This window comes from Elephas maximus, chromosome 3 (genome assembly GCF_024166365.1).
Source record: "Elephas maximus indicus isolate mEleMax1 chromosome 3, mEleMax1 primary haplotype, whole genome shotgun sequence".
Classification (NCBI taxonomy): domain Eukaryota; kingdom Metazoa; phylum Chordata; class Mammalia; order Proboscidea; family Elephantidae; genus Elephas; species Elephas maximus.
Genome location: NC_064821.1, coordinates 171949079 through 172081130, shown reverse-complemented (window position 1 = coordinate 172081130; position 132052 = coordinate 171949079). Strand labels below are relative to the sequence as shown.

Below are 132052 nucleotides of genomic sequence, written 5' to 3'. Positions count from 1 at the left end.
GTAACCATCAAAGAATAGTTTCTTCTCTGTTTAAACTATTTCTTGAGTTCTTATAACAGTGCTCTTATGCAATATTTGTCCTTTTGCAACTAATTTCACTCAGCATACTGCCTTCCAGATTCCTCCATGTTATGAAATGTTTCACAGATTCATCACTGTTCTTTATCAATGCGTAGTATTCCATTGTGTGAATATACCATAATTTATTTATCCATTCATCTGTTGATGGGCACCTTGGTTGCTTCCATCTTTTTGCTATTATAAGCAGTGCTGCAATGAACATGGGTGTGCATATATCTGTTCATGTAAAGGCTCTTATTTCTCCAGGATATATTCCAAGGAGTGGGATTGCTGGATCGTATGGTAGTTCTATTTCTAGCTTTTAAAGGAAGCCCAAATCGATTTCCAAAGTGGTTGTACCATTTTACATTCCCACCAGCAGTATATAAGTGTTCCAATCTCTCCACAGCCTCTCCAACATTTATTGTTTTGTGTTTTTTGGATTAATGCCAGCCTTGTTGGACTGAGATGGAATCTCACTGTAGTTTTGACTTGCATTTCTCTAATGGCTAATGATCGTTAGCATTTCCCATGTATCTGTTGGCTACGTGATTGTCTTCTTTAGTGAAGTGTCTGCTCATATCTTTTGCCCATTTTTTAATTGGTTTATTTGTCTTTTTGCAGTTGAGTTTTTGCAGTGTCACGTAGATTTTAGAGATCAGGTGCTGATCGGAAATGCCATAGCTAAAAACTTTCCCAGTCTGTAGGTAATCTTTTTACTCTTTTGGTGAAGTCTTTGGATGAGTATACCAAACCCAAAACCAAACAGAGTGCCATAGAGTCGATTCCAACTCATAGCGACCCCACAGGACAGAGTAGAGCTGCCCCATAGGGTTTCCAAGGCGCACCTGGCGGATTCAAACTGCTAACCCTTTGGTTAGCAGCTGTGGCACTTAACCAGTACACCACCAAGGTTTCCTGGATGAGCATAGGTGTTTGATTTTTAGGAGCTCCCAGTTATCTAGTTTTTCTTCTGCATTGTTAGTAATGTTTTGTATACTGTTTATGCCATGTGTTAGGGCTCCTAGCGTTGTCCCTATTTTTTCTTCCATGGTCTTTATTGTTTTAGATTTTATATTTAGGTCTTTGATCCATTTTGAGCTTGTTTTTGTGCATGGAGTGAGGTATGGGTCTTGTTTCATTTTTTTGCAGATGGATATCCACTTATGCCAGCACCATTTGTTAAGAAGACTGTCTTTTCCCCATTTAACTGTTTTGGGCCTTTGTCAAATATCAGCTGCTCATATGTGGATGGATCTATGTCTGGATTCTCAATTCTGTTCCATTGGTCTACGTATCTGTTGTTGTACCAGTACCAGACTGTTTTGACTACTGTGGTGGTATAATAGGCTCTAAAATCAGGTAGAGTAAGGCCTCCCACTTTGTTCTCTTTTTTCAGTAATGTTTTACTTATCTGGGGCCTCTTTCCCTTCCATATGAAGTTTGTGATTTGTTTCCCTATCTCATTAAAGAATGTTGTTGGAATTTGGATGGAATTGTACTAAATGTATAGATAGCTTTTGGTAGAATAGACATTTTTATAATGTTAACTCTTCCTATCCATGAGCAAGGTATGTTTTTCCACTTACGTAGGTCTCTTTTGGTTTCTCGCGGAAGTGTTTTGTAGTTTTCTTTGTATAAGTCTTTTACATCTCTGGTAAGATTTATTCCTAAGTATTTTATCTTCTTGGGGGCTACTGTAAATGGTATTGATTTGGTGATTTCCTCTTCGATGTTCTTTTTGTTAGTGTAGAGGAATCCAAGTGATTTTTGTATGTTTACCTTGTATCCTGATACTCTGCTGAACTCTTCTATTAGTTTCAGTAGTTTTCTTGAGGATTCTTTAGGGTTTTCTGTGAATAAGATCATGTCATCTGCAAATAGAGATACTTTACTTCTTCCTTGCCAGTCAGGATGCCCTTTATTTCTTTGTCTAGCCTAACTGCTCTGGCTAGGACCTCCAGCACAATGTTGAATAAGAGCGGTGATAAAGGGTATCCTTGTCTGGTTCCCCGTTCTCAAGCGGAATAAGAAGCTATCTTTTTTCAAAAAAATAACTAAAAAAATTTTTGGAGACATTGAGGCTGGATGAACCCCCGAAACTATTGCCCTGATATAATTTTTAAACCTTAAATTAAAAATATCCCTTGAAGCCTTCTTTAAACTAAACAATACCCCCCAAAAACCAAACCTGCTGCCGTCAAGTCCATTCCAACTCAGAGGGACTCTATAGGACAGAATAGAACTGCTCCATAGGGTTTCAAAGGAGCAGCTGGTGGATTAGAGCTGCCAACCTTTTGGTTAGCAGCTAAGCTCTTAACCACTGTGCCACCAGGGCTCCAAACTAAACAATAGGTAGCTAAGTTAATAAAGAATGTTTGCCTTGAGCACTGCGTTCTTTTAAAGAATGATTTATATGGGATCAAAATGACACCACCAACTAGAAAGATCAGATAGTAAGCTTAGGGTGCAGTGAGCTTACGTTAATGGGGGAGGAACAATATGGAAAAGGAGAGAAAATGGTTGCACAACTTAAAGAATGTAGTCAATGTCACTGAATTGTGCATGTAGAAATTGTTGAATTGGTATATGTTTTGCTGCATATATTTTCAAAAACAAAAAAGTGAAAAAATAAAATGTTTTGTGCTAGAGAATGCGCAAACTTTTATAATGTGATATGAATCTAAATTTGGTTGGATTAGAGGTGCTGCAGTGTAATGAATTACTTAATATGGAATAGTCTATGACTCACACACAATGATTGGGTGGGACTATGCAAATAAGGTATAGGCAATCCTAATGAAGTGATTCATCAGTTTTGCCATCCCACTAGGCTTAAAATGAGCCATCCCAGAGGTGGGAGGAGAGTATCCCACCACCACCAAAAAAAAAAAGAACCAGGAGCAGAGCATACCCTTTGGACCAGGGATCCCTGCACTGAGAAGCTCCTAAAACCAGGAGACCAAGAGAGCAAGCTGAAACACTAAAGATAGCAGAAGCAGTGGCAGAGAAACCGCATCAGCGAATGAAGAAAGCTGAGCACCTTTGGGAAGGAAGCTTGCTAGCAGAGTAGGGTGTCTCTGGGTACTTGGTGGAGCTAGGTTTGCCAGCCCACAGAGCTAGAGCTGAGCACCTTCAGATAAGGCTTAGTAGGGGAGAGGGGTGCCTTGGCACACTTATTGGCAGAACTAAAAGAGTTTTGTAATACTTGCTTGAGCAGGGTAGAGGCCAAGGGCCAGAGAGAGGCATGCCTGCGGGCACGGCTGAAAAGAGGCTGGGCTGATCAAAAACTGTATCCTGAGCATTCCTGAACCTGAATTGTAACCTGTTATTATTTCCCTAATAAACCCTGTAATTGTGAGTATTGTCTGTGAGTTCAGTGTGGCCATTGCAATGAATTATTGAACTCAGCAGAGAAGTAGAGAGTGCCATGGGAGGGATGGTTGGTGTCAGAGCTGGTAAAGATGGCGGAGAGAGGAGGTATGTCTGACCTCTGCCTCAAAGGAGTCAGCTTTGGCCTGTTGGTCCTGATTCTCCTTTCCACTTTTGAAGTTAGAGGAGGTCAGATGCCTTTGCTATGCCATTTTTACATATACATTTCTTAAGATAATTTTTTTTTATTGTGGTAAAATATATAACAAAAAGTTTGCCATCTTTTAGTGTTCAATGCAGTGACATTAATTATACTTACAATGTTGTGCAGCCATCACCACTATCCATTTCCAAAAGTTTTACCTCATACCAAACAGAAACTCAGTACCCCTTCTGCTGAAACTCTCTTCACTCCCTCTCCTCAGTCCCTGGTAACCACTAATAAACTTTGGTCCCTATACATTTGTCTATTCTAGATATATAAGTGGGATCATACAGTATCTGTCCTTTTGGGTCTGACTTATTGCTCTCAGCACAACGTTTTCAAGGTTGGTTCGTTGTAGCGTATATCAGAACTTCATTACTCTTTATGGCTGGATAATAAATAAATAATAAACACTTTATTTATCCAACCCTCTGTTGATGAACACTTGGATTGTTTCCGCATTTTGGCTGTTTGTAAATAGTGCTGCAGTGAACATTGGTGTATAAGTAGCTGAGTCCCTGCTTTCAAGTCTTTTGACTATATACCTAGGAGTGCAATTGCTGGGTTATAGGCTGGTGGCACAGTGGTCAAAGAGCTTTGGCTGCTGACCAAAAGTTGGAAGTTCAAATCCACCAGCTGTTCCTTGGAAACTCTATGGAGCAATTCTACTCTGTCCTATTGGTTTGCTATGAGTCAGAATGACCCAATGGCAACTGGTTTGGTTTTTTTTTTTTTCTTTTTTTTATGGTTAACTGTGGAGTCCCTGGGTGGTATAAACAGTTGACATACTTGGCTGCTAACTGAAAGTTTGGAGGTTTGAGTCCATCCAGAGGTGCCTCAGAAGAAAAGTCTGGTGATCTATTTCAAAAAAATCAGCCACTGAAAACACTATGGAGCACCGCTCTACTCTGACACACATGGCGTTGCTGTAAGTCGGAATCAACTCAATGGCAACTGGTTTAAAAAAAAAAATTTTTTTTCTTTAGTACTTTAGATGAAGGTTAACAGAGCAAATTAGTTTCTTATTAAACAATTAATACACATATTGTTTTGTGATGTTGGTTGCGAACCCCATATCATGTCAACATTCTCCCCTTCTTGACCTTGGAAAAAAAAATTTTTTGATGGTAATTGTATGTTTGAAGAAACACTAAACTGTTTTCCACAGTGACTGTACCATTTTGTATTCCCACCAGCAATGGATGAGGGTTCCAATTTCTCCACAACCTCAACACTTGTTATTCTGCATTTTTTCTAATAATAGCCATCCTGGGGCGGGGGTGAAGTGGTACCTGGTACCTCATAGTGGTTTTTATTTGCATTTCCTCAGGGACTAATGATGGTGAGCATCTTTTTATGTGCTTATTGGCCATTCGTATATCTTCTTTGGAGAAAGGTCTTTTCAAGTCCTTTCCCATTTTTTTAATTGTTTTGTTTGTCTTCTGGTTATTGAGTTAGAAGAATTTTTAAATAATCTGGATAGTAAACCCATATCCAATATATGGTCCCCAAATATTTTCTCCCATTCTTTAGGTTGTGTTTTTACTTCCTTGATAAAGTCCTTTGATGCTCTAGAGTTTTTAATTTTGGTGAAGCCCAATTTATCTTTTTTTTTCATTTATTGCTTGTGCTTTTGGTGTAAGAAGCTAACTTTTGCCTCATTTTTAAAGACTCCATGTGATTGGCCACCCTTCTTTTAGGACAAAGTAGTCCAATTTGCTGGTCACACTTAGGTGTTTCTTTCTGTGATAGCATTTCATGTTGTATATGTGTCCTTATAGCAGTTTTCATATGGTATTTTAATCGTCTGTTTACATATCTGCTTCCACATTAGACAGTAAGCTCCTTGAGAACAGGGATTTGCCATGGGCCTGGCTTTTAATAGGCATTCAAAATATGTTTGTTGAGTTAATTCATTCATTCATAATTGTATCATGTTAATCTCCTCAATACCTGATGTAGGGGTAAAGATGGAGCATAGGTTTTGGGCTCAGACACGTCATACCTACGTACTAGCTGTGTGCCTTTTGGTATTTCACTTCCTCTATTTTTATTAAAGTCACTACATTATCTGTAAAACGGGAACAAAAATAACATCTGGGCTTACTTCACGGGGTTATTTTGAGGATCAAATGAGCTAACAGTAGTAAAACTGCTTTATCGTTTACAATTATTATCTTTTTAAAAAAATCCTAGTTTTCTTTTTTTTTTATTGTTCTTTAGATGAAGGGTTATAGAGCAATCCAGTTTCTCATTAAACAACGGATACACATATTGTTTTGTAACATTGGTTGTCAGCCCCGTGACATGGGAACACTCTCCCCTTTTTCCATCTTGGGTTCCCCATTACAAGCTTTCCTGTACCCTCCTGCCTTCTTGTCCTTGCCTCTGGGCTGGTGAGCCCATTTAGTCCTGTTTTGTTTTATGGGGATCTCTAATCTTTGGCTTTGTTTGGATCACCTTTCTTGGGAATAGGCATAAATATGGATCTCTTCCAGTCAGTTGGCCAGGTAGCTGCCTTCCAAATTTTTTGGCATAGAGGAGTGAGCACTTCCAGTGCCACATCGGTTTGTAAAAACATCTCAATTGGTATTCTGTCAATTCCCAGAGACTTGTTTTTCACCAATGCCTTCAGTACAGCTTGGACTCGTTTCTTCAGTATCATTGGTTCCTAATCATATGTTACCTCCTGAAATTCTTGAACATGGACCAATTCTTTTTGGTATAGTAACTCTGTATTCCTGCCATCTTTTTTTTGATGCTTCCTGCATCATTTAATATTTTCCACATAGAATCCTTCAGTATTACAATTTGAGGCTTGAATTTTTTCTTCAGTTCTTTCGGCTTGAGAAATGCTGAGTGTGTTCTTTCCTTTGGGTTTTTTATCTTCAGGTCTTTGTACATGTCGATCACAATACTTTGTCTTCTTGAGCTGCCCTTTGAAATCTTCTGTTCAGCTCTTTTACTTCATCATTTTTTCCAACCAAATGTGGAAATTATCAAACAATATCACTAATATCACATGCAAGCAAAATTTGGTGATCATTCAAAAGGAACTATAGCAGTATATCAACAGGGAACTGCCAGAAATTCAAGCAGGATTTAGAAGAGAACGGGGAACCAGGGATATCATTGCTGATGCCAGATGGATCCTGGCTGAAAGCAGAGAATACCAGAAACATGTTTACCTGTGTTTTATTGACTATGCTAAGGCATTCAACTGTGTGGATCATAGCAAATTATGGGTAATATTGCGGAGAATGGGAACTTCAGAGCACTTAATCGTGCTCATGAGGAATCTGTACATGGATCAAGAGGCAGTCCTTTGAACAGAACAAGGGGATACTGCATGGTTTAAAGTCAGGAAAGGTGTGCATCAGGGTTGTATCCTTTCACCATACCTATTCAATCTGTATGCTGAGCCAATAATACAAGAAGCTGGACTATATGAAGAAGAACAGGGCGTCAGGATTGGAGGAAGACTCATTAACAACCTGTGTTATGCAGATGACACAAGCTTCCTTGCTGAAAGTGGAGAGGACTTGAAGCACTTACTGATGAAGATCAGAGACCATAGCCTTCAGTATGGATCACACCTCAACGTAAAGAAAACAAAAATCCTCACAACTGGACCAATGAGCAACATCATGAAAAACAGAGAAAAGATTGAGGTTATCAAGGATTTCATTTTACTTGGATCCACAATCAACACTCATGGAAGCAGCAGTCAAGAAATCAAAAGACATTGGGCAAATTTGCTGCAAAAGGCCTCTTTCAAGTGTTGAAAAGCAAAGATGTCACCTTGAAGACTAAGGTGCTCCTGACCCAAGCCACAGTGTTTTCAACTGCCTCAAAGGAATGCGAAAGCTGGACAATGAATAAGGAAGGCTGAAGAAGAATTGATGCCTTTGAATTGTGGTGTTGGCGAAGAATACTGAATATACCATGGACTGCCAAAAGAATGAACAAGTCTGTCTTGGAAGAAGTACAGCCAGAATGCTCCTTAGAAGCAAGGATGGCAAGACCATGTCTCACATACTTTGGATATGTTATCAGGAAGGATCAGTCCCAGGAGAAGGACATCATGCTTGGTAAAATAGAAGGTCAGTGAAAAAGAGGAAGGCCCTCAATGAGATGAATTGACACAGTGGCTACAACAATGGGCTCAAACTTTGGAACAATTATGAGGATGGTGCAGGACTGGGCAGTGTTGCGTTCTGTTGTGCATAGTGTTGCTGTGAGTTGGACCCACCTCAACGGCACCTAACAAAAACAACAATTTTTGGCTGAAGGTTGAGCCTCAGGAGTGACTTCATTACTGCACTAAAATGGTACCTGGGGGCCATACTCTCAGACTTTCTCCAGTCTCAGTCAGACAAGTAAATCTGATCTTTAAAAAATCCTGATTTTCTTGATGAAAGTTAGGAGACACACTGGTCTCAATGTCAACACGTGTACAGATTATGTTGCACAATTGTCTACCTCGTTCCCACATTCTTCGGCATTGTCTGTTTGGAACATTCATTCATATTTTCAAATCCTCCATCTCTGGCCTATTATTTATTTATTTATTTTGGGGGCTATTTTCTTTTTTGCCTATCTTTTACAATTTTAAAAAGATTTTCATATTTAAATTTTTAAAAAAATGTTAAATATTTTAGATATTCTTGAAGTTTGCTGAGAACTCCAGTGGCATTACTAATATCAGCACAGCTTTTGTAGTTCCTAGAGGGTCTCCCAAAAGAGAATACCTCTAAAATGAGGTTATTTCAAGGGGTAGGGGAGGAGGTAAGCAATAAAGATGAGTCTTTTGCAAAGTATTGCTTAACGGGCTGAAATTTAAGTCCTCGTCATTGGGTTGAGCCCTTTCTATATCTAGCCATTGAGTTATGTTTCCGTTTTTGGTTTATTCCTGAAAGTGCACAATCTGGAGGATTCCTGCTGCCTGCCTCACACCTCCATAAGCCATAGCTTGTTTCATTGACCCTCTTAACCTTTTAACTTGTCCCTTAGTATGCTCATGCATTAATTTATTAACTGTCCAACCAACACTAAACCCACTGCTATCTAGTTGATTCTAACTCACAGCAATCCTATAGGACACAGTAGAACTACCCTATAGGGTTTCCAAGGCTGTAAATCTTGTACCTAAGCAGATTGCCACATGTTGTTCTCCCATGGAGCAGCTGGTGGGTTTGAACCACTGACCTTTCAATTAGCAGCCAAGTGCCTAACCATTGCACTACCAGGCTCCTTATTAAGTGCCACCCCGTCGAACCAAACCAAACCCATTGCTGTCAAGTTGATTCAAATTCATAGAGTAGAACTGCCCCATACTGTTTCCATGGAGTGGCTGGTAGACTCAAACTGCTGACCTTTTGATTAGCAGCCAAACTTTTAACAACTGCACCACCAAGGCTCCTATTAACTGCCCAGCAGGCAAATATTTCTTCTTTTTTGGACACTGACACTTGACTCCCTTTTTGTCACTCCTTACACGTATCCACCTCAACCTTGAACATTTTTGAAGCTCCACTTGATCTGCAGAAACCACAAGGATGTGGATATTAACCAGGGGGCAGAAGAGGAGTCCCTGGCATGGGTGGAGGGGTATGATAGATAGTTTTCAGTCTCCTGGGCTCTTCAGGTTTGAAGACTTGGGAAAGCAAACCTGTCTAATAGATCCAAAGGCACCTTCTTTAATCTACAGCTCATGTTCTCAGTCAGGGCTATCCTGCCTCGGTAGAGGGGACCATCCCAGATGACCAAATCATAAACATTTTATTGACTTTTGATACCCACACATGGATATCTCAAAATAGTCTTGCACTGAGTCATCAGATGTGTCTTTGAAATATGGCTGACAAATAAATTCATGGTTCAAAATGTTATTTTGGCCTCTAGGGGCAGGGTTCGTCTACCACTGTCAGGCTGCAGCTGACCAGACATCCCAGAGATGGAAGACTTTGGTCACGAGGCATTGTTACAAACAAGACTCTCCTGGAAGACCTGCTGCAACACCTGCTGTGTGAGCCTGGCTAACCAGGAGGTACTCTAAGAGAAGTTTGGTACTTTTTTTATTAAGAAGATTTGTCATAAGTCTGAAAATCTTTTCATGTACACACAACCCTCTCTTTTGATTGGCCTCTACTTAATTAAATCCTAGCTTATGCTGAGACTTCTCAGCTAATTGCCTTATCATATGAATCCTTGACTAGTTTGTGTTGTATTCCAGTTTAGGCAGTAAGTGCTCTGATGAATTTGGGAGGGATTATAGTTAAACTAAGGAGCCTTGGTGACATAATGGTTAAGCGCTCAGCTGCGAACCTAAAGGTTGGCGGTTTGAACTCACCAGCTGCTCTGGAGGAGAAAGACCTGAAGATCTGTTCCCATAAAGATTACAACCTAGAAAACCCAAAAGGGCAGCTCTATTCTGTCACATTGGGTCATTCTGGGGCAAAAATCAATTCCATGGCACCTAACAACAACACATAGCTCAACTAAAGTTTCACATGTTGTTAAAGATTTTCCTCTTCTCATTGTGCTTTATGGGTCCTTACCTACTAGTTCGTGTTTCACGTTTCTACTCTTCAACCACTCATATGGGTCTTAGCAAATTCTCAGGCTAATTGTAGTGCTAGCCAGGCTGGGTCTTGCCCAAAATGAGAGAACTTTAGAGTACTAACGCTGGAAGAGACCTTAGCAGTCAAGTTGACAAGCTGGTTAATGGTAGAGCTGAGTTAAGAACCTGAAGAGGGAAGGTAGATTTATGTGTAAGAGTAGTTTCTGGAGCCAGGCTTCTTGGAATCAAATCCTGGCTCTATCACTCATTGACTTGAGCCAGCTACTTAACCTGTAAAATGGGGATAAAAATACATAATCTAACGAAGGAAACCCTAGTGGGGTAGTGGTTAAGAGCTACAGCTACTAACCAAAAGGTTGGCAGTTCGAATCCACCAGGTGCTCCTTGGAAACTCTATGGGGCGGTTCTACCCTGCCCTATAGGGTCACTATGAGTTCGGAATTGACTCTATGGCAACAGGTTTTAATCTAATGGGGTTGATGTGAAAATTTAATAAGTTAATGCATGCAAAGCGCCTTGAACAGAGTCTCTAAGGTTCAATGTTGTTGTTGTTAGCTCACATCAAGAAGACTCCAACTCATGGCAACTGCATGTACAATAGAACAAAACCCTTCGCGGTCCTGTATCATCCTTATAATCGCTGGCATGTTTGAGTACATCATTGCGGCCATTGAGCCAATTCATTTTACCAGGGGTTTTCCTCCCCCTCGTTGGCCCTCTACTTCACCAAATAATGGTATTCCCCACCAGCAATTGATTCCTCCTGATGACATGTCCAAAGCAAGCAAGTTAGACAATGTTCAATTGTAATCCACAAGGTTTTCATCGGCTAATTTTCAGAAGTAGATTGCCAGGCCTTTCTTAGTCTATCTTTCAGGTCTGTCTTAGTCTGGAAGCTCCCCTGAAACCTGTCCAGCACGGGCGATCCTGCTGGTATTTGAAATACCGGAACCATAGCTTCCAGCATTACAGCAACATGCAAGCCACCACTGTATGACAAACTGACAGACAGGTGGTGGGTAATGCACACAGAAGGCACTTTATAAATGTGGGGAGATTGTCTCCTGCATCCTTGTTGAGGATTCAATGCATCATGCTACTTCCAGGGATAGTGCAGAGCAGATAGAACTGGGAAAAATCTGTGATCTGTGACCCTCTCCAGGGTCTGCATTCCAGGGTTCCAGGCCAGGCTATGGGCAGAGCAGAGTTCTAGATGTCATGAATGGGAGGCTAGGATTAGGGAGCCAATGTAGGGGCTGAAGGAGCAGAGAATGCCTGGGGCCAGTAATCTAGCAGTCAGTTCCTGTGAGGGCACACACCAGAGCGGCAGGAAGGGCAAGGTCTGGCTCCCCCAAACAGGCAGCAGTTTCTTTAAAACCACAGGCAAAGGAAGCCCTGTTGTACTCAGTTTGGGTCAGAGCATAACTGGAGTATCATGTTCGGTTCTGGGCAACTTATTCACAGTCTGGAGCACAGCCAGAGGGAGTTAACGGAGTGGTGTGCAGGCCGGTAATCATTTCCTGTGGATTCACTCACAAACATCTGCTGAGCCATCGGGCAGGGCGCTGTGTAATACGCTTGCTTGTGGGTGAGGCTGGGTGGAGTGGGATGCAAATATGCTTTAGAAATAGTTTCTTCCCTTTAGAAGCTAGAAAGTAAGAGGCGTGGATTTCATTCTATTTAACAAACATTTATCAATTGCCTATTATGTTCAGGATCCTACCTAGGCGATACAGCCTTTGTGGCTCAGTGGAAAGAGCACTGAACAGAGAGCTGGGTTCTGGTCTCACCTCTGTCGTCAACTAGCTGTGTGGCTGTGGATCAATTACTTTGGGCCTCAGTTTTCCCACATATAAAATAGGAGTTATGACACCTGCCCTATTGAAAGTACAAAATCCAGGGCTCCTGACCTCATGAATCAGAATGGGGGAAATCTGGATAGCATTCTGATGATTAGGGTGGTTGAGAAACACTACCCTTTAGGGTAGTGTTCTCCATCCTTTATGGTGGTGTTTCTCATCCAGGCCTCAGCCGGGCCTCAGACTGTCTAAGTCAGAATCTCCAAGGAACTTGCTTAATTGGAACCAAAAAACCAAACCCATTGCCATCGAGTGGATTCTGACTCAAAGTGACCCTATAAGACACAGTAGAACTGCTCCATAGACTTTCCAAGGAGTGCCTGGTGGATTTGAACTGCCAACCTATTGGTTAGCATCTGTAGCTCTTAACCACTATGCCACCAGGGTTTCCAAATGTTTAATAAGACCCAATTATATTCAGCTTTGAATTTTTGTTAATACTATGTGTTTTCATTAATGGAAGCATTCTAAGTCATTGAGTGTTGTTGAATTTTTGGTAGGTGGTATGGACTTTTTTTTTTTTGTCCCCTCTAACAACCCTACCCTTCAAGTCCAGAAGGACATACATTTTCCCACTAATTCTACCCCAGATGCCCCCTAGAGTTCAGAGGGACATACGGTGTCCCAAAGAAAAAATTCCAAAATTTCTTCTACCAAAATTGCACACACCTTATACAACAACCTGTAGAAACAGTAATTTGTAGCAAGCATCTATTTTTTTCATTTCAAACAGTCATAAAGGCCTCTGACTTGTGGCAGCATGCACTTTCAGTGGGAAAGCAGCTTTTCAATAAACCTGAGAGGCAGAAAAAGTAGGTGGGCAACCATAGAGACCAACAGTTATGAAAGGCTTAAAAAGAGGATCCCAGGGTCCACCCTGGATTTACTTAGAATCTCTGGAGATGGAGGCCTGGCAATCTATATCTAAGGTGAATTCAGGTGATTCTGTGCACCCCCAAAATTGAGAGCCTATGTTATAGAATTTTTGTGAGGAATAAATGAGGATACTTTGGTGGCTCATATGTGAGGGATGATTAGCAAGGGGCCCTTTTTCCTTGGAAAGAGGTTATAGTAACCACCTGTGAAAGTTGAAAAGTGTGTATTAGTCAGAATCCTTGGAACTACAAAGAAGAGTCCTACCTGACAGGTTTCAGGGAGGGAGGTTTATTGTAGGAACTCACAGCGTAGCTGGTAAGTGATCTTATGACCTGTAGTCTCTGTTAACCCCATGCTTCTAAGACTTAGAAGACTGAAACAGTGGGTTGAAACAGCACAAAGAGGTGCGAAACCCGAAACTTGTGGGTTCTACCAGGATGTTTATTTCCCACAGAGAGGCTTTGAATGAGTCAAATTGCTACCATCCAATATGACGCATCCTTTTGGGCAGAATTCTTATCAAACCCCTTCCTTTGGCCTCTGTGTGCCCCACCCACACATGGTTAATTTCAGCACGTGGTCAGTTTCCCATCCAGTCAGCTGTAGTCAGAGCAACAGAATTGGTTTTGCTCAAGATATATGGCATAAACCATAACAACTTGGGGTCCTGCTTTCTCCTGAAAAGTGAGGTGGTTCTGTTGAGAGTAATGGAAAAATTTGGGAATGGATAAGGGTGATGATGAACACGATGAACATAATGTCACTACACTCTACAAGTAAAGGTTATTGAAATGGCAATTGTTTTATTACATAAATATTTACCACAATAAAAAATATTAAAAAACAAAAACTATTGCTTTTCGTATATTAAATTTATAACTATCCACAAAAAAGAAAGAAAAATGAGGAGGGAAAATCTTAAAAAGTAACCCCTTTGAAGCTTCATGGTTTGTCTAGTACAGGTTTTCATGAGGAAGAGGGAGTAACAGGGAGTATGGCTCTAAAATTTGGTCATAAAGACCCTTTTGCAAAACCAATGGATTTTCTCCCTCTAAACATATGGTCAGAGACATATACATTTTTTGGGAGGGGCATGAACCTTGTAAGGCCCATTCATGGATTCCTGGGTTGAGAATCTCTGCTATAGAAATGACAGAGAAGCAGATTTCCATTCCATATATAGAAACATTGTCTAACATTTCAACTGTCCAATAATGGATAGGCATCTTAAGGTAGTTGAATGCCCCAACACTAGAAGCATTCAAGCAGGGGTTGGATGATCACTTTGTACAGATGTTCATTTGTTTGTTCATTCTGTCACACACACACACACACACACACATGCCCATTTACATATAGCAAGAACTCCTGTGAGTGTATAGGAGTAGAAAATGGAATACAAAGATAGAAAAATAACAGCCTCTGTTCTCAAGGTGCCATGGTTTGGTAAAGGAAACCGAGATACAGGTGGTCATAATGCATGGTGACAGGTTATATAACAGCCAATATGTAAAGGGCTTAGGAGAACAGAGAAGAGAAAGAAGCAAATTTTTGGAGGAGTCCTGCATGGGGCCTGAAATTGATCAGATGACCCCTAAGTCCTCTTCCAGTACTGGTACCCTGTGACACTGTTGAGCCCAAGTGTGGCTTGGGGAATGTTAGCAATACCACTCCAAACAAATGTACTCATAAGCCCATTGCCATCTAGTTGATTCTGACTCATAGCGACCCTATAGGACAGAGTAGAACTGCCATATAGGGTTTCCAAGGAGCACCCAGTGGATTTGAACTGCCGACCTTTTGGTTAGCAGCCATAGCACTTAACCACTATGCCACCAGGGTTTCCAAAACAGATGTACAAAATATATATATATATAAACAATGTGCTTGCTCTACAAACACAACTTCAAGACAAGTCTTCTAGCTCCCCCCATACCTCCACCTTCCAACCAAGCACCCTTAACCTGTCCTATATGGAAATTCTGGAACTGCCACTGATCCTATTAAGACAGGGAGCAAAGGCCCTGAGATTGAAGGGTGCCCATCTGAGAAATAGTGAAGACACTGGTGTGGTTAGAGGAGAAGCAAGTGAAAGAGAAATAGACTATACTATAAAGGAGGCAATAGGGGGTTGAGTGTGGAACCTACAGACTTAGTAAGACAGGGAATAGAGGGGCCCCCAAATTTGCAAACAAAGTAACAAGAAATGGGCCAGGGCACAGAAACAAAGCCATTCCCCAGAACACTGACGCAGGGTATCTAAAAGCAGCCCACAAACTTCTTTAAAGTTGCCTTTCAGAAGCAGCTGGAGAAAACCAGGCCCAGGGACATGCGCAGAACATCCACCTGTGACCGCTGTGTGATCTTCCACCTGGGGCAGTGAGGGGCTACAGCCCCAGCTGAAGAATGGAACCCAGCGAGCCAGAGACTGCGCAGGCACAACACCCCATGATAAGTCCTGCTACAAATCCCAGAGGCCTCTGGGACAGGAGCCATCTTGGAAAGCTGCTGCTGCGTTAGTTAACATATCCCTCCCTGTGTCTATGAATAAACATGAATCTTTTCCCTCTCAAGAACTTTTAAAAACTCACGCCTGTCTTTTGTGAGACTGGAGTATGCGTTGTTCTAGGCCCTCCTCCTCCCCGCTTGCAAGCCTCCTTAATAAAGCTTTGCTTGTGTGGAAAACTATACATGCCTTACCTGCTCATTCTTGACCAGTGAGAGGCAAGAGCCTTATTCCGGTAACACTATGGTTCTATATTTCTCAAAGCTATCAAATCACAGATCTGAGCTCTTCCGAGATTATTATTTGAATGGGGTGTCTTCAACCTGATATTTGGGCTGGAAGGCCAGGGACTGCCAGTGAGAATGTGCTGACGAGGGCAAAGTGGGCAGGAGGGAGTGCAGTTAAGCAAGGAGTAACTGTCCCCAAACCTAGAGACATTTCCCCATAATCCTTCCAACAACTTTGAGGCTTGAAAGCATTTCCTTTCCCTCCTGGTTTTCCTCTTTTTCTTTGCCTGCTGCCACAGAGAGTATACCCGCCCTCTCTCCCTCCACCAAGGTCACCACTCCGCAGGCTTTGATAAATGTCATCTTTTTTTGAAAGTTGCCTTGGAAAAAGGCAATTTGACTGCAGTGAGGCAGAACAGGGAGCTGAACGCCAGCTGCCCTTTATTGACCAGAGCCCAACCCCTGAAAGCAAAACAAGGTGGAGTAGAGTGCTGCCCTGGGCTCCCAGTGATCCTCGGGCCACTTCTCCCCAGGGATCTGTGCACTGTGCAGAAGCCTGCAGCGCCTGGGTCCTGGGGCTGGGCTCTCCCCAGCCCTTTGTTTTCTGCTACTTGTTTCCTGGCTGGTAACTAAAGGTCCCTGAGAACCCCCACAGCTCTGAGGGTGGGAGCCCTCTCCACTGTGCAAGCAGTGGGCTGCTGATTAGCGCAGGGAATAAATAACAGCAAGCTAATTATCTCACTGATTGCGGCTTGCCTCACTAACAAGGCTGGGCTGGAGTGGTGATGAGGCAGTTGATACAATTCTATTCCAAACATGCTTCTGGGTTCAGGGAAATTTCCATGCCTTTCCAGTCTGGAGACTCTCCTTTCCCAGATGCTCTGAAGTTCTCAGTGAAGATGTTCCCACTCCTGCTTCACCTTGGAATTGAGAGACTCGCCCCAGACAGTTCGGCTGTGTCAGTCCCTAGTGGGTGATGGGAGCTGGCTTTGCATCAGAGCAGAGAAATGCTTTCAGGGAGGCTCACGTTGGCCAAGGGCATCGAGAGATGGGTCCTTGGGGACCACACACTCCAGCACTTAGTATCCTAATTACATCTGCTACTACAGCTCCTTAGACTGAGTGGTTCCCATCAGACCTGCAAGCAATGTAGAAAAGTGCAAAGAGCACGCTGGTCTGGGAGTCAAAAAGGTCTGGTTTCTAGTCCTACCCGTGACTAACTCTATGATCTTGGACATGCCCCTTAATCAGTCTGGTCCTCTACTCCATCTCTATGAAATGACAATGTGAGGCATGCTAACTTTGGAGCTTTACCCAACTCTAGAAATATGATTCTAGACTAGTAAGTTCTCTGGGAGTCCTAGGCCAGGAAAGCTTCCGATACCTCTTATGTCTACATTTCCAGGCTGTGTTTCCCCTTTCTGCCCTATTATTGCATTTCCCCCCATCTCCTCTCCCCCTTTGCCTGAGTTCTCTAACTCTTTTCTTGTCTTGAAAAGGTGCCTTGCCTGGAGGAAGGGGGGTGAGAAATACCCTCTTTGGGAATATTTAAGTTTCCAGCTGCCTGGGCTTTACTAACTTGCTAAACAAATAGCTACCAGCCTACAAGAAGATAGGATGAAGAGGAGACCATAACTGCTGCTGGCCTACTGTGTGTGGAGGAAGGAATCTGGTTTGCCTCTGAAGTGCTTTGGCTTCTTCCCAGACTACAGGCTTTGGCACCACCTTTACACCAACCACAGTGCTTGTGGCAAATTGAAGGGCTGTTCCCCTTTGGCTGGGGAGCATCTCAGCAGGGTGGGTGAGTCTCCCTCTGCTGGAATTTAGGAGTTAAACAAGCCAAATATTTTTATCTGATGAAGATGAATTCATCAGGCAGCAAACCTGGTTCATGGTGGGGGGCGGGGAGAAGGTGGGACTAAGATCCTGAGGGGGCAGAAATAGTTAAGCACTCAAGTACTAGCCAAAAGGTTGGAGGTTTGAACCCAGCTGGAGATACCTCAGAAGACAAGCCTGGTGATCTGCTTCCAAAAGGTCACAGCCTTGAAAACTTGAAGAGCTGTTCTACTCTGCATACATCAGGTTACCATGAGTTAGAATCAAATCAACGGCACCTAATAATATGCTTGGACTAAGGAAAAAACGTTGCTTTTGGAACAGTGAAAGATTTTGAAAGATAGGGCTATTGAATCTTGAGGTTATCACGTTGATTCTACCTGGTCTGATCTGATGAGAAGAGCCGTCAGGTTGGGATCAGAAGGTCACATTCAACATTATGCTTTATCATTTCTAATGTAAATTTTGGCAATTTATCTACTTACTATATTAGTTAGGGTGAGCTAAGCGCTGTGAATAATAACCCCCACTGAGGTGGCTTATCACAACGGAAGTCTACACAGTCCCATAAAACAAAATGAGACTAAATGGGCATATCAGCCCAGGGGCAGGGACAAGAAGGCAGGAGGGGACACGAAAGCTGGTAATGGGGAACCCAAGGTTGAGAGAGGGAGAATGCTGACATGTCGTGGGGTTGGCAACCAATGTCACAAAAGAATATGTATATAAATAGTTCAATGAGAAACTAATTTCCTCTGGTAAACCTTCATCTAAAGGACAATTAAAAAAAGAAGAAAAAAATGCAAGTCTATATCTCATGTACATAGCAGTGTAATGCAAGTGTTTAGCTGACAGCCTTCCGTGAGGTGATTCAGGGACCCAGCACTGCCCATCTTGTGGCTCTGCTAACTGTGAGGGACATCAGAGTCTTCTGCTGGATCCTCTGTATTCGGTCAGCAAATGAGGAAGAGATAGAGAACATGTAGGATTGGGTGGAAGGTGTTGTGGCCAGGTCTGGAGGTGGCACTCATCACTTCTCCCCATGTTTCACTGGACAGAACTCAGTCATAGGCCACCCCTGACCGCAAGGGAGGCTGGGAAATGTAGTCAAACTGTGTGTCCAGGAGGTGAAAGGAAATGGTCTAATGAATAAGTAGTCAGTCTCTGACACACCTTCTTCGAAATTTTGTTTACAAATTTGTTAGTAGGGTAAAGGACCTCTACTTTGTTATCTCCACAAATCTAATATGAATGTAAAATAGGAAAAGAGAATATGAGAAAGCTTTAAAAATGTAGAATGAAAAAATACATACACGCGTATACATATATATTATAATCCATTTCTCAGATTAATCTAGAATTAACATCATAATAGTATTGGCTCTATTGTAAACATTAAAGTGTTTTGTTCTTAGAACAAATATTTTTGGGTTACATGACAATCATCTGGATGACTGTGGAATTGATTCCAATGTTTGATGAAGACCAAACTCATTAATAAAACCAATCCTTTAAAAAAAAAACCTTACAGGATGTACCCTTTCCTCTTCCCCTACACTTTGATCAGAACAAAAGATTCATCCAACACAGCTGGCATGTCAGCAGGCTTGGGACCAAAATTTGGCTGGCCCGACCAGCATGCTTGGTGAGGCTGGAGCAGAGAAGGTGGCCTGTATGGTTGGGAGATTGGTTACGGGCAGAGGCGTTGAGCAAATAGATAATATATCGAGGATAGTGGGAACCATATTTCTCATGATTAGTGAGGAGAGTTACACATATGGAAAGAGAGTAATAAAGGCTGTGGTACGAGATTAGAACTGAAAGTATTGCATTTATGTTTTTAATATAGATGAAATAGATGTAGGGGTGTGTGTGTATATATCTGTATATATTTCTAGCTGTCTGCTGAGAGTTCCTAGAAGCAATGATACTCTAATAGCAGTGAGCACACTAAGTACCCAGATCTTGGCTTCTAAAAACCATTCTCCTTTAAAAGGAATCAGGACCTATTAGCCCTGTCTGATTCCAGGGTTGGGGCAGAGTACTTCCTTACTAGAAAGTAAGAAAGTATTGAAAGAATGTTGGGAACACATCAAAAGGATATAGAATCCAGCTTGGAGGGCCTCCCACAGGCCAAGTCTGGGATAATTTAAGCATCAAAATAAATAATCACAGCAGAGGATTGTAACCCAGGGAATAAAATAGAAATTCATGAGTTAATACAGGTATAAATAAATAGTGAAGAAAGAAAAGCTCTACTTTACAGTGGGCTGACAATTAATAGAGAAAAAAGGTAAAATTAGAAAATTGCTACTTGGTAACCATCATTGTAATGTTGACGAAGAATATTGAATACACCATGGACTGCTAGAAGAACAAACAAATCTGTCTTGGAGGAAGTACAGCCAGAATGCTCTTTAGAAGTGAGGATGGAGAGACTTTGTCTTACTTACTTTGGGCATGTTATCAGGAGGGACCAGCCCCTGGAGAAGGACATCATACTTGGTAAAGTTAGAGGGTCAGTGAAAAAGAGGGGGATCAATGAGATGGATTGACACAGTGGCTGCAACAATGGGCTCAAACATAGCAATGATTGTGAGTATGGTGCCGGAATGGGCAGTGTTTCATTCTGTTGTGCATAGGGTCACTATGAGTCGGAACTGACTCAACAGCACCTAACAACAACAACAACAACCATGATAGTAATAACTGATTTAGGCAAGAATCATGCTAGACACTGAAACTAGTGGTAGAAAGTTTTATGAGGAACATGATATTTATACGGTCTCAAAGTATCTCTCCACGTACACTTATTAACTAATGATTAAAAACAGTAACTGGTTGCCATCGAGTTAATGCTGACTCACGATAACCCCGTGTGTGTCACAGAACTGTGCTCCATAGGATTTTAAGTGGCTGATTTTTGGAAGTAGATTTTCAGGCCTTTCTTCTGAGGCACCTCTGGGTGAACTTAAACCTTCAACTTTTTGGTTAGTAGTCAAGCTCAATAACTGCACCACTCAGGAACTCTGATGAGTACGTAATATTTACTAATTGACTTCACCGTGGAGACAGCCAAGTGACAAAAGTTAACATCCTGGGTATCCAAGTTGTACAGGAAGGAGTAACAATATCTCTATGCACAGATGACATGATTCTTTACATAGAAAATTCAAGAGATTCCATAAGAAAGCTACATGGCACAAGATCAACGCATAAAAATCAGTTGGGTTCCTTTATACTAACAAGGAGAACTCCGAAAAGGGAATCAAGAAAGTAATAGCATTTACAATAGCCCCCAAAAGGATAAAATACCTAAGAATAAACCTAACCAGGGTTGTTAAAGACCTATACAATGAAAACGATAAAACACTACTGCAAAAAGCTAAAAGTGACCTTCATAAATGGAAAAACATTCCACGCTCATGGATTAGAAAACTTGACATTGTCAAAATGTCAATACTACTCAAAGTGATCTATAGATATAATACAATCCCAACCCAAATTCCAACAACGCTCTTTACCAAAATGGAAAAACTTGTCACCAACTTTACATGGAAAGGAAAGAGACCCCAAATAGCCAATGCAATATTGAAGAAGAACAAAGTAGAAGGCTTCACACTCACCGATCTCAAAACATACTATACAGCCACACTTGTCAAAACAGCCTGGTACTGGTTCAATGATAGACACATAGACCAATGGAATAGAATTGAGAATCCAGAAATAAATCCACCCATCTATGGCAGCTGATTTTCAACCAGGGGTCAAAGTCCATTCAATGGGGAAGAAGCAGTCTATTTAACAAATGATGCAGGCAAAACTGGATATTTATTTGCAGAAAAATGAAAACAGGATCCATACTTAACACCAAACACAACAACTAACTCAAAATGGATCAAAGACCTAAATGTTGAAGCCAAAACAATAAAGTTCCTGGAAGATAAAATGGTGACAAAACCATAGGACATAATTATTTTCAGTAATAGATTACTAAACACAACTACAAATACACGAACAGCAGAAGATAAGTCAGATAACTGGGACCTCCCAAAAATTAAGTACTTATGCTCATCAAAAAACTTTATCAAAAGAGATTAGGAAAAAATCTTTGGGGATGACATACCTGATAAGCTTCTAATCTCTAAAATATATAGAAAACTTCAACAACGAAGAGACAAAAAAACTTGATTAAAAAATTGGCAAAGGACAATAATAAATACTTTACCAAAGAGGATATTTGAGCAGCCAACAAACGCATGAAAAGGTGCTCATGATCATTAGCCATCAGACAGATGCAAACCAAAACTACAAATAAATAGCATCTCACCCCTGTAAAAATGGTACTGATCAAAAAAACAGAAAAAAACAAATGCTATCAAGGTTGCAGGGAGACTGTAAATTGGTGCAACACTACAGAAAACAGTATGGCACTTCCTCAGAAAGCTGGAAATAGAAATATCCTATGATCCAGCAATCCCACTCCTAGGTATATACCCTAGAGAACTAAAATACTGACATGAACAGACATATGCACACCTATGTTCATCGCAGCATTATTCACAATGGTACATACAATGGTACACAACACGATAGAATACTGTGCCTCCATAAAGAATAATGATGAGTTCTCAAAACATACTATAACATGGGTGAATCTGGAGGTCATTATGTTGAGTGAAATAAGTCAATCACGAAGGGACAAATACTTTATGATCTCACTATTACAAAAAGACAAGAATATGTATACATACATAAATGAATAATTTATTTCATAAGTATCAGCACAAAGCTGGTTCCTATGAGGGGGAGGCTAAAGATGTCTCAAATGTTTAGTTTTTCCAAATTGCTGTACCACTCCATCGCCTCTAACATCAACTCCTCCTCCTCCTCCTCCTCCTCCTCCTCCTCCTCTCAGTACTCTCCCTCCCATCTTTGATCCTGTCTTGGGGTCATTGCAATGCCTCACAGAATTCATCAGCCGTATCAAGGAAATGGGTCACGTGGTTGTGGAGGCTAACAAGTTTCAAATCTGTGGATCAGGCATAGGCTTTTCCTGACTCACATGGCCGCAGAGGCTGATGAACCCAAATCGGCAGGCCAGACAAGAGGGTGCTGGCCTACAGGGCTGAGGAAGCTGGCAAATCCCAGAATCGGTAGGTCAGACAGTAGGCCGCTGGTTCAAGTCCCAAGAACTGAAGGTCAGACAATGACCAGCTGGATGCAGAATCCAGATGCAGAGAGAGAGTGAGCCCCGCCAGAGCACCCACACCTATACACTGGATGCAAGCCACATCCCAGGGAACAGTGTGACTCGAGTAAGGGTGGGACTTGAGTCATGCCCTCCTGCAAGGCTGTGACTCAAGATACACCCCACACTAATCCTGCCTCATTAACATGTGGAGGTTAAGATTTACAACATATAAAATGGAGGATAATTAGGATACTTACATCAGGTCATAAAATGGAAGACGGTCACACAATCCAGGGAATTGTGACCAATATAAGCTGACATAAAACACCAACCACCATACCTCATTAGGGCTCCATACATCTTATTTGCCTGGACCCACCCAATCGTTGTGTGGAAGTCACAAAGACTACAGCTAGAAGGGCCATATTAAGTAAAGCACTGCACCGAACTACAGACAGCAACATTCTTTGGTAGTTTCCAGGGACGGAAGGGAGAGGAAGGGGAGTCATTTTCTAGATGGTGGGCACTTGTTAGTTTTGGTGACGGGTAAGGCAATACCAATAAGGGTGAAGTCAGCACGACTTAACCAAAGTAAAAGATTACACTAAGTAGTACACAAGAATAAGGAATGATTTTGGTAAAACCAAAAACATATACAATTTTGCAACAACAGTAATAAGAACCCAAAAATACTCATGTGGTTACACAGGTAAATATGCATGATTATATATGTACAGGTAAGCACGTATGAATATACAGGTGCGCATGCACAGGTGTTTCTGTAGGCAAATGTTATATACATGTTTGTGTGCGCTGCATATATACTCATATATTAAAAAAGCACATGGGGGCACAGTTATGGGTATTTCCTAGACATATCCAAACAACTTACAGGACTGGGTTGCTGGGTTTGAGGGCTTAGGACCACAGTTTTGGGGGGCAACTCGGTCAATTGGCATAACATGGCTCATAAAGGTAATGTTCTGCATCCTAATTTGGTGAGTAGCATCCGGGGTCTTAAAAGCTTGCCATCGGCCATCTAAGATACAACTATCGTGTCGGGAGCAAAAGAGAAAGGAGGAAACCAAAGACTCATAGAAGAAACTAGTCTATGGGACTAATAGTCTACATGAACCATGGACTCACCTACCTCGAGACCAGAAGAACTAGCTGGGAAAAAATGTAGAACAAAACTCAAATTCCTAAAAGAGTCCAGGCTTACTGGACAGGTAGAGACTAGAGGGATGCCTGAGACTGTCACTCTAGGATACCCTTTAAACTTGGAACTCAAACCACTCTAGGAGGTCACCTATCAGCCAAAAGACAGAGCTGCTCATAAAATAAATAATATCACCTGTGAGTCCTGTGTTCCTCTAAACAATAATCTAAATGAGACCTACTGGCCAACATTTACCCTAGACTGATGATGAGAAGTTAAGGGGGCACAAGGAAGCTAGGGTGATAGAAACAGAACAACCAAAATGGAAATAATCGAGAGTGCTGATACATTGTGAAAAGTGTAACCAATGTCATTGAACGAAGTGTATAGAAATTATTAAATGAGAATCTAACTTGCTATGCAAATTTTCTCTAAAATCACAATAAAATATATTTTTAAAAAAGTTAACATCCCTAGCCCAAGACAGGAACCATTCCTAAAGCTAACTCTTCAGGCAGGGATTGGACTGGACTATGGGATAGACAATGATACTGGTGAAGATTGAGCTTCTTGGATCAAGTAGACTCATGAGACTATGTGGGCTTCTCCTGTCTGATGGGGAGATGAGAGGGTAGAGGGGGTCAGAAGCTGGCCAAATGGACTCGAAAAGAAATAGAGGAGGGAAGGAGTGTGCTGTAGATTAGGGGGAGAGCAATTAGGAGTATACAGCAAGGTGTTTGTAAATTTTTGTAGGAGAGTCTGACTTGATTTGTAAATTTTCACTTAAAGTACAATAAAAGTAATTTTTAAAAAGTTAACATCCCCGGTAATTGCACAAATCAACACTCAGTGCCTCTTATTTAGATGAACCAGGAATGTGGCAGTGTTTGTGTCATTTTCTTGACAAGCATGCACAGAAGCACTCAGAAGGAAACACCAGCCAAACCCAAACTGAGGGGCATTTTACAAAGTAACTGGCATGTATTCTTCAAAAATATCAAGCTCACGAAAGACAAGGAAAGACTATGGGCCTACTTCAGATTGAAGGAGACTAAAAAGACAAGACAACTAAACACACCACATGATCCTGGATTGCACCCTGAACTTATTAACCATGCTACTAGGACAATCATCGGAATTTGAATGGAGTCTCTGGATTAGGTGGGAGTTTTGTATCAATGTGAATTTCCTGATTTTGAGGGTGTACTGGGGTTATACTGGAGAATGTCTTTGTTTTTAGGAAATACGCACCGACATGTGAAGGAGTAATGGGCCATCATGTCTGTAACTTACTCTCAAATGGATCAGGAAAAATTACAAAAATAAATAAGTAGAAGCAGGGACAGATTACCCAATAAACAAGGTAAGCGGGTGCTTAGGGCATCCACAAAACAGGGGCACCAGTTGTCCAAAGCAAAGACCTGTAGCTGCCAAGCAGACAGGACACAAGGAGAAGCAAGTGCCGCAGTGGAGGCGAACTGGCAGGGCTTTTTGTAGAAAATGTGGTATATAGTAAAAATTTTAGTAACCTGAATCCACTACAAGTTTTGCAGTCCAGTTACTCTCGTTCTGCTAAAATGGCATACGCTGCCTTTGCATTCAATCACTAATATATTCACATTTAAAAAGAAGTTACATCGTGGGTCGCTAGGACACACCAACACACGTATGTGTTTATGTACATAACTCACATATTCCGTTCAAATGTGTGAGTAAGCAGAGGAGGGGCACCACAGCCTATCAGTGTCTAGGGCCCTCACAGGCCTGAATCCAGCCCTGGGTAGAAGACAGAGTATGAGAAAGACAGAGCCCAATGAGGCAAATGTGGTAAAATTTAAATAATGAAACATTTGTGGAACTGGGTGAAAGTTTCTTTGAACTCTCCTTGCAACTTTTCAGTAAATTTGAAACTGTTTCAAAATAGAAAGTTAAAAAAGAGTTCAGAACGTGTAGCCTACAGAGCACCTGTGTCCTTCGGACCCAGGCAGGAGAGACCCTTGGTGAGAGTTAGAGGATGATGAGAAGCGAGTAGCAGTAGAGAGTCCAGAAAGCGAAGAGGATTTGGGATAAATGATCTAGATTGGGTCTGACCTTGTCACCTACCAGTTGGATGGTTAGGAGGAAGGCACTTCACTTCTCTGAGCTTCACATAATAGTATCGATCTCACATGAGTGCCAAACCCTCCAAAAAAAAAACCCCAAACCCATTGCCGTCCAGTCAATTCCAACTCATAGCGACTCTGTAGGATGGGGTTTCCAAGGGGCGCCTGGTGGACTCATACTGCCAACCTTTTGGTTAACAGTTGTAGCACTTAACCACTACGCCACCAGGGTTTCCACAGGAGTGCCATTGAGCTTAAATAATACATGTAACAGTGCTTCGTAAGTCATAGGACATGATACCGAGTGTAAGTCATTAGTGGTATCTTCTTTCTCCCAGAAAACTACATCTAATGAATACAAAACTGTCCCTTCAGTCCTGGTATCTCTTTCAATTCTTCAGCCAGTTATCATCTCAGTGTTGTTATTCTCAGAGAGATTAACTCCCTTGCTGGGTAAGTGGGGTGGTCAGGCACTTAGCAAGGGGGCATAGTTGATGGCAAAGCCACCAGGGATCCCCATGATGTGTTTGCCTATGTCCGCGTGTGCGTGTGGGTAGGCACATGTCCTGCAAGCTTCAGTTTTAGGCACCTTCTCTGTGAGCACAGAGACCTTGTGGGGATTAATGAGTGCAGTTAATAGATTCATAAACATCTGCTGGTGTGGCCTGGGTAGTCGCTTCTAGGAGGAAAGTGCCTTTGCATCACTCCTGACAAAAATACTTGTCTAACCAGTGTTAGGATACAAACCGTTCCCTGGCAATTTAGGAGTCAGTGTCCTAGGACCACACACTGCAGATAAACTGATAGATGGCAGCGTGCAGTAATAAAAATCGTCATTGCTGTTTGTATACTTTCCAAAGCTTTTCACCAACATTCCCTCGTGCGAGTGTTAGAGCCACAGCAAACTGTGAGGCAAATATCTCTCTTTACATTTTTTCACAGATCAGGAAACTAATGGTCAGAAAGAGTGGGACTTGCCCCAGTCCACAGAGCAAGGATATGTCACAGATGGGACTTAATGACAGGACTTTAACAAAGTCCCTCCACACCACAGGACATTCTGACACATGAGTTGATTTGTCAATGCCACCTCTCTCAGCTCCCTTTCCAGGCACCCTTTGCTCCCTGGGTGGTACAAATGCTTTGTGCTTCAGTACTAATTTAAAGGCTGGAGGTTCAAATCCACTCATTGATGTCGTATAAAAAGGCCTGGCAATCTACTTCTGCAAGATTACAGCCATTGAAAACCCTATGCAGTGCAGTTCTACTCTAACACACATAGGGTTGCCATGAGTTGGAATCAACTCAACGGCAATTGGGTTTTGGGTTTTGGGTTTTTCCTACCTCCAAGACACTGTTTCCCAGGCCGTTGGCTTCTCAGAGCTCTCCTCTCCTGCCACAATGGTCCCTGTCCCCCAGATCTCTGGTCCCCCATGCACCCTTTGCTAGGGTTCCCTCCCCAGCATGTCTGGCCATGCCGTTCGCCTTACATGCATCCTGGCCGGAACCACAGCTGCGCTTAAGGCTGTTGCTCCCTGTTCTGGAGCCAGGAGAGGAGAAAGTGAGAGTGAGGCTATCCTGCCAATGGCTAGGGGAAGCTGGCCCTGTGTGCTCATTTATATGTCCTCTCTGATTCCTAGTCATCTTCTAGCCCATGAACGCGTTCTCCTTCCTCATGACGACAGGAGAAGGAACAATACGTAATTTCTTCTACTTTGTTCCATCCCTGTGAATCAGGCTGGAGGAAGCTCCAGGAATGTCAACTTATCATTATAATCCATGTGCCCTAAGCACCTCTTGGACCCAGTCAGACAGATGGATCGATCTCAGAGTCTCTGCTTGACCCTTAGGTAACAGCTGCTCCTGGTCTGATGGAGGCTGACCTGAGAAGTGGCGACTTCTGGCAGCGGTGATGTGACCAATGGTGCCTTCCAACTGGCCCCAGGCATCACCCTACTGAGAGTCCTGAGAAACAGGGAGCAATCTGGGTCTGCTGGGCATAGGTTTGTTGGATTTGTTGGGGCATACTGGATGGGTATAGGGTGGTCCAATGGGCCTTGACAATGGCTTTTGGGCCTTAGAGCCAAGGCCCTGTGGTGGAATGGAACCAACACTGACCACCTGGGAGTTGGGAAATCTAGTCTCAGATCTGCCTCTAACCAGCTGGATGTCCTTGAGGAAGTCACTTATCCTTGCTAGGACACAGTTTCCTCATCTGTAACATGAGGAATAAATTTTAAAAGTCCTTCTGTCCTAACTTTGTATACTTTTAGTTAAATCCGCCTGTGGTGCTTCAGGTCTAGAAGGAACTCAAGTCTGGAATTCAGGACTTCAGACTCGTGTGCTGTATTCACTGCTGATTCTGGAAATGAAGCCACAATGAGAAGTTTGGGGAGCAGAGGGCACTCTGTGCACAACCAGAGAGGCAGAGCAGCAAGGAGCAGCTGGACCCAACAGGAGTATCAGAGACTGGTGCTCTTTCCCGGTGGGCCTGGGGGGGCGGGGAGGCTGGGACGTGGGGCAGGGTGGAGGGGAGCCCAGCAGTTCCCACACCTCTACTGGTGAGTGACCTCTACCACAGGCCTGAGGACATGTGCCTGAGAGACCTCCAGGCTACGTTAGAAGTCAGTACAGAATGATCAGGAGAGCAATCAAGGGAAATAAGATGAAGCGTTCGGTGGCAGAATCATCCAAGCATATCAGGACTTGGTTTCTTCTGTCAAATGAGGAGTGTGGGTCAGGGTATTCTGGAGGTCTCTTCCAGCCTTGACAATTTATCACTCCGTAAGTAAGAAGCCAGTACATGAAATAACGCTGAACTTCCCTCTCACAGTGGGATTCCTGGGGTCAGGATTCCTGTGGACAGTCACCCACCTGCCTCAGGTGCTGCTCAGCTGAACTTCTGCTTGCCAGGGCCAGGGAGGGTGAGAGGGAGAAAGAAGGAGAACTATTGTCTCCTCTCTCTCTTGCTCCACACTCCCCCTGCACTCCCCAGGGGTCAGAGGATCCTTTGCCATCTCTCCACCCCACAGGAAACCAAACCCAGCTGAGCCCCAGGGGCCACAGACAGGTGGGCTTGGGGCCAGCAGAAACAGCTGCCTTAGGTGTCATCTTGCTGTGGGGGTGGAGAGGAGCAGTACTTTTAAGGTCCCCTCTGTGACCAACTTAGGTAACCTGAACCCCTTTCCTGCTCTTCTTACTCCCCTGAGAGAGAAGGTTCAGAGAGTCCCCTGTGGGCCAGGTCAGGGTCAGACCAGAGGCCACGAGTCCATCTTCCCAGGCTCTGGGATGGAAGGAGTGGAGCTTTTGTGTGCAAGCTCAAAGGAACTCAGCTAGTGTGGTGCCCCAGAGAGCAGCCCAGCCAGGAGTGCCAAAGGAGGCGGCCACCAGGCTGCTTCCCCACAGACAGACGGGGTATTGATCCTGCTTGCGCACCCCCTCCCTCTCTCCACTTCATGGCACAGCTAATGGCCTGGAAAAAACTGGCCAGCTGTTCCCCAGCTGTGACATAATGAGCTCAGGGACGATCAATGCCCGTTCCAGTCTCCAATTAGGCCGGGGAGCTGGCTTCAGTGAGAGTGTGGCCTGTTTCCTGAGGGTACCACTTCCACTAGAGCCCCCAGCTGCTGGCAGCCACCTGGGCCCACACATCTGCGCCCTGGAGGAGTGGCAGGACCCTGGAGTGGCCCTCGGGAGGATCTCCTGACCCAGAGCTCCAGAGCTCCTTCTCCAGCAACAGAAGTAGGGACTCCATAGCCGTGTTAGCTGGGAGTGGTTAGGCTAGCGGGGAGAACCTGGGCTGCCTGTGAAGCTCAGTACCCACAGCTTGCTGTCACCTCCCTCTCTGCCTTCAAGCCTGACCTTCCAGATCCCTGCTTTAGAAGCCCTGCCCAGGATCTTCCCCACAGCTGATCCTGGGAGCCCAAGGCCCAGGGTTGAAAGGTAGCCCAGCCTCCCTCCGCTATTTATACCCTCAATCCAGGGAGGGCTGGATCAGATTCTCAATGTACTCACTGCAGAGGAGGAAGTGAGGGTGGAGAGAGAGATGGAAAAGGAAAGGTGTACACAGAGGCAAAGAAACAGAGAGGCAGAGGGAGCAGAGATCCACGCAAAGGGGCTCAGAGCCTAGGAGAGTCCTAAGAACAGGATACGAAGAACGAATCAGAGAGAGAGATATTCAAGGAAGGAAGCCAAATAAGAGAGATAGAAAAGTGAGAAATGGGGCCACCAAGGAAGAAAGAAGAGATGGGATACAAGAACTAGGACACACCTCATGCTTGGCGGGGTCAGGCCCCAAGTGCTGGATCAGATGCCCACCAGGGAAGCTGAGGTGCTGGGCAGAGTGTGCCTAGGGGCCTGGTGTGAAATTACAGGAGTTGGAAGAGAATGCCCAAGGTCAAGGAGCAGGCACAGGGAGCAGACAGTGAGGGTATGAGCAGAGGCTGGTCTGGAGCAGGAAGGAGGGAGTCCAGAGATGGGAAGGCCAGGCATAGACCCTAGCCTAGAATCAAGGCTGTGGACTCTGCTTTCTGGGAGCTGAGGAGGGGAAGTGCTGACAGGAGACTGGAAGCAGGAGTCAGAGCTATGTGGGGAGAAGAGAAGGTGACTACTGGGGGGCCTGGGAGTGAAGAGGCCTGGGAGGGAGGAAATACTGACTTTCTGCAGCCTCCACTTCAGGGCACCCCAATCTCAGTGCACAACATTTTGGGTAGCCCAGGCCTGGGCAGGGGTATTCTTCAGCCAACCTCCATCCCCTGTTACCATCTATCTACCAGTCACATACAAACAAATCAGATGGCAACCTGTAGAGGGGTCTTTCTGGGGCCCAGCCAACCCCAGTTATTCCTTCCTCCAGCCTCTTCTCAACCCGAGGACTTCATTTCTTCTTATCTGTGATTCCCAGAAAATGACCTGTTTTGTGGAGATCAGAAGTGCTGCCCATGGCTGTTTCCTGCAACTCCACCTGCATACCCCTGCCCCAGGCCCTAGGCCTCTCAGGCTGCCTGGGCCCTGGATAGGGAAGCCACTCAAGGACAGCAGCTGCTGACTCAGGCTCTTAAGCTCTAGAGCTGAAATGGACCTCAGAGAACGTCTAAACTCCAGTCCAGCCCCTCATCTGAAGCTGAAGCCCAGAGAAGCTAGGAGAGTAGCCCAAGGCACACTGCTTTTTTAATGGCAGGTGCAGACTCTGGACTTCGAGTGCAGTGCTCCTCCCAGGACACCAGCTGCCTGCCTCTTCCTAGCATCCTCCTAGGAATAGGAGGAGCTTTCTCTTAGGAATCATGACCCTCCTGCCTGGTGTCAGCCAAGATTGTGATCGTTTGAAAAGGTGAGGGCCAACAGGAACGCAAGTGCCCCAGGAGGGAGACAGCGGGTGAGGGGGTTGGCAGGGAGAAGCCTTTCCCCGCAGAATCAAGACTATAGCTCTGCAGCTCTGCGGCCTACACTGCCCCCTTGTGGCTTCTGGCTGCCAGGGCCGCCTGGGGGTCCTGGACTAGAATAGTTGGTTCCTCTTTCCAACCCAGATTCTCTCTATCCAAGGACCTCTGCCCTAGTGTGGGGCGAATTTCAATCCTGGGGACTAGGTTCACTGAGGGATCAAGCTTCTACAGCCAAGCATTCTTGAAGGGTTCCTGGGCAGGCGAGGGCTGACTATCGCTGCCCTTTGAGGGGCCACTGACAAGCCATCTCTCTATCCCGAGAGCCTCTCAGAGTTCTGGACCAGGGAGTCTGGCCCTCCCTTGGACCAAGGGGGCATGACAGTTTAATGGGGGGTGTTTCTGTTTATAGCTGGGTCAGGAATGCAGGGAGAGGACTTTGGAAGGAAGAAAATGACTGGGAAAGAGGCCACAGGGCACCACTATTGATGTGCCCAGAGGTGCTCAGCGAGAAGGAATACTAAGGCTGCCCTAGGGCTCAGTGGGGCCTGGCCTGGCTGGGGAAGGAGACACTTAGGGGTGACTACACTAGAGGCGTAGATCAGGGGTGTCCGCCAGAGTCAGCAGCAGGCACTTCCGGGAGTGCTCTGTGGAGTCCTAGGGTGGGAGCTCAGCCCAGCTCTTTGTTCTCAGGCCAGTGCCAAAGAAGCTGGTCTTGAGCTGGGCGCCCCAGGCTGGAATGATCAGCTGAGTGTCCCAGGGTACTATATCCCTGCAGATCAGGCTGGGCAGCTTCTTATGACGCCATGAATCATAGGGAGAATTTCCAGGCGCTCCTCCACCCCAAAGAATGGACGACGTGCGGTTACTCACAGGTACCTGGGCCAATGCTCCAGGGGCCCTACCTAAGAAATAAGCATATCATCTGATCTCTGTATCATTTCATCTCTGACCTACTCTTTTCCCCTGGACTCATTCTGTGATACAGTCTCAAGCACTATCTCCTTTGGTGACCTATGTGATTTTTTCTCCTCTCTCCAGGCCTGAATGACAAGGAAAATTCTCAGCCTTTCGTTCAACCCCTGGCTCTACAGCTTGTTGGTTCAGTAAATCCTTATTGACTGACTCACTGGAAGACAGGAGATGGGCACATCTTTGGCCCCACGTTTGCCTTCTCAAACATTTTGCTGTGTTGACTTCTTAGTCTGCCTTGCAAGGCCTTCTACAGTCCAACCAATCTACCTTTCTGGTCTCACTTTTTCCCTACACATGGATTATTTTTCAGTCCAACTGGACAACTCATGGTGTCCTGATAGTCCTTATACTTGCCTATCCCCTTGCCTTAGTCATTTGGCGCTGCTATAACAGAAATACCACAAGTGGATGGCTTTAACAAGGAGAAGTTTATTCTCTCACAGTCCAGTAGACTAGAAGTCCGAAATCAGGGCACTGGCTCCAGGGGAAGGGGAAGGCTTTCTCTCTCTGTCAGCTCTGGAGGAAGGTCCTTATCTTCAGTCTTCACTTGGTCTGGGAGCATCTCAGTGCAGGAAACTCAGCTCCAAAGGACCAATTCTGCTCCCGGTACTGCTTTCTTGGTGGTATGAGGTCCCCACGTCTCCCTGCTCACTTCTCTCTTTTATGTCTCAAAAGAGCCTGGCTTAAAACACTATCTAATCGTATAGATCTTATCAATATAACTGCCACTAATCCATCTCATTACATCATAGTGATAGGATTTACAACACACAGGGAAATCACATCAGATGACAAAATGGTAGACAATCATACAATGCTGGGAATCATGACCTAGCCAAGTTGACAGAGATTTTGGGGGGACACAATTCAATCCATGACACCCATGCTTCTGTTAGGTCTGCTCCTCCCACGTGGACCACTTTCCACTCTCCTGTTCCGTTGCAGCCAATTCCAACTCAGAGCGACCATATAGGACAGAGTAGAACTGCCCCATAGGGTTTCTAAGGCTGTAAATTTTTATAGAAGCAGACTGTCATATCGTTCTCTTGCAGAGTGGCTGGTAGACTCAAACTGCCAACCTTTCAGTTAGCAGCCAAGTGCTTAACCACTGTGCCACTTTCTACCTTAAAACAAACAGAAAAACCAAACCCATTGTGTCAAATCAAATCCGACTCATAGGACAGGGTAGAACTGCCCCATAGGGTTTCCAAGGAGCAGCTGGTGGATTCGAACTACCAATCTTTTGGTTAGCAGCTGAGCTCTTAACCACTGAGGGATGAACAGGTAGAGTACAGGGTGGTGGAACTATTCTGTATGACACTATAATGGTGGACACATGACATTCTGCATTTCCCAAGACCCAAGGGCCTGTGGAACACAAAAAGTGAACCCTAATATGAACTACGAACTTAATAAAGTATTGGTTCATCAATTGTAACAAAAGTACCAGATAGTATTAAGAGGGGAAACTGTGCAGGGGGAAGGGAAAGTATATGGGAATTTTGTGTACTTTCTGCACAATTGTTCTGTAAACCTAAAACTGCTCTAAAAAATAAAATATATTTAAAAAAATCCTACCCCTTCTTCAAGAACGGTGAGACTTCCTTTATGAAGCCTCAGATATCCTGTGAGAATGGGTTCACTTTTCCCTTTAAATCTCCATGACACTTTGACCCTCCTTTAAAGTTTATAACCTGTTCAGTGCCCACTCTAGCTTGTAAGCACCAAGAGGCTAAGGTTCCTATTTGTTTCATCTTTGTATCCCTCTCTCTCACCTCCGGTATAGAGTTTTGCTTGTGGTAGGTGCTCAGTAAACATTTCTTGAATTGAGTGAAATGGGGCTGGGTAGAGGGAGATTGCAGTTTGGGCTGCTGGAGGGGATGGAGGTCGGGTGCTCTGAGGCTCCAGGAGGCTCTAGAAACTGCTCAGTCAGGGGGCAAGGACCTGCAAAAGAGGTGAGGTGGAGCCTGAGCTGGGGAGGAGTGCTTTGCTGAAGAGAAAAGGCCACTAGGCCAGCCTTGGAGATGTGAGGGGCTGAGGAAGGGTACTAGGCGTTGGCAGGGAACTCCAGGTTGTCCCCAGCACCAAGTTTGATGGACCCAACTCTCTGCATCCTTAGTAACAGGCAGAAAATGGGTAGGAATTTGGAGACTTGGTCTCTGGCCACACCTCTTTCACCCTCTAGCTGGGTAGCCTTGGGCAAGTTACTTTCCCTCTCTGGGCCTATTCATCTATAAAATAAAGGGCTACCCACCTGACCTCCAATGACCCTTTCAGCTCTGCTGTTCTGACTCCACATCAACCTTCATGCAGAGACAGAAGCCAAACAATGGGGAGTTGTATATACTTCCCCCCCGCCACCCCGCCCCGACCTAAGCACCAGGAATGACTCCACCTAGGTCCTGGGCAGTGTTTCTCAGAGAAGGGGACAAGGCATGGGGAAGGAGGTAACATGGCAGGGACAAGCTGTGGCCTGGCTTGGAGGTGATGGAGGAGGGTAGGTGAAGGGGTAGTCAATACCCTCAGCTGAGACGTAGTAAAGTGCCAAGTTATCAGGCCCCAGGGCAGGGTTCTCAGATACTCCGCTTTCCTTTGCCGTGCTTCTCTGTCCTCTTCCTGGCCTCGCCTCTAGTCTGAGTAAATACAGATCTGGGGCTTGAATCTCACTGCTCAACTGTGTGACTGAGAAAGTCACTTCAGCTCTCTGACTCTCAGTTTTCACCTCTGTAAATGGAGTTATTGGAAGGGTGTGAAACAACTCATGTGAATGTGCCCGTACTGTGTCTACTGTCGGATCTCCCTTCCTGAGTCTGGAAAACCATGACTGGTACAGATTGCCCCACAGGCCACACGGGAAATGGTTGATGCGCTTTGCCAGTGCACGGGGGGTGGGGCACTTGGAAGGGCCCCCACCATTGGGGGGTTGGATGGGAAGACCAGGCAGAGGGGTGTGGCCTGGTAGTCCCTGGTTATTAGGGAGGAAGGGCCACACAGCTTTTACAGTTATTTATCAAAGACCCAGCAGTTCTCTGGGAATTCTTCTTTGGGGGTCCAGCATTGAGCCCAGCTGATGGTTGGGGTGGCGGGCTGCATGGGGTGGCCCCCTGGTCCCAGAGCATGCTGGCCTGCACATGCACTGTGGGTGTTCCTGCCTTTCTTTTGAGCCTGGTTCATCCGAGGCCCCCAGTTTCTAATCTGGTTGGGAAGGATTTATTTTTGGGTCCCTGTAACCTAGCAATGGGCTCACATGACCAGTGGCAGCTGCAGGCTGAATATACTGTTGGATCTGGGCTCCTGGCAGGGGGTGTGGGCCAGACTGTGTGGGAATAAAGGGAATGGAAAGGCTTTCACCTCTATTTGCCTCCGCCTCCGTCCTCAGCCTCTCAGCCTGGCTTCCAGATGGTGGGGACAGGCTCAGCTGATGCTGGAGTGGGGGGCTCTGGACAGTTTGGATCTGAGCTGCGGTGGGAGGCCCTAGCTCTGAGCGGCTCTCTGTTGGGGAGGGTGGGTGTCCATGTGGATGGAGGAGGATGCAGAGAGGAGGGATGCTGGCATCCTAGGGGAGTGGCCAGACTGGGAGCAGACGGTTGAGACGGAAGTCTATGCTGTGAGATCTCAGAGGCACCCTGGTCGATGCTGGAATCCCAGTATTCTCAGTTCTTCCCTTTGTTCCCTGATAAATTGTTAATATTCCTGGGTGAGAGAACACACTAAGCTGCTATCTGTGCGAATAGACTTATCAGCCTCTTTTCTGAGAGCAGGTTTTGACAGAAGGCAGAGAGAGCAGAGAAGGAGGGCAGCGGGTCTCACCAAGCAGGCAAGGGGCTTCAGGAGGGGGCTGTGGGCACATGAAAAGTCATTATTCAGCAGACATTTATGGAATAAATGGATAAATGAATGAAAGATCAACTTGGCTGGCTGCCAGTTCTCATCCTGGGGCAGGAAAGGGAGGGTGGGTAGGGTGGACATAACCTTGTCTAGAGGGGCTGCTGGGCAAGGGCCTGGCAGGGATGAAGCAGGGCTGCACTGAAGAGCAAGTCTGAGCTAGAGAATGAATCCTCAGCACCAAGGGGCCCCATCGTGACCCTGAGGACAGGGTGCTCATGCTGGGAGGTGGTCTAGGCTTCGTCCTGCAACAGGAGGCCCTTCCTGGTATGTGTACAGCATTGCGGGGCCCGGGATCTCTGAAGTGGTTTGTGGGACCACACCCAATTTCTTCACCTTGGTCTTCCCACCTCCTCATTGTGCAAAGCTCGAAAAGAAGGGATTGGCAGGGTGTAGTGGAGACACGTGATGGCAACAGCTACTCCAAACCCTTACTGAGATAATTTAATAAGATACAGCATATAGCCCAGAGTGGGCTCTCAAGAGCTAGTAGCATTATTATTATCATTAGCTGCCCCTGGGCCAGGATAGACAGTATCCCAACTCTCCTCTCCTGAGCCAAGATGGCTTCTAGAAACTGAGACAATGTTCTAGGGTCCTTTGCCTCCTTGGTAGCACCTTCCCCAATGACTCTCTTGAAGGACCTCAGGGCCTAGAGACCTTGCCCACTGGCTACCATACCAGCCGTTTGTCCAGCCAGGGTACTCTCCTAGCTCCCCCAAGGCTGAGAAGCAGACTGTTTGTATTGCAGGCTCCCTGTCCCTATTAGATAAGCTGAGGTGTAAAGAGCTTTGCCCATTTTATAGATAGAAAAACAAAGGCACAGATGGTCAACCCACAGGCCAAGGTCTTAGAACCAACCAATGCGGTAGAGCCAAACCAGAACCAAGGTTTTCTGACTCCTAATGCAGGATTTATATAATCCTGTTCCATATGAGCCCAAGCCTGGTCTTGTTTTTTTTCTGAACTCCTTGGAAGGGGGCACGTCAGTCTGGGCTGGGCCCCTGCAGGAAGGATGTGGGTGTTGAGCAGGGACAGGCTTTACCTGATCCTAGAGAGTTTGATTGACGCCACGATGATCTTGCCAACAAGGCAGCACAAGGTTTGATAAAAATCACTTTACTGTCTACGGGCTTTTAATCTGACATCTCCATTTGTTTCCCCTGTACTCAGGTATATCTAATGCAGTTGTCTGTTTAAGGCTGTTTATTAGAGGGCAGAGGCCCCTATTGTGGAACTGGCTTTAGGGCTTACACCCAAAGCCCCACATTAGACTTCCAGAGAGACCGTAATGATATAGGAAAAGAGCACATGTTTTGGCTTCAAACAGACCTGGGTTGAAATATTGGTTCTGGCACTTCCTAGCTATGTGGTCTAGTGGAATCACTCAACCTCTTGAACCCCAGTTTCCTTATTGTAAAATAGTGCAAGTAAGAGCTGCCTCATAGAACTGGTGTGAGATAATTCAAGATATTGTGTACAAGGGCCTGACACTTTTAAGAGCTGAGGAAATGGGTGCTGGGGGAAGTGCAGATCCCTGCTTCAGCTCTGGGCTGATCAGTGGACTCTTTGTTGTTGACCTGGGGTATGGGGCAGCCACCTTGCCCCCTCTGGTTCCCTGGGGATTCATTATTCTCATGGCTTTTTGGATTGATAAACAATTGTCTGATCAACAATTCCAGAATTCCTTTTCTTCTTTTCTGGAGACCAAAGGAGTTCCTGAATAGACAAGTCTCAGGGCAGAAGGCTTTAGACTGGGTATGATGCCTGAACTGCTTGTCCAGGCTCAAGGCTCTGCCACCTGGAGCTTTGTGGCTTTGGGCAATCTCTTCACCTCTCCAGGCCTCAGAAGTATGGATTCTTTGGACTGTAGGATGCCTCACACTCTACAATGCTGTGATCCTATCTGTGGGAGAAGCAGCCATGAGGGTGGCCTGTTCCCAGAGGAACTGACCATTTTATTCATAGCCTACTGGAGGCCATGCCCCTTCACCTCACCTCCACAGGTGGGAATGTGATTGGGTGTCTGGTTTTGGTAGCGGAGGCCCATCACACCGCTTTGAGCTCTCCAGGGTTGGTTCTCTCACTGTGCCTTCAGGGACAGTGTTTTGGTGGCACCAAAGGATGGCTCAAGGGGATGTTAGGTTCCCCCATCTCCCTCAGCCTCACAAATAAATATACAATCCAAGAAATAATAATGATGTGCTTGAGGGGGGGCAAGTGCAAGGTCCTTTAAGTCCTTTAGCTCTCTTTCAAATCCAAACGCCACTCCTAAACCTGTCCTCTATACACATTCAGTGGCTGCCCAAAGAGCCAAACTTTGACCATCCCTTGGAGCCTCAGCCTCTGTCAGGCCTTACCTTGGAGCCCTGTGTCTGCACTGACCTGTCTGCTACAAGAGCACCTTGGTACTGATGTTACATACCACCATGCAATGGCAGAGCTCAAAGGAACCTCGGGAATTATCTACCCTCTGTCCTCTTTGAGGAGCCCTGGATATTGCAGTGGTTAAGAGCTCAGCCACTAACTAAAAGGTCGGCAGTTTGAATTCATCAGCCGCTCCTTGGGAACCCTACGGGACAGTTCTACTCTGTCCTATAGGATCACTATGAGTTGGAATCCACTCAACAGCCATGGGAGGAGTTCTCTTTGAACAGATAAGAAAACCAAGGGCAGAAATGAGAAGTGACTTGCCCAAGGTCCCACAGCTAGTAAGTCCCAAAGCCATACCTTGAACCTGGATTTTCTAACTCCAAGTGCTCTTTTTACTTTATCACGTTGGCCAGGAGGGCCTACCCTGCCCGCCATTACCTGGCCTTACTAGGCTTTTGAGATGCCACTCCAGCAACCTGAGGGAAGTAAGAAAGGTTGTGCCCACTCCTGGATGTCTTGCCTGGGGCACTGGTACCTGGTTCCCTGCTCCAGAAGTGGCTCCAAAGGGCCGTGTGGGAAGCAGGAGGCCATTAGGACCCAGAAGCTCTCGAAGCATCCTGCCTTGCCGGCTGTCTCTCACTGCAGTGGTTCAGGCTTCAGCAGCCTTGGAGAAGCATCAGCTGAGAGGAGCTATCACATGGGAGCCGGGAGCTGCTCAGCAAAGGTAGGAGTTGCTGACTAGGCCAGAAATGGGGGCCAGACCTAGGGCCTGGTGGTGAGTGCTAGGGTACACTACAGAAAGGTAGCTTTGCACCCTAAGGACCAGCCCACCATAGCTTATGTGGGCAGTTTTGTCAGGGGATGGGCTCCCAGGTATCCTGAAGGCAGTGTTGGGGTATAGGCATCTCTGAAGCCTGTCGATGGGGGTGCTGATCTCCTGTCGGCAGGAGTACCCATATTCTGCAGACAGTCAGGGTTCTCTATCCATCTTGCTCCATGTCATAGAGATGGGTTCCCCACATCCTAGGAATGAGTCCTTTGGCATCCAGGCCAATGGGCAACTCTGTGTCCTGGGCGTGGGCAACTCTGGTGGGGAGGGGTGTTGTAGCTCCCTAGGAAGGCATCACCGGGACTTAGGAGGACATGCACTTCTCTGAAGGAAAAGCCCAGCTTGGGTCCTTGAGACGGAATCTCTGTATCTAGGAAAAAGCTTCATGTGAATTCTAACGACACTTCTGTGGCCTTGTGCTGAGCACTTATGTACTCTGGGGGCAAGCCCATCTTGTACCCTGAAACCAGGATATTTGTAACTTGACCATGTCCCTGCTAGAGGCCCAGACCTCAGCCCTGTGGTAGCAAAACCTGTCAGGTACCAAGAGGTCCTGGAGTGGTAGGGGGTTATTGGGAGGAAGCAGTGGTGGGGTGGGAGCATCTGTTGGTGTAGAAGACATGATGATATGAGCTCGGAGTGGAGGAGGCTCCCTGGGTTTTCCCCTATGACACTGTTACACCATGGCCCTCCCCTCCGTAACCACAGTCCATCAATGAGGGAGTGCCAAGGAGCCTGCTATATTGTTCCATCTGTTAGGAGATAAATTGAAATCCTGAAATTTAGGTGTCAGTATGGAGATGCTGGCAAGGCTGAGGGGCTATGAAAACAAGAACTGTCCAATGCCTTCTTGCCTAGGCTCCATCATGGCTGCACGACACCTCTCCATCTCCACGTGGAAACCATGTCTGCGTCCCTTGGTCTGGGACCCTGCTTGGGCCCTGCTACATCAGCCTCTTTGATGTCCATCCAGACATGGTGGCCCTCTCTCTCCTCCTTGAGCTGGGCAGTGCTGGTGACAGCAGCTACCAGGGCCTTGAGCCACATCTTCTGAGCTCCACTCACAGGTGGAAGGGATGGGTAATTCGTGGCATGGGAAGTTAGGAGCAAGCATGCTTCCCTTAGTATTTCTTTCTGGCATTTTTCCACTTCTGGGCTCTGTCTTCATATTCTCTGGAGACCCTGGGTCTATGTGGCCATTTGAACTGTGAAATGAGCTTTCTACTGTCCCTGGAGAGAGGCACATCTCTAGGCAGTTGTCCAGACTTAAGGCTGCCTTGAGTCCTCTACCCTGGGTTACCCTTTCCAGAAGAAAGTCCCCTAGCTGGCACACAGCTGAACAATTGAGTCTTTTTGGAATGTATCCTGAGGGCAGGGATTCAATGATGAATTGGAGTTTGATTCAATTCACAAAATTGTATTCAGTACATATTGCGTACATGGCATGCTAGCAGATAGACTAGTGCAAGGTTAGTGCTAACACCAAAAACCAGGGGTGATTGTATGGCTGTAACTATGAAGGGTGTGGGGCCCATCTGCCCCACGTGTCCTCTTTATTACAGTCAGAAAAATGGTGAGTTTTTAAACAGAACAACCACCAGGCCTTCTATAGCACAGGAATTCACAGTCATCAAATGTCATGTATAAGATCCTTGGAGGTCTTCCAGTCCAATACCTCCCTGCCCACTCCCATATTACAGATGAGTAAGCTGTGGCCCAGGGACCTTGTGGCTTGTCTAGAGAAAGGCCTCTAATTTGCATACCTTAACACACTATACTTAGGGAGTCTTGACTGCAAGAACAGAATATGGAAATGAAAAAAATATTTTAAATTGCATTGGGTAACCTATTTCAATCACATGCAAACTCAGCATGGATAATGAGATACCTAAAACAGAGGTGATCATCCCAGCTTAGGAGAAACGAAAGATACTGAAACTACAGGCTGTCTCCTCTCCCAATTCCTTTCAGTTTTCTTCTCTGCTTTCTGCTCACCCACTTCCAGGATCACAGTCATCTACCCACTCTCACATGTACCCACCCTCTTATATCGATGCCTACTCCCCCTCTTCTTGCTCTGTGGCTGTGGTAACACCTGAACAGCCTCCTGCTCCATCCTTCTCCAGGAACAAGAAAGCTTTGGGCAAAGCTCCTCTAAAGACCAGAGACCTGGGGAGCAGGAGGCTGAGAGCAGCTGTCTCCCACCTGCAGGGGCATGGCGGCCTTCCGAAGTTGTGAGTGAGTGGAGAAGGGCGGTTTTAAAGTGGCTTATTCCCTTCTGGCATTGGGATAGTGGAGGTTGAATGAACTGGCTTCCCAGGTTACCTTCAGCTGGGACATTTCGTTTTCACTGTCCTTCTCAACACAACAACAGTCCAAAGCGGCAGCCCTTTCTGCTTGGCTAAAGCACAGTCCTTGCCCTTTGCAGGAGATGCCTTCTCAGTGGTAGCCCTAGAGCAGCGAGAGACATTTTTAGAGGCGGTTCAAATTCAACAATATTTACTGAGTGTCTATTACGTTCCAGCCGCAGTGGAGGGCACCTTCATGTGCAGCATGGCATGGGGGGCAGGGGGGCACAAGAGTACTGGCCCTGGAGCCAGATTGGCTGGATATATGCCTGGACCTTGCCACTTACTAGCTGTGTGAACTTGGGTAAGTTCCTTAACCTCTCTAGGCCTGTTTTATCACTTGTAAAAAGGAGATAAGAATAATGTCTATCTCCTGGGGTTGGTGTGAAGATGTTAACATATGTAGAGTGCTTAGAATAGGGCTTGGCATGTAGCAAGCACCATATACACATTACTGCTTATTATTATTATTAATAAATCTCACAGGATTCTCCAAACACAGTTGTGAAATAGCTATTGTTGCCTTTGTTTTACAGACCCCTTGGTGAGGACACTGAAGTTGAGAAGAGTGGCAGAGTTAGTCATTCTCAGACTTGGGACTGGAAACCAAATCTTGTGCTCCTCGGGCTCCCAAACAGCTGCTGCAGCTCTGAGGAGAAGAGAAATCAGGAGATTTACGTAAACTCAGGCGCTATCTCAGAGCTCAGGAGAACCCTGGGGAAGGAAGACAAAGGACTGTGAATCCCTGGATAACAGTCCTTGAAAGGGGAGAAGGGCATGGGGAACAGAGGAAAAGAAGTGGAAGAGAAGTCAGAGATCACTCAGAAGGTGGAGCGCTGAGGGAGCGGGACTCCCACATCTCTCACATCTCCTGCTTCTTTGCGGGCACCTAGGCAGACCCCAAAGCTACCTCCAGCCAGAAACGGTATATGAACTCCTGAGCCTTCAGCTGCCTGGCCTGGTGCTCTGGGAAGGCTGGCCCTAAGAGCCTGCCAGCGAGGCTCCAGCGGGAGGTCTCCACCACGAACTCTGGAAGCCTGGGCCTGGGTTCCCTATCCCAGGGTTGCTGGACTAGGATGGGGGATGGGCCTGTGACAGGAGGTGCCCTGGGTGTCCTCTTTCGGCCCCATGGATTCCTCACCCATCCCCCAGTCATCAGGGAACTCTTCCACTTTGGGGAGGGTCCCTCAAACCCCAGGCCCTTCAACTGCCAGTGGGGTCCCAGAGGTGGGGCTGAGGGACGTGGCTTCAGAATCTGTGGCCCTCTTCTTCATGCTCCTGCTGGATTTAACTGCTGTGGCTGGCAACGCTGCTGTAATGGCTGTTATTGCTAAGACGCCCGCCCTCCGAAAATTTGTCTTCGTCTTCCACCTCTGCTTGGTGGACCTACTGGCCGCCCTGACCCTCATGCCCTTAGCCATGCTCTCCAGCTCTGCCCTCTTTGACCGTGACCTCTTTGGGGAGGTTGCCTGCCGCCTCTACTTGTTTCTGAGTGTATGCTTTGTCAGCTTGGCCATCCTCTCGGTGTCGGCCATCAACGTGGAGCGCTACTATTACGTGGTCCACCCCATGCGCTATGAGGTGCGCATGACACTAGGGCTGGTGGCCTCTGTGCTTGTGGGGGTGTGGGTGAAGGCCTTGGCCATGGCTTCTGTGCCAGTTTTGGGAAGGGTATCCTGGGAGGAAGGCGCTCCCAGCATCCCCCCAGGCTGCTCGCTCCAATGGAGCCGCAGTGCCTACTGCCAGCTTTTTGTGGTGGTCTTTGCTGTCCTTTACTTCTTGTTGCCCCTGCTCCTCATCCTTGTGGTCTACTGCAGCATGTTCCGAGTGGCTCGAGTGGCTGCCATGCAGCATGGGCCCCTGCCCACGTGGATGGAGACACCCCGGCAACGCTCGGAGTCTCTCAGTAGCCGTTCCACTATGGTCACCAGCTCGGGGGCCCCCCAGACCACCCCGCACCGGACGTTTGGAGGAGGGAAGGCGGCAGTGATTCTCTTGGCCGTGGGGGGACAGTTCCTGCTCTGTTGGTTGCCCTATTTCTCTTTCCACCTCTATGTTGCCCTGAGTGCTCAGCCCATTTCAACCGGGCAGGTAGAGAGTGTGGTCACCTGGATCGGCTACTTCTGTTTCACTTCCAACCCTTTCTTCTATGGATGTCTCAATCGGCAGATCCGGGGGGAGCTCAGCAAGCAGTTTGTTTGCTTCTTCAAGCCGGCTCCAGAGGAGGAACTGAGGCTGCCTAGTCGGGAGGGCTCAATTGAGGAAAACTTTCTGCAGTTCCTTCAGGGGACTGGCTGTCCCACAGAGTCCTGGGTTTCCCGACCCCTACCCAGCCCCAAGCAGGAGCCACCTGCTGTTGACTTTCGAATTCCAGGTCAGATAGCTGAGGAGACCTCTGAGTTCCTGGAGCAGCAACTTACCAGCGACATCATCATGTCAGACAGCTACCTCCGTCCTGCTCCGTCACCCCGGCTGGAATCGTGATGGGCTGCTGGACACTCAGAGGGAGATGGGCCTGGGGGCCTGTTATGATTGCAAGGACCACCTTGTGGAATCACCTGTTCCCAGCTGGCTGGAGCTGGAGGTGGGGTCTCTGCACACAGCTTTTGCTTGGCATTTCCTGGGTCAGGAATACAGCTGACAGCATGGACATGTGGCAACAGCTTTGGACTTGGCTGTGATCCTTGACTACTGGGGGAGGGAACCTGGGTATGGCGAGCTGGTGTTGAGAGAAAAGGGTCACAAAGGTGAGATGAAGCCTCTTAACCAGTGAGTTTTCCATGCCACAGGAAGCAGGGAAACTCTCTAAGTTGGTGGATACAGGGCTGTAGGCTACGTTTGGAGTTATTCTGGGGCTACTTTGGATATTTTATTTTCCAGTATAATTGTCCAGGGCGGTAATTGCATCCAAGCAAGTTAAGAAAATGACCCGTGTCTTCTCATTGCCTTGCTAGGTTTAAAACCAAAAAAAAACCAAACCCATCGCCGTTGACTCGATTTCTACGCATAGCAACCCTGTAGGACAAAGTAGAACTGCCCTACAGGGTTTCCAAGGCTGTAATCTTTATGGAAGCAGACTGCCACATCTTTCTCCCATGGAGCAGCTGGTGGGTTCAAACCGCCAACCTTTTCGGTTAGCAGCTGAGTGCTTAACCACTGCACCACCAGGGCTATTTCTTCCTAGGTTTAGAAAGAACTAAATTACAGCCAAGTGTTTCCATTCAAGCTAATAGATCTCTTTCCAGTTTTATATCTGAAATTTCCTTAAAGGGAAAGGATGAGTTGGGTATGTTCCTTCCTACCACAATTATCCAAGTTTGGCCAGAAACAAGCGGAATAGCAGTTCAGGGTACGTGGAGTAGAAGACAGGAAAGCTGACTGCAGCTCTCTCTCCCACTCTCAGGAGCAGCCCCTCTTCTTTATTTCCCTGTCACTCTGTATATGGGAGATCAAGCTTAGGGCTTGATCTCAGCAGAGGCAAGAGAATTAGATAGGATGGATGTTTCTCCTTTTTAGGATGAAGATCTTGGAAAGATTGGGAGTGGAATGGCTGAGGGTGGGAGCTAGCATTTGAATTGCTAAGGTGGCTGAGTACAAAGAGGCCAGCTAATCACCCTGATCAATAATATCGATAATCTTTCCCTTCCAGGACTGGCCTCCCTGATCTCTCTCCTCATGGCAGCGACCCACCTCCAGCCCCCTGGATAATCGGGTACAAGAGACTAAGGTTGGGCATGGAAAGGGTGGGTTTTCCATGGGCCACCGAATGCCTCTCTATAACTCATTCATCACTCTCAAAATTAGCTTCAGTGACTTAAATCTCTTCTATCTGCAGCCCTGGATTGGAGAGAAGGCACAGGAGTTGGGCTCAACTGTTCACTGATTGCGATTGGAGGAACTATTACTTGGTATTAGTGGCCAGAGCATGAACCAATCAAATTTTCAAGGAAGAGGGAGTAATTGCAAACTAGCCAGGACACCCATCTGGGACTACCTGTTCACCCTGCTTCCCCCAATTTAATCAGGTGACACACAAGGATAAGGCAGGACCAGGGGATGGCATGGTCTGTATTTGAACAAAAGCCTGGCTCATTGAGCATCAAAGGGGAAAATGGATTGGTGGGAGTGGGATAGTTTCCCCTTTGAACAGCCAATAAATAATTTTACTATAAAAAAGTTATACTGATATCAATACTGACTCCTTCAGTTCAATTCAGTGCATACTAGTTGAACACCCACTATTCTCTGGGACCCACACAAACGATGTGCGGTCACTGCTTTCAAGCAGTTCACAGTCTAATTTGATCAGATACTTTGTATTTTTACAGAGCATTGATAGCTGGTAAAGTACCATAGCAAGTATTTGAGAGATAGATTGGAGAATATGTCTGTGGTTATAACTTCTGAGAGTTTGGTCCATTGCAGAAATATATCTACACAGAGGTTTCCTGTAGATTGTGGAAAGGGTGACAGTTATAAAAGAAAACTGTCTAGTGGAGAAAATGATTAATTAAATGAACTTGGGCAAACGTAGCTTTCCCTCCCTTCATCTAGAAATATTTCTAGGTTTCTGTCTTCCTACCACTTATTACTCCAATCTAGTGCCTATTATATTGATAAAATACCTTACAAAGGTAGTATATACAGTGAAGAGAGTCCTTTGTGATTGAAAAAACATGTTTGTACTGCTCTCTCTATTCCATTTTAAGATAAAATCATACTGAGGAATCTCATTCCTAGATGAGGGAGAAATTCTTCTTCAAAACACAAGCATTGCCAGCAGGTGGCAGTGTGAGTCCAGTTGAAAAAGGAAAGGGGTGCGTGTGGTGAAGGGGAAGAGGGGGAAATTAAACCTTGCCTGGCAGCCATTTTGGTAATTTATTTTGCCCTTTTTTTGGGTTTTACCCTCTAACCTTTGTTTACATACATCGAAGAAGAAAGTTTTAAGTGCAAGGATCTCTCTAATTCAGGCTGAAATTTCCTGACACTGTGATCTCATTGGTGTTTATTACAGAGTTTGACGATGAAAATTGTCAGTTATTTTTCCTTGTCTGAGTGGATAATGAAGGAAATAAAAAATTCTCTCCTGTCATGCTGAGAATGTTCCCAACAATTTCTGCCATGACCACGTTCCAGGCGTTTTCTAGTCACTAGTTTGGCTTGATAAAGTTTGATATGTTATCTTAGCTCTGAAAACTGTTCCTGGATAAAACCTGAACGCCCTAATTCACAAAAGGCAACAAGTTGGGGCAACCATTCTGTCATTTACTTTTTCACCCACATTCTGGTGGTGTTGGGGTGACTCCCAATCTTAGATGAAAACTTTAGACCCTCTGTTGTCAGTTCTCTCCAGGCAAGATCCTATAGGGTCATGGTAGAAAAGGGACAAATTTGGAGTCAGATAGATCTACTTACTCACTGTGTGAACTTGGGAAAGCTGCTTAATTTCTCTGAGCCTATTTCCTCATCTGTAAAAATGAGGATATTACCTACCTCACAGGGTTGTTGTGAGGATTAAAAGAGATGACAGTGGAAGCACCTAGCCATACCTGGCAAATAGGTACTCAATAAATACTGTTTTTTCTTCCCCTTTCCTCTTGCCCTTTTTCCCCAGAAACACTGATTATGGTTATCCTAACAGTCGTTTGAGAATGAGTGGGAGACCTTCAAACTCTGAAGATTGGCATTGATGCGTTTTTTGGGTTAGGTTAATATGGCTCTCATGATATTGCTGTAATTAATAAATCATCACCATATAGACCTTTCTATTGGGAACCTTAGCCTCTAAGGTTTAAATTCTATTAGGGTAATTAAATAATTTTTAGTCACAGGGAAAGATTTTTTGGGAGCCACGAAAGAGTTCCTCTCCCTAGAACGTATGGTGAGAGTGTTTGTGGGGCGTTTGGCAGTAAAGGGAAGTTAAGGCCGCCTTCAACTAGTACCTGGGGTTATCAAGGAAAGGAAGTATCAGCCTGGGGTTTTCACAGGGACTTACTAATTTTCAGGTGTCACTAGAGTTGAAAAACGAGCACACAGTAAATTTAGAAGATTCACAAGATGCACTGGTTTGTTTTGGGGAGTGGGACTGCAGCTGACTAATTTTGGTAAAAGTCCTAAGCCCCTAAGCTAGACGACCATAAGAGCTAAAATTGGCTTATGTTAGAGAGGGCAGCATGGAAATTTTATGAACTACACGCGTAACTTTCAGGTTACTGGGTCTCTGCTAGAGATTGCAAGTGGTTCTTTGACAACACAGGAGCTGGGTAACTCCCCAATCCACAGAACCTCGTACGTAATGGCACGCGGACCAGAATCCATTTTGAGAGCAGGAGGTAGCGGGCCAGAGGAGAGGGCAGAAGTGGCTCGCTATAGTGTTAGATCTCAGATGTGAGGCGCGGCTGGGGACCAGGCTGCAGTTTGTTCCCTTTCTATAAATCTAGCCGAGACGACCCTGGCAGACTGTCCTATACTTGGGCAGCGGCCAGGATCTCCAAGGCCAGCGATCAAAGGCTCACTGGCCTGCACCCAGCAAAGCCTTCCGTGCGGGCTGTAGGCTCTTAGCTGAGAATCTCTCCCACCATCCTGCCCCGTCCAAACCCGTCTGTGGGATCTCAGAAAGGCGCCTATGAAATACAGAAGCCAGACCCAGGATTTTCTACATTTATTTAAATAATATAGAAAAGCAAAAGGCAGACGAAAAGGGAAAAAGAGACTAAAGACGGACTAGAGGTGTGCACCCAGCCCACAAATCCATAACCTGAGCCTACCGCCCCCTCCCCAGTACTTCCGCTTTTGGTAGCACCTCCCCTCCCGGAGCTAGAGCGGTTTGAGAAGGGACGGCCGTAGGGCATCACCGGAAGTGTCGCAAACGCCGGATATCCGGTTCCTCTGGGCGCTCCGGGAGCTGAGACTGAAGAGGGACGCCGCCCAGCAGCAGGCGCCGTCTCAGTCGCCCGAGCCGCAGTCGCCGCGGTGTGTGAGTGAGCCCGGATACGGTCCCCTCTCCCGCCGCCGCCATGGGCTGCACGTTGAGCGCCGAAGACAAGGCGGCGGTGGAGCGGAGCAAGATGATCGACCGCAACTTGCGGGAGGACGGGGAGAAGGCGGCCAAGGAAGTAAAGCTGCTCCTGCTTGGTATGGGGCCGTGGGCGTGGCTGGCGGGGTGGTTGGGAGGCCCTGGGCACTTGGAAAATCTGAGGGGGGGTCAGGCCGGGCCGGTGTAAAGGACTCCGGAGAGATCTAGAGGGCTTGACGGGCTTGGGGCGGGTATTTAGGTTGGTGTCTGAGGCCCCGGAGGGCGTGATGAGGGGGTGGGGTTTGGGGTTGTAGGAATTAAGCTGTAGAGGGTGTGACTCCGGGCTGGAATTGGGTTTAGCGTAGAGAGCTTCGGAATGGGGCGGTACCGTAAAGAGACTGTTAGGAATATAGGAAATACTCATAAAACAGCTGATATTAGGGAAACTTTTGTATGGATTTGCAGTGTTTTGATAGCAAGGAGTTCGGGATACAGTGTAATGTGTAGGGTTTGTATAATGGTTTGCGAATTTGAAGCGTAGTGGTACTCTTAGAATAGAGCTGGGAAACTTAGAGTAATTAATATAAATAGAGAGGTTGGGGCAGAGCGATCACATAAGGACTCTGTCATTAGAGAGTGGGCATTTTGAACTGTTGGTAAGTGGAGGGAACTTGGATTATCCAGGAACATAAAGGTGGGTGACAGGTTATCGGGTATGAACGAAGAGAGCTTGGGTGCTGAGGCCGTCTTTATACTTGTCCTGCGTTTTCTATCATTTTTATTCTCTTAAATTTTACAGCCCCCTCCCCTGTTTTTATAAAGGGGGGATGTAGAGAGCTGGGGAAATTTAAAGAATGGCTTGGTTGAGATTTGTGGCAGTTGAGGTAGTGGACATAGATTATCTATTGGGAGTTGCTCAATAGTTGGCTAGGGGTGATGTGCAGTGTGAATGAAGGAGTTAGGAAAAGTTAAGAAATTGGACATATTTCTTCTAAAGACCGACAGATCTATGGTGAACTGTTTTATCTTTTTTGGTTTCTTCGAATAAAAAATATTGGCTTTAGGCATTACTTTTTATGATGCTACCTGACATTTTTAAAAAATAGCTTTTACGGACCATCAGGTGCATTTTGCTCAGCAGGTTTAGTTTTACAATTTTTGAGAGACTGGCTTCTAGAGGCTCAGTAAATCATATGAAGTACCTTGGCATTAGTTTACCAATAAATCGAGCCACATTTCTTCACTATTAATATTTTCTAGGGACCCATTAGAGAAGAATAAGAATAAAGTGGTTTCTTAAGCAATAGAACAGCTTAATTTTTAAAACAGTTGACTTTTGAGAAAAAGTAGCTGCTTTAGGGGAAGTGCCAAATTTTCATAGTGTAAAACAGACTCAGAGGACAGAATGCACCACCATAATCCAAGGCTTGTTTTAGTTTGAACTTTGGGACGTGCTGGCTGCACCTGCTAGTCTCTTCTTGTTAACATATTTGTTTGTCTGTTGATCGCAGAAGCCCTGGTAATAGCTTTTTTGGATATAAGGGGAAAACTGCATTGGATTTTGAGCTTCCAGTTTGACTGCCTAAACTTTCAGAAGGCACAAATTCAGATTTAGTTCAAGATTTCCACGGTCTATGTAATAGATAAGGAGCCCTGGTTCCGCAGTGGTTAAGTGCTTGGCTTCTAGCCGAAAAGTCAGTGGTTTGAACCCACCAGCCGTTCTGCGGGACAGCGATGTGGCAGTCTGCTTCTGTGAAGATTTACAGTCTTGGAAGCCCTACGGAGCAGTTCTACTCTGTCTTGAAGGGTCGTCGTGGGTTGGAATCGACCTGACGGCGGTAGGTATGTAACAGGTGTTGTTGTGGATGAGCACAGTCCCTGGCACATAGTAGGTGCTGCTTAAACATTTGCTGCTAATCAGCCTGAGCCAGCTAATGTTGGACATTGGTCCTGGGGCCTTTCAGATGTTTGGTACAAAGTATAACAGTGAAGGCATTTTCTATATTGATAGGTTGGTTATGAGGTTAAAGGTGCATTCTCGGCTTCTGTGAGTGTTTTGATTTACATTGGCCGTCGGAGATCCCTTGGGCCGTTAGCCTGTTTTAATATAGTTGTAAACTATGAGACTTTCTTCCAAATGGCAAGACTTAGCAGGCAGAACTCAGGCAAGTAGAACTCGTTCAGATGTTTAGAAAAATCTTTATTCGGGACTTTATAAATATTACATTTAATTAAAAACAAAAGCATGTGATGATTTAGGAAACTTGAAAAGCAGTAAATAAAAATCAAAGTATTAAAGCATTTGTTTTTAATTTTTATCACTTCATTTTTAAAAAAACTTTGTTGTTTTTGAAAATATACACAGTAAAACATATACCAGTTCAACCGTTTCTGCATGTACAATTTAGCGACATTGGTTACATCCTTCGAAATGTAATTCAGATATAATCATTTTTGAAATGATTGTGCAATCATTTTCACCTTCGTTTTAAGTTTTAAAGTTTATCTCAGGGCAGTAGTATCAGGGGTTCATCTAGCCCCCATGGCTCTAGAAAGTCTGGAGTTCCATGAGAATTTGAAATTCTTTTCCGTAGAATCTTTGATCGAAATGTTCAGCAGTGATAGCTGGGCATCATCCAGCTCTTCTGGTCTTTTGGCAGAGGAGGCATTAACTTCATTGTTTTTTACGTAAGTTTTTTTTTTTTTTTTGTATCCTTGAGCAAGTTAAATCAACAAATTCAAACAGGTTCCAGAGAGATGTTCTTGCTTGAGCCGGATGATGATGCACATGTGAAGTTAAAACTGCCTTCCTTGCTATTTATGTAAAATGTACTCATCGCTGTATGTGATTTTTTTTTTTTTTTGCTGTTGAGTACGTTCTTTGATGTACATGTGAGTCATTTTTACTTCATCACTCTGAAACTATCAAACTTAGTCTAACTTGAGATCTATCTCTATTACCTTTGTCTTCCCTGGGACATGATAGGTGCTCAGTAAGTAGTAATATATTTTTGTTGTCAAAGGGATGTCGTTTAGCCTAGTGGTTAATAGTCTGAAGTCAGACTGCTTGAAAACCTGATTCCCACTTACTAGCTATAACCTTGGGAAAATTCATTTATTTCTCTCTGCCTCAGTTTCCTCATTTTTAAAATGGAGAAGATAAAGGTACTTCATAGGATTGCTGTGAGGATTAAATACGATAGGGTAAAGTGGAATACAGTCTGGCACATAGTACTAGCTCAGTGAGTATTAGCTATTGTTGTTATTATAAAATCGAAATGAATGTTATAGATTATAAATACTGTAGAAATTTAAATAAGGAAACCAGTGTGGGCTAAAATAGCTAAGGAAGACTTCAGTACTGTAATTTTCTCTGCTGTTTGCCTGTTTTTGAATTTTCTTTAGGTGTTATTGGGAAGATCTCGATACGCCAAACTTGTGTTCAATCACAATATTCTACTGAAAGGCAAAATCATGCAAAGCTTCCTAGCCAGTGTGCTGGCACATGGAATGGTTTATTGGTGTGCTGTTTGAAAATTTGTTATAGCGTTGAAATTTTGTTTTAATTAATAGTGTTGAAATTGTAAATCCTTCTTATAACTTTTCAGAATTTTAAAACAGTTATGCTATTTTAACATTTTTGGTGATTCTCTCTATAAACTTTCTGAATTTGATAATTGGAAAATATTTTATTTGGAAGGATTGTATTTCTGGTCATAATTCATAATATAGAGAAATATATATATATATTTTACCAAGCCTCTCTAGTTTACTCCAATGAGCCTTACAAATATTATTATTTTCAATGTGTGCCATGATGTGACAAAGGTTGGGAAGCACTGGTATAGTGGATAAGAGCCTTCCCTTTGGATTCACACAAAACTGTTCAAATCCTATCTCCACTCGCTAGCTTTGAGACCCAGAGCAGGTAACTTAACCACAGAAAGGTAATTGTCATGTATGTTGAGATGAAGATGATGCCTTCTTCATAAAATGAAAGAGATAATGTATGTAAAGTGCTTAGCAGTAACGCATCTTGTTGTCATCGTGTGCCATCAAGTTGATTCCGACTCATAGCAACCCTATAGGACATAGTAGAACTGCCTGCCTAGTGAATAATAAATACTGAGTAAATGGCAACTCCTGTTATTAAGATGATGTTAGTGAAGTTTATCTTTTTAGTGCTTTTTTTTTTCCCAGGAATGTTTCAGACGGATATTTGATTAGTTTTCAAATATTAACATATCCTTCTGAGACATCTTCAAAGGATTTTAATAGATATCCCTGTTCTGGTGAAAGATTTGAATATTATTATGTAAGGTTGTAACTTAACAAATGGTCCATTCCTGTGCTTTCTCCAAATTTCCATTTCTTGATAGCTTACCTCAGCAGGTCCTAAAAAAAGTTATTGTACAAAATGAGATTAATTTTTAATGCCTTGCTTTGAGATTTTACTGGTGGTGGTGGTATGGCAAAAATTAAGTTGCCTTGCAGAGAACTGGAATCATCTAATGAATTTAAACCCTGTATGATATAATTTTTTTTATCATATAATTGGTTATTCACATTTAAATTTCTGTGTTATTGACTCAATATGTTTATTCTTCTTGAAGTTAATACTGTCCTTTAATAAATATGCCATTGCCTTATATCTTCCTATATGATGATTCTTCATAATGCTTGCGGTTTATTTGGGATAATTCATAGACTGTTACTAAATTTCCTGTGAAGATGCAAAAAAGAAAAACTGGTGTAAAAAAACAGAAACTGGCTTCGCAAAAAAGTTTTTGTTTTATATGTGCACTTGTGTCTTTTATTTAAGTGTATTTTTCAGTTCTGCAGCCTGAAAATGTCCTTTTCAGGAATTATTGTAATCTTCTCTAACTATACTAATCCAAGTGGTTTTCTTTCTTATCTGAATTCCTGTAGAATAGTGATAACCATAGAGTAGCGTGCTTAGTACTTAATAGATTTGACAGGACATGTAACCTTTTAATCAGGGCTGCAGCTATGTTTCTTTAAAAATAATATTTAGATTATTAAGCTTATTTGTACTACTACAAAAAGTAAAGTTGGTTTTTGTGCATTTGTTTCTGATAAAAAGGTTTCTGATGGAGAGATCTTGATTTAGAGAAGGTTGGTGAGACCTAAGGAGTTCCTGGGTGGTGCGAATGGTCAGGTGCTCAACTGATAACTGGAAAGTTGGAGGTTCACATCCACCCACAGGCACCTCCGAAGAAAGAGCTGATACCCAAACCAAATCCTTTGGGCCTTGAGTCGGTTCCAACTCACAGCAACCCTATAGGACAGAGTAGGACTGCCCCACAGGGTTTCCAGGGAGCGCCTGCTGCACCGGAACTGCTGACCTTTTGGTTAGCAGCCGTAGCACTTAATCACGATGCCACTAGGGTTTCCAAAGACCTGGTAGTTTACCAAGTAGAACTGTGCTCCGTAGGATTTTCAGTACACTACTTTTCGAAGACCTGGTAGTCTACTGAAAACCCTGTGGAGCACAGTTCTACCCTGATACACATTGGATTGTCATGAGGCAGAAACAGCTTGACAGCAGCTGGTTTTGGTGAGACCTAACGCACTGTGGGTCACCATGAGTCGGAATTGACTCAATGGCAACTTTTTTTTTTAAAAAACATTGTGCTGTTTACTCTCTCCCTCCTTCATTGTGTCGAGCTGCTTCATCTTCTAAGTTTCCTGGAAAGTGTAAGGGAGTAGGTAGGTCTCAACAGATACTTCCACTTTGTTTTTTACCCTTTCTCCCTCCTCTTCCTTCCAGGGTTTCTTGCACAACATTTTTTTTTTTTTAACCCTTTAGACTGTCAGAGGATCCACAAACTTTCTAAAATTGATAGCAAAATTTGTGGGTGTAATCATTTTTTAGGGAGGGGAGCCATGTTTTTCATATGGTTCTTCCCTCACAATACTGCCTAACCTCCATTCTTGAAAATCTCATCTTTGAGCAGGAAAAAGCAATATTAAGAGAGAGGAAAGCCAGCAGCCAGACAGAGATGGGATGTTCCAGATGCAAAGGCAGATGATAGGAAAAACCCTAAACATGGTAAGACATGGTGAGGAATCTTATTTCCTTGTTTAGAGGTCAGTTTTTTACTTGAGAATTTTTGAAAAACCTGTTTTCTGTACTTGATATGGTTCTGCTTTCTCCCCTTCCCCTACTGAGTTAATGAACTGCCACTTAGTCCAAGTCAATATATCTAACATAGGACTCGTCTGCCCCCTTCACCTTCTCCCTCAAGTCTGCCCGTAGTTCTGAACTTTTCTGTTCTGACGCCATCTTTCTCAAAATCATCTAGGCTGAAAATTGCAGTCATTTTTCTACTCTTCTCTTGCTCTGATCCCTCATAACCAGCCAGTTGACAAATCCTATGACTCAGCCGTTACCAGACTTTTCAGATTTCCAGTAAAACGAAAAGAAAAAATTGCGGACTGACAAGCGTTCTGATATTTTATTTTTCATAGTAAATACATTAAAAAAATTATCCCAAATTACCATTTATTATGATTACTAATTAGTTACCTTTCCTCCATGAAACTTTTTAATAATCTAAATTGCCTATGATCTGTCCCTCTCTTTTTGACACCTCGTAGTACTTTGTGCCTATATTATGCGGCTTTAGTCTTATTTAGAGTGTGGTTACTCATACGCTTCTTGTTTACTGCCGTCGAGTTGACTCTGACTCATGGCAACTCATGTAGCATAGAACTGTGCTCTGTAGCGTTTTCAGTGGCTAATTTTTCAGCAGTAGATCACCAGACCTTTGTTCAGAACCTAGTACAATGCTAAGGTTTCTTGCCGGTAAAGAGCAGAAACCCACTCAAACCAGTTCAAGTAAAAAACAGGCTTATTGAAAGGACACAGTAGGCAACTTTGTAAGCATCAGGCATCCAAGGATAGATAAAAATGAAATACAGCTAGGTCTCATGGATTGTGATACACCCAACCTACAACTCCTACAGAAAGATCTCTTGCCCTGATTTGCTAGTAAGTCAGCTCTTCAGACCACCTTTTCTGCTCACGACTTCTCTGCCCTTGCCCCTCCCTTCCAATTTTCAGTTTGCATGTGGCTTTGGCTTACTCTCACGCTTTCTCTGGCTCACACTCTGCCTGACCTGGTAGTTGCAGTGCTCCATGACTTCTGACTCAGGTTTCCCAGGATCCCTGTTCCAGGTTCCTGGCTAGGAGTATCACATTGGCCCAGCCTTGTCAGGTACCTGCTATAATCTAGTCAGGTGTGGTGGGGATGTGGTAGAGGTGAAGGAGTATCCTAAGTTTTATAAGGCTGACCTTTTCAAAGACTGAAGTAGGTCAGAGTCTCTAAAAAGAAGGCATGGCCAGAGAGCTAGTGATTAATAAATAGATTACAATGCTTGCAACCTAGCAGATACTCATTAAATATAAGTTTAATGTAATGGAATGAGATAGAAATATTGAGGAACCAAACATATCACTTTTTTAGTTTCTCATTAGTTCATGACAATATATTTCCTATTGGTCACCATTAGTCATTTTGTGTGGTTAGGAGATACAATTAAATTCAATTTGAGGTAGGGCTAAAGGATTTTAAATTCCTTTTATCAACACATCCAACTCAGAATAGTTAATGTCACCTGAATTTAATTACCTTTGATTGTGGTTCAGGAATTAATTTTTAAAATACATATGATCAGCTCAAGGTCTTTATCATCCTTGCTTTTTCCTTGCTCATTTCCCCCTACTACTTTTATAAGCGAGTCCTTGGGTGGTACGAGTGGTTAAGTTCTGAACTACTAGCTGAGAGATTGGCAGTTTGAAGACAGGCAGTTCATGCTTCCAAAAAGTCAGCCTTGACGCCTATGGAGTATTTCTCCTGCATGGTTGGTGTCACCATGAGTCGGCATCGACTGATGGCAGCTGACAACAACAATAACTTTTTATGAGTACCAGAAAATAGTCTGAGGCTAAGGGAGGAGGTAAAACAGACTGTTTTGCTCCTTGCTAACAATCTTGCTTACAAGTTTTTGTTAGGCAGTAGGTAAAGACATTCGGCAAAGTAGATTGCTGGTAGCTTTTAGCTGTCCATGCTCTCCTCCATGCTCTGTGTTCACCTTATGTTTACTTAGATTAGCTTTGTTTTGCTTTTTTGAGAGATGGGACTTGTTGGCGGAAGTAGAGAGGGAGAGATGATTTAAGTACTCAGGAGCTAGAACATCAGCAGCAAAGACCAAAAAATAAAAATATTGTGGGTCTCATAATAAATATCTAGAGCAGTGGAGACTAGATTTGTTCAGGGTATTGAAGATTTTTTTTTTTTAATTGTTTTCTAGCTAACAGAATATAGTAGAAGTAAAATACATCTCTTTGAACTGGTAACTAAATTCAAAAGTAGGAGATACCATTAAATAATAAGCATAGGGCAAAGATACTGAAAATTGAGAGATGAGTTTTAGTCCTAATCTCTGAGCTTCATTTTCCTTTTTCTGTACCAACAAGGAGTGTAAATTGGATTTCAGGGTTCCTCATCTGTGAAGTTAATACTGTCAACCAGATGGAATATTTTGGCAAGTTATAAAGAGCCCTGTTTTTTTTGTTATTTCTCATATTCTTGAGTTTGATTGAAATTAGTTTAAGGTAATAAACTAGGAAGATAGTTAAAAACTAAGGTTAAAACCCTCAAAGATATAAATTCATTAAGTACCCGAAAGGTGTGTTTTGAAGAGAATACAAATCAATTATTCTAGTATTTGATTAGCCTCCTCTCTATTTTAATTGTCTTCATTTCTGTATAATTCTTTTTCTGTGTTTAGCAAGTTATCTTTAAGCCTTTTATCTACCCAGGCTATTCTGTTACCTGCTTAGTAATCAGCTGTATCATTTCTGTAATTCAGGCTGCTTGAACTGAATAACATTGTGTTAGTTGTTCTAGTTTGATGCAGCACCCCATGTAAATGAAATATTCTATTTTCCATGACTTGCCATTAAGTTGTAACATAAGTTAATACTTCTGATTTGAACCTAGCAAAGAAGGAAGACATCAGAAAGATCAAATTTGTGTGAGTTGTACCTGAATAATGTTCTAGTGATCTTAGAAACAAGTTTCAGGAAGATCTACTGTTTAGACCTAAGTTTCCTCTGATTTCCAGGTTAGGCTTGGGAGATAATTAAAGGTTTAAGAAAGATTGTTAACTAATTAAGATTATCTGAGCTGTTATGTTCATTGATCTGTTACTGTTTTGGTGGCGATGGCCTCTTTTTGTCATCAAGTCATTCTCAAATGGATGTTTTTAATACTTATATAAGCGTCTTTCAGTTTCTTGAATGATGTTTTGTATTTTATATCAAAATATTCTTGTTGCTTAACTGATAATATTGTAAAGCTGCTCATGTAAATCTATAACTGTTAAGGAGTCAGGCACATCCCAACATGATCAAAACATACATTCTGTTGGTAAATTTAAATTGTGCCTGTATCTCCTCCTTCTATTCATCAGACCTACAATTCATACTTACTACACAGGTGATATAAACCAAAAATCAAACCCGTTGTCGTCGAGTCAATTCTGACTCATAGTGACTCTATAGGACAGAGTAGAGCTGCCTCACAGGGTTTCCAAGGAATGGCTGGTGAATTCAAACTGCCAACCTTTGGGTTAGCAGTTAAACTCTATAGGGACCATTTAAATCAAACTTCCTTAAAGTTAGCAAGGATTCTTGCCATCTTGTAATTAATCTTCCTGTAATGATTGATTGTGTAACCTGTTTATACTTGGTCAGATACTAAAAATTTCCTTTATCCTTTTGGGTTGGATTTTAAAATTAAGATAGTCAGTATTCCATTAAATTCTAAGAACTTACGGAAATGTTACATTGTATTTGGATTTCTGTTTTAGTCCCATATTCATATCCCTAGAGTCCCTGAATGGCACAGAGGGTTAAGTGGTCAGCTGCTCACCAAAAGATTAGCAGTTGGAGTCCACCCAGAAGCACCTTGGAAGAAAAACTTGGCAATCTACTTCTGAAAAATCAGCCATTGAAAATCCTGTGGAGCACACAGTTCTACTCTGACACACATGGGGCCGTCATGACTTGGAGTCAGCTTGACAGCAGCTGGTTTAGTTTTTGTTGCATTTATTGATATCCCTAGTTTTTATACTTGTTTAAGTGCATGAGCAGTTACCATCGTAGTGACCCCATATTGCAGAATAGAACTTCAGTCCATTGGGTTTTTCTGACTTTGACCTTTCAGAAGCAGCTCACCAAGGCTTTATTTCCAGGCATCTCTGGGTGGGTTTGAACCACCAACCTCTGTTAGTGGCCGAGCTCTTAACCGTTTGCTCCACCCAGGGACTCCTGTTCATTGGATAGTACTACACATTATGATAGGACCTTGGGACTCCCTGATTTGATTTTGGGATCATTATGTTTTTTTTTTTTTTTTTAATGTTAAAACAGTAAAAATCATGTGAGAAATAACAAAACTATTCACTGCTCTTGAGGAACTATTGAGAATGGGTTTTGACCAGGACCTTGGAAAATACATGTTACAAATTACTGTTAATTGTAAAAAGATAATTTTAGAATGACATACATTTAATAGAACATTTCACCTTCCGTTTCCTAATGTTGAATTATTTATCTAAAAATAGAAACTGAAAGACTTCAGTTTAATGGTGTAAAAGTTTTTTGCCATTTTACAGCATTAATAAATTCTCACATATTTTGGTTCATTTCAGGATTTTAAAAAATAATTTTCTTCCTCTGCCTCTAATAAGAGGAGTATAGTCGGCTGTCCATACCCATGGATTCAGTCAACCATGGTCAAAAATATTTGGGGGGAGGGAAAAGAAGTTGTAAAAAAGCAAGACTTGAATTTGCCATGCCCCAAGCACTACACTGAATCCATGTGAATAAAGTGACGTGTGGGCATCCCCTGCTGTAGCCGCCTGCCAATTCACAGATCCTTGGTCTCTCTCCAGCACTCCTTGTTTGAGCATTGTTTGCACCTTGTTCACTACTTGTCTGTGTGCACCTTTTGTTTCTGTGAAAAAATAGCTCCTAAAAAGCAACTAAGTGGTCAGAGCAATGCCTCAAAGACTAAGAGGAGAGAGCATAAAGTGCTGTCTCTGAACAAAGACAGAAATTTTAGATCTTTTGACAAGTGGCATGTTGCTTGTGGAAGTGGGCCATTAGCTTAGTAAGAACAAATTGAGCATTCGCACAGTAAAGCAGAAAAAAGCTGAAAATCATGAAAGTATAGCCTGTCTGGTTTGGGATGAAATGTTTACAGAGGCTGAAAAAGCATAAAGTGTGTAAGCATTAGTACCTATTTACATAGCATTTATATTGTATTAGGTATTATAAGTAATCTTCAGATGATTTAAAGTGTATGGGACAAAGGGACTTGAGCATCCTCGGATTTTGATATCCATGGGGGTCCTGGAACCAATCTCCAGGATCAGAAGGGATGGCTGTATATCTCTTATTCTTCTGTTTTTGTTCTTGTCATAATTAAAATCCATATTTATGTCCATCAATATTTGTAGTTTTTTCCACTTTTTCTAGGCTACTTAAACATATTTTTAATAAACTTCTTATTTTGGAATAAGTTTAAGTTTACAGAAAAGTTGGAAAGAGTTCCCTGTTATATGTTTCACCTGGTTTCCGCTAATGTTGATGTCTCACATAACTGTGGTCCATATATCAAAACTAAGAGATTAATGTTGGTTGCATTACTGCTTACTAGACTCCATCCTTTATTTGGATTTCAGCAGTTTTTCCACTGATTTTCCTTTTCTCTTCCAAGATCCAATCCAGGATACCACATTACATTTAGTCGAGGCTACTTTTTATTGAGCTTTTTGGTTTTCATTGTTGTCTAGAAGGAGAGTCATTTATTAGCTTATTTATGATTAAATGTAGCTCTAATTGTCTTGTATATACACAGGTGCTTTTCTAACCTGAAGATACAGGCGAGAAGTAGAAAGAGCTCTTAAGCAGTTCAAGTTGGGGAGATACAGAAGTAAGCAATGAAAGTATATATGGAATGTGATCACAGAAGGAGTAGCCAATTTTAGAGGGAGGAGGGGGCATTTATATCAGGGAATCTTCTATTTGGGGTGGTTCTTGAATGATAAATATGAACTCCTCAGGCAGAGACCAGAGAGAGGGAATAGTATGCATAAAGGCTAAAGACGCATAAGTGAGCAAACAGATTTGACTGGAATGAAGGGTTGTTATCGGAAGGAATGGAGACGATAAGGCTAGAAAGGTTTGCAGGGGATTTGGAGAGTATTTATTTGAATTTGTAAGCATCTTAAGCCATGTATACCCTTACTCACTTATCAACTACATCATTATCCGACGTTTTGCATTTATGACAGTGGTAAAAAAATCTACTGACTATTTTGCTTGTTAACGACATACATCTGGCAGTAGCAAACACCGAGGTGCAAGGGGAGAGTGACACTGGCTGAACACAGTGTCAGGTTAGGTGTTAATTTGGCTGAACTGTGATTCTCCGTGGTTTGTCAGTTGTGTAATGATGTCGTTTGGTGGTTAAGTAATGATGTAGTCATCCTCCATTTTCACATAATGTCGATTTTCATGTAACGACCTGGTCTTTGGAACCTAACTGGGTCAGTGAGGAGTGGGTGTATATTAATATGCATCTCATTTAGGGGAAATAATCTGGAGACTTTCTGTTCTCTCTTTTATTGCCTACCTTTTTGCCATTCCTCTAATTTGTGCTGTAGTAAGAGGGTGAATAGAGTGAATATGTGAAACCCAGACTTTTTTGGATTTGGGTTTAACAGCATTGGCAATAATTTACATGATAAAGGAAATTGAAATTGTAGATGTCTTTTGTCATTTGGCAACTCAATTTGTGCTGTTTTGCTGTTGGCGAATTTTTAAAGTGTGGTATTAATTTACATTGAATAGGTATATAGAAAGATGTTCTATGCTGCCATCAGTGTTTGAGGGCCCTGTGTAGGGAGTGGGCTTCTAACATATTTAAATGTAAAATTTGGGGATATATGGGTTTGGAGAATGAATGTAGGATTACAATTAACTTTGGAGAATATCTCCACTGTCTATGAAGAATTATTTTTTTGGGTTAAAATGAGGTCTTTGGATTATTTGTTACAGTTGTGACCTTTCTTTTTCCTGTTACTCTAAATAAAGTACAGGTGTGATTAGTATGTTTGCTACATAAATTGGGCATTATACTTCAAATTTAATACTCTACTTTTTTGTCCTGAGACAAAACTAAAAAGGAATGTATCTTTGCAGAAGTGGTTTTCAGTCATGTCGTTTGTAAATACCACATAGTTCAGTGTTAGCACCAAAATGGCTTTTTGTTGCCCTGCTTTCAAAGAAGTAAAAGGAAACTTACTCACCAGAGGCCAAAATTACAATATTGTTGCAGCCAGAAAGTAATTCCCCTTTTTGTTCACAAATGACTTTCTCTTAAGCATTCTTCTGCTGTTTTCACAAATGTGAGCAAGGAAGCCCTGCTTCTCCCTTCATGGCCAGTTGCCCAAAGAGAACATGGGATCTTTAACAGCACTCAGATCATGTTGCTTATATTCTTAAGTAATAACATTTTGAGAAGAGCTGCTTGGGCCAGTGATCTACTTTTTTATTTTTATTGTGCTGTAGGTGAAAGTTCACAGAGCAAATTAATTTCTCATTCAACAGTTTATACACAAATTGTTTTGTGACATTGGTTGCAATCCCCACACTGTATCAACACTCTCCCCTTCTCCACCCCAGGCTCCCTGCTTCCTGTCCCTTCCTGCCTTCTTTCTTTGCTTGTGGGGCAGTGTTGCCCATTTGGTCTCATTAACATGATTGAGCTAAGAAGCGTGTTCCTCATGTGTTATTGTTTGTGTTATAGACTGTGTAATCTTTGAGCGAATGGTGAACTTCAGGAGTGATTTCAGTTCTGAGTTAAAAGGATACCTGGGAGCCATTGTCCCTGGCTTCACCCAGTCTCTGTCAGACCAGTAAGATGGTCTTTTTTTTGTGAATTTGAATTTTTTTCTACATTTTTCTCCCACTCTGTCCTGGACCCTTATTGTGATCTCCTGTCAGAGTGGTGAGTGGTGGTAGCTGGGCACCATGTAGTTGTTCTGGACTCAGGCTAGTGGAGGTAGATTTTTTTTTTTTTAAATCAAACCCTCATTTTCCTTAGGTGATTTATGATTGTTAAAATGACTAATAAACTCTGTGTTTTATGGCTTATAAGGCTTGTTAAATGATAGGTCATGTCCGTGTAATTGGTGAAAGACATGACATTCTGAACAAACTATACTGTGTAAATTACGTACATATACTGATTGCTAGGGCTTTTTTAATCTCTTCTTCTCTCATTGCATATTTACCTTCTAGAAATACTTAGTGAAAAAGTAATTAATGTTGAGAGGGACATATAGATGGCTTCAAAGATAACTGATAATATTTTATTTTTAAGCTGGTTGATGGGTACACAGATGTTTGCTTTGTTACTCGCGTTATAAATATTCCGTTTTATATATTTAATAAAGACAACTTAAAAATTTAAAGGCAAAAAGAATTTCCTTAATGCTAGTGCCAGTCTTCCCCCCCCCCGCCCCTTTACAAGTAACAGAAAGCTCATTCAAACTAGCTAGTAGAGTTAGAGGGAATGTTGTTAGACTAGAGAGAGGTTTTGTGGATGCTGGCAGAGCCGAAGAATCAAGCCGCAGGAACTGAGGCAGCTCTTGGGGTGTGGCCAGGCTGTTGTCTCTGCCTTTCCTCTCTTAGTCCTTCCTCTGTTCCTGACTTTTCTGTCTTCTCTGTTTCTGCCTGTTTTTGCTCTATTCTGCCTTCATTTGTTCTCTTTTGCCTTTCTCCTTTTTGTCCTTGGTCCTGCCCATCCTCTGTCCTGACTCACTTTCTCTTTTGTGCACTCTCTTCTCTCTCATGGTATCTTTAAGTCTTTATGCATGTTTATTCACCTTTGTCTTCCTGCACATTTGTCTGTTCACCTTTGTCTCCAGACCAACTTGCTCTGAATTCTTTGTGACCTTGGTGTGCATGGAGCCCTATAATAGTTGCCTAAGTTTTCACACTTTGTGACCTGCTACTTTAGGACAACTTTTTCCGTATCTTCTAGTTCAGATTCATCAGATAATCTAATTGGTCCTACTCGTCTTTTGTAGCTTGGTCACATAGGCTGTAGGCCTCTCTCTGACCAGTCTGTGAGTGGGTCACTCCTGCATCAGGTACTTACTCCTGGTGCAATCACAGGAAGGGACGTGGCCCAGATTATATGGGTCATTGCCCACAAAGGAGGCAGCAAACTAGGAATTTTTCTAGAAGGGGCTATGGGCAGGCATGCATTCTGAAATACATCAATTAAGTTCACCAAAATTTTCTTATTATATGCACTTTAAACTTTTTTGGTGATAGGTATGTGATAGCTTTCTAGAAAAATCTGTCTCGGAAAAGAAACCCATTGTCTCTGTCCCAGTCACAGCTCACTGCCTTTTTTAATCCTTAATATTAATTAATTTTTTTATTCATTGAATACATATTTAACCAGTGCCCACTGTATTTCATGTACTGTTTTAGGTGTTGGGGGTACAGGGGTAAACAGGACAGATTCATAGCAGTTTATTTCACTGAAGTGGAGCAATGGGTGCAAGAGAGCTAGGACAGATTTTGAGAGTAAGGTTAGAGGGGAGCGAGGCTAGTGAGTGAGTCCAGAATTGTCAGGCATAGTCGTGGGGTGAGAGTTGAAGGCATAGCCAGGAGTGGGCGTAGAGCTGAGTAAAAAGATGCAGAGAAATGGAAATCTGTTTCTGTAAACTGCCCACATAAAAGATTCCTTCCCTTGCAACTGGCATTTGCAGAACGTGATTAGGCAACCACTGAATCTCATAGAAACCCAAGCCATTCATCTCACAGATAGTTACTAATTGCCTACTCTGTCCGAGATTGCGCTCTAGATTTGGGGGAACACAAAAAGGAGGCACTACTTTGTGCTTTTTGAGGAGAAGCTTTTGAGCTCAGGGCTAGTGGAATCCTAAGCAGGCACAAACCTAAATAATTAGAATAGTTTGACCAGGCACTAGAGTTAACAGTGTTTGACACTGCCTTGTAGGGCCAGGCTGAGCCTGGTCAGGGTGCCCCAGAGGCGAAAGGACACAGGTATGGAAGTGCCAAAATGAATTACATTAGCATTTTAATCAAAATTAAGAAAACCAGTTAGCAGTTTATGAGAAGCAAGAAGAGTAGGAGTTGGGAAGATAGTAAAATAGTTGTTTTTAGAGTAGCTAGGCTAGAGATAAAATGGAAAGAGAATGTGGGGGTAGGGGCAGGACCAGTTGTGGAGATAATTTCTGAAGTCACCACCCTCTTGGACTGACTCTGAAAAGGAATAATTGCTTAAGTGCTCAGCTGCTAACAGAAAGTTTGGTGGTTTGAACCCATCAGCCACTGCCCAGGAGAAAGATGTGACAGTCGGCCTCTGTAAAGGTTACAGCCTTGGAAACTCCGTGGGGCAGTTCTACTCTGTCCTGTAGGGTCGCTATGAGTGAGAATCAGCTTGAGTCCAGTACAACTAGATGGTGCCCGACTACCACCACTGAGTGCTCTGACAGGGATCACAATAGAGGGTCCTGGGCAGAGCTGGAGAAAAATGTAGAACAAAAAGCTAACTCACAAAAATAGACTAGACTTACAGGTCTGACAGAGACAGGAGAAACCCTGAGAGTATAGCTCCCGGATACCCTTTTAACTCAGTACTAAAGTCACTTCTGAGGTTCACCCTTCAGCCAGAGATTAGACAGGCCCATAAAACAAAACGAAACTAAAGGGGCGCACCAGCCCAGGGGCAAGGATGAGAAGGCAGGAGCGGATAGGAAAGCTGGTAACGGGGAACCCAAGGTTGAGAAGGGGAGAATGTTGACATGTCGTGTGGTTGGCAACTAGTGTCAGAAAATAATGTGTGTTAATTGTTTAATGAGTCACAAATTTGCTCTCTAAACCTTCATCTAAAGTACAATTTAAAAAAAAAAAAAGAATCAAGTCTTTTGGCAGTGGATATCAGGGTGGGAGTGATAACTGTTCAGAGGGAATGGGAAAGGTTTCAGCAAGGAGGTGACATTTGAGTTGAATAAAAATGAATAGTGTTTTCAAGGATGTTTATATGCAGATGCCTGTCATATTTAGGGGGACGGTGGGCTGGGTGAAAAAATTACTCCAGTATTTTAGACTAAGGAAACTTGCCAATTTCACAAGAAAAATAGATCTTTGAGACTATAAATTCCTAAACTTATTTGTGTATTAAGTCTTAATGTCCAGTAGTTTGAGGTTCGTAGGAAACATGTTTGTTGAAAAAATGAATAACATAGTTTTTATTTGCTCAGAAAACATTTGTCCCATCTGTAATTCTTTTGACCTTTCTTTTTTATAGAATTAGGAAACAAGTGGTTTTTGTATTAAAAACCTTTTGAATGGCCTGTCATTTTTAACCTTACTCTGAAGTTTTACTGTTAGTTACTTACTTACAAAGGAGTTCCTGGGTGGTGCAAACTGTTCAGTGCTCTGCTACTAACTGAAAGGTTGGCAGTTCAAACCCGCCCAGAGGTGCCTCAGAAGGCAGGCCTGGCAGTCTCCTGAAAGGCCACAGCTTTAAAGACCCTGTGGAGCAGTTCTATTCTGTGCACATGGGATTGCTGTGAGTCAGAATTGACTCCATGGCAAATAGCAATAACAACAACGAGCTATTTAAACCGGTTAATAAAAAAGAATCAGCGGGAGCAGTAGGTATTCTTTAGTTATGGGTCTTCACTTTTTTGTTTTGTGTTTTAAAGAATAGCATTCTGACTTGAATGCTCGCTAGTTCGAGACTGTATTACCATAGAACACACTCAAGCATGAATATGGGAGGCTGGCCTACCAGATGACTCTGACTTTGTTACTGTTGCTGCATTCTTTAATTCTTTCTACTCTTTGTCCCTTTTTGAGCAGGAGGAGTACATGATTATCGTAGCTATTGTGAACGGTTGGCTTTATAACCAGTAATTGATCTAGATGTTGAGAATGGTTGGGTTGATAGGAAGGTGTGGGTCCATGGTGTGATATGAGGCCTACGTGTGGCAGGATAAGAAATTTAGTCTGCTTTTAGTGTTACAGAGTATTAGAGCGCAACCACAGAGAACATCTAGGCCAAAGCCCTTCACATTTTATTTTATTTTTTATTGTTCTTTAAATGCAAGTTTACAGTTCGTTAGTTTCTCATACAGGCATTTATAGACACATTGTTATGTGACTGTAGTTGCTCTCCCTATAATGTGACAGTGTACTCCTCTCCACCCTGTGTTTACCGTGTCCATTCAGCCAGCTCGCATCCCCATCTGCCTTCTCATCTGGCCTCTGGTCAGGGGCTGCCCATTTAGTCTCATGTATCTACTTGAGCTAAGAAGCACACTCTTTGCAAGTATCATTCTATGCCTTGTTGTCTAGTCTAATCTTTGTCTGAAGAGTTGGCTTCGGGAATGGTTTAGTTTTGGGCTAACAGAGGGCCTGAGGGAACCCTTCACATTTTATATACAGGGAAACAGGCACTGTGAAGTTACGTGACTTGCCCAAGGTCACACAGCTAGTGATGGCAGAGCTAGGACTAAAATGTAGTTTTTCATACAGTTTATGAATGACTACATGGTGTCATTAGCCGAAAAAGATATTTTTAACTGCTAGTGTTTTAAATGAAGGGTGAGACTGAGAAAAAAATAAAAATATTAGCAGATTAGGCTGCCAGCCTGCTGTGGGGGAAGAGCTGTTTATGCTTATTCTAGTTGTATGTTCCCACAGGGCTGATGATGGGAGCCTGGAGAGGGAGAGCCTTGGTCAAGCAGTGACTGACTAGAAGGTTACCAGAAAATACTGCCACATTGAGACTTAGCTGTCCAGACATCCAGAAAGGGGCTCTGCTCTAATTATATTCCTGAACTTTGAGAAGTTTCAAGATTTCTCCACAGAAACAAGTACTTAAAAGGAAAAGGAGGGGTACGGATGGTGAGACGTGTGGGAGAGGACGGAGTAGGAAGATCTAGGGTTGAGACTGTGTTAAGGAAGAGAATGTTTTGTTGCTCTGAGCGGGGTGGGTAAAATGACTAATGCTTTGACATAGTTTTGCTGTAGCTTTTAGGTTGTAAGTTGTTGTTTCAGTGCATGAATCCAAATTCCATCTAGGATTTTGTTGCTGTGAAACAGTTGCTAAGTAATTATACCATTTGTGTTGAGATTTGGAACCAACAACAATATCCAAGGAGGTTTTATTAAACTCTTTGGGGCCATAACACCACATGGTAGTATTCTGAACAGTGCAAGCAACATTCACAAATAATAGCTAGCTGACATTTAATTGAACACTTACTATATGCCAGATGCCATTCTAAGCATTTTCTAGGAATTAACTCATTGAATCCTCTCAAAATCCTTGAGATAGGTGGTGTTATTGACCCATTTTACACAAGAAGAAATACATTGTGCCTGAAGGGACAGAAATATAAAAGAGCATAAAATACTGTTGTACCTTCTTTGGACTAGCTCTAGGTGATCTCTTTTAGTCAAAATGAAAGAGAAAAAGAGGAACGCATCAGGTGACAGTGTTTTTAAGTATTAGCCATCTCTCAGAGTTAGTTTTTAAAATCAGCCTGTGCAAGAGCTGAGTCACTTTGCTCATATGTGATAATAATGATTGTATCTATATTAGCGATTTCATTCACTGGCCTTTTTCTTTCTTTTTTAATATCTTGAAAGAAATCATCACCATCTCTCATTTTCATACCCATAATGTAGTGTATGTTATGGGGAAAAATACGGGGCATATGTTAGGGTGCCTGCTCTCAGGGAGCTTATTAGAAATAAAATTAAGAACTTATTTAGGTAAATATTATGATTCTACATACTTGTAGCAAGTAGGGTATGTACTGGTGAATTGTTCTTCTTCTAAAGTGGTGATTATATATGCTAAACTGCATAAACTGCTCTTGTTTGTTTTAGAAAGTGATTTTCTAAATTAACTCAATTCCCTTATTATCTAGGGATAGCCTTTCTCCTTTATTGAGAGTAAACTGTCTTAACAGCTTCCTCTTTTTCACTCCTTTTTCTCTCAGAAATCTTTGCAACTTGACTTTTCATTCTTCTTACTTTAGAAGGGGTGTCCTTTTCAGAATGAAGTCTCCAAGTCACAGTGGTCCCATTCCCTCCTGTCTCTGAGGCCTTTCAGAATTTTCTTTTTTATATATCCTACCCCCTGCCCAGCTCTATCCCTTCTGCCTGCAGAGTCATCTTCATTTCCTCCCTCTCCAGGCTATAGATTCTCTCTCTACAAATAGCCTTTGCATTGATTCCATTCTTTGCATCTCCACCGTTACAGCCCTGATGAATTGAAGGTGGGCCAATGGCTCTCCTCTTAAAATTGTGATGAAATTTGAAGAAAGAAGAGTAAAAATATGTTTGGGTTGGGGGAGCGGGCATGGGAAGCAGCTTAGGGAAAACCTGAGAGGGAGATGTTATCAAAGAGGGAGCTTACCACTGCAGCAGTGGAGCGCAGAGGATTGAGGTAAAAATGAAGAGTTTAGACCTAATAAAAAAGGGTTATAGAAAGTATTTGAAGAATTTGGATAATTGTTAGATAAACTGATACTTTGAAAATACTGCCATTTGGAAATGATGAGAAAGGAGAGGGCCTTTGAGCTGGATGTTTGAAAAAATTACGGTAGTACAGAACAGGCTTGGAGTCAGACTCAGACAGGTGAGAATTCATTTGAGAAACGTGCATAAGGGGAGAGAAGATTTTGTTACAACTTGATGTAAGGAAAGAAGAGGAGTGAGTGGGTTCCAGAGGACTCTTAAATTTCATGCTTGGGAGACAGGTAAGATCTAGAAGCTGAATGGGTCAAAGACTTTTGATATAAAGTGATTCATTATTTGTATAAAATGCCTTGGAACACCCATTGAAACATTCTGTTTTCAATTTTGTGGTCAGTAAGAGATGCCTTCTTTTAAGAGATAGAACTGGATGCCTAACAAAAACTTGGGAGAAAATATGTAGTGCTATAATGAAGGTGAAGGACTGACCAGTATTTTATCAGGGGGCCTTGGAAATGGGAGTGATATAGGGCAGTGTAACTTTTTATCAGCACCTACGTGGGGTAGAACTTTCATCTGAAATTAATAGATTTACTGATTATTCAAAATAATCCAACATGACTGGTAAAAATGCTGTTTTCAATATATAAAAGAATGGTGCAAATTATTTCATTAATCTCTACTTGTCCTAATTAACCTAGTAGCTCTTGCTTACATGGGATAATCTGTGAATTCTGTGTCTTAAACAGTGTAGAGCATAACTGGTATGCATTCATATTCTGTTCCCCAAAATTGAATCGCTAGCTCTTTTTAATACGCATGGCGGGGGGTTACTTTTTTCTACAATGTCACTAGAAAGTCCTATGTGTACTCCTTGAATATTAACTATTTAGTCCTACTCGTGATTATCAGTTAGGCAGTAAGAACAGAGATAAAATAATAGGTAAATATTTCTTGATTTTGTAAGAATGTAGATGTCTGGAATTTCTGTATTTGAATTTTATTTTAACTAGCATTTTTGGCCAGTAGAATTGATAAATATTTAGTAAAGGTCATGCTTATTAAACATTAGTCTTTTATTTGTTCAACAATACTTACTTGGGTAACTAATTTTTGTCAGGCGCAGCTCCAGGTTCTGGGCATACAAGGATGAATAAGCCTTTATGGAGTTTGTGTTTCAGTGGAGAAGATAAGAAATGAACAAATCCGTAATGTTAAAAAGTGATAAGTGCTATAAAAAAATAACGGGAGAATGTGATGGGCTGGGGCTGTTTAGGTAGGTTAGTCACGAAAGGCTTCTCTGAATGAAGAAGAAAACCTTGCAAAAATTATTCCAGGCAGAAGGCAGAGTAATTGCAAAAACCCTGAGTCAGGATCTACCTCAGTGAGAACCAGTTTGGTAGGTTGGAGGAAAAGCAAGAAAGCTAGCCCACAAGAGCAGAGAACAAAGTGGAGCTTAGTGGGAGATGAGGATGAAGAGGTAGGCAGGGACCAGAGCGTATCAGGCTTTATTGGCCTTGGGTTTGATTTTGAGTGTAGTTGGAGGCCATTGGAGGGCTTTTGGGCAGAGTTGTGACATGGTCTGATTTACATTTTACAAAGTTCCTTCCCGCTGTTGAGTGGGAAACTGACTATAGGAGAGGCAAGGTCTGGGCATTGGACCATTCAGGGAGTTTTTGCAGTGATCTAGACCTGTAGTTTCCACTGTCACTATGATTCGGAATTGACTGATGGCAGTGGGTTTGGTTTTGGTATTGTAATGATCTATTGTGGTACAAGAGTTAGAACTTCTTTCTATTTCTAATCTTAAAATAAAAATATAAGCTTTACTAATATTTAATAGATTGTCATTCACGTCCCCCGTCTCATCTCTATGTTAGTCACAGGTCACCATTTTTGGCCCGAGCATCTGGGTGAATACTGGTGCCATTTACCAAAATGAAAAGACTGTGGGAGGAACAGGGTTTGTTTTGGGGTGAGAGTGAAGAGTCTGTAATTCAGTTTTGGACATGTTAAGTTTGAGTTGCCTACCAGAAACCTAATGAGATATATCAGGTTAGTGGTTTAGATATATGGGTCTGTGGTGAAGGTTAGAAGCCAAGATTAGAGATCTAAATTTGGAAATCATTAGTATAGAGACAGTGTACACCAACTTTGGAGCCAAATAGTGTGAATGCAGATTTCAGCTCTGCCACTTATTGTGTAATTGTGGGCAAGTTACTTGACATCTCTCTGTTTCAGTTACCATATCTATAAAATGGGAATAATGATAATACTTACCTCACAGGGTTATTGTGAGGCTTAAATAAGTTAATACAGACACAGTACTTGAATAGTGTCTGGCACATAGTAAGCACTTGCTAGGTATGAACTATTGCTATCAGCTTATAAATGTCTAAAACCATGAGATGAGATAACCTAGAAGAGTGAGTATAGATAGAGAAAAGGGGCCAAGGACAGCTCTGAAGCAATACAACCTTTAGAATCCAGAAATAGAAAGAGGAGACTGAGAAGGAATGAGGTCAGATGAGGAAAGTATGATGTCTAGAAGCCTGCCTAGTAAAAAAAATAGTTTAAGGCGATGTCATCAACTTGGACAAATGTTGCTTGAGAGGTTGAGCAAGGTGAGGACTGAGAATTGACCAGTAGGTTTGTTGAGATGGAAATTGTTGGAGACCTTGAGAAGTGGAGTCAGTATAGTGGATGAAAACCTGATTGGAGCGGGTTAAGGAGGGATTGGAGATAGAGAATCAGAGGCAGTGAATATAGATGACACGTTTGAGGAGCTTTACGATAAAGGAGAGCAGAGAGTGGTAGCCGGAGGAAGATATGGGGGGTTAAGGAAAGGTGGGGGGATGTAGGGAATATGTATGGATTTAAAGACGGGAGAGCATATAGCATGTTTGTCTACTGATGAGAATGACCTAGTGGAAGGAGAAAAGTGGGTGGTGTTTGAGTGTCACGGGATAATTGCAGCAGCCAAGACCCTGAGTAGCTAAATGAGATGAGTATGTGCACAAGGGAAGGGGTTAGTCTTAGACCTTGGAAGAGGTCTCTTCAAAAGACATTGGTGAAAGCAGAGAATATGTAGATGAAGATACGTTGGTAGATTTGGCTATGGGAAAACGACTTAGTTTTTTTCTGATTGCTTTAATTTTCCAGTAGAAGAGGCAGGAGCGTCGGCTGAGGGGAGTGGGGAGGGCTTTGTAAGGTTTGAGAGAGAGGAGGTGGTGTGAAATAGGCATCTCGGTGGGTAAGAGGATGAGTTTGATAGGGAAATGCAGCTCGACTTTAAGAGTTTAGAGGGCACTTTTGACATTTGTGGTCATTAGTTTAAAATGATTCCAGCAGACTTAAGGAGGGAAATGAGACTCTTGAGGGGGGTATACAGTGAAAAAGAGGTGGGGACAAATGCCTTCTCTGCTTCTCTTTGACCCTCTTTAGTCCCATGGGAAGGAGCCCCTGGTGGTGCCATGGTTAAAGCACTCGGCTGTTAACCAGAAAGTTGGTAGTTCGAACCCACCAGCTGCTCCTCGAGAGAAAGATGCTTCCATAAAGATTTACAGCCTTGGAAACTGTGAAGGGCAGTTCTATTCTGTCCTGTAGGTTCGCTATGAGTCGGAATCGACTCGATGGCAGTGGGTTAGGTTTTTTTTTTTTTTAAGTCTGATAGGCAAGAAGCCGCTGAGGTCTTAGTAAAAATGAACAGGCCAAAAAATACCATCTCCTCATGTTTGCTGATGTGCATGATGTTTCATGCAGGAGATGAGCTCCTAGAGGTGTTTATGTTGCCATCTTTCCTTGTTGTTGTTGTTAGGTGCCGTTGAGTCAGTTCCGACTCATAGCGACCCTGTGCACAACAGAATGAAACACTGCCCGGTCCTGCACCATCCTTACAATCGTTACTATGCATGAGCTCAGTGTTGCAGCCACTGTGTCAATCCACCTTGTCGAGGGTCTTCCTCTTTTCCGCTGACCCTGTAGTCTGCCAAGCATGATGTCCTTCTCCAGGGACTGATCCCTCCTGACAGCATGTCCAAAGTATGTAACACACAGTCTCGCCATCTTGGTTTCAAGGAGCGTTCTGGTTGCACTTCTTACAAGACAGATTTGTACGTTCTTTTGGCAGTCCATGGTATATTCAATATTCTTCACCAACACCACTATTCAGAGGCGTCAGTTCTTCTTCGGTCTTCCTTGTTCTTATATCTTTCCTTGGGTCTGCTTATTTTACACAAATTTTAACAAGGAGACCCTGGGACACTTTCAGTGAATTACATCTGGTCGCTAAGTTATGTAAATGGAGCCCTGGTGGTGCAGTGGTTAAGCTCTTGGCTGCTAACTGAAAGGTCGGTGGTTTGAATCCATCGATGGTCATGGGAGAAAGATGTGGCAGTCTGCTTCAGTAAAGATTATAGCCTTGGAAATCCCCTTGGGGCAGTTCTGCTTTGTCCTATAGGGTCACTATGAGTTGAAATCTACTCTACAGCAGTGTTTGTTTTATAGATGCTTAAGGAGCCCTGGTGGCACAGTGGTTAAGTGCTCGGCTGCTAACCAGAAGGTTGGCGGTTTGAACCCACCAGCTGCTCAGTGGGAGAGAGATGTGGCAGCCTGCTTCCATAAAGATTTACAGCCTTGAAAACCCTATGAGGCAGTTCTACTCTGTCCTATAGGATTACTATGAGTTGGAATCGACGCAACGGCAATGGGTTTGGTTTTATGTAGAGAGTGAAATGCTCTAATGGAGACGTTCCTAGTTTTTGCTGATAGGAAAGCTTCACCAAAATTTTCCCTGGGACCGGTGATTGCCATTAATTTAGAACTTTTGCTCACATTGGTTTCATACATCTATGCTTGATAATGGATTAAATTCAAAGTCTGTTCTTGTTCCCTCTTTCAGGTGCTGGAGAATCTGGGAAAAGCACCATCGTGAAGCAGATGAAGTAAGTTGCAACCTGACCTTTGTAAGGCTGGATTCCCTCATAAAGCATAAAAAGTCCGTAGTATCTTTTCATTTTAGGTCCGTGGTAATGACTTGTGGTTTTCCTCTTTTTAAAGAATCATTCATGAGGATGGCTATTCAGAGGAAGAATGCAAACAGTATAAAGTAGTTGTCTACAGCAATACTATACAGTCCATCATTGCAATCATAAGAGCCATGGGACGGCTCAAGATTGACTTTGGGGAAGCTGCCAGAGCAGTAAGTGTTTCTCATTTCCTCTTTGCTTGAACACTAGATGCAGTTAAGGGAGAGGCAAAATTTGCTTCATGTTTTAGGGAAATGAATTTAAGCAACAAGATTTGGCAAAGTGCTGTGTAGTCACTTGGGAAGTGTTAGCAGTCTGCTTTCAGAGATAACGAGATTACCATCACAATGAAGAGTCTGAGCACTGGGCTTCTGTGGGTATATGGTATATGGTAGGTTTCTGTAGTAACTGTTTTCAGTTGCTTCTTTCACAGCACTGTTGACTTTTGTAGTAATTCATAATGGTAAATTGAAATAATCTAAAAGAAAGGTTGCCATATATGCTGTTTTTTGAGGTGTAGCAATTAAGGGCAAAAAATGATCTCCCAGAATAAACTTGGCAAGGACATGATCATGAAGTCTAAATTTTAGAGGCAGTTTTCAGGTATTCAAGAATACTATATCCTTATACTAAGGAGCCCTGGTGGCGCCGTGGTTAAAAGCTCGGCTGCTAACCAGAAGATAAGCAGTTTGAATCCACCAGCTGCTCCATGGAAATCCTGTGGGGCAGTTTTACTCTGTCCTGTAGGGTTGCTATGAGTTGCCATAAGGTTGCTGTGAGTTGGAATCGACTCGACGGCAACAGGTTTTTGGTATATCTTTATACTAAATAGAACTGTGGGCTGTAGGATTGGACTATATTATGTTCTAGTATAATTTTTTTTAATACCTTGCGTATGTCAGGTATTCAAACTTTGTGTTGATTAGTTTTAATACTCAGTGGGCCCTGAAAGTCTAGTTTGTAAAGTAAGATGTTTGATGCTAGTGGAGAGAGGGTCAAAATAAAGTCGGGGGTAGAATCTTTTATATTACCATCAGCTTTTAAAGTCCAACAACAGGCAGGATTTATTTCCAGAAATTAAAGGAGTCATCAGCATCTCCTGAGTGCTGGGTTCAGAGTATCATACCTAGATGGTGTGGAAGAATAAAAGGCAACACTTGGGAGCCTGCCTGGAAAGGCAAGGCCTATGTCTATGAAGCAGCGGAGAAACCTTATAAGCAACCTCTCAACCTATCAAATGCAAATTAATGGTCATTAAATAAGTAGGGAAATCATTGAGGGGAATAACACTACAAAGGTGGTCCTAGTTGGATGGTATTAGTCTAGGAGGTGTCTTAGAAGTAGTGTAGGGAAGGGGAGCTGGATTAGACGTTATAAAAAGGTTCTTAAGAGGTTCTCATCCTAAGAAGAGAAGAGGAAATGTGTGAGGCACAACTTTTATATTTTTATAAAAAAAGGCCATATCATATCAACTAGAGACTTTAATTTTCCAAGCCTTTGAGCAGGGAAAATTTGTTAACTAAAGCAAAAATAAAGTCTTTATTCATACTCCTTTCTGTTCCTTATGTCACCTCTTGCTTTCCTTTTTTTTTTTTCTTTCTTCCTACCAGCTCTCTTATATTCTTATTTTCCCCTGCCTTTTCTCACTCCTTTCTATCACCTAATTCTAATTCTCTGTTGTATCTGCTGTAGTAGATAACTGGTCAGTGATACTGTATTTATTCTCTTCCTTCTCTTTGTTGGCTTTTTTCCATCTTGGTTATTTATTTCTTCTCTTAGTTTCTCCTTTTTTCCTTTTCCCTTTTTTATTTTTCTCCCCCTGTCCTCCCTTCATTTCTCTTGATTCGTTTATTTCTTTCCTTTATCAATTCAGTCGTCATTAATCTTTGGATCCTAACACTCTTGTGTCACCAGACAAAGTTGACATCATTAATCCCTCTCAGGTCTCCTGAATCATTTGGTTTTCTAGCATCCACCCATCCAAATCTACAATCCTACGTAATTTTTTTAAGTTTCTCTCTTTTCATTTCATGTGTAAGGATTTATATGTATGTTTCACCTCTGATTCTCTCTCCTCTTAGTTTTTTATAGTTCGTAACAGAGTGAATTGATAAGAATAGAGCTGGGTGTGGGGTAGCGTGCTTTTTCATATATGCTTAAGGGTGGAGGTATGATGTTCATTGTAAAGAGGGGCCTCTTTATAGTCCTATAGAGAATTTATTATGGAGAAGTAAGAGCAGATCAGTGGACGAGAGTAAGTGGTAAGGGAAAAGTGTGTCTTCCTGAAAGAATGTTTACAGAGTAAGTGCAGCAAAAAGATGCAGCAGTAGCTGCCCCTATTTTGAAGTTTCTAAAATTAGAATCATGGTATTAAAAAAAAAAAAGTGTTGTTTATTGAGATTATTTGAATACTTGCGTGACTATAGTGCAATTTTCAGAACCAGGGACTTGCTTACTGTCGAGTATGTTTTGCAAGTTTGTGTAATTTTTTTATCTTTTCTCAATTAATTCCTTTATTCACATTGTTATCTCTGAAAAGAGGAGGAGCGTATAGTTTTAGGTAAGCTTTTTAGAGAGTGTTGGACCTAGAGCGTTACTAGGAAGAATATAGGAAGGCTCTGAAGGGAGGAATAAAGGAGTAAGGATCTTGAAAGCAAAGACCATTAAGGCTGAAGACCCTGAGTTTGGCAAAATTAATTTGAGCGCGTACCTATAGTTTTGTTTGGTTTTGCCTAAGTGGATGCACAGGTTCTGGTGATAGACAAGTCTTAGGTGATTTTGGCCATGACTTCACTTGTCTGAAATGCTTTGCTTGCTGGTTGACTTTGTCTTAAAGACTTTTTTTGGTATAGTTGATTGCATCCCCCGCCCCCACTCTTTCTTCACCCAATATGAGTTTTTTTTTAGTACCTGCATTTTTAGGGTTATTTGGAAATCTCCTGGACCAGATAAATGTTAGATTTGAGGTGAGGAAATCATTCCATGAGACCTGTGTTTACTTTTAAACTTTCTGACAAGTAGTGAAAACAGTAAAATTCACGGAGGCTTTTTCTGTCCTCTCTGCTTCTCACGTGTTTTAGGTGTAGAAACTCTAACCACATACAAATCTATGTCTGTGACTTATAAGTGGTTTGATCACCTCTCGTTATTTTTTCATCCTCCTACTGCCTTCTTCCTCCCCTCTCCCCTTATTTACAGGATTATTATTATTCCTTTGGCAGAAATCTAGAGACTGAATTTTTCCCTTGGGGTTTTATCCCCCCTCCCCGCTTTCAGACTTCTTAAATGCCTCTATCTCCTCTTATTCCTGTTCTGCTTTCTGAGCTGATTGGGAAGCTTTTCCTTAAGCTTGATTAATGTTTTACTCCCTTTGACGTGTTTAGACTTTACCTCTTCTTACTTGCTAGTCTCCTCATTTCTATTTTTATTGTAGGTTTCCTTTAACAGAACGGGAATGTATTACATAGGCCTATCTCACAGACCAGTTTTTTTCCTGTGGAAATCATGAGTTACCAGGAGGAGATTGCTAGCGAGTCAGAAAAGATCTTTTCAGAGGATGGTGGTGTGGTGGGAAATGGAATCAGCCCCCAGCTTAGGCCTGGACTGTTAACTATAACCGTGTCTTTTAGGTGGTGTCAGAAGGGGGAAAGACTTGATTGTAGATTCTCTTAGACTTGCGTGCCAGAAAAGATCTCTTTAATACCTCTTTTAAAATAATAGAACATTATTATAATTTTTATAATATATAATGTGTTACCAAGTCTTTAAGATATAGAGAGTAATCTGACTTTCTTAACTGCTTTCTTCAGGATGATGCCCGGCAATTGTTTGTTTTAGCTGGCAGTGCTGAAGAAGGAATCATGACTCTAGAACTAGCAGGAGTGATTAAACGGTTATGGCGAGATGAGGGGGTGCAAGCTTGCTTCAGCAGATCCAGGGAATATCAACTCAATGATTCTGCTTCGTAGTAAGTAATTTTTCTTTGTGAAAGTATAACAGAATAACTTGGTGACCTAGAGAAAGTTCAGTGCCCATCTTTAAGGAAATGTCTAATTAACAGACACTCTGTAGGTTCCCTTATAAAGATTATCTCAGTTTAGGGTTATGGAGCTCTTGGTCATTTGTCCCCTTTAGGAATGTAAATGGGAGACTTGGCCGGATGAGAGTAGCTCCATGTTATGTTTATAGTAAGCAAGTGAAGGAGGAGAGAAGTCTATTGCAGCTGGGTCCTGGATCCCCTCCAATTCAGTAAATTCCCTCTGCAGGAGTGCTTGGCACAGAGAGCCAGCTAGGGAGGGAAATTAGAATTGTTATATCCCTTTTTATGCAGCCAACTCCCTGTGGCTTGGCTGTGCCATGGATTCTCATACTAGGCACCACTTAGGAATCCTTCTGCCAGTTCACAACAGTAAATTTTATATAGGAAGAAAGAAGAAAGTGGTGAGTATTGGAATGAAGTTGAAGTATCTTTTGTCTAGGCAATTCTCTTGGGTGTTGCACAATTTTAGAAAATTTATAATATTTCTGTTAAGCTTTTACATGCTCTCTCGTTTTGCTGCTTTTGCACGTTTGTTTATAAGAATATATTTAGAATGTATGTTCTGAATTTATGTAATAGGGCATCAGACGATGATGTTTGAATTATGAAAATTAAAAAGAGAACTATCATCAATAAGAATGAGCATTTTGGGAAAATACATAATGTACATTTTGGGAAAACGCTGAACTCTTACTAATCTGTATTCATCTTTGTACTAGATAAAGGCACTTGAAAACATTAACTCCAGTATTACACTTTCCTACTTTTCCCATCCTCGTTTCTAGTTCACACTGTTTTAAGAAGGAATTAAATGGTATTTGAAAAATGAATTTATTCTAGTGAAAACTCGACTTTAGAAAAATTTCAGGATTTTTGCCCATCTTTTATTTAACTGCATATTTTAGTTGCAGGTATTAATGGTTTAAATAATTCTCCCAGTGGTCATCAAAGCTGGATTGTAGTTTTTTAAATCAGATACTCAGTAACCTCTGACTGCTCCAAACTACACTTGAAGAGATGTGATTTATAGAGTTTTCTTTTTTTTTTTTCTGTGATTGTTGATCCAAACTTGACTGACTCTTTAACATTCACGATAGCACTTGGTTTTATAATGATTCACTTATAATGGTCCCACCTGCTTTTAAGTTTTCTAGTCAAAACATCTTAAAGAGGGACCCTGGAATTAGCGAAGAATTTAGCTTTGAAGCAGACTTTTAATGATCTCATTGAACAAATTAAATTTCTTTTGAGATGTTTGTGATTTGTTTTTTGGTGGTGGTGGTGGTGGATTTTTTGGGGCGGGGGGTGACTTAAAAAGCCCCACAACTCTTTTGTTTCCTCATTGGAAACAGGAAATACTCATTCTGAAAACAGGAAATACTCATTCTTACTGACTGTGGTTCTCTTTTGTGTGTGTGTATGTGTATGTGTCTTAAGCCAGTCTCTTTATTTTTTAATTTTTATTGTGCCTTCCTTAAGTGAAAGTTTACAGATCAAGTCAGTCTCATACAAAACCTTATATACACCTTGCTATGTTCTCCTAGTTGCTCTCCCACTAATGAGACAGCACACTCCTTCTCTCCACCCTGTATTTCCCATGTCCATTCAGCCAGGTTCTGTCCCCCTCTGCCTTCTCATCTTCTCTCCAGACAGCAGCTGCCCGCATAGTCTCATGTGTCTACTTGAGTCAAGAAGCTCACTCCTCACTAGTATTATTTTCTGTCTTACAGTCCAGTCCAATCCCTATCTGAAGAATTGGGTTTGGGAATGGTTCCAGTCTTGAGCTAACAGAAGGTCTGGGGACCATGACCTCCAGGGTCCTTCTAGTGTGAGTCAGACCATTAAGTCTGGTCTTTTTACAAGAATTTGAAGTCTGCATTCTACTGCTCTCCTGCTGTATCAAGGATTCTTTTGGATAGTCATCAGTTGTAGCCGGGCACCATCTAGTTCTTCTGGTCTCAGGCTGATGTAGTCTCTGACTTATGTGGCCTTTTCTGTCTCTTAGGCCTTTGTGTCTTTGGTGTTCTTCATTCTCCTTTGCTCCAGATGGGTTGAGACCAATTGATGCATCTCAGGTGGCTACTTGCTAGTGTTTAAGACCCCAGACGCCACTCACCAAAGTGGGATGCAGAATGTTTTCTTAATAGATTTTATTATGCCGATTCACCTAAATGTCCCTTGAAACCATGGTCCCCAAACCCCCGCCCCTGCTACTCTGGCCTTCAAAGCGTTCGGTTTATTCAGGAAACTTCTTTGGTTTTGGTTTAGTCCAGCTGTGCTGACCTCTCCTGTATTGTGTGTTCTTTCCCTTCACTTAAAATAGTTCTTGTCTACTATCTAATTCGTGAATACCCCTTTCCCTTCCTCCCTCCCCACCTTCATAACCATCAAAGAATATTTTCTTCTGTGTTTAAACTATTTCTCGAGTTCTTACGATAGTGGTCTCATACAATATTTGTCCTTTTGCAACTGACGAGTTTCACTCAGCATAATGCCTTCCACATTCCTCCATGTTATGAAATGTTTCACAGATTCATCATTGTTCTTTATCGATGTATAGTATTCCATAGTGTGAATATACCATAATTTATCCATTCATCTGTTGATGGACACCTTGGATGCTTCCACCTTTTTGCAATTGTAAACAGTGCTGCAGTGAACATGGGTGTGCATGTATCTGTTCGTGTAAAGGCTCTTATTCCTCTAGGATATAATCCAGGGAGTAGGATTGCTGGATTGTATGGTACATCTATTTCTATCTTTTCCAGGAAGCACCAAGTCGATCTCCAAAGTGGTTGTACCATTTTACATTCCCACCAGCAGTGTATAAGAGTTCCAGTCTTTCTACAACCTCTCCAATATTTATTATTTTGTGTGTTTTGGATTAATACCACCCTTGTTGGAGTGTGAGACAGTTTCTCATTGTAGTTTTGATTTGCATTTCTCTAATGGCTAATGATGGTGAGCGTTTCCTCATGTATCCATTAGCTGCCTGAATGTCTTCTTTCGTGAAGTGCCTGTTCATATCCTTTGCCCATTTTTTAATTGGGTTATCTTTTTGTAGTTGAGTTTTTGCAATACCATATAGATTTTAGAGAACAGACGTTGATCAGAAATGTCATAGCTAAAAACTTTTTCCCAGTCTGTAGGTAATGTTTTTACTCTTTTGGTGAAGTCTTTGGATGCGCATAGGTGTTTGATTTTTAGAAGCTCCCAGTTATCTAGTTTCTTTTCTGGTGTTTGTGCATTGTTAGTAATGTTTTGTATTCTGTCTATGTAATGTGTTAGGGCTCCTGGCATTGTCCCTATTTTTTCTTCCATGATCTTTATTGTTTTAGATTTTATATTTAGGTCTTTGATCCATTTTGAGTTAGTTTTTGTGCACGGTGTGAGGTATGGCTCATTGCATTTTTTTGCAGATGGATATCTGTTTATGCCAGTACCATTTATTTATTAAAGAAACTCTCTTTTCCCCGTTTAACAGACTTTGGGCCTTTGTCAAATATCAGCTGCTCATATGTGGATGGATTTATGTCCGGATTCTCAGTTCTGTTCCATTGGTCTGTGTAGCTGCTGTTGTACCAGTACCAGGCTGTTTCGACTACTGTGGCGGTATTATAGTTTCTAAAATCAGGTAGAGTGAGGCCTCCCACTTTCTTCTTCTTTTTCAGTAATGCGCTGCTTATCCAGGGACTCTTTCCCTTCCATGTGAATTTCGTGATTTGTTTCTCCATCTCATTAAAAAATGTAGTTGGAATTTGGATCGAAATTGCTTTGTATGTATAGATTACTTTGGGTAGAATAAACATTTTTACAATGTTCAATCTTCCTATCTATGAGCAAGATATGTTTTTCCACTTATGTAGGTTTCTTGCACTAATGTTTTGTAGTTTCTTTGTATAGGACTTTTACGTCTCTGGTTAGATTTATTCCTAAGTATTTTATCTTCTTGGGAGCTAGTGTAAATGGTACTGATTTGGTGATTCCCTCTTCCACGTTCTCTTTGTTAGTGTAGAGGAATCCAACTGATTTTTGTATGTTCACCTTGTATCCTGATACTCTGCTGAACTGTTCTATTAGTTTCAGTAGTTTTCTTGAGGATTCTTTAGGGTTTTCTGTGTATAGAGTTATGTCATCTGCAAATAGAGATACTTTAACTTTATTCCTTACCAATCTCGATGCCCTTTATTTCTTTATCTAGTCTAATTGCTCTGGCTAGGACCTCCACCACAATGTTGAGTAAGAATGGTGATAAAGAGCATTCTTGTCTGGTTCCCCTTACCAAGGGGAATGCTTTCATTCTCTCCCCATTTAGGATGATGTTGGCTGTTGGCTTTGTGTAAATGCCCTTTATTATGTTAGGAATTTTCCTTCTGTTCCTATTTTGCTGAGAGTTTTTATCATGAATGGGTGTTGGACTTTGTCAAATGCCTTTTCTCCATCAATTGATAAGATCATGTGGTTCTTGTCTTTTTTATTTATGTGATGGATTACACTGATTGTTTTTTCTAATCTTGAACCATCCCTGCATAGCTGGTATGAATCCCACTTGGTCATGGTGAATTATTTTTTTGATGTTGTTGAACCGTATTGGCTACAATTTTGTTGGGGGTTTTTGCATCTAAGTTCACGAGTGGTATAATTCTGTCATTTTCTTTTTTTGTGGTGTCCTTACTTGGTTTTGGTATCAGGCATATGCTGGCTTCATAGAATGAGCTTGGGAGTATTCCATCCTGTTTTATGCTCTGAAATGTCTTTAGTAGTAGTGGTGTTAAGTCTTCTCTGAAGGTTTAGTAGAACTTACCAGTGAAGCTGTCAGGACCAGGGCTTTTTATTTGTTGGGAGTTTTTAAATTACTTTGTCAATGTCTTCTTTTGTTATGGGTTTATTTAGTAGTTCTACCTCTGCTTGTGTTAGTTTAGGTGTGTATTTCTAGAAATTCATCCATTTCTTACTAGGTTTTCAAATTTGTTACAGTTTTTCATAGTAATCTGATATGATTGCTTTAATTTCAGTTGGGTCTCTTGTGATATCGCCATTTCATTTCTTATTCGGATAATTTGCCTCCTCTCCTGTTTTTTCCACATTCGGTTGGATCACCTTTCTTGGGAATAGGCATAAATATGGATCTCTTCCAGTCAGTTGTCCAGGAAGCTGTCTTCCATATTTCTGGGCATAGACGAGTGAGCACCTCCAGCGTTGCATTTGTTTGCTGAAACATCTCAATTGATATTATAGAACAATATCGTTAATATCACACACAAGCAAAATTTTGCTGAAGATCATTCAAAAACGGCTGCAGCAATGTATCGACAGGGAACTGCCAGAAATTCAGGCTGGTTTCAGAAGAGGATGTGGAACCAGGGATATCATTGCTGATGTCAGATGGATCCTGGCTGAAAGCAGAGAATACCAGAAGGATGTTTACCTGTGTTTTATTGACAATGCAAAGGCATTCAACTGTATGGATCATAACAAACTATGGATAACATTGCGAAGAATGGGAATTCCAGAACACTTAATTGTGCTCATGAGGAACCTTTACATAGATCAAGAGGCAGTTGTTCGGACAGAACAAGGGGATACCGATTGGTTTAAAGTCAGGAAGGGTGTGCGTCAGGGTTGTATTCTTTCTGTATGCTGCACAAATAATCCGAGAAGCTGGACTGTATGAAGAAGGACAGGGCATCGGAATTGAAGGAAGACTCATTAACAACCTGCATTATGCAGATGACACAACCTTGCTTGGTGAAAGTGAAGAGGACTTGAAGCACTTACTAATGAAGATCAAAGACCACAGCCTTCAGTATGGATTGCACCTCAATGTAAAGAAAACAAAAATCCTCACAACTGGACCAATGAGCAACATGATGATAAACAGAGAAAAGATTGAAGTTGTCAAGGATTTCATTTTACTTGGATCCACAATCAACACTCATGGAAGCAGCAGTCAAGAAATCAAAAGACGCATTGCATTGGGTAAATCTGCTGCAAAGAACCTCTTCAAAGTGTGGAAGAGCAAAGATTTCACCCTGAAGACTAAGGTGCGCCTGACCCAAGCCATGGTATTTTCAGTCGCATCATGTGCATGTGAAAGCTGGACAATGAATAAGGAAGACCGAAGAAGAGTTGATGCCTTTGAATTGTGCTGTTGGCGAAGGATATTGAATATACCATGGACTGCCAAAAGAACGAACAAATCTGTCTTGGAAAAAGTGCGGCCAGAATGCTCCTTAGAGGGAAGGATGGCGAGACTGCATCTTACATACTTTGGACATGTTGTCAGGAGGGATGAGTCCCTGGAGAAGGACATCATGCTTGGCAGGGTACTGGGTCAGCGGAAAAGAGGAAGACCCTCAAAAAGGTATATTTGCACAGTGGCTGCAACAGTGAGCTCAAGCATAACAACGATTGTAAGGATGGCACAGGACCAGGCGGTGTTTCGTTCTGTTGTGCATGGGGTCGCTATGAGTCGGAACCGGCTCAACGGCACCTAAGAACAACAAACAACAGCTCCTGTTTTTCTTTTGTCAGTTTGGCCAGTGGTTTATCGATTTTGTTAATTTTTTGAAAGAGGCAGCTTTTGGTCTTGTTAACTCCTTCAGTTGTTTTTCTGTTCTCTATTTCATTTAATTCTGCTCTCATTTTTGTTTTTTGCTTTCTTCTGGTGCCTGAAGGTTTCTTTTGTTGCTCTCTATTTGTTCAAGTTGTAGGGATAATTCTTTGATTTTGGCCCCTTCTTCTTTTTGGATGTGTGCATTTATTGCTGTAAATTGACCTTTGAGCACTTCTTTAGCTGTGTCCCAAAAGTTCTGATAGGAAGTGTATTCATTCTCATTGGATTCTATGAATTTCTTTATTGCATCTGGAATTTCTTCCGTAACCCAGTCGTTTTTGTGCAGGGTGTTGTTCCGTTTCCAAGTGTTTGATTTCTTTTCCTCGCTTTTTTGTTATCGATTACTACTTTTATGGCTTTATGGTCAGAGAAGATGCTTTGTAACATTTCGATGTTTTTGTTTCTGTAAAGGCTTGCTTTATGACCTAATATGTGGTCTGTTCTAGAGAATGTTCCATGTGCATTGGAAAAGAAATTATACTTGGCTGCTGTTGGGTGGAGTGTTTTGTATATGTCTATGAAGTCAGGTTGGTTGATTGTGGCATTTAGATCTTCCCTGTCTTTGTTTAGCTTTTTTCTGGATATTCTGACCTTCACCAAAAGTGGTGTGTTGAAATCTCCTATTATTGTGGAGCTGTCTATCTCACTTTTCAGTGCTGTTCGAGTTTATGTATCTTGAAGCCCTGTCATTGGGTACGTAAATATTTAATATGGTTATATCCTTCTGGTATATTGTCCCTTTCATAGTTATATAGTGTCCTTCCATATCCTTTTTGGTAGATTTTACTTTAAAGTCTGTTTTGTCAGAGATTAGTACTGCTACTCCTGCTCTTTTTTTTGATGGTTGTTTGCTTGATATATTTTTTCCATCCTTTGAGTTTTAGTTTGTTTGCTTCTTTAAGTCTATGGTGTGTGTGTCTTTTGGAGGCAGCATATAGACAGATCGTGTTTTTTTATCCATTATGCCACTCTCTGTATCTTCATTGTTGCATTTAGTCCATTTACATTCAGCGTAATTATGGATAGGTATGAGTTCAGTGCTGTCACTTTGATGTCTTTTTCTGTGTTGTTGACGGTTTCTTTTTTCCATTTAATTTTTTGTGCTGAGTAGTTTATATATCATCTTTTCCTCTTATTCACTGTCGATTTTGTTTTTGCTGAGTCTTTATGTTTTTCTTGCGTTTTATGTGTAGGGTTGTTAGTCTCCTTTGTGGTTACCTTAATATTTATCCCTATTTTTCTAAGTTTAAAGCTAGCTTTTATTTCTTTATATTGCCTTGACTTCTTCTCCATACGAAAGATCTATGACATTTTTTAGTCCCTCTTTATTGTTTTAATGTTGTCTTCTTTTACTTAATGAACGCTTAATGTTTTGAGCATTTGAGCGTCTTTTTACCTTGATTTGTTTTGTGATTTCCCTACCTGGGTTGATACCTGGTTGCTCTGTCCTGTGCTCTAGTCTTGGGTTGATATCTGGTATTATTGATTTTCCATCCAGAGAACTCCCTTTAGTATTCCTCACAGTTTTGGTTTGTTTTTCACAAATTTCCTAAACTTCTGTTTATCTGCAAATGTCCTAATTTTGCCTTCATATTTGAGACAGTTTTGCTGGATATATGATTCTTGGCTGGCAAGTTCTTTCCTTCAGTGCTTTATATTATTGCCTTCTTGTCTACATGGTTTCTGGCAGGTAGTCTGAGCGTATCCTTATTAGCTGTCCTTTGTAGGTGAGTTTTCATTTTTCCCTAGCTGTTCTTAAAATTCTCTTTATCTTTGGTTTTGGCAAGTTTGATTATAATATATCTTGGTGACTTTGTTTTGAGATCTACTTTATGTGGGGTTCAATGAGCATCTTGGATAGATATCTTTTCATGTTTCACAGTATTAGGGAAGTTTTCAGCCAGCAAATCTTCAGCAAGTCTCTCTATTTTCTGTTCTCCCTCCCTTTTCTCCAATCACTTGTAGGTTTTTTTCCCTTGATAGAGTCCCACATGATTCTTAGGGTTTCTTCATTTTTTTTTTTTATATTCTTTTATCTGATTTTTCTTCCAGTATGTTGGTGTCAAGTGTTTTATCTTCAGTCTCATTAATTCTCTCTTCTGTTTCCTCAATTCTGCTCCTCTGACTTTCCGTTGAACTGTCTAATTCTTTAATTTTATTGTTAATCTTCTGAATTTCTGATGCTGTCCCTCTGGATTCTTGCAGCCTATTAAATTTTTCATTATGTTTTTGAAGAACCTTCTTAATTTCTTTATTTTTGTGTGTTCCTTGGCTCGTTCAGCCTTTTGCCTGATCTCCTTCCTGATCTCTTGAAGAGCTCTGTATATTGATCTTTTGTAATCTACATCTTCATCCGGAAGATTCCTTGAATTTTTGTTTTGGGAGCTTGTTGAGGTGATCATGGTCTGCTTCTTTATGTGATATGATATTGACTGTTGTCTCTGAGCCATCTATAAGTTAATTGTATTAATTTATTTTCCGTTTGCTTACTGTGTCCTAGCTTCTTGCTTTGTTTTGTTTTGATATGCCCAAATAGGCTGCTTGAGTGAGCTAGCTTGATTATTTGCACCTTTGAAGGTCTAACTTCCAGATGGCTACAGCTGTTATCAGGTATATGAGCCTAGGAGTCCATTCACTTTTCTTGTACGGATTCAGCTCAGGTATCCAGGTAGTTGGTCATCAAGTGTGTGGTACAGGCTCTGTCCTACAGTCTTAGAGGGGCGGGGGTGATTGGTGTAGGCACAGGTATCTTGTTGCAGCAGGGGGTCATGCTCTGAACAAGGCAGGGGGCTGACAACCGTCCCCCATGTGTCTGTGAGAAAAGTGCGTGCCTGTTCCCTAGAGCTCGCAGGTGGGTGGGTTCTGCACCTGGACCATGGGCACCCAGTGCTTTTTGTTGTAAGGACTGGGAGGTACCACTTATTCTTGGACCCATGTTGACGTGGGTGGAGCCACGAGTCCTTAGGCCCCTGATGTGGGTAGGTGGGGACCCTGTTTAATGGCCAAAGCGGTGTCAAACATCAAAAACCCACCTCTCCACTGCACAGCTGAAACAGTTGACGTCAGATCTCAAGCACGTGTACTGTTGCAGTAACAAGGGCCTAATCTCCTGAAATGGGCCCACACAGGTCCATGCAGGGGTGAAAGGTATTCAAAATTTGTGGACCATTTATACCTGGACAGGAGCCACGTCTGTCTGGACGTGCCCAGCTTGTGGACCTGGAAGATTATCTTTTCCCCCAGTTGTGAATTTATTCCTTCTCCAAGGCTGGTAGAATGGCTCAGGGCATGCAGCAGGATCTATCCCAGGCTCAGGGAAATCAACAGCCACTGAAGCTGGCTTTGGGGCTGAGGGCGCAATAAAATAAACGCAAGTACTTAGCTTTTGCTGAGAGTGTTGTTCTTCTCTGGTTCTGGAGGTGTGAGTAGACTGCGGCTCACTGTCTGTCCCTGAGGAAAGCACATCTGGAACGCTGCTGCGCTGCTGCCACCCCACCACCATTGCTCTAGGTGATTGTGCCTGAGGGGTGCCGGTTCCTGCTGAGCCAGGTCCGGCAACTCCTTGCTGCATCTGAACCGTCCCCCTCCCCGTGCTGCTTAGTCTGATTTCCTAACTTTCCCTTTGATGATCAGGGTTCCTAGCTTGTCATATATGTAATCATTTCACTTGTTTTTTCAGGTCTTTGTTATAAGAGGGATCATCGGAAGCATCTTACTACTCTGCCATCTTGGTTTTGCCTCTCCGTAGTTCTCTTTTTAATCTTAATAATTCAAACACTGTTCTCTAATGTGCTGTTACATGATCACATGTCAAATGACCTGTGAACTTTAAATGTCTGAGGACTTCTCTTTTGGATTTTGTACTATACAGTGCACAGTTGATTTAGTATTAAATGTCAAGAATCTTTCTTTAATAATAACATTTTCATGTTGTTGTTTTTACATTGGCCTTCATACTTTAATTACGCAGAATTAAAGCCTCTTTCATGTAATATACATAGAATCTACCTTGATTGTCCTATGCTGGGTTCCATTTTCTCCCATTATCATTTCCATGAGACTGAAGATCTGATTTCATTTGCCACTTCGGTGACAGGTTCGGTATCTGCTTTTGGCAAGAAACGAGTTTTATCTGTTGACTTACTATGCAGATGGTTAACTTCACCAGGTAAAAGTAAATGTGTGTTTCATTTAGTTACCTAAATGATTTGGATAGAATATCCCAAATCAACTATATTCCAACTCAGCAAGATGTCCTTCGAACAAGAGTGAAGACCACTGGCATCGTGGAAACGCATTTCACCTTCAAGGACCTATACTTCAAGTAAGCCATTAGCTTTTTTACTCAGTGTGCCATGCAGAAATATCTTTACTTGGAGCCCTGGTAGTCTTAGTATCTCTTAATTGGGGTAATATTACTATAGGGGATATTTCTTGGTGTAGAAACTTACTATCACGTTCATCAGCCAATATTTGATTGTTTTAACTGAATGTGAGGTCCAGACATTTCTTCTTTCTCTAAATAGCATCAGATATTTTTGTCCGTTTGGAGGAATTTAAACTTAAAACAAATTGTAATTTACCTACCAACAGAATTACACGTGGTTACCGATTTATTTTTAATTTTATTCTTTTCAGCTGCTTTTTTGTTGGAATCACCAAAACAGGTATTGAATGTTTATTGTTTAGCAGGATAACAACCATACTAAAAGGATAGAAAACCAGTTTTTAGTTTAGTTATGTGGCTTTGCTCTACCATTTTGTTATTAAAATAGAAATGCTTTTCTCGCTGGTGTCAATCATTTCTTACTGGTCTGCATTTCCCTTTAAGTTTAATAGAATGGAGCTAATATTGCCACGGCTCTTGGACTGATTTGTGCTCAGCATCATGTACAACTAAGTTCTTAACACGGTGTAGGATGAAAAATTGGCCTGAGGATAGAGGTATTTTGGGGAGTGATGATGACATAGCAACAGTCATCATTTAGAGAGAGAGTCTGCTAACACAAAGGAATTTCTCATCAGCTTAATTCTAAAATAGGCTTCAGCTTGTCTCCGTGTTCATGGCCCTGGTGGCACAGTGGTTAAGAGCGATGGCGAACTTCGGCTGCCAACCAAAAGGTCAGCAGTTTGAATCCACCAGTTGCTCCCTGGAAACCCTAGGGGGCAGTTCTCCTCTGTCTTTTAGGGTCACTATGAGTTGGAATCGACTGGATAGCAGTGAGTTTGGTTTTGGTTGGTTTATAATATTGGAACTGTCTTTTTGGGTTCCAGTTTTTGTCTGTTAATGACGTTTGAGATTAGGAGTGAACTTCTCTCCCTAAATATATGGTAAACTTTTTAGCTATTTCATTATGCTCTTTGCAGAATGTGGTAATCGTTACTGTTGTGCATGCAAATGTAACTAGTACCTCGAATCCTTTAGGTTTTCTTTTCTCTGAAAACAGTTGCTCCACAGGATTCGTGACACTCCCACAGAGGTTTAGGCATTACTAGCAGTTCAGTGATAGAATTCCTACCTTGTGGAATACCTGGGTTTGATTCCTGGCCAGTGCACCTCATGCATAGCTAACTACCTGTCTTATCATTGGAGGCTTGCATGTTGCTATGGTACCAAACAGGTATTAGCAGAGTTTTCAGTCTAAGACAGACTGGGAAGAAAGGTCTAGAGTTAGACTTCTGAAAATCAGTCAGTGAAAACTGTGGGAGTTTCAGTCTGCGATTGACCACGGAGATGGTGCAAGACCAGGCAGCGTTCATTTCGTTGTGCATAGGCTTGCCATGAGTCGGGGACCAACTCAGCAACAGCTAAGAACCCTCAGGTACCAGTTGAGGTCTTGAAATCTTTTTTTTTTTTTTTTAATGTCATTTTAAGAATTTCCCTATCTCGTGTATGTTTTATATTGACAAAGTCATAATGTCTTTGTGAATAAGAGGAAGAAAAGTGAGGAAATTTGGGCTGGATGATAGTACAGTTAAGTGATTTGGAACTAGTTAAACAATCATCCCCAAAGAGGGCTCCTTAATGAACCAGTGTCAGCCCAAAGGGAGGTCTTTAGTAACATGCTGTTGGGCCCTGTGCTAGGCTGTTTACTATTTAACTTTTCACTTAAACAGTTTACTGCAGACATGTCAAGCATACTTCTTTTTTCTTTTAATTGTGCTTTAGGTGGAAGTTTACAGCTCAGATTAATTGCTCATATGAAAATTTATATACATGTTATTATATGACCCTAGTCATAGTCCCTATAATGTGACACCACACTCGCCCTTTCCATCCTGGGTTTCCTGTGTCCATTCAACCAGCTTCTATCCCTTTCTGCCTTCTCATCCTGCCACCGGACAGGAGCTGCCCATTTAGTCTTGTATATCTACTTGAACTAAGAAGCACACTCTTCACAAGTATTATTTTATGTTTTATAGTTCAGTCTAATCTTTGTCTGAAGAGTTGGCTTCAGGAATAGTTTTAGTTCTGGGTTAACAGAGAGTCCGGAGGCCATGTCTTCTGGGGTTCCTCTAGTCTCAGCCAGACCATTATGTCTGGTCTTTTTATGTGAATTTGAGTTCTGTACCGAGGTCTTGAAATCTTAATACACCAAACCAGATTTGAAACCTGGTGTAGGAAAATAGCAGTTCAGCTGAATGTCTTTAGAATAGAATAGAGTAACTATCTTCAGTAATGAGGAGTTTAAGAAGAGCAAGAAAAGCTATGTGGACTATTACCTGTGAAACCATAGAATGAAATTTTTTCTGTGTACTATAAGATTAGTAATTCATTTATAATTAATTATTGTTTCCTACACTTACTCAGTGTGGGAGACTTTACTGTTGAGGTTGGCATAGATTGATCTTAAGCTAGGGAAATCCTGTCAGTGTTTTCTACCAGAATCAGTAGCCATATCTGATTAAGGTGCCACATCCAGTTTATGGTTGGCATGTAGCTATCTTGTTATGAAGTACTGTCACTTCTTCCTTTTCCTCTTCTCTCTAGGCAAAGCCACTGTCCCTTTATTCTAACATTTATTGAGCATCTACTGTATACAGGCCATTGTGTAATTGCTTACTTGCCTCTCAGTTATGAGGTAATGTTGATCTGTTAGTGGATGGTATTATCAGTGTCAGTATGTGCTAAAAGCTTATCTTGGAGCTTCACTGTGTTCTACTACTTCTAGATTTTATAGAAGAAAACGGGGGAATAAACAGAGATTATTGGTGTACCAGTGTGTACCAGATTATTGGTGTACCAGATTACTGGTGTACATTTCCATGGTGAAATGTATGGTGTCAGCCTTCCTAAAACCTATAATAATATGACTCTGTATTAAGCCAGTTGGTCATCACATCATTCCATGTCTCATGATCAAAAGTTGAAAAGGACTGTGCAAGATCAGCCAGAAGAGAAAGTTGGGTTATGAAGGGATGTGATGAATGCTCACTTCAGACATTACGTTGAGAAATTACCAACTATGTCTTATTTCTCTTATTTTCAGGGGAAAAAAACAACTGTGGAAATTTAGGTCCTTAGTCGCTATAGTACTGGGTTAGTCGCTATAGATCTAACATACTAAACCAACTTGGCAGAGTTCAACCTTTAAAAACCTTATCACTGTCATCAGACATCGATCTTAAGAGCGTCTGTTTGCGTGCATACCTTTTCAGACTTTAGCATCAGCTAAAAGACAAAGCACACAGATGTTCCTTTGCTATAGGAGGTAGATGAAGGCACTGCAGACACAAGTTTAGGAGTATCAAGTAAGCACCCCAGAAGGGAGTGGTAGACGAACCTGGAGTGGGACAGAAAGTGTGTGGACAATTGAGGCTTTGTTACTAGTTTCAAGTAGGATTTGGTGGAGTTGGAAAATACTGGTTTAAGTTTTGTTTTTAGATACTAGGTTCTACTCTAAAATATGATTTGGTTTTTCCCCATTAATCTCTAAAAAAAATTTTTTTTTCCTTAAAGTAAGAAAAGAAACTTTTCAATCAGTAGAGAGAGGTTGCAGAAGCAGAATGCAAGTTGGAGGATTTGTATTTTTTCATTGTTCTTTTTTTAACTATGGAGGCGAACCATTTTGAGAAGTAGAGTGGTATATTGTGAAAAAGAGCTTGGGCTCTGGAGTTAAGAGTATTTGGGTTCAGATCCCCAGTCCTCGTTTGTTAGCAGTGTGGCTTTAGGCAAATTATTTAAAATATCTGTGCCTCAATTTCTTCATCTGTAAAATGGGGATAATAAAAATTGTACTTAGAAGATGGTTATAAGAATAAAATGAATTAGCATATTTAAGGTGCTTAGGGTGATGTCTGGCACCATGTAAACACTCAGTAAATATTAGTTGTTACTGTGTTAATGGAAACCCTGGTGGTGTAGTGGTTAAGTGCTAAGGCTCTTAACCAAGAGGTCGGCAGTTTGAATCTGCCAGGCGCTCCTTGGAAACTGTGCAGGGCAGTTCTACTCTGTCTTATAGGGTCGCTATGAGTCGGAATCGACTCAATGGCAGTGTTTTTTTTTTTATTGTGTTAATTAGTAGTAGTATCATTATCTTAAGCTGTATTATTTAGCTCTTCATTTTTCTTATCCCTCCCCCCCCGCCTGCCAACTCCATTTCAGTGCTTATTCTGCTGACTTTTGGCACATCCAGTATAAGCTTAAATAAAGAGGAGGCTTAACTGTCTAAAATAAAGATTTTTGATTATTCCTAAATTTTGTGTTCTGATGTGGTCCCCTTTTACTTTTAACCACAGATAATTATTTTGACTACACTGTGTCAGCTACTTGCTTGTCTTTTCCATTATAAAGAGGTTTTGAATATGCAGTGGGATGTTCCCTAACCACTTAAATTTAGGGAGAAGTACCTGGATGACATTGCTGAATTTGTGCCTTTTTTTTTCTTTAGGATGTTTGATGTAGGTGGTCAAAGATCAGAACGAAAAAAATGGATTCACTGTTTTGAGGGAGTCACAGCAATTATCTTCTGTGTGGCCCTCAGTGATTATGACCTTGTTCTGGCTGAGGATGAGGAGATGGTATGTTGGAAGTTCTGGTAAAAAGTCTGTTTAATGCAGCCAAGAAATGGAAGATAACTCTTAGAAAGACTTTGTGCAGCCATTTAGTCATTGAACCAAGACTTAATTTCCTTAATTTTTCTCTTTGTCAGTGAGCAAAAAATTGATCCATGCCCTGTTACTTTTGAAGAGATGTGATAGCTACATTGAGTATGCAGTCAGGATTAAGTCCTCTTGTCAGCCAGCCCATGTTCCCACCCCCAGGAATTACAAAAATGAGGACTAACCGAGCCTTTGTGTTACCATTGTCTGGCTTATTTCCATGAATGTCATTCAGTGCTTTTAAAACTTGTTGGTCTGTTTTTTTCATTAACAGTTAATTCACTTTTTGTTACTGGCCTATCATCCTTTGTTTCTTTTTTTAGAACCGAATGCATGAAAGCATGAAACTGTTTGACAGTATTTGTAACAACAAATGGTTTACAGACACTTCAATCATTCTCTTCCTCAACAAGAAAGACCTTTTTGAGGAAAAAATAAGGAGGAGTCCATTAACTATCTGTTATCCAGAATACACAGGTAAGGGGTCATGAAAGATTTCATTGGATGTATGCATCTTAGATTAGCACTTTGATGACCTTTGTACAATTTCCTTTTGGTTTTGAATCATGCATGTGTATCATGGAGAGTGTTCACTGGTAGTATTATCAGCATTAAATGTCTAACTAAGACTCCTTAAATGTAAATTGCTATTCCAGACATAATTGAGTTTACTGTGTTTACTTCACGTTTCTGCCCTCCTCACTTCTTGAGGAAAATAAAGCAGGATAAAGTAAAAATTTGGTATAAATATGTCCAAGGAAATACGAGGATAAGACGAAGCCTTCGTGCTCAAGAAACTGACCTCTAGTTGCAGAGATAGATATACACACATGAAGAATTCTATGGTAATGTACAATGTGATTAGTAGAATTAGCAACAGAAGAAGTGGTTACCTCTGGTGGCATCATTGTATTCTTTTTCTAGAGGAAATAACACTTGAGCGAGGCATTAAAGAATGAATTAGAGATCATCAGGTAAATGAGGGAATATAAGCATTTTTGGAAGAGGGGATAGCATATATGAAAATATGGGAGCCCTGGTGGCACAGTGGTTAAGAGATATGCCTGCTAACTAAAAGGTCGGCAGTTCGAATCCACCAAATGCTCCTTGGAAACCCTATGGAGCAGTTCTACTCTGTCTTACAGGGTTGCTGTGAGCTGCAATCAGCTTGATGGGAGCGGGCTTAGTTTTGGCCAACAGACATACAAGGAAATGCTCACGGTCTCTAGCCATCAGAGAAATGCAAATCAAAACCACACTGATATACCATCTTACCCCAGCATTACTGGCATGAATCAAGAAAACAGGAAGTAACTAATGGTGGAGAGGCTGCGGGGAGATAGGAATTCTTATGCACTGCTGGTAGTAGTGCAAAATGATACAACCATTTTGGAAAACCATATGGTACTTCCTTAGAAAGCTAGAAATAGAAATAACATATGATGCAGAAGTCCCACTTCTAGGAATATATTCTAGAGAAATAAGAGTCATCACATGAATAGACATATGCACACCTATGTTCATTGTAGCATTGTTCACAATAGCAAAAAGATGGAAACAACCTAGATGCCCATCAACAGATGAATGGATAAACAAGCCATAGTATATACACACAATGGAGTATTACGCAATGGTAAAGAACAATGATGAATCTGTGAAGCATCTCATAACATGGATGTATCTGGAGGGTATTATGCTGAGTGAAATAAGTCAGTCACAAAAGGACAAACGTTGTATGAGACCACTACTTATGAAAGGGTTTACATACACAAAGAAACAGTCTTTGATGGTTACGAGGGAGGGCAGGGGTGGGGATGGAAAAACACTAAATAGACAGTGGATAAGTGGTAACTTTGATGAAGGGTAAGACAGTACATACACAATACTGGGGAAGCCAGCACAGCCTGTACAAGGCAAGGTCATGGTAGCCCCATAGATATATCCAAACCCCTGAGGGACCGAATTGCTGGGCTGAGGGCTATGGGGACAATGGTTTTGGGGAACATTTAGCTCAGTTGGCATAACATAGTTCATAAAGAAAATATTCTACATCTTACTTTGGTGAGTAGTGTCTGGGGTTTTAAAAGCCTGTGAGTGACCATCTAGGATACTCCACTGGTCTCACCCCTTCAGGAGCAAAGAAGAATACAGAAAACTTAAGATACAAGGGAAAGATTAGTCCAGAGGATTAATGGACCACATCTACCATGGCCTCCACCAGACTGAGTCCAGTAAAACTAGATGGTGCCTGGCTACCACCACTGACTGCTCTGACAGGGGTCACAGTAGAGGGTCCCGGAAAGAGCTGGAGAAAAATGAAGAACAAAATTTTAACTCAAAAAGAAAAACCAGGCGGGGCCAAGATGGCGGACTAGGTAGACGCTACCCCGGATCCCTCTTGCAACAAAGACTCGGAAAAACAAGTGAATCGATCACATACATAACAATCTACGAACCTTGGACAACAAACACAGATTTAGAGACGGAAAACGAACAAATACGGGGAAGCAGCGACTGTTTTCGGAGCCTGGAGCCAGAGTCCCAGTCAGGTAACCTTGGCGCTGGGCATCTGGGCCCAGGGGAGCTGAACTCATAAATCTTGTGACGGCGCAAACAAGGGGCGCAGACCTACCCCCCTGAACTGAACCTGGGAGGGGGCCCAGCCGGTCTGCACGGGCGGCGTGGTGATGCGGCTGGTGGGAGAACTTCCCGGTAGGCAGTGACTGGTTTTGGAGCCAGGAGTGCTGCGTCCCAGCCGGGGAACCCTGGCGCTGGGTATTTGACTGGGCACTGTCACGGCGCAAGCACGGGATGCAGCCTTACTCCCCTGAACTAACCACGGGAGGGGGCCCAGCCGGTCTGCGGAGGCGGCGCGGCAACGCGGCTGCCGGGACGAGAAATCCCCGGGAGGAAGCGACCGATTTTGGAGCCAGGAGTACAGCGTCCCAGCAGGGGAACCTTGACGCTAGGATTTGGATTGGCAGCGGAGGATCTGACCGCGGTTTCAGCGGGCCAGACCCCCGGGGGCAATCTCCACACAGCCAACACACATAGGCGACACGCCCCTCGGGAATCTCAGATATAATAGTCATTCCAAGCAAGACAGGCAACAGCTATATTCCGAGGTGCTACTCTCCTATCTCTCTGATCCCTCCCCCACCCTCCACAGCTGGCTTCATTAACATTGGAATTTACTGAGCGAGAGGGAGAACAACTCCGGCTCCGCGGCGGCTTTGCTTCCCCCTGCCCCCTTTTTTTTTCTTTTGGTCTTTTCCTAACGCACTCTTCGGCCTGAGAGAAGGAACCACAAAAACCCAGGGACGAAAAATCCATCCCTAATTGGACTAAAAACACAGAACCAGCTACAGCCAAGCATATATGATCCGAATCCCGGACTTTCATCCTTAAAGGGAACAAGGTGGCGGTTATAATCCAAAGGCAGTTCTGATAGGGATCTGACTGCATTTTTTTTAGCGAATTTTCTGGAAAAACAAGTTTCCCAGTGATGGCTCAGAGACAGCAGTCCGTATCAACCCACATAAAGAAGTAGAGCATGACAGCTTCTACAACCCCCCCAAAAAAAGAATCAAAATCTTTCCCAAATGAAGATACAATCCTGGAATTATCAGATACAGAATATAAAAAAACTAATTTACAGAATGCTTCAAGACATCTGAAACGAAATAAGGCAAACTGCAGAAAAAGCCAAGGAACACACTTAAAACAGTTGAAGAACTCAGATTATTCAAGAACATAGTGGAAAAATTAATAAGTTGCAAGAATCCATAGAGAGACAGCATGTAGAAATCCAAGAGATTAACAATAAAATTACAGAATTAGACAACGCAATAGGAAGTCAGAGGAGCAGACTCGAGCAATTAGAATGCAGACTGGGACATCTGGAGGACCAGGGAATTAACACCAACATAGCTGAAAAAAAAAAAAAAAAAACAGATAAAAGAATTTAAAAAAATGAAGAAACCCTAAGAATTAATGTGGGACTCTATCAAGAAGGATAACTTGCATGTGGTTGGAGTCCCAGAACAGGGAGGGAGGACAGAAAACACAGAGAAAATAGTTGAAGATCTCCTGACAGAAAACTTCCCTGACATCATGAAAGACGAAAGGATATGTATCCAAGATGCTCATCGAACCCCATTTAAAATTGATCCAAAAAGAAAAACACCAAGACATATTGTCATCAAACTTGCCAAAACCAAAGATAAAGAGAAAATTTTAAAAGCAACCAGGGAGAAAAGAAAGGTCACTTTCAAGGCAGAATCAATAAGAATAAGTTCAGACTACTCAGCAGAAACCATGCAGGCAAGAAGGGAATGGGACGACATATACAAAGCACTGAAGGAGAAAAACTGCCAGCCAGGGATCATATATCCAGCAAAACTCTCTCTCAAATATGAAGGCGAAATTAAGATATTTACAGATAAACACAAGTTTAGAGAATTTGCAAAAACCAAACCAAAGCTACAAGAAATACTAAAGGGTATTGTTTGGTCAGAAAACCAATAATATCAGGTACCAGCACAACACGAGGTCACAAAACAGAACATCCTGATATCAGCTCAAATAGGGAAGTCACAAAAACAAATTAATTTAAAAAAAAAAAAAAATGCTCATAACAGAGAATCATTGAAGTCAAAATGTAAAAGATCACAGTAATAAAAAAGAGGGACTAAATACAGGTGGCATAGAACTGCCATATGGAGAGTGATACAAGGCAATATAGAACATTACAAGTTAGGTTTTTACTTAGAAAAATAGGGGTAAATATTAAGGTAACCACAAAGAGGTATAACAACTCCGTAACTCAAGATAAAAGCCAAGAAAAACGTAACAACTCAACAAACATAAAGTCAAACACTACGAAAATGAGGATCTCACAATTTACAAAGAAAAACGTCTCAGCACAAAAAAGTATATGGAAAAATGAAATTGTCAACAACACACATAAAAAGGCATCAAAATGACAACACTAAACACTTATTTATCTATAATTGCGCTGAATGTAAATGGACTAAATGCATCAATAAAGAGACAGAGAGTCTCGGACTGGATAAAGAAACACGATCCGTCTATATGCTGCCTACAAGAGACACACCTTAGAGACACAAACAAACTAAAACTCAAAGGATGGAAAAAAATAAGCAAACAACAAGCAAAAAAGAAGAGGAGTAGCAATATTAATTTCTGACAAAATAGACTTTAGACTCAAATCCACCACAAAGGATAAAGAAGGACACTACATAATGATAAAAGCGACAATTGATGAGGAAGACATAACCATATTAAATATTTATGCACCCAATGACAGGGCTGCAAGATACATAAATCAAATTTTAACAGAACTGAAAAGTGAGACAGACACTTCCACAATTATAGTAGGAGACTTCAACACACCACTTTCGGAGAAGGACAGGACATCCAGTAAGAAGCTCAATAGAGACATGGAAGACCTGCTTACAACAATCAACCAACTTGACCTCATTGACTTATACAGAACTCTCCACCCAACTGCTGCAAAGTATACTTTTTTTTCTAGCGCACATGGAACATTCTCTAGAATAGACCACATATTAGGCCATAAAACAAACCTTTGCAGAATCCAAAACATCGAAATATTACAAAGCATCTTCTCAGACCACAAGGCAATAAAAGTAGAAATCAATAACAGAAAAAGTAGGGGAAAGAAATCAAATACTTGGAAACTGAACAATACCCTCCTGAAAAAAGACTGGGTTATAGAAGACATCAAGGAGGGAATAAGGAAATTCATAGAATGCAACGAGAATGAAAATACTTCCTATCAAAACCTCTGGGACACAGCAAAAGCAGTGCTCAGAGGCCAATTTATATCGATAAATGCACACATACAAAAAGAAGAAAGAGCCAAAATCAAAGAACTGTCCCTACATCTTGAACAAATAGAAAGTGAGCAACAAAAGAATCCATCAGGCACCAGAAGAAAACAAATAATAAAAATTAGAGCTGAACTAAATGAGTTAGAGAACAGAAAAACAACTGAAAGAATTAACAAAGCCAAAAGCTGGTTCTTTGAAAAAATTAACAAAATTGATAAACCACTGGCTAGACTGACTAAAGAAAAACAGGAAAGGAAACAAATAACCCGAATAAGAAACGAGAAGGGCCACATCACAACAGACCAAACTGAAATTAAAAGAATCATATCAGATTATTACAAAAAATTGTACTCTAACAAATTTGCAAACCTAAAGAAATGGATGAATTCCTGGAAAAACACTGCCTACCTAAACTAACACATTCAGAAGTAGAACAACTAAATAGAACCATAACAAAATAAGAGATTGAAACGGTAATCAAAAAACGCCCAAAAAAAAAATCCCTGGCCCGGACGGCTTCACTGCAGATTTCTACCAAACTTTCAGAGAAGAGTTAACACCACTACTACTATAGGTATTTCAAAGCATAGAAAATGACGGAATACTACTCAACTCATTCTATGAAGGCACCATCTCCCTGATACCAAAACCAGGTAAAGACATTACAAAAAAAGAAAATTACAGACCTATATCCCTCATGAACATAGATGCAAAAATCCTCAACAAAATTCTAGCCAAAAGAATTCAACGACATATCAAAAAAATAATTCACCACAATCAAGTGGGATTTATACCAGGTATGCAAGGCTGGTTTAGTATCAGGAAAACCATTAATGTAATCTACCACATAAATAAAACAGAAGACAAAAACCACATGATCTTATCAATTGATGCAGAAAAGGCATTTGACAAAGTCCAACACCCTTTTATGATAAAAACTCTCACCAAAGTAGGAACTGAAGGAAAATTCCTCAACATAATAAAGGGCATCTATACAAAGCCAACAGCCAACATCATTCTAAATGGAGAGAACCTGAAAGCATTTCCCTTGAGAACGGGAACCAGACAAGGATGCCCTTTATCACCGCTCTTATTCAACATCGTGCTAGAAGTCGTAGCCACGGCAATTAGGCTAGACAAAGAAATAAAGGGCATCCAGATTGGTAAGGAGGAAGTAAAATTATCTCTATTTGCAGATGACATGATCTTATACGCAGAAAACCCTAAGGAATCCTCCAGAAAACTACTGAAACTAATAGAAGAGTTTGGCAGAGTCTCAGGTTATAAAATAAACATACAAAAATCACTTGGATTCCTCTACGTCAACAAAAAGAACATCAAACAGGAAATAACCAAATCAATACCATTCACAGTAGCCCCCAAGAAGATAAGATACTTAGGAATAAATCTTACCAAGGATGTAAAAGACCTATACAAAGAAAACTACAAAGCTCTACTACAAGAAATTCAAAAGGACTTACTTAAGTGGAAAAACGTACCTTGCTCATGGATAGGAAGACTTAACATAGTAAAAATGTCTATTCCACCAAAAGCCATCTATACATATAACGCACTTCCAATCCAAATTCCAATATCATTTTTTAAGGTGATAGAGAAACAAATCACCAATTTCATATGGAAGGGAAAGAAGCCTCGGATAAGCAAAGCATTACTGAAAAAGAAGAAGAAAGTGGGAGGCCTCACTCTACCTGATTTCACAAGCTATTACACAGCCACAGTAGTCAAAACAGCCTGGTACTGGTACAACAACAGGCACATAGACCAATGGAACAGAATTGAGAACCCAGATATAAATCCATCCATGTATGAGCAGCTGATATTTGACAAAGGCCCAGTGTCAGTTAATTGGGGAAAAGATAGTCTTTCTAACAAATGGTGCTGGCATAACTGGATATCCATTTGCAAAAAAATGGAACAGGACCCATACCTCACACCAAGCACAAAAACTAACTCCAAGTGGATCAAAGACCTAAACATAAAGACTGAAACGATAAAGATCATCGAAGAAAAAATAGGGACAACCCTAGGAGCCCTAATACAAGGCATAAACAGAATACAAAACATTACCAAAAATGACGAAGAGAAACCAGATAACTGGGAGCTCCTAAAAATCAAACACCTATGCTCATCTAAAGACTTCACCAAAAGAGTAAAAAGACCACCTACAGACTGGGAAAGAATTTTCAGCTATGACATCTCCGACCAGCGCCTGATCTCTAAAATCTACATGATTCTGTCAAAACTCAACCACAAAAAGACAAACAACCCAATCAAGAAGTGGGCAAAGGATATGAACACACACTTCACTAGAGAAGATATTCAGGCAGCTAACAGACACATGAGAAAATGCTCTCGATCATTAGCCATTAGAGAAATGCAGATTAAAACTACAATGAGATTCCATCTCACTCCAGCAAGGCTGGCATTAATCCAAAAAACACAAAATAATAAATGTTGGAGAGGCTGCGGAGAGATTGGAACTCTCATACACTGCTGGTGGGAATGTAAAATGGTCCAACCACTTTGGAAATCTATCTGGCGTTATCTTAAACAGTTAGAAATAGAACTATCATACAACCCAGAAATCCCACTCCTCGGAATATACCCTAGAGAAACAAGAGCCTTCACACAAAGAGATATATGCACACCCATTTTTATTGCAGCTCTGTTTACAATAGCAAAAAGCTGGAAGCAACCAAGGTGTCCATCAACGGATGAATGGGTAAATAAATTGTGGTATAATCACGCAATGGGATACTACGCATCGATATAGAACAGTGACGAACCTGTGAAACATTTCATAACATGGAGGAACCTGGAAGGCATTATGCTGAGCGAAATCCGTCACAGGGAAAAGGACAAATATTGTATAAGACCACTATTACAAGATCTTGAGAAATAATATAAACTGAGAAGAACACATACTTTTGTGGTTACGAGGTGGGGAGGGAGGGAGGGAGGGAGAGGGTTTTTTTTACTGATTAATTAGCTGAAAAGAACTGCTTTAGGTGAAGGGAAGGACAACACTGAATACATGGAAGGTCAGCTCAACTGGACTGGACTGGACCAAAAGCAAAGAAGCTTCCGCGATAAACTGAATACTTCAAAGGTCAGCGGAGCAAGGGCGGGGGTTTGGGAACCATGGTTTAAGGGGACTTCTAAGTCAATTGGCAAAATAATTCTATTATGAAAACATTCTGCATCCCACTTTGAAATGTGGCATCTGGGGTCTTAAAAGCTAACAAGCGGCCATCTAAGATGCATCAACTGGTCTCAACCCACCTGGAGCAAAGGAGAATGAAGAACACCAAGGTCACACGACAACTAAGAGCCCAAGAGACAGAAAGGGCCGCATGAACCAGAGACCTACATTATCCTGAGAGCAGAAGAACTAGTTGGTGCCCGGCCACAATCGATGACTGCCCTGACAGGGAGCACAATAGAGAACCCCTGAGGGAGCAGGAGATCAGTGGGATGCAGACCCCAAATTCTCATAAAAATACCATACTTAATGGTCTGACTGTGACTAGAGGAATCCCGGCGGGCATGGTCCCCAAACCTTCTGTTGGCACAGGACAGGAACCATTTCCGAAGACAATTCATCAGACATGAAAGGGACTGGACAGTGGGTAGGAGAGAGATGCTGATGAAGAGTGAGCTAATGATATCAGGTGGACACTTGAGACTGTGTTGGCATCTCCTGTCTGGAGGGGGGATGGGAGGATAGAGAGAGTTGGAAGCTGGCAAAATTGTCATGAAAGGAGAGACTGGAAGGGCTGACTCATTAGGGGGAGAGCAAGTGGGAGTAAGGATTAAGATGTATATTAACTTATATGTGACAGACTGACTTGATTTGTAAACGTTCACTTGAAGCTCAATACAAGTTAATAAAAAAAAAAAAAATTCCCAAGTTAAAACCAAAAAAAGAAAAACCAGACTTGCTGGCCTGACAGAGACTGAAGAAACTCTTTGAGAGTATGGCTCCTGAACAGTAATGAGCTCAGTAATGAGGTCACTGCTGAGTTTCACCCTTCAGCCAAAGATTGAACAGGCCCATGAAACAAAACAAGACTAAAGGGGTGCAGCAGCCCTGGGGCAGGGACTGGAAGGCAGGAGGGAACAGGAAAGCTGGTAATAGGGAACCCAAGGTTGAGAAGGCAGAGAGAGTGTTGAGATGTCATGGGGTTGTTAACCAGTGTCATAGAAAAGTGTGTGTGCTGGTTGATGAGAAACTAGTTTGTTCTGTAAACCTTCACCTAAAGTACAATTTAAAAAAAAAAAAAAAGGAGGTAAAAAATGGCATGATCTCTGGAATCTAGAAGGAATTTGGTAATTGCCCGAGTTCAAAGTGGTGGGGAAGGAGTGGATGGAACTATGAGCTGGGATCAGCTCAGCAGGGCTTTGTATCTTATGGTGAAGCAGTAGGACTTTATTGAAGGATTTTAATTGGGGATATATGACATAGTTGAAACTACTTTAGAAAGATTATTCAACACATGGTAATAAAGATAGTAGGAGAGTTGAATGGATCAGAGATCTCTCCGGGTGCAAATAAAAAGCTTTTGGTGAGGATATAGGGATATATCATAGAAGCCTAGTACAAGAATGGAGCCAGGTCTTAGAGTTAGAGCTAGAAAATACAAAGCTGTCAGGAACCCTGGAAGCACTCTGTGCCCATCTTTCTCTCTCCTTTCTGTATCATTGTGTGTGTGTGTGTGTGCGCATGCGTGCACACGTGTGTGCACGTGTGATACTATTTATCTATTTTTACTGTTGTAAAGATATAACATTTGCCAATTTAAGGTTTTTCAGGTGTACAATTTAGTGATACCAAATACATTAATCATTTTGTATAACCATCACTCATAATCATCAAATTTCCTATCGTCTGTGTATCTTCTTTATTCTTCTTCCTCACCTTAACCAACTTTTTCTGCTACTCAGTTTTTGTAATAAGAGATGGCCCTGCCTCAGTTTCTGTGTCTGCTCCAGGAGACCAAAGTGGACTCGGATTCCTTGGCCCCAGATTCAAATTGCTGGGAGAGAGATCCTGGCCTAGGTTAAGACAGCCAAACTTCCTTAGTCCAGTTAATCAGTTGAGGTCAAGGACACGAACATGACTGGTATGGGTGCACCGCTATGACTAGATCATTGTATATCAGCGTGGGGTATTTCTAGGGAAGGAGAATTGTTTGTTAGCTGAGCACCAAATGCTTGGTGGCACTGTGGTTGAGTGCTTGGCTACTAACAAAAAGGTCAGTGGTTCCAACCCATCAGTGGCTATGTGTTTCTGTAACGATTACAGCCTAGAAAGACTTGGCAGTCTGTTCCTGTAAAGATTCCAGCCTATTAAACCCTATGGGGTGGTTCTAGACTGTCCTATAGGGTCAGTATTAGTTGGAATCTACTTGATGACACCTAAGCTAATAACATATAAAGTAAAAAGATGTAGTGAGAGTGAGGAAGTGGGAAGAGTGAAAGATATTCCCATATTTCTGTATTGATTGGGTGCTGGTGCTGTGATCTGAATTCATATTTAGGAAATGTTGATTTTTTGAAGTATCTGGAACATCAAAATGGAGATATCTAATAGGCAGTTACGTATGTGGCCTTGAAGCTTTGGGAGATGTTGGGGTTAGATAATGCTGATTGGAGAATCATCCGTTGGGGAAATGAACGAGATGAACTGTGGAGATCATATGGACTGAGAGAAGAGGGCCACAGCTTCTTTTGGCAGGAGAGAAATAAAGATTTGTGTAAGATACAAAGGGAAAAACCAAAAGGAGAGTTAAAGAGAGGAATGGTCAACAGTCAACAATGTCATGCGCAGATAAAGTAAGATAGACTGAAAAACGGCCTTTGCATTTAGTGGTTTGGTGGTCATAACTGTCAATTGAGAGCACTGCCCATGGGGTGGTGAGATTAGAGCCAGATGCAGGTAGTTACTGAGTGGGAGATGAAGAAATGAAGACAAGGACAGACTATTCTTGAGCAACTGGGATAAAGGGGGGAAAAGAGACTGAAGAATGTTTATAGGCTTCGGAGTAAGATACTGTAACAAAAGAGAAGATATATAAAAAGTGGATATAATTGATACAACAAGATTTCTAAGCAGGTGGGAGAAGACGGAATCAAGAGTCTAGGTAGGATAGATGGATAAACAAATTGTGATACATACATACAAAGGAATATTAGCCACAAAAAGGAGCAAAATACTGATACATGCTACAACTTGGATGAAACTTGAACGCGTTATTCTGAGAAAGAAGCCAGGGACAAAAGGTCGTATATCATATAATTCCTTTTATATGATACCCAGAATAAGCACATCCTTAGATTACTAGTTACCAGGAGATGAGGGAAAGGGAAATGGGGAGTGAATACTTAATGGTACAGCATGATGCTTTATTGTATACTTTAAATAGTTAATGGCATGTTCTGTAAATCTTTGAAAAAGAGTCTAGGTAGAGGAATTGATTTTTGAACAGGAAGAAAGGCACTTAGACCAGAGGTACAACTGGTGCAAATATTTGTGGTTGTTAGGTACTGTTGACTCAGTTCCAACTCACAGCGACCCTGTGCACAACAAAACGAAACACTGCCCGGTCCTGCGCCATCCTTATAATTGTTCTTATGCTTGAGCTCATTGTTGTAGCCACTGTGTCAGTCCACCTCGTTGAGGGTCTTCCTCTTTTCTGCTGACCATGTACTTTGCCAAGCATGATGTCCTTCTCCAGGGACTGATCCATCCTGACAACATGTCCAAAGTATGTAAGATGCAGTCTTGCCATTCTTACTTCTAAGGAGCATTCTGGTTGTACTTCTTCCAAGATAGATTTGCTCGTTCTTTTGGCAGTCCATGGTATATTCAATATTCTTCACCAACACCACAATTCAAAAGCGTCAATACTTCCTCCTCAGCCTTCCTTATTCAATGTCCAGCTTTCACATGCATGTGATGCAATTGAAAATACCACGGCTTGGGTCAGGCGCACCTTAGTCTTCAGGGTGACATCTTTGCCCTTCAACACTTGTAAAGAGGTTCTTTGCAGCAGATTTACCCAATGCAATGCGTCTTTTGATTTCTTGACTGCTGCTTCCATGGCTGTTGGTTGTGGATCCAAGTAGAATGAAATCCTCGACAACTTTAATCTTTTCTCTGTTTATCATGATGTTGCTCATTGGTCCAGTTGTGAGGATTTTTGTTTTCTTTATGTTGAGGTGTAATCCACACTGAAGGCTGTGGTCTTTGATCTTCATTAGTGAGTGCTTCAAGTCCTCTTCACTTTCACCAAGCAAGGTTGTGTCATCTGCATAACGCAGGTTGTTAATGAGTTTTCCTCCAACCCTGATGCCCCGTTCTTTTTCATAGAAACCACCAAAAAAAAAAAAGTTACCTGTATTTGTACCAGTCCAGCTTACTAGTGCAAACATAGGTAACTTTTTTGTTGTTGTTGTTTTTTTTGGTGTTTTATTTTTTTATTGTACTTTAGATGAAGGTTTACAGGACAAACTAGCTTCTTATTAAACAGGTAGTACACATATTGTTTTATGACATTGGTTAACAACCCCACAACATGTCAGTGCTCTCCCTTCTCAACTTTGGGTTCCTTATTACCAGCTTTTCTGTCCCCTCCTGCCTTCTAGGCCTTGCCCCTGGTCTGGTGTGCCCCTTTAGTCTTGTTTTGTCTTATTGGTGTGTCTAATCTTTGAATGAAGGGTGTACCTCAGGAGTGACTTCACTGAGCTAAAAGAGTGTCCGGGGGCCATACTGTCAGGGTTAGGTAACTTTTTATAGTGAGGTGGTAGACTTAAAAATGATGTAGTTTAAGCCCCATGGCCTCTTTGTTTCTTCAGGGAAGTTGGGAATGTAGTCATCTGTTCAGAGTGAGAATTAGGTAAGGAGTTCATAGAAAGTAGCCCAGTTTTAGAATGGGAGAGAAATCTTTAGACAAGTAAAAGGATTGGCATTAATGTTGAAGTCCAAGCTGGGAATCTCTTCACACATAGCAAAGAACCTTAAATACTCATGTCCAGTGTTTTTTCTTGTGAATGTCCAAGCTTATTATCCACTGACTTCACCCTACTTAAGGAATCTCACAGTCCTGATTTCCCAGGTATCTGTATCTTTTCCCACCATGTACATTTTACTTTTAATTTACAGAGGTTATTCTACAGAACTTACGAAAAACACTCAAACTATCTTCCTTCAAACCAAACCCATTGCTGCTGAGTTGATTACTACTCCTAGCGAGCCTATAGGACAGAGTGGAACTGCCCCATAGGGCTTCCAAGGAGTGGCTGGTGGATTCCAACTGCTAACCCTTTGGTTAGCAGCCGACCTCTCAACCTGTGTAACGTGTGCCATAACCTGTATAATTAATATCCCTTTCTTTGTTGTTATTGTTAGTCATCTTTATATATTTAGTTGATATTTTTTGTCATGCTTGATGTCACTGAAAATAGTCTCTAGCTTGCTGTAATAACTGTGCACATGTGAGTGTGTGTGTGTGTTTTTAGTTCCCCTGGCTCTGCAGCCAGTTTCTAGGGTACTCTAAAGGCTCTGCAATTAAACAAGATATGTAGGAAGCAGGTGATTAAGAATGTTAGTAGCAAATGTTGTTGAAAAAAAGGATTTGCCTTTGGTCCCCACTCACCCTTTACTGAAGTATAATTCACATACCATAAAATTCACTCTTTTAAAGTATAGAATTCAAGCCCTCTTCCCTTGTGCACCTATTTGATTGCCTTTGATCATTTAAATTATTACCTTGAAAGCTCTGGGACAAAGCACTGTGGAATGATTGTGAAAAGAAGCCTGACTTACCTTTGGAATTGTTTTCTTAAGATCCTTTCAAGGAGCACAGGCTCTCTGACCTTTGAACAATTGTGTTCTCTAGAAATGCATCCTGCTACTTCCCTGGTTTCCTTTTATATTTTCTAGATTTTTCATGTGAAAAACCTAGGGGAAAGGGGAAAGAGAGGTTTAATGTTTTGTTTTCCTTGATCTCTGTGTGTGGTAGTTTCATATCAGTTATAATGAAAGTCTGCTGTCATGAAAAATATATGATTATTGAGAACGCTAATGGTTATGGAAATACAGAATTCTGTCTCAGTCATATTCCCTCTTCCTTAGTAAATGATAATGGTCTGACTCTATAGATTTCAGGCAGCTATTATAATATGAAATGAGGAATATTGGGTATCTGTTTCAGGTTCCAATACATATGAAGAGGCAGCTGCTTACATTCAGTGCCAGTTTGAAGATCTGAACAGAAGAAAAGATACCAAGGAGATCTACACTCATTTCACCTGTGCCACAGACACAAAGAATGTGCAGTTTGTTTTTGATGCTGTTACGGATGTTATCATTAAAAACAATTTGAAGGAATGTGGACTTTATTGAAGAGTGTGGATGTTAGTAAAAGGTAAAATTTCAAATAATTTAGTTGTGGTGTTATAGTGATGTTTCTCGGCCTTGTAGACTTTTTCTAATTAAGAATATTTTTCTTTTCTTAGTTACTACAGCGTGGCGTGTTGAGACCAGATTTCTTTGCTGTCCCATGGGACAGCTACAAGCATGAACGGGACCAAGGAATGGCAGCAGCATGCAGAATCTTAGCATTCTTTAGCACAATCTTCTGTATTAGGGAACTTTTCATTGACACGAGATGATAAAGTCAGACATTGAAATTGGAGCAACTGTAAACGATGATTCGATCATCAAGCCGTCACTTGGATTTCATAATCTCAGATGTTTAGAGCAGATGTGAAGTTGAGGTGCTGCATTCCAGAACTTCGATATGTAGCTCACTCTTTTTTTTCTTTCCTCCTTAACAAACCACCAGTAGTTCCTTTTTAAAGTTTTCTTTTTCATCAAGAGAATAACTTTACTAAATTTTGTTTCTTTGTTTGCAAAAGAATCTTTATTAAAACACAAACATTGTTAACTATGCACATGATGTGACCAGATCATCTTGGAAATATTCCTCTTAGTAGGAACTCTTTGTTTTTAACTCTTGGTGTGGTCAGAATATAGTATTTCCCTAATTGCTTAAAATTCTTCCCAGTTCTTGGGGCTATGATATAGCTTTTTTTGGATGAAAATTATGTTACTGTCTTGCTCAAAGTACCATTATGGTTTCTAAACAGAAATTACACTGAGGAGTTCTGCAGTAAGAGTCTAGCTTTTTTTTTTTTTTTTTAAAGCTTGTGGTTGAAGATTAACCTGGTTTATGCTGATTACCAAATTACCAGATAAACACTGATACGGTATGATAAAGCCAGCTTCTTGGGTAGGAACACACCCAGAGCAGCTGCTGATGAGAAATGCAAGTTGGTAAATTCCAAACCAAGGACTTTGCTGCTACATAACTCCTAAATTGACCACTCTCATTCTTGCGTGTTTGTCTCCGTCGTAGGGAAGTTTGTAAAAGATGCCCCTTGTTTTCCATCTTCTGTGGCCTTTTCTGTTGGGAGACATCTGAAGTGTATAAACAGTGCATGCTTTTACTTTGTAAATGTGGTGCCAAATCCCTGTTTGCCATTGTTTTTATCGTAGTAATGTTAACTGTAGTAACTCTTAGTATGTTCCTTTGCTGAAACTGTTGCATTTTGGAACTTTTTTCCACTTTGTCATGTGTACAGATTTTAAACTGTTATAGTTGGCAGCAGTATTAAAATGGTGAGTAAAGAGTCCAGGTTTGTTCCTGTTTGTAACTAGTCCTTTCTGGAAATATTTTCTTCTATTCCTTCTTGCCCCTACTGAGTGTGCCTTGGCCTTTGCCTGAGAATGGATTTAGGTAGAAGGGTTCGCCGAAGGTCTAATCCTTTGGTGTAATAGTATCGTTGAGTCTTGGCCTAAAACTTAGGGTGTTCTGTCATATCTGTGTAAGTGATACACAATCGTAATCCATTTTCCGGATTTACGTTTTGTTGTGTGGAGAGCTGTGTTCACTTCAGCCTACAAATCCTTTTGTACGATGTACAGCAAATGTCATTGAATATTGAATGCTCTATTGGGGAAGACAAAAGAATGTGTTTTGAACGTTTCAAATCAGTAGTTTGAGCAGTGCCTTTTGGAGTCCAATCTTTTCGGGTTGGGTTCTATTTCATCTTCTGATGTGACTTTTCACCAGTTGATAAAAACAACAACAATAACAGCAATTGATGGTCACCAAAGCTGCTTCATAAAGCAAGCCACAGTAGTTCAGTGCCTTTATTGGTAATTTTTCTTTCTTATTCCTTTTGGGAAAAATATAACTTTGCAGACGGTATAACTATTATCTAACAAAAATTTTTTTAGGGGTGGGAGAACTTGATCTGAAAGAAAGAAAATTATATGTTTCAGTTAGCGACTGACATGGCCACCATATAAATAGGGTTGATAGTTCTTTTTGTTCATTTTGAATATATCTTTTCCTTATTGCATTCTGTAATATAGGATCATCTGGAAATGAGAACTGGTGGAATATTGTTTTCAGCTGTCGTCTTTCTATACTCTGGGCTAATGGAATGCTGTTGTTGATAATCCAGAATAAGAGATAATCCAAAAAAGTTAATTTTACTTTGGAATGCATTTTGTATTTTCATTTAAATATGTACATCTGATATGTTCATTGTTTCAGCCCTTCTTTAATGAAAAATAGTAGTTCTCTCTACACAGTTTACATTTGCTCTATATTTACATGAAGACCATCCCTGCCCCACCATCCCAAATAACTTACCTGAGTGCACATTCCGTGAGGACATAGGGAGGCAGTTTAAGTCAGTGGTTCTCAAATATGACAAGTCGGAATTGCCTGGATCTATCTCAGAGATTGCTTCTTGGCTGGTAGGCTTGCAGGTCATAATTTTTCAAAGGTGATTCTGGTCATGAGCCAGGTTTGCAAATCCCTAATTTATATTTTGAAATAAATGATCTTTTTTTTAATAGCAGGGCCAGAATGTGGCGATGAAATGTCAAATCTACTAGCCTTGTTTTTGAAATAAACGATCTTTTTTTTAATAGCAGGGCCAGAATGTGGCGATGAAATGTCAAATCTACTAGCCTTGTTTCAGAAAAGGCTTTGATGTTTGTAGTCAAAGAAAAGAAAAGCTGCCTTGGATCTTTTCTCTGGAGAATGCTGGAGATTTGTGATGAATAATGTTTGAGAATTCAAGTGGCCAGTCTTTGGACCATCTAAGAAGTCAGCACATCCAAAGAAATGAAAGTTTAATGAATAAAGAACAGTAAATAGATCCTAACAGGAAAGACTGCAACAATAGCTTTGTTGACATCATCTCCACCTAATTAAAACCTTGGGCCATAGAATTGCCACCCATTGGCCTCTTTGTGAAGCCCTGGTGGCACTGTGGTTAAGAGCTCAGCTGCTAACCAAAAGGTTAGCAGCTTGAATCCACCATCCACTCTTTGGAAACCCCATGGGGAGGCAGTTCTACTCCATCCTGTAGGTCACTGTGAGTCGGCATCAACTCAAAGGCAATGGGTTTGGTCTCGGTTTTTTTAGTCTCTAAGTAATAAAAAGAAATTACTCCACTCCTTAATAGCCAGTCTTCCCTAAGCTTATAGATTCAGCTTTGCAATAGATTTCACCTTCTGACATGAAAATTGCAAGGATCTTTATAGTTATTTAAACATAGATCTTGAGATGATGTTTTTATCTTGGAGAATTTGAACTCTAACACTCTAGTTCAGTGTTAGCATTTTAGGATTACTTTCACTGATGGGTTGTAATTTTTCACAAGGTGCTGCTTATTTCTGTAAGGATAGATTGATCAAATTTTTGAAAAATGGTTTTATGGCCTTGTTTATTTTTTATTCTCATTTGTATTTGTGTTTTATCATATACATGTTTTGGAGTATTTATTAAAGAACTGCCAGTCCTCCTAATTCTTTCACTTACCTTCTATTCCTACACCCTGTTCTCTGTCTTGTAGATGTGATTTTCTGTGGACGTTTGCCTAATATTTATCCACTTCAAATATTTATCCACTTGCTTAGCATGTGTGATGAATTTCTGGCGTTTCCTGTTGCAGGACTTCTTGCTGTCTTGGCAGCTACATATTTAAATTCAGTCTCTTTTGGCAGTTAACAATCTGCCTTTGATTCTTTTCCTTCTAGTTGTTCAAGAAATCACAGTCCTCTACTCAGTTGTGCAGATCTCAAATAGCACTAATTTCCTTCAGTCTTAACTACTTTTGAAATCTTTCCTTGTCATATGTAATACTGACTTTAAGAACAGAGTTATCTTGGTTTTCCAGTACTGCCAGGTAATTAGGCTTCATAGTACAAATCAGAGTTCTGACTGACCGGCTCCAGCCAGGGCTCTTCACATAGCTTTATGGCTGTCATATTTTGTTAAATTGCTTCTTGCAAGCACAAGAGAAAAGCAGGCTGCTTAGAGGCCTGAAATTGAAAGTCAGTCTTGCTGTCTCCTACCAGGAAATGAGAGAGAGGTTTAGGGAGACACTGAACAACTGACTTCCAGGATGCTCAAGGTCTTTGTTCTTTTATGTTTGTTTAGTTTTTTAAGTTTTTATCTTTTTCTCAGTTTTCTCATTACACCTTAAGAGGGCTTCTGCTGAGGATGGTATACTCCAGAATAAGTCAGGGCAGGACACTTTTTTCTGGTATCATGTAAGGGCTACCCTGGCCTGTGGTGGAATGTGATATAGCACTGCACACCTGGGGTGCATGGTGTAACAAGTACAGGCTCCCTGCAAAACTTAGGATGTCTGAGGCAAGACCTGGAAATATATATTTTTAATAACTTCTTCAGGTGGTTCTGATGCAGCCAGCCTGGGTCATCGGGGGGTAACTGAAGAGGACCTAATACCAGAGATCAGCATATACTAAATCACTTCAGTGGACAGATAACCTCGAAATCACTAGTAATGCCTTAGTGGTTTTTGTTTGCCAATAAGGAGCACCTTTGGTACATGATTTAGTTAAGGTGCATTCCACCAAAAAAATTAGTATGAAGACTGGTCAAAGAGACATTAAAAAACCCCTCCCCAGGGAGTTGATTCCAACTCATGGCAACCGTATAGGACAGAGTAGAACTGCCCCATAGAGTTTCCAAGGAGTGGCTGGTGGATTAAAACTGCTGACCTTTTGGCTAGAAACTGAGCACTTAACTACAGTGCCACCAGGGCTCCAAAGAAACATTACTACATTTTAAATACAAAGTGTTTAATTTTTATACAAAAGACAAAACAAGAAACTTGAGTATCTAAACATTTTTATTCCATTTATTTGACTGCTTGCAGTGAAAATTGAAAGATAACACGTACCACATTAAAGAATCCTGTTGCAGAAGCGATTCTGTATGTGGTAACATGGTTATTCATTTTCAATTGGTGGATAAAGAGCAAAGCTGGCTGATTCTGTACAATGGAAATCTTTTTGAGAGGGCTTGGGAAAGGGTAGGAAAACGAAGTGATTGAAGAGTCCAACGTGAAAGTCTGTATGCCCCATCCGTACTCATGGTTTTTCCTCTTGACATCTAGTGGGAATCGAGGTGGGAGAAATAATCAAATATTAGAAAATTTACTGCTGGAACATACTATCTCAATGTGTTAACATTCTCTAGGTCTGTGAGAGCTTCGGCAGCTCGAATGTTAAATCCTGTACAACCTGGTTTATGTAGCTCCTCGTAACCTCTGCTCCCCTTCCACATACTCCTTTGGTTTTCCAGACATTTGTGTTAAAAGGCTTATTTATGTGTAAGAAAGATTCCCACTAGACATAACAAAATCCCAGCAGTTACCTGTTGCCTCTAGCTGTTCGTCCTTCCTCATGTAGGATAAAGGTCCTGAGACCTTGCAGGATCTTACGAGGTTGGATTGTTATTTGTAGTGCAGGGTTCTGGTGTTTTATTTCAACAAACTATCAAATCTTGTGCAAGTCACTTTTGGTCTTACATCCCTCATCTGTTACCTAATGATGGGCCAAAGTATTCCTTCCGGTTATGGTTTTCTCTGGTTCTGATCAAATAGAAATAATGGATTTGAAAGCGCTTTGTCAGTGTTCTTTAAGATACTCAGCGTTATGCGACACTGCAGGAAAGCAGTCTCCTAAGGCAGCAGCAACAAGTGTATTCATTGTAGCTGGTTATCTTTTCTCAGCTTTACTTTTCCTTTCCTCGTATTTCTTTTGAAGACCTGAAATGAAGTTCAACTCTAAATTGCTGTAAAATTTGTGAAGCAAGGTGAAAAAGTCTTTGTTTTGCATTTAAATCAGTTTATTATCTTCTGTTGACACTAGTGCCTGCTTTTTCATAGCTAAAAGACAGAAAAGCTCCCTTCTGCAATCTCCAGTGTATGCGTTTGCCCTCATAGAAATGTCTTAACATCTTTACCTAGCAGGACCACCAGAGGCTCTGGCACGCTTGCAGTCTCTGGCCCGACACTGAAGTCTTGCTGGAATCTGTGCTCCAGGGGCTGTGCCGGGTAGAGAGGGCAGTGGGAGGTCAGAGCTCTTCACCCTTCACCACCTTCTCCACCCAGCATGGCCGGCACACTTTGGTCTACGGCACATCTCCCGGTGTAGAGTGGCTTTTGGATGCTGTTATGTTTCATCTTGTGGGGGTGGGGAGGAACAGGGAGATACTCTGATATAGACCATTTGGGATACGTGTAAGTGCATTTTATTATCAGAGTAGGAATGGTTACAAGTAAATGGATCTTTTATATTGCTTTTAAGACTGAATTTTTGTCCACCTTCCTTCTATCCACAGAAATGTAAAAGCACATGTCCAATTATATTGAATTTTTATTAAAAAAAAAAAAATCAGATGTCTATGAAATGGATCCTAACTCACATTTGGTTTGCTGTTATCAGTGCCTCTGTAATTGCTCTATGCTAGGGAAGTTCATTACAGTCTCTGTCCTTTAAGGATGGGACCAGGAAATTATACCTTCAACAAGCACGTTACTTTATATCTTTCAGATTTCCTTCTAATTTCACATTCCACTTTGAAATCTATTTGTGTTTGGTTTGGAGATAGTTTTGTTAAATGCCTATGATTTAGAGATGGCATAGTAACTAAAGAGTAACTAAGAATTTGGGAATTTGCGAAGCTTAGGAAAACAGGAAATTGACTTTCTATTGTATGGTGGGCTTTGGTAGCATAGAATATATAGAAAGACCACTGACCTTGGATTCAGAAGACCTGTTTTAGATCCTTAGTTCTAATGCTTCTTAGCAGTGTGATCTTGAATATACTCCCTTCCCTGGACCTCAGTTTCCTATCTATAAATTGGACGTGATGGACCTGGCATGTTTTTAAGTTCCTTCTAGTTTTCTCATTCCAAGCATTAAGATAGCAGTTCAAGAAAATAGGTTGAATGTTTGTTTCTGACATGCCTTGTTACAGAAAAGAATTTCTGATGACTTATAAAAGTATATATGATTCACCTGTATAGCAGAAATTTAAAATGAAGAGAGATAAAAATGAAGACAGCAGAATATATGTGGCTTAATACTGATTTTAAGCTTTCTAGTGCTGTTACAGAAACCCTGGTGGCGTAGTGGTTAAGTGCTACAGCTGCTAACCAAGAGGTCAGTAGTTTGAATCCACTGGGTGCTCCTTGGAAACTCTATGGGCAGTCCTACTCTGTCATTCAGGGTCGCTATGAGCCGGAATCGACTAGACGGCAGTGGGTTTTTTTTTTTTTTTTTTGGTTTAGTGCTGTTATGGAAACCCTGGTGGCATAGTGGTTAAGAGCTATGTCTGCTAACCAAGAGCTCAGCGACTTGAATCCACCAAGCACTCCTTGGAAACTCTATGGGGCAGTTCTACTCTGTACTATAGGGTCACTATGAGTCAGAATTGACTCGATGGCAGCAGGTTTGGTTTTTGGTTTTTAGTGCTGTTGTATCAAAACTTTTCATGCATGTAATGAAAATGTCCATGAGATAGATAAATAAGCCAATGTGCAGGAAAAATACAAATGCACTTGGTCTTTAGCTCCAACAGTATAAGGTTTGGGAATGATCTGTGAGCCTGGCAAGCAGTTAAGCAGGGATGAGGATTAGCACCTTTTTTGGAAGCCTATCAAGAACCTTTGTGGTAAAGTCTTCTTACCTTTACTCAGAGGGAAGCCCAGTGTGGTCCAGAAGTTTCAGAAAATGTTTTGACTTTATTCTAGGGTACAAGTGAACGGATGACCCAATTGTATTTCCTGTAGCCTCACTAGAAGAGTTTTACCTTGAAAATGTTATAAGATGAATGTAACCAGACCCTAACCTCAGCCAAAATAAAACTTAAGTAAATGTTGGATTAAAGTGGTTGTTGGAGTCCCTGGGTGGTGCAGACGGTTAACTGCTTGGCTACTAACTGAAAGGTTGGCGGTTCAAACCCACCCAGAAACATTTCAGAAGAAAGGCCTGGTGATCTGCTTTTGAAAGATCACAGCCATTAAAAACCCTCTGGAGCACAGCTCTACTTTGACACACATGGGGTTGCCATGAATCAAAATTGGTAGCAACTGGTTTTTTTTTTTTTTTTAAAGCCACTATAGAACAGGTAGCTTTAAGCACTACTGCTTCCTCATTCGTTTTCGAAGATAAACTTTTTGCAACGTGTTCATACCAGGTGGCTTGCATGAATTTGTTTATAAACCATTTAAAAATTGGTATGTTTACCGGAGAAAAAGGGGAGGACTGAAATGCAGCTTTATCTTATTCTGCTAAAGATTTTCAGCTCCATGAACATGCTAGTACTATAGGCAGGTTCTATAAGAATGTCACAGGGAGCCTGTGGTAAGCTTTTACAGTTCAGCCCGTAGCCAATTCCTTCCTACCTAGATCCAAAGACCAAGGAAAAGTCCATAAAAGAAGCAAACAGTCTGGTACATTTTGGGGGGAGGTGGAGCTATTTGAACATGGAATAAGCCAGATAAATGAAGTTTGAGGGCTGAACAGACAAGACCCATACCTGTATCAAGGGCTCTTAACCTTGGGCTTCAGAACTCTAAAGAGTATGGATAGAATTGTATCCGATGTCTTGGTTTCCTTTATAATTCTCTAAATTTTACTTTATGCATTTTAAAATACTTTGAGAACACATCCATAGGTTTCATCAGACTGCCAGAGGGGGATCCATGATACAAAAAAGACTCAGAACCTCCTGCACATAGAGTTAAAGTGGACAGGTTGGTGGTGGTTGGAACAGGCCATTCTGAGCAGTCCCTGAACATCTCTTGGAGGCAAGAAGTCTGGCCCAGGCTTTTTCTTTGACCTAAGTTTTTTAATCAGCAGTAGCCAGAGGACTTTGCTTTATTTCTCTAATTCTGCTCCTGACTTGGTTTCTTTTCAGGGAATCAGCAAGACTGTTAAATTAATCCAGTTTTAACAGCTGAAGATTTAATCTTCAGTGTATTTCAAGCTCATATGGCTTTCCAGTATCAATATTGCTAGTAGCAGCCTACGTGTGAATATGTGTTTCTGGCAAGGAGCAGGCTTTCATTTTAACTGACACTTTCTTTTATATACTGTACTATATCCTGGATGCCAAGAGCTTTCCACACTAGTAGTTGTAAATGCTAAATCCATTCTTAACTTCACCACCTCCTGTCAAGATATATGCAAGCTTCCTTTCCCTGCAAGAGAGTTCAAAGGAATAATTGTTGGCCTGACTGGGGAGATGTTGTTTCCTGCCAGCGCTACATAAACCCAGCTGCAAAGATTTTCAGTGGCTAAAGTAAGATCAGCTGCCTTTTCTTGTTCTCCTGGAACATGCAGCAGTTGAAATGAGAATTTTAGGATTGTTTGCTTGTTCTAGAGTCTGTAATAGACAAGTGGCAGCAGTAAAACATTAATACTCTTAAGTGGGAGCGTGTTGACGTCTTCCAAGTTTATTCAGAAAGTATCTTACATCACTGAGAAATAGTCATTCGTAGAAATAAAGGAAACTCAGTCTTTTTGGCAGCCAAGGGGGCAGAGGGATGATCTGTGCTTAATAAAGATGGTTATTTTTGATCTCCTATCCAGTGATGCAGACCTCTGAGCTAATGCATATAGAGGCCCGTTAGTAAAAAGGGGGTCGTAGGGTTATTGAGATTTTGGAGGTTTTTTTTCTTTTTCTTTTTCAGAGGGTTGGGAAGGTTAGCTGTTTTGCTTGGAAGATGTTCCTTGGGATAGTTTATTCTAAAAACTGGGTGTTGAATTTTATGCACAGCAGTTTTTATATAGGATTTCTTTCTGACTCTAACCACAGCAGCTTTTACGTGCTTTCCCTTCAGTTATATTTGTGATCCTCAGGAAAACCCTGTGATGTAGGTAGGGAAGTAACCTGCATTTTGTGGATGAGGGACTTGAGGCTCAGAGAAATGAAGTATTTACATTTCTGCAGGAAGTTGCAGAACCAGTACTGGAACATGAGTCTTCTGACTCTTGGCCTCATAGTTAAACTGCACTGATTTTCTCATTTTGAAAAGAGTGTATGAGTCACAGTTGCAATCATGAATATTCCATCTCCAAAAGGAGAATAAATTCATTCTTCATGTCATGGTATATTGACCTCTAATTTTCTGCTTGAAATCACAGAAATTTCAAGCCTGTTTATAGTATGTATTATACCTGAGGAATGGTGAGGATTAGAAGAGCCCGCAGTCCTTGAGATTTTCTTTGATGATAATATCTGTAACTGCATCAAACACAAATTTGACATTCTGCGTGTCTGTAGCACAGGTCATGTGACTGTAGATTTCTTTGACATCTTTTCGCATATTGAGGTCAAGGAACTGGCTCTTGATATAATTCCCTGCATCCTCAAAGGAGTTGTTCCCTGGTTTTCCAGAAAAATAGTGAAGAGGTGGGGTAAATGAACCCTTCTTTGTTGCTCACTTACTTGGGAGACTGAGTTGATTCTCAGAATGTTGTGTTAGACATCTGCAGTTGGGGCCTATTTTTGGAGGGAACAGGGTTCTCTCCTCTCTTGCACGCCGGTATTTCTCACCTGAGCTGAGCAAAGAAACTGAGGAGAGAAGTCTTTATCTAGGTCTTTGCCCTTGGTTTCATTTGAATAGTCAGTGGCTCTCCTGCAACAAACAGCTGCTCTGTTCCAGAAACATCTGAATTTAAACCCTGTAACTGAATGCCCAGCTTTCTCTCTTAAGGCAGTTTCCTTCATGTCTCCTTGGCATAGGAAATGAGGCAATTGCCAGTCACTACTAAGAAGGATCACCATTATCTCCAGCCCTGGACACTTACCATCATATTCTGGAAAACAAATGCTGAGGTGCACTTTCTTGATTTTTTCCTCAAAGAGGTCCTTCTTGTTGAGGAAGAGGACGATGGAAGTAGCCGCAAAGAACTTGTGGTTACATATGCTGTTGAACAGGTGCAAAGACTCATGCATACGATTCTAATAAGAAGAAACACCATCAGAAACATCAGACCGGCCACATGGGCTATCTGTCCACTTCCCAGTCTTTTTCCCCTTGGAGAGACCAGTGTTCCAAATGTAAAAGGAAAGACAGGGAACAGTTTATCCATTTTTAATGTGTTGGAGTGACAGCCAAAGAAGCCCTGGTGGCACAGTGGTGAAGCACTTGGCTGCTAACCAAAGGGTTGGAGGTTGAAACCCATCAGCCACTCTGTGGGAGAAAGATGTGGCAGTCTGCTTCTGTAAATATTACAGCCTTGGAAACCCTATGCAGCAGTCCTGCTCTGTCCTCTAGTGTTGCTGTAAGTCAGAACTGACTTGATGGCAACGGGTTTGGTTTGGTTCGGTTTTCGAGTAGAGCCAACTTTTCATATTAATAGCTGTGTGGCTTGGGGAAAATCATTGTGCTTTTCTGAAATTTAGTTTCCCTATCTCATAGGGTTATTATGAAAGTTAAACCTATCATATATGTATAGTGCCCATGGTAGTGGCTGGCATTAAAAAAAAAAAAAAAGTTGCTGTGGAGTTGATTCTGACTCATAGTGACCTGTAGGACGGGGGTAGAGCCATCCCATAGGGTTTCCAAGGCTGTAATCTTTACAAAAGCAGATTATCACAGCTTTCTCCCATGGAGTGGCTGGTGGATTTGAACTGCCAGCAGTTAAGTGCTTAACCACTGTACCACCAGGGCTTCTTGGCTGGCATATAGGTGTGCAATAAGAGTTATGCAGATTTTGGCAGTTAGGGCACAGCTAAGGACTGATGTCTCGTAAGTGCTGTTGATAGAGGGTTGAATCTGGGCACCAGTTAGCATGTGCTCATTTGCAGCTCCAGAATGATTTTGGTAGGTTTCTGTCATGGCGTCCTGAGCCTCAGTTTGGGCAGGAACATGGTAGGGATACATTGACCCTGGCGCCACATGATAGAAAGCTAGAGAATTTCCTAGTGCCACATCGCGAGCTCTTCTGCTCCCTTATTTTCTCTAATTGCCACTTTGAGAAATGATGTTACATATATGCAGAGTCTGGAGGTTGCCCTGTGCTCCAGCCCAGCCTGTTTTTTAGGATGCTGTTCTTTTGGGTTTTGAAGTATGCTGTCAGCTGACTTGGGATCAGCCTTTTCATATAATATAGCAAGAAAATAATCTCCAATTTGTATCCTTTTCTCACTGTTAATAGTTCTTTAAGATCTTGAAGAATTCAGGGTTAAAGATAGTGGAGGTCTTGGTAGGTGACTAGCCCTGTAAGACATTTTGGTCAGAAGATGTATTCAAAGTACTCTAATGTGAACTTGAACTACTAAGGAGAAGGGAAAAGAACCAGAGCAGAGGATGACAGTAGGAGCTTTGTTTTCCATTAGTAAGCTGTGGGCCTCCATTTAAGGAATAGATGCTTATGTGAAATTAGCATTTTCCATGCCTTTGACATCTTAAACTCAGAGAAAGAAACTTGCTGAGTTATGACACTTGTTCTGTAGAGCTCCTGTCTTGTAGAACTCTACAGGCTCAAGAGAACCACTTTCAGGGAGTCCTTTAGCTGCCAATTTAGTTGGCACGTGAGGAACCTAGTCTGCCAGTCTCTCCCTAACTCTGTTGACGTGGCATGTTTTCAGGCTTCTAAGTGAGGTTGGTAGTACAACCCTTCTATTATGTTGCATAAAGATACACATCATACATTGTTTTCTCTTCTGTACCATTTTAATCTCCTGTCCTTTACTTCCACAGGCAGCCTGGGAGACTACTAAGTGTAACTTCTTTGTTTTGCATAGTTGGTGATCTCTTATCCTTTTAGTATTTGATTTCTCTTAGGAGCTTTTTGATGTCCTAGTGATTCTTGGGGAAACCCTGGTGGTGTAGTGGTTAAGAGCTATGACCGCTAACCAAAAGATCAGCAGTTGAAATCCACCAGGCACTCCTTGGAAACCCTATGGGGCAGTTCTATTCTTACCCATAGGGTTACTATGAGTCGGAATCGACTTGACAACAGGTTTGGTTTTTATTTTGGTAGTGATACTTGGATGTTTAATCTGAAACCAAGCTCACTCTCAGAAAATCTGGAGCTCAAGATGCTAACCCGGAACCGGAGGAAGAAGAGATTTTTCCAGAATTATTTGCATGAGATAATGATTTGTCTGCTAGAGGACTACTAGAGTGTCAGTGTTAGCTGAAATCACCCAAGTTGGGGCATTGGAGTGACACAAGGCTTAGAGGAAAGGTCACAAGGAAAACTTGTTCTACCAAAACTGCTTGGTGCAAAGGCCACTCACCACCTCGTCGTCTTCCACCAGCACCATATCATAGGCGCTGAGGGCCGCACAGAAAATGATGCAGGTGACTCCCTCAAAGCAGTGGATCCACTTCTTTCTCTCTGATCTCTGCCCTCCCACGTCAAACATCCTGAGGGAAGAAGCAGCTGCTCTTATAGGTAAAAGCCAAAAAAAAAAAAAAAAACCCACTGCTGTCAAGTCGATTCCGACTCACAGCAACCCTGTAGGACAGAGTAGAACTGCCCAACAGAGTTTCCAAGGAGTGCCTGGTGGATTCAAACTGCTGACCTCTTGGTTAGCAGCCGTAGCACTTAACCACTACACCATCAGGGTTTCTCACAGGTGTGCCCAGCTTATTACCCACATGTCTTTGGTGTTCACCCCAGGGAGGTGGCCACCTTTGGGCCACTTAGCAGTAAGATGGGAAGTTGGGGGAGAAAGAGGGAGAAGTGGAAGAGTAATTCAGGTTGGTCTTCACCAAAGGCCAGGGAGCATGTCCATGCCCCTTTTTGGGATTCCACGTGTGTATCTAAGGTGCCCTAGGGAACCATACACTCACCTGAAGTTTAAGTCTTTGACTGAAAACTTGGTCTCAATGATGCCTGTGGTTTTCACTCTGGACCGTAGCACATCTTGCTCGTTAGGAAGGTAGTCAGGAGCTGTAATCCGGTCTAATTGGTTCAGGTAGCTAAAGAAAAAATAGTTTGCATAGATGACATTAAATTTTCCACAGCGAAGGCCAAGAGAATAAAGGGTCTTACTCAATGTCATACAACTAATTTGGATATAGAAACAGGACTGGAATCCATATTATTAGGTCTGGGATTCAAACCCTCATGAATCCTTATAAAAGGACATGAGGGATAGGCTGGAGGACAAACCTATTTGGGGTGGGAGTTTTGTCCCATTTAAGTCAAGTCTGATAACTTTTCCTTGGGTTTAGCTTGACTGCAAGCTTATCTAGACCCTTGAATGAGATGTAGTGGTTCAAATGGGTGCCAAAAGTTCCATCAAAAGGCGAGAGTAGATTAAAAGAGACATGAACCAAATGCAATCCATGGACCTTGTGTGTATCCTGAAGCAAATAGGGGGTAAAACATGAGATAATTGGGGGAATTTGGGCACTGACTTTGTTAATTGATGGTACCAAGAAATTATTAAATTTTTAGGTGTGAGCTCTTTTTTTTAAAAAAAGAGCCCTGTTTTTTTAGAGGTACATAATGAAATATTTAAGGTGAAATGATACCTGAGACTTGCCTCAGAATAACCCAGTGGAGGATGGAGGTAAAATGAAACAAGAGTGACCATGAGTTGGTAACTGTTGAAGCTAGATGATTGATTCTATTATTCTACTTTTGTATATGTTTAAAAATTACCATAGAGAAGTTAAAAAAGGCAGGAGGAAGGCAGATGTGAAGTGAGTGGACTGAGAAGGGAAGGGAAATTAACACAGATGCCTACAGTATGCCAGGCATTTTCACATTTAAATTCTCATTTAACACTCATAAGCCTTCAAGTTTTGTATCCCCATTTTCCAAATGAAGGACACATACAGAAGACTTACATAACTTCCCCAGAGTCAAGAGGCATTGTGGTGTATTGTAAAAAATATACAGCTTTGTTGTCAAGCAGACCTGGATTCAAATCTAGCCTCTGCCACTTGTCCGTATGACCTTGGACAATTTAATTAACCTCTCCCAGCCTCAGTTTTTCATCTATAAAATGGGGGTAATAAGTGTACTATCTACCTTGTGCAGATTAAATGAGATGGTGTATGCATTGTACCTAGCTGTGACTGGGCCTTGGTAAATGATAGCATGACTATACATTTAGGTGGCAGAGCAGGGTTAAGCTCAGGTCTCTCTGATTCTAAAGGCCATGCCTGCCAAGTGTACCATGCTATCTGAGGTAGGATTGGTAAACTTTGTGGCCCTTATCTTTTTGGAACCAGCTTTGCAATGTTGGTTCTTCCTTTTTTTTTTTGCCCTGGCAGTTTGTATGACCCTTCTGCCCTGACACCCTGTGGGTGAAGGGGACTTTGGTTTCTGGTTAGTGGCCTAAGTACAGCCTGAGTTACCAGCTAGAAAATTCAGCCCTAAAAGGGCCATCGTGGATCACATGCCTCCTAGGGGAGAGTGTGTGGCAGAACTGCAGGGGTATCTTAGTGTTCCTGGTTCGGAAAGGAGAGTCTAAGTGTATGGCCTCATTTAAGAGGACAGGGGCTAAAGGCTACTAGACAGTGCGCCTGTTTCCAATTTTGCATCGTCAGCTTCATAAGCTGCGGTCAGTCAGCCAGTGTAAGACGACACAGAGTGCTGGGAACTGTGGCACACGTCCCTATCTAAAGGCATTAAGTTCACAACATAGTAAAACACTGCTCCAGGCTAACAAAACAGGCTGAATTCAGTCCATGGGTCTCCAGCTTTCACTGTTTGAAATTCTAGGCTGGGTGAGATCTCTCCTGGCAGGTTGCTTAAGCCTGGTTCCACCCACTCCCAAGCCAGAGTCTTACTAAGATGCGGAGTCATTGAGCTGGTACTCTGCAGCTCTGTCGAAGCAGGCTTGCACCCCACCATCCTTCCACAACTTCCTGATGACCTCCACCAGCTCAGGAGGCATGGTGCCTTCCTCAATGGAGTCAGCCAGGTTGTTGAGCTGTCTCCCATCATCCTGTAAGGCAGAGACCTGGCTGAGAACTAACACAGGGGTAATAGCTGTCCAGGAGGCTTCTGGGGTGGGGGTCGGGGGGCAGGGGGTACCGATGAATGGAAAGCATTTTGCATTGCTCCCAAAGCCTAAGATAGAGGCCGTCTTCAGTGAAGATCCTATACTAAGAGAACATACTGGTTACTTTTGGAGTTGTGCTCCCAAGATGTAGAGGGTGGCACTATATCCAGCCCGGGCATGCGCAGCAGATACCAGAGGCCCCAAATGCTTCCTCTGGTGTTCTGTCTTTCATCCATAGTCCAAAAAGTACCTCTACAAAACAGGGTCCTCGACTGGAGGGAGACTGGACGTTGAAAGACCAGATCGATCAGGAAATAGAGAAGATGGAAGGCAGGAACCCATCACCTTTGTTCTCTCAATGATGCAAATCTAAGAAGGCCAATACTGGAACTAGGCATTTTCGCTCATGTAAGTTCCCTGGTCAGCGTGGAGCCCAAGAGGAGTGGTGAAACGAGACACAAAGGCAGAGGAAGCTGAGGGCAGATTTTGTAAACGTTTACTATAAAGGTATTGCTGCTGTTAGGGGCCATTGAGTCAATTTTTCACTCATAGTGACTCCATGGGACAGAATAGAACTGCTCCATAGGGTTTTCTAGGCTGTAATCTTTACAGGAGCAGATTGCGAGGTCTTTCTCCCACGGAGCTGCTTTGCCACTCCCCCGGCCCCCCCCACCGTAAAAACCTGTTGCTGGGAAGTCAATTCCGACTCAGCAACCCTACAGGACAACATAGAACTGTCCCATAGGGTTTCCAAAGAGTGGCTGGTGGATTTGAACTGCTGACCTTTTGGTTAGCAGCCGAGCTCTTAACCACTGCACCACCAGGCCTCCTTTATTACAAAGGTAGGAGCTGCTTACTTCTCCAGGACTAAAAAGATGTGGAGCTTAGCAGGTGGGATTTTAGTTACACAAAAATTTTTCTGACCACCTTTCTTCTTAGCTTGTTGTCCTCTGGTACGTTTCTTCTCATTAGCCTTTCCTGCTTCCACCCTTAACCACATACATTAACCACATACCGCATGGCTTGGTTCAGCGTAGTCAATGCCCAGTGTGGACATGGCCCGAATGATAGCCAGGATGGACTGCAGCACATTCCCATAGATGATGGACTTGAACTCTAGGCATTCTTCTGGTGAATAGCCATCCTGGTGAATGATCCTGCAAGGGGTAGACCCCCAGCCCTCAGTTGGACCTGAGTAACTAGACCTAAAGGCTTGGGAATCTGAGGATTTAAAGGGTCATAAGAACCTCATCATTCTATTCCTATTGCTGTCCCAAGGTGGAGGGTAAGGCAAGGCAAGGGACATGCATATAGGAGTACTGGGAATCAGATCCTTTACATTCTTTACATTTGGGTTCCTTAATGCTAAAAAGGAAACCCTGGTGGCATAGTGGTTAAGAGCTACAGCTGCTAACCAAAGGGTCGGCAGTTCGAATCTGCCAGGCGCTCCTTGGAAACTCTATGGGGCAGTTCTACTCCGTTCTATAGGGTGGCTGTGAGTCGGAATCGACTCGAGGGCACTGGGTTTTTTTTTCTGGGAATGCTAAAAAACCTTTCACCCTCAGTACCACCACTGACTTCTTCACCCTACCCTAGTCCTTTAGGGTTTTGGTCCTACTCACTTCATCTGTTTGACGATAGTGCTCTTTCCTGACTCCCCAGCACCTAAAGGGAAAAATGCTTATGTTTCAAATTTCCACCAGCTCTCCCCAATCCTCCAGTAGATGGCCTTTGAGAAGTCTTAGCCACTGCTTGGTTGAGAGCTTTGTTAGGTTAGAACACAGGAATAACTGCTGCCCTGGATTTCTGCCAGCCTTGAGCTCAGATCTTTCAACCTGGATTTAGAGCAGGGTTTCTCGACCTTGGAACTATTGACATTCTGGGCTGGATAACCCTTTTTTGTGGGGGACTTTTTTGTGCCTTACAGATGTTTAGTAGCATTCCTGACCTTTACCCACTACAAGTTAATAGCACCCTCCTTCAGCTGTGATGAGCAAAGATACCTCAACATTGTCAAATCCACCCTGGGGGAGGTGGGTGGTGGCAAAATGTCCTCCCACTGAGATAGATTCAGGGGAATTCCTTTAACACATTTCTCCTTTCTGCCCATTTCTGACTAAGGACAGTGGTCTTAGGGTAGGATTGAAGAGAGCTGGGTCATTTCACTGAAATACTTGCATTTTCATCATCATTCCAGTTTCCTGTGTTAACTCATTCACACTCCACTCTCCCCCATCAAAAGACCTATGTACCCTCTACCCCTTTCCCTCACCGTCTATTCCACTCTGATGCCTCGGCCCCCTCCCACTTAGCCTGTGCTTGTTCCTTGTAGAACTGCTTATCCTGATCCTAGAAGAAAGCTGCTTAGGCTTAAGAGCTCCCTCAGTGGCCCTGCTGTCGTCAGTTTCCCCTTCCCCTTCCTGGGCTCCTAGGAGTCTGGGTCCAGCTTACAGAGGTAAGCTCCTTTAGCGTGTCCTTAGGGGGTTGTGCTACAGATCAGTTGGGGGAAAAGAGGTGCCTCAGCTTGGTGCTCTAGTTCCCAGGCTTGTGGGCGTCTGCTATATAGAGCCCGTCTGCCCCAAGCTAGCCTACCTCTGTAGTAACGTTATTTTTTTTTCTAAGCCATGTGTCCTGAACTCTTCCTTGTCTTGGTTCTATTTACAGCCATGATCAGTTTCTCAGACTAATTGGCTGAGGTACTTTTCTTTTCTTGGCACAGACCAGTGATCTGCTTAGGAGCTCATCAAATTGATGAACTTCCCATCTGGTAAGAGCTTTAGAGGCAGCTACTGAATAGAAAACCAGGGAAGGTACTGCTGATGATAAAGATTCCATTCCTCCCCTCTCAGGGCTCCCTACTTCCAAAGTTTTATTCCTCTACAAGCAAGCAGAAGGAGATATATAGCACTAGTTGTATGGTGGAACTTCTGAGTTCATTGGTAAGGGAAGGCCCTGTCCTCTTCTGATTTCTTGGCTTAGAGGACTGCAGATGGGGTATCTGCAATCCAAGGTTCTCAGTATTTGTCAAGTCAAGAGGAAGTGTTAAGTTTGGTTAGATTTGGAGATGGGTGGGTTTATCCTGGCCCTTGTACTATTCCTGGTTGAAGGAAGAGCAGAAAAATTTCACAGTAGCGTTGGCATTCTGGGTTACCTTGGGGTGGCTGTGCAGATCCCATATTAACTCAGCCTTAGGGCTCCCAATCCCCTAGCCTGAGCCTGGATAAAAAAGGGAGAGGAAAAGTGAACTACCACCTCTTCCTCCCCATGGGGTGAGCTAGAACCCACCTACCATCCAGGATAAGCAGGAAGGAGCAGTGTGTCTCCTTCTCTGGCTCATCTTCCCGTCTTGCTCACCCAGCAATAGCAGCTTGACCGTCTTGGCTTCCTTGTCAGCGTCCTCTTGCAGTTTCTTTTCTAGCTCCTTGGACCTCTTGGCCAGTTCTTTGTCCTCAGCACTGACTCCACTCCCCATCCTTCTGCTGTCTCCTTGGCTGCTTCCTCTGGCTCTTAAGCTTCTCTTCTAGAGTTTCCTATCTGTGAGATGGAAGACAAGGAAAAAATAAATCAGGATGAAGTATCAGCTCCTTAGTCCTTCTAAAAGCTGGTCTGTATGGGGCTGGGTGAGGGAACAGGCTATACCCTGAGCAGGTCCTGTACCCTGACTACCTTGGCGGAGACTCCCTACCCCAGCTGGAAACCTACTTCTTAGCCTAGGGTTTGTAGCCTTTATATCCAGCAGTGTGATGGGTTAAGCTAATTAAGAGCTCAGTATGACAGAGGGCAAAGACTCAAATGTTTGTGTAACTAGGGAAATGATCTGCTGAGTTCTGACAGAGGAGGCTAGGATGGGGATGCTAGGCCTGTCTGAAGTAAGATAAGCATTGCCTCCATCCTTTTGATGGGCTCATTCCCTAAAAGTCTCCTTCCTTGGATTCGCTTCCATCTTAGTGCTAGAAATTAGGGGCAGAAACATAAGAAGCACTCCCCTGTTGAGCCCTCAGTATTACAGGGTCTTGGTTCAAGGTTTCATCTATTACAGCAAGATGGTCCTGGCAAGGGATTTTTGTTTTGGGTGGTGCTCTTCCTTGGAAAGATTAGAGCTGTTTCACTTGGCTCCCCCAGCTGCTGCTCCAGGAAGCTATTAACATTGTTCCTTTGAGTTTGCTTATCTCTTTATACATACTTCTATTATTAGCATTTATTACTTCATTTTGTGCTTTGTCTATTTACAAACCTGTTTCCCCCAGACTCTGAATTCCACCCCTTGGATATCAGGAATCAAATCTGATCCATCATTCAATCTCTTAGACCTTGTGGTTTATTAGTGGGTCCTCAATAAACGTTTGGTGAATAAATGAAGGAAAATAGGGCATGCGGTAGATAATGGGACTGCTGTCTCTGGGCCCACTAAAGCCCCTTGAGGCCCAACTTTACTTGGTAACAAATTTTGCTGATATTTGTACTGCCTGACATAATAAACTTTGCTTCTTTGAAAAATTGGACTCCAGCCTCTGGCTTCTCTGAGGCTGGGGCAGCTCTCTCTCTGGCCCTCATCTCAGGTGTTCCTTCCTGGGGAGAAATGAGCGTGCAGTCTAGCATTTGCCTCACAGACAGAACACTCCATTGGTCGTGTTTCTGTATGCCAGTTATTTCAGTTAACTTAAATGAGTGAGTCTTGGTGGTGGAGTCTAGTCTTCCTCAGATGGAAAATACTTTAGAATTTTGCTATCCAAAATGTGGTCCAAGGACTAGCAACATTAGATCATCTGGCGGCTTGTTAGAAATGCAGAAGCTCAGGCCTTAACCCAGACCTTCTGATTCAGAATCAGGTCCCAGGTTATTTGTAAAGACATTAAAGGTTGGGATGTACTGCCCTACCCATACCCCCCACTGCTGTCAAGTCGATTCCAACTCATAGCGACCCTATAGGACAGGGTAGAACTGCCCCATAGATTTTTCAAGGATTGCCTGGTGGATTCGAACCGCCAGCCATTTGGCTAACAGCCGTAGCTCCTAACTACTATGCCACCAGGGTTTCAGAAGCACTGCCTTAGGGAACTGTTTTTTCCCCCAAACTTGCCTAATCATAAGAATCACCAAAGATGCTTCTGTATTTCATCAAATTTTAGATGCCACTGATTGATTAGAAGATGCACCCCGGTTTCAAAGATGTTAAAATATATACATATATATGTATTTTTTTTAAGGTATGTTTTAGAAACAATAAATTACCGATAGCAATACTGATTCCAGAACCTGAGAAACTGTATTTTTTACTAATATGGATGATAATCAACATCTGGCAAGTTTGAAAAACCCTGACTTAGAACAGTGGTTCTCAGCTTTTGGTGTACATTGGAATTTACCTGAGGGAGTTTTTTTTTTTTTTTAAAAAAAAAAAAAAAACACTGATTTAATTGGTCCGGAGTGCAGTCTAGGCAGGGGGATTTTAAAATTTCCCTGGGTGATTCTAATGTGCAGCCCAAGTAGAGAACCTCTGAGCTAGAAATACTTAATTTGCTCTTTACTTTTGGAGCTGGATTTGTGTAGCAATGGCCATTTAGACTAAGCAAGTGGGAGGCAAAACCCAGTGTTCCACCTACCAGGTGCTCAGAGCCATCGCTAATCATCTTCCTCCTTCCCACTGCCTTTCAGCCTCATAGCTGGGTGTCTGGCCTAGAGCCCCAGGCCTGAAGCTTAGAGGTTCAGGGTTGATAGAGAAATAGGCAGCTGCTGAGGCGCCTGCCGTGGTGACCAAATTTTCCCAATCAGAGATTGGCAAGTGCTTATTAAGGGAAAACAGGAGTCGATTTGAAATTGTGTTTCTCTTGGAATCTTGGCTATAAGGTTTCCTGTAATTATACCTGACCACCAGCCCTGGCTAACCTACCCACATTATTGGTAACTTATCCCTAAGCCAGAGCTGTGCACAAGGCTGCACTGTGAAAGCAAGGAACCACCAGGAACCATGCTAGACAATTTACATGGATCATGTCAGCTAATTCTCACAACTCCGAGGTAAGTGCTAGTGTCCCCAATTTATAGACCAGATAAACTGAGGCTTCAGGGTTCAGTAACTTGTTCAGGGTTAGTGAACAGACAAACCAGGTTTGTCTGGTTCCCAGGATGGTGGTCTTTCCGCTACCCCCACGTAAGCAGCCAGTGAGAGGAAAAACGCTTGGGCAAAAAAAGAGGCAAAGGCATGAACTCAATAGCAATAGCACTTGCATTGTTAAAGGAACCGCTAACTTGTGTCACACACAGGGAAAATGTTTGAGGTTGTTCCTTTTTCATCTACCACCTCTGCAAACTTCAGTGTTGCTTCTTCTTTGTTTCCTAGCTTGCTGGGTGGAAGTTCCCTATTCTCACTACTAAGTAAGGGAACTCCTGGCAGTAGCTGATCTCTGAGAGCACAGACTCACTGCTCTGCATGCACCACCCTGATGCCAGCCCTCCTGCCTCTGGTCTTCAGCTCCTGTGCCTTTTCTGCAGCTGGTCCACTTTCTTCTCCCAGGGGAAGAGACTTTTTTTTTTTTTAATCTGTGAATTTGTGTAGTGTGACTCTTTAG

The 132052-nt window shown here is 42.2% G+C and overlaps 3 protein-coding genes across 3 annotated transcripts; 2 read left to right on the top strand and 1 right to left on the bottom strand.

The window, feature by feature from the left end:
• Positions 1-42880: 42880 nt before the first annotated feature.
• GPR61 (G protein-coupled receptor 61) lies at positions 42881-44251 on the top strand. The gene has a single exon (XM_049880150.1). It carries the CDS (start codon positions 42896-42898, stop codon positions 44249-44251), a length of 1356 nt encoding a protein of 451 aa, XP_049736107.1. The 5' UTR covers positions 42881-42895.
• A 4395-nt stretch (positions 44252-48646) lies between these two features.
• On the top strand, positions 48647-110796 carry GNAI3 (G protein subunit alpha i3). Its single transcript, XM_049880149.1, has 9 exons — positions 48647-48901; positions 74318-74360; positions 74476-74617; positions 78254-78411; positions 89295-89423; positions 93991-94120; positions 94525-94678; positions 109314-109526; positions 109618-110796. Exons 1-8 carry the CDS (start codon positions 48784-48786, stop codon positions 109502-109504), a joined length of 1065 nt encoding a protein of 354 aa, XP_049736106.1. The 5' UTR covers positions 48647-48783; the 3' UTR covers positions 109505-109526; positions 109618-110796.
• An 8904-nt stretch (positions 110797-119700) lies between these two features.
• Positions 119701-129150, bottom strand: GNAT2 (G protein subunit alpha transducin 2). The gene is made up of 8 exons (XM_049880169.1): positions 128838-129150; positions 127106-127148; positions 126499-126640; positions 125269-125426; positions 123316-123444; positions 122757-122886; positions 120317-120470; positions 119701-119891 (listed from the first exon to the last, which is right to left on the bottom strand). The coding sequence occupies exons 1-8, from the start codon at positions 128953-128955 to the stop codon at positions 119701-119703; spliced, it is 1065 nt and encodes a 354-aa protein (XP_049736126.1). The 5' UTR covers positions 128956-129150.
• Positions 129151-132052: the final 2902 nt, after the last annotated feature.

Excerpts from the sequence above, each read along its gene's own strand:
- GPR61 (XM_049880150.1), top strand. The coding sequence starts at position 42,896 with ATGGATTCCTCACCCATCCCCCAGTCATCAGGGAACTCTTCCACTTTG.
- GNAI3 (XM_049880149.1), top strand. The coding sequence starts at position 48,784 with ATGGGCTGCACGTTGAGCGCCGAAGACAAGGCGGCGGTGGAGCGGAGC. Across the intron at positions 89,424-93,990 it reads TTCAAGGACCTATACTTCAA|GATGTTTGATGTAGGTGGTC; the intron begins GTAAGCCATTAG and ends TTTTTTCTTTAG. Across the intron at positions 94,121-94,524 it reads TGGCTGAGGATGAGGAGATG|AACCGAATGCATGAAAGCAT; the intron begins GTATGTTGGAAG and ends TTCTTTTTTTAG.
- GNAT2 (XM_049880169.1), bottom strand. The coding sequence starts at position 128,955 with ATGGGGAGTGGAGTCAGTGCTGAGGACAAAGAACTGGCCAAGAGGTCC. Across the intron at positions 122,887-123,315 it reads GTCAAAGACTTAAACTTCAG|GATGTTTGACGTGGGAGGGC; the intron begins GTGAGTGTATGG and ends TTCTTCCCTCAG. Across the intron at positions 120,471-122,756 it reads TGGTGGAAGACGACGAGGTG|AATCGTATGCATGAGTCTTT; the intron begins GTGAGTGGCCTT and ends TCTTCTTATTAG.